General features: G+C 46.7%; 1 protein-coding gene and 5 long non-coding RNA genes across 8 annotated transcripts in view; 2 read left to right on the top strand and 4 right to left on the bottom strand.

Moving 5' to 3' along the window:
• The first annotated feature begins 10,930 nt into the window (after positions 1–10,930).
• Positions 10,931–29,054, top strand: LOC111090949. 3 transcript variants are annotated; one of them, XR_005373396.1, is made up of 4 exons: positions 10,931–14,075; positions 23,002–23,340; positions 24,152–24,302; positions 27,318–29,054. It is a non-coding gene; the product is annotated as an uncharacterized LOC111090949 (long non-coding RNA). The 3 variants fall into 3 exon arrangements; XR_005373394.1 differs by having other exon boundaries at positions 27,306–29,054; XR_005373395.1 differs by lacking the exon at positions 27,318–29,054 and adding an exon at positions 25,031–25,812.
• A 7,443-nt stretch (positions 29,055–36,497) lies between these two features.
• LMO2 (LIM domain only 2) lies at positions 36,498–47,086 on the bottom strand (the record flags this gene model as incomplete). Its single annotated transcript, XM_038564464.1, has 4 exons — positions 36,498–37,477; positions 42,023–42,238; positions 46,359–46,581; positions 46,891–47,086. Coding segments are annotated over 4 exons (855 nt in total), but the record flags the coding sequence as incomplete, so codon positions are not given.
• A 3,235-nt stretch (positions 47,087–50,321) lies between these two features.
• Positions 50,322–58,257, bottom strand: LOC119864213. Its single transcript, XR_005373392.1, has 2 exons — positions 57,538–58,257; positions 50,322–56,001 (listed from the first exon to the last, which is right to left on the bottom strand). It is a non-coding gene; the product is annotated as an uncharacterized LOC119864213 (long non-coding RNA).
• On the top strand, positions 57,382–71,677 carry LOC119864214. Its single transcript, XR_005373393.1, has 2 exons — positions 57,382–57,468; positions 71,218–71,677. It is a non-coding gene; the product is annotated as an uncharacterized LOC119864214 (long non-coding RNA).
• Positions 71,678–95,408: 23,731 nt separating this feature from the next.
• LOC102154602 lies at positions 95,409–103,488 on the bottom strand. The gene is made up of 4 exons (XR_005372945.1): positions 103,036–103,488; positions 102,092–102,530; positions 99,973–100,123; positions 95,409–99,019 (listed from the first exon to the last, which is right to left on the bottom strand). It is a non-coding gene; the product is annotated as an uncharacterized LOC102154602 (long non-coding RNA).
• An 18,683-nt stretch (positions 103,489–122,171) lies between these two features.
• The window catches only part of LOC111090811, a 12,876-nt gene continuing 3,829 nt past the window's right edge, over positions 122,172–131,218 (bottom strand). Inside the window, exons 2-4 of the long non-coding RNA XR_005372944.1 lie at positions 125,600–125,706; positions 124,828–124,927; positions 122,172–122,810 (exon numbers count right to left, since the gene is read on the bottom strand). This is a non-coding gene — a long non-coding RNA (uncharacterized LOC111090811). The remainder of the gene's footprint in view (positions 122,811–124,827; positions 124,928–125,599; positions 125,707–131,218) is intronic.

The following is a 131,218-nucleotide window of genomic DNA, read 5'->3' as shown; positions in this document are numbered from 1 at the left end:
TAACCTTCCACCCCAACCTCATCTATCTTTAGAGCTTTATGATATGAAGTCCCCTCCTTACCACCGTGTTTTCCGTGATGTGTCCAGCTCTTTTCTGTCCAGCCTGGCTCACCTCTCTGGGGGGTTCTGGATGGCTCGGGAATCATGTACACTACACCTCTCTGTTTGTCAGGTTTCTCCCCACCCCCTTCCAAGTAAACCCTAGTCTGTATTTATACCATATGGCACAGGTGGTCTGCACCCTTGTCCTTCTTCCATGACATCTGGTCACCACATAGGTACACACTCCGTCTTTCCCAAGGCTGGGTGTTTTTGGAAGAGACCTCAGGGATAGGTGGGTAACATTTTGCTTCTAAGCATCCATGTTTTTATATGGGGGGCAAGGAGGAACCAAATAATACTGTCTTCTATTTGCAAAGCAGTACAAACTTTTCAAAACATCATCTTTCACCAGTCACTGGAGCCTTCCGAAGTAAAGAGTTTCTTAAGGAAACTGCTACCCCATCTGCCCTGTCCATGCAGTCCAACAGGGGAAGAGTGGTGTTCTCTCTGAAGAACCAGAGGGTAAGCTAGGAAGAAACCACACTGGAACCTGGGCAGTTATACGAGATAGGAACACCTAAATTATTAAGTGTAAGGAGGTTATTTCAATCATTATGCAGGTTGAAGGCTTTACCAACATCCTTTGTGCACTCTAGGATGCTGTAAACAATCAGCTGATGCATTCGTAGATTCCAGATTATTTCCCTTTGGTGTCTACTTTCCTGTTAGAAAGATTTGGCAGCTCTTGAAGAAGCCAACTTCTCAAGGTGGCATCAACACTTTCTCCTTCCTTAAGGAAGATGTGATCCCCTGGTATTCCAAATATACCTGTTTTTCTTTCTTTCTTTTTTTAAAGATTTTATTTATTCATGAGAGACACACAGAGAGAGGCAGAGACAGAGAAGCAGGCTCTGTGTGGGAAGAGCCTGATGCGGGACTCAATCCCAGGACCCCAGAATCATGACCTGAGCCAAAGGCAGACACTCAACCACTGAGCCACCCAGGCATCCCTACACCTGTCTTTCATTTGGCTTGGGGTCCATGCACAACTATCTTCACAGAAATGGTGCAGATGTCCACCAGCTCTAGCAGATAGGAGGTCTGGTCATGACTCTCAGTGGTTGAGGAGTCCTCTTTGTTTTCCATTTCTCTCACAACAGCCAAAAGTCTACTTTTATCTTCCTCTTATTATAAGATTTATTAAATTAGGGTCTGTGGAATCACATAAAGTACACATATAGGCCTCCAAGAGGATCGACCCATTGAAATTTATACAAAATTTTATGTGTGGGTACATGCTTCACTGAGGGAAAATGAATAAGAACTTCTGGCTGAGATTTCGTCGGAACTGCTGAATAATCCTCAGGAAAGGCTGGCTTTTCTCCACAGTAATGGAAACAAAGTGAAGATGTCTGGCGTTGCCAGCTTTATTTAACACTGTGTTAGCGATCTCAGCTAGTGCAAAAGGCATACTGATGGGAAACGGACCAAAATTTTAGTCGCAGATTCTATGATCATATATACAGAAAGTCCTAAAGAATCTTGACAAGAGAGCTACTAGACTATTAAGTGAATTTCACTTAGTCACAAAATATAGGGTTAATATCCAAAAATCTAGTCAACTTCCATACCCGTGATGAACAACTGGAAAAGGAAATGTAAAAAAAATACCATGTATAATAGTATCTGCAATATGACATATACTCAGGAGAAATCTCGAATTATATACAAAACGTGTACACGGAAAACTCTAAAAATGCTAAGTCAGTGGAGATATATACCAGGGTTTATGGATGGGAGGCTCAATATTGTTCGATGGCATTCCTCCCCAAGTTGAGTTACACACTTGATAAGATCCCAATCAAAATCCTAGCAGGGTTATTTTTGGTGTTTTGTTTTTGTTTGTTTTTTAGAAGTTCACAAGCTGTAACTTACAAATTCAAAGGTCATAGAATAGCCAAAAAAAGTTGTGGAAAAGAACAAAGCCGAAGGACACAATCTGCCCAATTTTAGGAGTTAATGTAAATATGTAGTAGTCAGAGAGATTACTGTAAATTTAAGTATAGAAATAGAAATCAATAAAATGGTCTAGAAATATATTGTGTGTATAATTCATATGTGTTCTACATATAACACACACCTGCACACACATGCACTTGATTTTCCAGTAAAGCACCAAAGTAATTCAATGGGAGAGATGGTGCCTTTAGCAGGTACTGCTGGCGAGATGGTATACCTGCTTGGAAAATAAGTGAATCTTAATTCTCAACTCAAATTATGCACAAAAGTTGACTTATAGTGAGTCACAGAACTAAATTTAAGAGTTAAAACTATAAAACTTCTTTTTTTTTAAAGGAAAGACCTTTTTTTTTTTAATTTTTATTTATTCATGATAGGCACACAGTGAGAGAGAGAGGCAGAGACACAGGCAGAGGGAGAAGCAGGCTCCATGCACCGGGAGCCCGACGTGGGATTCGATCCTGGATCTCCAGGATGGCGCCCTGGGCCAAAGGCAGGCGCCAAACCGCTGCGCCACCCAGGGATCCCAAAACTATAAAACTTCTAAAAGTAAACATATGAGAAAAAGCTGCAACTTTTGGGTAAGCAAAGATTTCTTGTGGAGCAATAAAAAGCATGAAGTAGGGGCACCTGGGTGGCTCAGTCAATTAAGCATCTGCTTTTGGCTGGAGTCATGATCTTCAGATCCTGGGATCGAGCCCACATCAGACTCTGCCCTCAGTGGGTAGGCTGCTTCTCCTTCTCCCTCTGCTCCTCCCCTCGCTCTCTCTCAAACAAAGTCTTTAAACAAAAAAGCATTAACTTGGGACGTCTGGGTGGCTCAGCGGTTGAGCATCTGCCTTTGGCTCAGGGCGTGATCCCAGATTCCTGGGATCGAGTCCCACATTGGGCTCCTTGCATGGAGCCTGCTTCTCCTCCCTCTTCCTGTGTCTCTGCCTCTCTTTGTCTCTCATGAATAAGTAAAAAAATCTTAAAAAAAAAAAAAACATTAACTATAAAAGTTGACAACTGGACTTCAGTAACATTACAAATTTCTATTCTACCAAAAGCACTGTTAAGAAAAGGAGAAGGCAAACTCAGGGACTGAGAGAAAATACTTGCAATATACAAATCTGCATAGAGCTTTAGGGCTTGTACTCAAAATTTATCAAATACTCAGATAACTCAATAAGGAGACAAACCAACCAATGAAAAATGGATGTGGTAGGGGTACCTGGGTGGCTCAGTGGTTGAGCGTCTGCCTTCGGCTCAGGCCATGATCCCGGGGTCCTGGGATTGAGTCCTGCACCAAGCTCCCTGCATGGAGCCTGCTTCTCCCTCTGCCTGTGTCTCTGCCTGTGTCTCTCATGAATAAATAAAATCTTGAAAAAAAAATCCGTGTGGTAAGGATTCTATAAAGACCCCAATGACCAACCTATGCCCTTGTATCATCATCTCTTCCTTGAGTATGGGTGGGGCCTGTGAATATTACGGATGTCATTCCCGTGATTAGTTATATCATGTTATACGAAGGCATTTTGACAGATGTAATTAAGGCCAATCGAAAAGGAGATTATCACAGGTGGGCCTGAGATAGTCAGGTGAACCTTTCAACGAGGCTCACGAGGTAGCAGCAAATCTTTCCTGTTGGCCTCGAAGCAAAGCACCAGGAGTTCTACAGCCATGGGGAAATGCATTCTGCTAACAGCCACGTGTGCTCGGAAGGAGACCTGGCCCCACCACCCAGCTGGGACCTCAGTGCCACCCACCACCTTCGCCGCAGCCTGTGAGACCAGAACGAAAGACCCAGCTCAGCTGTGCCTTACCCACGGAAACCGTGAGACCTTAAACATACTTTTTTTTTTTTTTCAGTTTAATCTGACAAATTTGTGGGGGTACATAAGAAAGCTAATACAATAAGCAAATGATGAGCATACACTTCACAAAAGAAGACACGTGAATTAGCCGATAGGTACATGAAAAGATGGTCAACAACAGTAATCACCAGAGAAAAACAAATTGCAAACAAAATGAACACACTTCAGTGCGCACACATACGCACGCATGAATGGCTAAATTTAGTGGGGGGATGAGACCCCAACAGTACTAAGGGCAGCATCTGGAACTTCCGTGGGCTGCTACAGAAATGCCAGATGGTACAACTATTGCGGAAAACAGTTTGCAAGTTTCTAGAACAACTAAACTCACATTGTCACGTGGCCCAGTTATTCCATTTGTTGATATTTGCTTAAGACAAATGACCACGTTTCCACACAAAGACTTTCACATGGATGTTCACTGCACTTTTTATTCATAATAGCTAAAAAGTGGAAACAGCCCAAGTGCTGTTTGTGTGAAATAGGCCAATGTGTGAACAAAAATTGTGCTGTATCCATACATGGGAACGCTGCTCAGCAATGGGATACCTTTTGTGGTAGTGGGGGGGGGGTGTGATAGCAACGTTCTAGAACTTGACCGTGGTGGTGGTGGTTACGTGGGTGTCTAAATTTGCCAAAACTCCTCTAACTTTACACCTAACAGCAGGTGCATTTTATGTACAAATGATACCTCGATAGAGTTGATTTTTCAATATCGACTCTCCTGGCATGATTTTACTTGCTTGAAAATGATCCCCAGAGAGGAAACAACTAATGATGCAGGTGGACAGAGGTCAATTGCAGGAGGGATGTCCTTGACTAAGAAGTGGCGTAGGGTCCAGTGTTTATGTGGAATAGCTGGCTATTGATAAGATCAGGGGTGGTCAAACTGTTTACTTGGTCAAAGAGGAAGCAGTGCAGAGATGTGGGGTGCTAGGAGGCATGGGGAGCCACGAAAGGGTATAAAAGTCATTTCAGAGAAAAAAAAATGCACCTCAGGCCTGCCTTCCCTCCCCATCCCTAACCCCTAACCCCTAACCCCTGTTCACCTTGGGACTCCTTCCGCACATTCTTCTTCCCCATTGTTGTCTTGTTTTGGCTTAGAATCTCCAACTTGTTATCATCATTATGGAAACTCCAGGCCACACAGCCTGAGTGAGACTCTGTAGGAGTGGGCCAGGCATCTGTGTGTGTGTGGGGGGTGCTCCCCACACAGTGCTCGCAGTACCTGCAGAGCTCTGGGGGCTTTGGGGGAAGCAGCTGGCTGTCAGAAGAGCAGCCTGGGGGTGGTGCTGGGGAAGCCTGTGAGAGAGGCTTCCATGCATGGAGTGACAGGGACAGGCATGGGGAAGTGACAGGGGCAGGAATCAAGCTGGCAGGCACAAGATGGGAGGGCAAGCTGCCAGGGCCCAGGAGCTGCCAGAGGAGTCTTGGTGCTAAGACATGGATCTCCCCCTGTTCCTTCTAGGGCTTTCTTCCCAGCACCTTCAACGGTGACTCTGCAGAGCGGGGGTGGGGGGGTGGGGGGGTGGGGGGCTCCTACCTGGGCACTATTTCCTAGCTCAGAAACGCGTTCAGGGCACAGTCCTGCTGCACATCTCGCTTCTCTACCCTCCCCCACCCAGGCCTACCAGCTCCTGCATGCGAGAATCTTCCTGCAGACCCCCCTGTGGCTCAGGGCCCGTGGACTTGGGTTTTTCCTGGGCTGCCAAGTACATAGGTAGCCAGGAAATCTGACAGATCCGCTTCCAGCCAAAATACCCAGCCTGGTCTCCCCATTAGCAGGAGGCCAACTCCAACCTGGTCCATTTGAACCAATTCCTCCACCAAGGGGACTTAATAGACGTCTGTCACTTCTTCAACTTTGATTGCTATGGTGTCTTACCCAGAGGGACCTCTTATGTGGGGCAAGAGACATATCATCTGCATGGAGAGGTGTCTGCCGACACTCAACCTGCCAGAGTCAACTCTGAGATTTGTGGTTTTAAAAACCAATAATCACCACTGCAGGTCACCTCAACCGACAGCCCAAGAAGGAAATGCCCCCCCCCCCCCGCCCCCGTTCCCAGCAGCCACTTGGATAGTTACAGAGCTAGAGTTATTAGAAATCGAGTACTTTGAAAGAATTTTTCTCTAATATATTTTTTAAAGCTCCCTAAATAATTACTGGCTCAAAGAGGCTTGTGAAGCAAAGGACCACGGCCCTGGGCCAGGGTAGGCCTGGAGCCGGGCTGGACCTCTCTGCTCTGTGACCCTTGACAGGCCTGGGCCAGAGCACGGAGGCTCTGTGAGCTTATCTTGCCCACTTGGCATCACGTTGGTTGCTCCTTGGTGCCCGGTGCTCTGGAGGGAGAGGGGGTACGTGAGGCCTGGCGCGTTCCAGAAGGAGTCAGGAGTTGCAGTGAATCTCCCCATGTGTCCCCTCCAGGTCACCTCAGTCCTCCCAAGTGAGACGCAGCCAGCTTGTGCATTCAGAGCCTATGCGAGTGCGTATTTTCTTCCCCCATGCAGACGGAGAGACAGGACAGGACCAGAGCAGCACCAGTGTCCTCACCGAGGCCAGTTGTCACCGTTCCCACCACATTTTCTCTGGCACATTCAGAGAAAAACGGAGAATTAATGGGATGACCTCTGTTCAGAACACCCCTCTCTCCCAAGAGCATATGAAATATGTTAATTGGTGGCAGACTAGCTATTGCCAGCCTGGAGAATCTGCGTATTTGGTTGATCCCTACAGACCGGGCTGGGGGGGTGGTTGGCGCAGGTACAGACCCAGCCTTCATTTACTCAGGGTGGGAGGGTGCCAGGGTCTGCAGCAGAGCTCTGCCTCAGTCTCTCTCCATCAACCAGGGAGCACGCCGAGGCCTTGGCTGCTCCCAGGAGGTGTGAGGTCAGGAAAGAGGGTATGAAACACTCGTTCAAAAGGCCACACAGCACCCCCTCCACCCCCACCGTGCCTACTTGAGGTTAAAGATCATGAAGTCCATCATGGGGTGGGGAGGTTTTCCCCAGCTGCCTCCAGCTACACTCTTGGGGGCAGGCAACAAGCCCAGGGGAGGGAACAACCACAGAACTTAAGCTGGATGTGAAAAGACATGAGGAGGAGTTAAGACTGGATTCCAACACGCGCGCGCGCGCACACACACACACACACACACACACAAGAGCTGTGTGATCTTAGAAAAAAAAATATCACTCGTCCAAGCTGTTCTTTCCTCAATCACAAAATCCATATCAAAGCACCCCTTCCACGAGGATTTGAGTGAGCATTACGGGATGTACCTTGTGGGCAAGGGTTTCCTGCCGGTAAGGAGCCCTGGACGGGGCGGGTATTGCTTAGGGGTGTAGCTGGTGTGTGAGGGGCCCCTAGTGGGCACGGGGTTGACAGAGCTCCCCCAGGCAGCACTGGCTGGGGTGGGAAAGCAGAGCCAAGCACCTGCGGCCCTCCACTTGGCCCCGCTCCTGTGCAAAGCCACCTGGGGTCCCCCATCCCCCGGGCATGGGCAGGTGTCCTACGAAGGTAGCATCCCCAGCTGAGCAGGGCTGCTGCCCTGGGGGGGCCCTCTAGGTAGTTTCCTGCTCTTCTAGCTGAAGGACCAGGGAGCAGAAGCTGGCTTGTGGCCCCTCAGGATGAAGTTTCTCCCAGGAGACTCTTCACAGCCCCCCCAAGGGCTGCCCAGGCCCTCAGTGGGTGCAGACCTCCGCTGGGCCGCACCATCATTTCTGCAGCAAACCTCTACCCCTGCCCTCGGGGCAGGCAGGATGCCGTGGCCCTTCCTTCGTGGGGGTCAGCCAAGCCTCAGTTTCCCCTCAATCTCCCTGTGTCCATGCGGACAAAATCGCACAGACATCATCCTCTTCTTCCCCGGGGGGAGCGTGGGTCTTCAAACCCAGCCCGGCCTTCTGCGCAGACTGGGGCTCCCTCCCAAGTTTCTCGGCTCAGTTCCCTCTCCTGGCATTTGCCAGGAGCAGCTCTGTCAACCTGTGTCCCCTTCCCTCGGACCTTTGGTCCCCGCACCTTGGCCCTCTTCTGTCCAGAGGGGATCCTGGTCCTCCACTTGACTCCAAACTTCTCAGCGACACCTGTCCATTCACGGTCCCCTCCCTGCACTGGCCTTACACCCGCTCCTGCTCAATGGGCTCCCCCCTCTGCCCCCCGGGTGTCTAAGTTAGCTCTCATCTCATCCATCTTAAAAAACACCACCACCAGACCTTGACCTCATTTCTCCCAGGCTGAGCCATCTTATTCCCACACACTGTACCCAGACTTGGGACTTAATTTGCACACTGGCAGCTCTCACAACCTCCTGTCCTTCCAGAGCCCTTCAAAAGCACCCTCCCCCAGGGTCCCACAGGTGCATCAAGGCCCTGCTTCAAAACTGCGCTCCCTCCCCTGCTCACACACAACCCCATCACTGCCCCCCCCCTTGCCCTGAGGTGTGCCCCATGGTCCTCACGGTCGCCAGGACTCCTGGGTCCCTGCCTGGACGATTTCTTCAGTGTTCTGCGCAGGCCGCTGCCAGGTCACCTGTCCCCTGCATGCCCACCGCAGGCCCTGGGGTGCGCGCTCCATCCACACCCCACAGAGGAGGTAGCAGCAGCCTTCGAAATAAACTCCATCGCGGCTCTCCCCACTGAAAAGACATTAGTGGCTCCACTGACCTCTTTATTTTTATTTTTTATTTTTTTAAAGCAAAGGGCTTTCTTTTTTTTTTTATTATTTTTATTTATTTACTTATGATAGTCACAGAGAGAGAGAGAGAGGCACAGAGACACAGGCAGAGGGAGAAGCAGGCTCCATGCATCGGGAGCCTGATATGGGATTCGATCCCGGGTCTCCAGGATCGCGCCCTGGGCCAAAGGCAGGCGCCAAACCGCTGCGCCACCCAGGGATCCCTCCACTGACCTCTTTAAATAAAGTGTAAGGTGGTGCCAGTCCCTGAAGCCTCTCCCCACACCCACAGTCCCTGCTCCAGCACAGGTGAACTGTGGTTTCTAGAATGTGCCGTCTCTCCGATGTTTGCAGAAGCTGCTGTCCCTGCCTGCAGTGGCTCACCTGCCGTGGCCTCCCCAGGCCCTCCCTTGGGCTCCTGAGACCTCACATTAGCACTGTGGCCCTGGGTGTGTGTGGGGGGCATAGCCTCCTGTCCTTCACCCAGGACAGCAGGGTCCCCCTGTCGGCCTCCCCTGACAGGGTGAACCTCCAGGGTGAAGAGGGAATGCCTCATTGTGTTAAATCTTGACCTTCCAGTTGATTTTAACACTTTGTGGGGAGCCTGTGCAGATAGGGATGTGGAGGGACAGAGCGCAGGTGGTCTGACCCCCAGCAGGGGCCCAGCTGGCTTTCTCTCCCCACTGCCCCCTGGGCCCTGGCTCCCAGCTGCGGTTTCTAGCAGGGTGCTGTGTCCTAGCAGTTCACCAGACACACCCCAGCTCACCAGCTCTCTAGGTGGGTTCGGCTTGTCCCTCACCTTCAAAGGGAGCACAGCACCATCCTGGACTCTTCTGGTACAGCAATAAACTCTTCCTTTTTCCAAAATGAAGCTCCTTCAGCTGTGACCCCGATTTCAGCCCCTTGCACACCCTAGAGGGCCTCTCTTCCACCAGTTACACCCCACAGGCTCCTCACCTGGAAACCAGTCCTATGTCCCTGCTTGCAAGTAACCGACATGACCCTCTCATGCCCCGGAGCTGTCGCCTGGTCGCCCTGGGCACTGTGGCCACAGTTCTCAGATGCGTGACCCACATCCGCCACTTCACTCTCCGGTGACCCTGAGGCCAGGCTGCAGCCCCTTCCTCATCCTCAGTGTTCCCGCACTCCTGGCTCCAGAAGGTGGTGGGGGCACCCGGGCCATAGGGCTGGACAGACGTGCTTTCAGGGCCCGGCTGCACAGGGGTCTAGCTCCGGGCCCTGGTGCCACTCACTTCCTGCCTGGGAGCCTCAGCCTCCTCCTCCTCCTCCGTAAACCTGAGCTGGTACCAGTTCCTTGAGTATTGCTGCACGAGAATCGATGCGATGCACGCGCTCGGGTGCTCAGCAGATGCTCCCCGTGGTGGTCCTGCCCCCGTGCTGGACCTCCTCCCCGAGCCCCAGGAGTGGCACTACCGGGGTGCACCCGGAGCTCTTGCTCTGCCTCCAGTGCGCTCAGAGCTGCCTAGCACCCACAGGACCCTTACCTGCTACCGAGGCAAGAACCCTTACCTTGCCCCCATTTCACTTCATCGGCACAGGAGCTTTCACCGTGGACAGCATTCAACACATGGAAGGGATGGAGCAGAGGAGGCCAGAGCCACCCAGGAAGACACAGCCAACCAGGGGCAGAACCAAGTTCAAATCCAAGCTGTTGGGCTCCAGGCCCCTTGCTTGAAACCCCTCCACCAATCGGTCCGCAGCCCTCCAAGTGCTCCAGGCTGGGGCTTGGACTCCTCCTTCCTCCTCGAGCAACGCTCCCTCTTCCCAAGTTGGTTCACATACTCGCCAAGCTTTGTGCATTGATCCCCCCTACTCAGTCCCATCCCAGCCTGCCTCTGGGCTTGCCGGACACCCCCTCCTGGAGGCCCGCCTTCATCTCAGGATCTGAAGGCCCCAGACTTACTTCAGACCCCTTCCCCCTAGATCGAGCGACCTGATTTTGCAGCTTTGTGGGCAAATGTCTTTCATTTCAGCCTCGCAGGCTGGTTTCTTGTGAGCGTGCCTGCCTCCTTCACCAGCCCTGAGCCGCCGGGAGGCAGGACCCTGGCTTCGTGGTGCCGCTCTCCACCTCGAGGACAGCGAAGGCAGATGAAATTCTCTCTCAGATCATATCCTGTCCTGATTTCCGTCTCTCTGCACAGAGAACCGTTCTCTATCCTTTCTTCCTGCCTCTGGAATCTTTCTTTTCCTCATACTCACCTCTGTCTCCCACATCCCTCTGCCCTGGTCAGGGCCACCTCCCAACTGTCTCAGATTCTCCCCGACCTCCTCATTCTAACTGCCCAACTGTCATCCAGCGCCAGCCTTTCACTACCAGACCTTTGAGCGTGTGGCACCCTTGCCCCTCCCTTATTTTTAGATGTTGCCCTTAAAAACCTAAAACATGGTAATGGTTTTTGCTTTTTTAAAAAAAACACATAAGTGTCCTCAGACACCTGCGTGGCTCAGCTGGATAAACATCTGTCTTCAGCTCAGGTCATGATCTCAGGACCCTGGGACGGAGCCCCACGTTGGGCTCGCTGCTCAGTGGGGAGCCTGCTTCTCCCTCTCCCTCTGCCCCTCCTCTCCATCAGCTCATGCACTGTGATGTGCCCTGAATATAGCTCTGGGTTACCAGTTTACTGCCTACGATTAGCTGGAGCTGGGAGGAGAAAGGTCTTGACAAGGAGTGTTGTGTTCAGCCCCCAAGATGGGCCCCTTGATCACTGCCTTGTTTATGCCTCTGTATAGTTTCCTTCCAGCTGTCTCAAGGCTGGTCCGTGTGGCCAGAGAATATGGTACAAGTGATGGTACATTGCTTTTGAAGTGAGCTTATTAAAACCATTGGGGACTCTCTCTCTCTCCCCCATAACTTGCTCTGAGGGAAGTAAGAACACTCAGATATGAGGCCTTCTGCCAAAAGCCACATCCTGTGAGTGATCCGTGTTAGCAGCAGATCTCCTGGGGCAGTCAAGCCTCCAGCTGACGGCAGTGCTGACCGACTGTGTGGCTGCAGCCTCTCAAGGGGCTGTGGGTCAGGATGACTCTTTAAGCCACTTTCAGATTTTGGCCTCAGAAACCGTGGGAGATGATAAATGTTATCGTAAGCCCCTGGATTTGGGGGTAATTTGTTATGCGGCAGTAGATAGCTAGTACAGAAAATGAGACCCATTCATTCACTTTATCGCTTAACACATTACTTTTGAGCCGCTACTATGGGTCAAGAACTACCCTGAGCACTGGAAATGCAGCAGGTGAACAAAGTAGACAAAGTCTTTACTCTCATAGAGCTTTCACTCTGGTCAGGGGAGAGAGATAATGAAGGGGAAAAAATAGATATGCCAGAAGGTGATAAATGCTATGGAGAAAAAGCAGTGTAAGGATGGGATGAAGGGCATATAAAGGCATGATATTGATATTTTATACAGGTTGGTCAAAGGAGGCCTCTAATCAAGTGCTATTTGAGTGGAGACCTGAATGAGATGAGAAAACAGATATACAGGGAAGAGCATACAGGGCAAAGGGAACAGTGGGTAGGGTGGCTCAGCACCCACTCCCTTCATACCATTCCTTTGCTCATCCTCAGGACAGGCTACTTCACATCTGGCCAAAAGTGCTAAATCAGCCTCCCAAATACCTCTAGCTTATGCTTTACCCTACCTACTATGGTCTCTTCTCAACAAAACTCCCAAAGTGATCATACTAAACCCTAAATGAGACCAAGTCAGTGCTCCACGTAAACTCCATAAGGATTCCTTATTTCATTCAGAATAAAAACCAAAATCTTCATCAGGCTTACAAGACCCTACACGATCTGGTCCCTCACTGACATTTCAGCCAAGTCAGTGCTCCACGTAAACTCCATAAGGATTCCTTATTTCATTCAGAATAAAAACCAAAATCTTCATCAGGCTTACAAGACCCTACACGATCTGGTCCCTCACTGACATTTCAGCCCCTCCCCACCTAGTCCCTCCCTCCCTCACTCAATCTCTCAGGTATTCCATCCCAGCCACAGTGGCCTCCTTGCTGTCCCTACAAATTGCCGGCAAATTCCTGCCTTAGGGCCTTTGCTCTGGTGTCCTTTCACCTGGAATATTCTTCTCTTCCTCACTTCCTTTAGCCTTTGCTCAGATCCTATCATGTCAATGAAGTTCACCTTAATCATGTTGTTTAATTCTGCAACCTGTTCTCCTCCCCACCTACAGACCCATAGCCCCTAAATCTGATCTTCTTTCTTTTTTCTCCATAGCACTTAACCCTTTGAATATTAAGGATTTATATTTTTAGTTTACTATGTATTTCTGTCCACTAGAATGTAAGTGCAAAAGGATAGGAATGCCCTTCTTTTGACCCCCTGTGGCTTTCCAGGTACCTGCATTACTAAATTGCTTAATAAATGGGTGAGAGTTCCTCTTTTTCGGATGACTGATTTGTGACTTCTCCTCTCGGGGCCTGTTTCTTCTCGATAAAAGGATGAGATTGGTCCCTTCTAGGCTGTTCTGGGCTGCATGGCATCTCACAAAATCCACCTGGACTGTGGACAAAAGACATGGACAATAAGAGCTTACTCCCAGGCGTCTGCCATTCAAAATGCACTTGAGGGGGCACCTGGATGGCTCAATCCGTTGGGTGTCTGCCTTTGGCCCAGGTCATGATCCCAGGGTCCCGGGATCGAGTCCCGCATCAGGCTCCCTGCTCAGTGGGGAGTCTGCTTCTCTCTCTGCCCTTCCCTCCTGCTTGTGATCTCTCTCTCTCAAATAAATAAATAAAATCTTTAAAAAAATGCACTTGAGGACAAAAAAAATTTTTCCCCTGCAGTAAGTCACCAACCTGGTCCTTTACCATACTCTTCTCTCACGCTCATCTTTGCAAAGCTTCAGGAACAGATATCCAGACAAGTAAAGGAGCCCATGGTTCATTAAGAAGAGACTCTGAAGGGGATGCATACAGTATGATGCTATGATGCTATGATGCCCCTTTGGAAATTAAAACACAGAAAGCCATATGACATATTTCTGTTGGCCTCACATCTGTATAGAAAAGTGCAATACACATGGGAGTCAGGTACCAACTCCGTTAGAGTGGTTTCCTCGCAGGAGCACATACAGCTCTTAGGAACAGACATAGCTGTGGTGCTGTATTTCTGAGAGAGAGAAAGAGAATTCTGAGGCAAATGTCTCAAAATATCAACACTGGTTAAATCTGGCTATTGTTTCTCGTGTGTTCTCTATTTGATATAATTCAGCCTCTAGAGAAAATGATTTTGAAACAGCTGCAATGGGAAAGTTGCCCTAGCACTTCTCCGATGCTGTTGCAGGCCCAGGGCTCCACAGGGTGGAAGCTGGGCACTCGCAGTTCCCGGTGTGAAACCCAGTGATCCAGCTCCTCAGGAAACAAAGGTGAAGGGCTGAGCCCTGGTGGCCAGTGGCCCCTCCTGTGCATCCCTGATCAGCCCCCTGCCGCGGGGAGATGAGCACATTAAGGTGAGTCTCTGAGATCAGCACTACTGGCTTCTCATCCCTGTGAATGTAGGGGTGCTGGTCGGGGGCGAGGGGAGCCAAAAAACTCAGGGTCTGCAGCATTTCTTATTTCATCAACTCACACATATGGACTCCTTTGTGTGCTGAAAGGTAACACGACTGGGGAAGCAGTGATAACCGATCACCCTCTGCGCGTGTGGTGTTGTGGGAACTCCGAACACACCCCGGCTGGCATTTTTGCCCAGTACCTCACTCCACAAATACATCATCAGCACGGGGTGCTAGGTTGGTTTGTCTGCTTTGGTGGAGTCAACAACAGACTCCACAGGCTGTGAGTGCTTACCCTGCCTGCTTCCCTCTAGGAGAGGTGAGGGGACGGGGCTGAATCCTAAAGAGGCTCAGTTTAACTTCCAGCTTCCCCAGCAGCACCCCTGGCTAGTCTTGCCATCCCCGGCGGGCCGGCCTGGTCTTACCTAACTCTTTGGATTCAAACGCATGTGGAGGGGCGCCTGGGTGGCTCAGGGGTTGAGCATCTGCCTTTGGCTCAGGTCATGATCTCTGGGTCCTGGGATCGAGTTCCGCATCGGGCTCCTTCTCCCTCTGCCTATGTCTCTGCCTCTCTCTGTCTCTTATGAATAAATAAATACAATCTTAAAAATATACATACAGGTTCTAACTTTACCAAAGAAGATGCTAGTAGAAAGCTGCATTCTAGTGACGCTTGATTCTCAGGGCTAAGTGCACTCGCCTGATGCTTTCACGCATACTTTTGAGATGGTTTCTAACATCACCAGAGAACAGTACTGTTGACACCTCCCCATGCCAGCTTTCCCTGGCACCCCCAGTGGGCAGATTTCTAGCAAGTTCCAGATGGCAGATTTGCAGCACCCCAGCAATTTCTCTGCCACCCAGTAAGCCACGGTCATGCCAGGAGGGAGATGAGAGGGGACTGTCTATCCCAGCCCCAGGGGGTAGTGGCTGCTTCTTAAACCTGCTCTTCCTTTTTCCTTCAGACTTCCCTTTAGTTCTTACTGGCCAATCATGTGTACTCAAACCCAGGTGAGAGTTAGTGATTCTTTATATTAAACATCCTCTGTTCAGATTACTGCACGGTTTCTCTCTCCTGAATGGTCTGGTCCCAGACTGATATAATTTCATTTGGGAGGGGGGGAGAGGCAATGAAAGAAGGGGATGTAGGTCAGCCCTGTGTTTAGTAAGCAGGAAGGGCAAGGTGACAGGCTGCACCCATGTCCAGTGCCGAGGATGAAGATCTTAACCAGAGTAGCCTTGGCACCAAGACCAGGCCTTTTAAGAAGGAAATAAAAAAATAGCTCCCGGATTCAGATTGGAGCCACACTCACCACATTTGAAAGCATTTGCCTTTGGCTCAGGTCATGATCTCGGGGTCCTGAGATCGAGTCCCGCATCGGGCTCCTTCTCCCTCTGCCTATGTCTCTGTCTCTCTCTCTGTCTCTTAAGAATAAATAAATACAATCTTAAAACTTTGGTAAAGTTAGAACCTGTATATATTTGAAAGACGTTGAAACTGAGTATCAGAGGGGCTAACCGGCCGGGTCCCTCTGCCCCAAAGTTCTTTCCACTCCACCTCGCTGCCTTCCCAAGTGGCACAACGGGAAGCTGAGCTCTAAGCAGGGGGTTTCCACGGTCCTTAGGAAGCACCAGCCAGCCAAATGTATATATTATTACAGGTCATACAATAATTAATAAGTTACATTATATATAAATGTTATATGGGTAATAAAAAAATTCTCAAAGTCCCAGACTAAATCTCACAGCGATATTTTAAGGGTTCCGTGAGAAAATTAGTGTTCGTGTTCGGTAGGGGCTTTGGCTAACCACAAACGCTCGACAACGTGGAGCCGCTGTATACTATTATTAATAACTGTTATTAACTGTCTCTTCCATCATCATTACCAAACCGGGGCTCGGAGACTTCAGCGGCGACCTCAGCGCGGCGGGGGCAGGTGCGATCCCGCCGCCCGAGGAGGGAGCGCGCCCCCCGCTGGACGCCCCGCGCCTGCTCCTGGGCACCCCGCGGCGCCGAGGGCCCCCCCAGAGCCTGTGTCTAGGCCCTCGGGGTCAGGCTGGGGCAGGGCTGGGGTTTGCCCGGTGCCCAAACGCTGCCTCTTGCACAGAGCTAGTCCTTCCGTGCGTTCACCTGGGAGCGCGGGGTCCCCACGGCGCGGCGGGGCTGGATCCCGCGCCCTCCGCTGGGGTGGAGCATCCCCGAGCCGCAGCCAGGGGGACCCCGGGCCCCAGGATCCCGCGCCCTCCGCTGGGGTGGAGCATCCCCGAGCCGCAGCCAGGGGGACCCCGGGCCCCAGGATCCCGCGCCCTCCGCTGGGGTGGAGCATCCCCGAGCCGCAGCCAGGGGGACCCCGGGCCCCAGGATCCCGCGCCCTCCGCTGGGGTGGAGCATCCCCGAGCCGCAGCCAGGGGGACCCCGGGCCCCAGGATCCCGCGCCCTCCGCTGGGGTGGAGCATCCCCGAGCCGCCGCCAGGGGGACCCCGGCGCCCAGGATCCCGCGCCCTCCGCTGGGGTGGAGCATCCCCGAGCCGCAGCCAGGGGGACCCCGGCGCCCAGGATCCCTCCAGGTCCCGGGCAGGCGCCTGGAAAGCAGCCGGAGACCCCGCGCGGGCAGCAAGGGGAGGGGGACAGGACGAGCTGCTCCCCAGCCTCGAGTCCCGCTCCTGGGCACCGTGCGGTGGCCCCACCCCGCTCCCGGGGCCCCCTCGGGTATCGAGCCTGCCCTGCGCCCCCCTCTCCCCTGCACCCTTCGCTGGGACGAAGAGACGGGCGACGTCCGGCAGGGGGCGCTGGCCGCGCTCGGAGACCAGGCCGCCAGGGGTAGGGGTGGGGGGATGAGGGGATGGGGGGCTGGCCTTCCTGCGCTGGGGCGGGCTGGGTGCTGCAGCGGGGCCTCCCAACCCCCGCCCCCGGCGCCGACGCCCCGCCCCGCCGACACCTGCGCCCCAGAAATCAGGTTGCTTGGAGTCTGGTTTCCCGCTGTCACTTCCCTGGGCTTCCCAGCTCTGCCCAAAAGACCCCGGCCCGGTTTCGCGGCGCCCCTGGGCCCGGTGGTTCCTTCCCTTGGAAGGAGCACCAGCGCGACGGTTATCAGGAAGACCCCAGAGGGAGGGGGAGGCCCATTCTCTCCGCACTGAGGCCCCCCCATCCTCAGGGACCCCTCACCCCCAGCCCCAGCTCCACCCACCCCTGGGAGCCCCTCCCCGCCCCCCCCCACCAGGCCTTTAAGCTCTGTCCTCACCCTCTTGCAAATAGCTGTCCCTTGGCCATTGGGAGCCTAGAGGTGTGCTCACCCGGGGGCGTCTGCCTCCTGCAGATGAGGCGGCCCCAAGAAGGCAGAGCCTGCCAGTGGGTTCCTGCAGTTTGGACAGGGGACTCCGGAGTCCAAGCAGCCAGAAGGGAGGACTCAGGCGGGGGCAGCTCATTAGCCCCGTAGCCCCCAGGGTGTCTCAGCCCGTGGGAAGGATGGAGAGTCTAGAGGACAGCCAGGCTCTGGGGAGTGTGGGTCTCTTACCGGGTTTCCCATCTCAGCCATACTTACCTGAATGTCTCCTCTAACCCATCCTCATCCCACCCCGGATTTCATTTTTCTCTCATTCCTCCATCCTTGGTAGCCACCACCTCCAGGGGCTCATTCCTGTCGCCTTGCCTGTCTACCCGGTGGGCTCCATTTCTTCTCTTCCCTTAGTCACAGAGACCATGTCCCTAATAAGGATAATAAAATTCCATGCTTACTTAACACCTGCAGTGAGACAGACAGTCCTAAGTGCTTCACACAGATTAAGTTAGTCTCCATAAAAACTCTATGCAGAGGCACTAGGACATTGTTTTTAAGATGAGGAAACTGAGGCTGCCAGGGACTAGATCTTTGCCAAAGGTCACACAGCCATCAGAGCTGGAACATGAACCCCAGGCCATCTGGCTCTGGGGTCTGTAACTTAACCAGGGCACCCTGCTGTTTCTCTGCTGGGTTTCTTCCTTCTTCCTCTTCTCCTCCTTCTTCCTCTCCTCCCCTCCTCTTTTCTTCTTCTTCTTCTTCTTCTTCTTCTTCTTCTTCTTCTTCTTCTTCTTCTTCTTCTTATTTATTTATTTATTTATTTATTTATTTATTTATGTATTTATTTATTCATGAGAGGCAGAGGGAGAAGCAGGCTCCCTGCGGGGATGACAATGCGGGAACTGGATCCCAGGACCCCAGGATCATGACCTGAGCTGAAGGCAGACACTCGACCACTGAGCCACCCAGGCGTCCCTCTTACTTTTGGATTTGACTGAGGCAGCAGAAACTTCACGCAGATTCCAGAGATCTTGAAGCAAGTTTCACCTCCTCTCTAGAGTCTGTGATCTCTGTAACTTTGTGGCTCTATTTATAGCTCATGTTGCTTCCAGTTGCTATCTTACTCCAGCATTTGCTAAGGTCCTGTTTGAACTTTCCAGTCTTGTCTCAGATGACTTACAAGGAATTAGGAGAGTAGTAAGCCGAGCAGGGCCCCTGTGTAGCCAGAACGTCGTCAGGAAAACCAGGAAGTGGTTGGTTGCCCAAAGAAAAGGCAAATCAGTGGCCACCCAGGGTCTGCTCCTGGTCTGGCCTTCCTCCTACAGGTTTGTCCTTCAGTTCCCACCTTAGAGAGGCTGGCTTTGATTCTGTTGCAGAGATGACTATTTATGTTCACTTTCTATCCAGTGTTCTCTCACTCCCCGTGGGTTAGAGCCCCAGATGGGCCCAGCCTCATCTGAGAGTCTGTCCTAGCCGTGGAGCACCAGTTCCTTTAGGGAAAGAGCTTCTCAGGCAAGATCAGGGGGCCAATAGGGACTATTTGATGAAGTCAAAGACATTCTTAGCCCAATCTTCTCTCTTTGCGAAACATGGACCCCTGGAAGAAAAAGTTGGTGTGGGCCTTAGAAAGGAAGTTTGGTGGAATGCCTGGGTGGCTCCATGGTTGAGCATCTGCTTTTGGCTCAGGTTGTGATCCTGAGATCCTGGGATCGAGTCCCTCATCAGTCTCTCCACAGGGAGCCTGCTTCTCCTTCTGCCTGTGTCTCTGCCTTTCTCTGTGTGTCTCTCATGAATAAATAAATAAAATCTTTAAAAAAAAAGGAAGTTTGGCTGGCCATGTTCTGCTCTGGTTATCGCAATGTGGATGAGGGGTTCTGTCTTTGGACCAGCTGAGTGTGGCCGTCATCTCCCTCCAGCATCACTCATTAGTGAGCGTAATCTTCACAGAGGCCAAGGTCCCACCCACTAAGTGCTAGGATTTCAGCCTCTATCCCTAGAACATCAGACTGACTTGACTTTAAAATATCTTTTGGGATTCCAGAGGCTGGCACAATGCTTCCTGAGATTCTGAGGGTAACCTGAAGTGGGCCTGAGGTAATAGAGCAGGGTAAAGGTCAGGGTAGAAGTCTAGAGAGCTTGGCTGAGGCGAATTTGAAATCAGGTCCTAGGTTTATTATTATTATTATTATTATTATTTATTTTTAAAGATCTTATTTATTTATTTATGAGAGACACAAAAAGAGAGGCAGAGACACAGGCAGGGGGAGAAGCAGGGTGCCTTTGGGGGGCCTGATGCAAGATTTGATCCCAGGACCCTGGGATCATGACCTGAGCCAAAGGCAGACAGACGCTCAACTGCTGAGCCACCCAGGCACCCCAGGTCCTAGGTATATTAGATTCCACCTGGGGTCACTGCTATTTTTGATGCTGTTATATTTGTTATACTGATGACTGAAGTTTAGAAAAGGAGTCAGAGTAACCTTGAACTGTCCATGTATGTGGCTGAGATGGAACCCAGGACTGTCTGGCTCCAGGGCCACACACCCAACCAGATCCTCTGCCTCTGTCTTGCTGCCCCAGAGTGAAGTTTTCTTCTCTACTTTCTTTTTTTTTTTTTTTAAAGATTTTATTTATTTATTCATGAGAGACACAGAGAGAGAGGCAGAGACACAGGCAGAGGGAGAAGCAAGCTCCATGCAGGGAGCCCGACATGGGACTTGATCCCGGGTCTCCAGGATCATGCCCTGGGCCGCTGAGCCACCAGGGCTGCCCTCTTCTCTACTTTCAATATCAACTACATCCATTAACTTGAGCCTACGCCCTTCATGTCCATTAGCACCCTCTTCCTCTTAAATTTTGAATTTCTCCCTCTTAGCTGGTTCCCCTTGGTGCAAAGATAATGCTCCTTTAGCCTAAAATATCCCTTTCCATTGACCCTACCGCTCAAGCTCCCATTTTATTTCTCTCCTTTTATCATCTCCTTTTTACTTCTTAAAAAAAAAAAAAAAAAAAAAAAAAAAAAAAGGAGCTCTAAAAACTCATCTAAAAACTCATCTTTGCTATGAAGCGTTAGGAAAGCAGCTTTTTGCCGACCTGTATGCTATGTACACTTTGCTGCTGTATATAGACATACATATGATTGATGTATATATAACAGCAGGAAGTGTTTTATAAAAATGTTTATACACACACACATATATGTACAAAAAAAACTTAACAGAAGAGGGAGGGTAGCTTAATTAACTTCCTCCTCTAATCCCTCCCTTCCCTCCTCTCCCACGCAATCCTCCCCTTCCTCCTCCTTTGCAATCTGGCCTTCATGCCCACCCTCAGAGGTCACCAGATGCAGTGGTCCCTTTGAGACACTGCTTTCTCACAGGACACTGTCACCGTGCTCTCCTGAGGTTCCCTCCTGTCCTGGATGCCCTCCTGGTGCTCCTGCCTTTCCTCTGCTGCTCTTTTCTCTGCCTGGAATGCCTTTTCTCTTATTTCCACCTGCTAACACTCTGCCTCCTTGTCAAGACCTAACTCAGTTAATGCCTCCTCCTGGAATCCCTTCCTCACATCATGTCCCCCAATTCTGCATGCTCTGTGTTCACTTGGCCCATTTTGGGTAATTTTGGGGTAGAACTTTTCTTATTCATTCAGCAAATAAATGCTCATTATGAGCCAGGTACTGGGGCTTCTTCCTGCCCTATATTAGTTACTGATAATATTAAATTCTTCTGTTTAAAAAAATAAATTGAAAAAAATAAATAAATTCTGTTTGAGTTGCAAGGAACATAGACTCACTCAATATTTTACTTTAAGAGCATAGGATTGTATAACAGAGGTTTCTTATCACACTGTCATTTAGCAATTTGTCTTCTTCAGAGAATAGTAAATATTCATGAATTTATGACCATTGTTTCTATGCAAAGCATGCCAGAGGTGCTCTTACCCTTTTCTAGCAAGATGCTTGTGAGTTTGCATTGAAGAAATAACTAAAACGTGTAAAGCGCCCTCCCCACCTTCACCCCCACAGAAAGTTCTTTTATTTAGGGATCCTGCTGGCTCATCCCTAATTTTAGGAAGAGGTTTTTCCCTTTGATGTTTTGCCTGGGCTCAGCCCCTCCTCCCTTCCCACTCCCTGCAGGGTCAGCAGTTTTAGCCACAGGGAGACCAATTACAGCTCTGCCCTCTGTCCCAGGGCTAGTAATGAAAATCCCAAACTCGTAGTCCGACTTGCTGGAGTGAGGGGCCATTCTGTAGAAGTCATATTGTATCCCCCTCTTGTGTTTTCAACCCACAATATGAAAAAACAACACTAGATTGGGCCCCAAGAATGTTTTTACAATTAAAATTTTTCCCTTTGGCAGGAACCTGAAAGGAAGGAGAATAAAATCTAGTTGGAGTAGGTATTGGGGGAGCCACATAGGACTATGATGGTTGGGCAGCACACGTGCACTCCTCATCCAGGGGGGCGCCATTCACATCCGACGTCTTTATTATTCTGAAAATGTTTGTGTGTTTATTAATATTGCTTATCACCAAGATAAGTGACTTGTATGTTTATTACAACTTCCCGGCAGATGGCAGTAAGTGTCTTGTTTTAAGAGGATTAATATATTTTGTTCTGCTTCCCTGCACAAAACAAAAATGAGTCAGTGATCAAAACCAACAACAGATTTAATGTCATTTGAAAATATTTCTGCTTCTAAACAAGAAACTGCTTTTTAAATTGATATGCTGCTAGGTGAGTATTTAAAAACAAACCCCATTGTTATTAGTACACCAGCTAATTTAGTGTTTCACATTGCATCACATCATCTGCTGTTTATTTGCTGTACTCAAACGGTATTGCTGGGTTCCCAGTGTAAATCTATAAAGCCTTTCATTACTATATGAATCACCATCAAACTATGTATGCTCAAATAATCCACAAAATAAATTATATGCACCTAAGTTAGAAATTACTATTTAACCATCTGGTGATTACATAATAGCAGTTGCTTGGTGTTATGGATATTCTGTTAGTAAGAATATTAACACTTGATAGTATTTAGCAGCTTGCTACTTAGAAATTTTGTGTGTTACATGCATGTAAGTTCCAAAATAAAATGCTCGTTATTGATTTGTTGCGCAGACACTATGAAGGAGTTTTAAAAATTAGTTTCAGAATCAGAAAACAGAAGAAAATGACAAACAATAATTTAGATCATTGAATACATTTTTGAAAAAGATGAATGCGGGTGGGGGCAATGACTTTTCCAGATTTGGATGTGAATTTACCATCAGTATTTATGCTAAGCAATATTTATGCCAATTTCCTCAATTAATTTTGAGGAAAAGTAGAAGGGAAAAAAAAATACTCAATAGGATATTGCCTATCCAGGTACCTGGCTATGTAACATGAATACTTTAACGATTTGAATATTAACAACAATCTGCTTAAAATTTGTCTTATATGAGAAACTTAATTTTTCATTTACATTTATTTTCATTAAATTTCATCAAGTTTTCACCACATTTTGTCTAATTGAACTATCATTAGCACCGGTAGGAGGTTTTCAGAAATTATTTACAAGTTGTAACTAATGATAGAAAACTCCTTATGATTCTAGCTCAATGATTTCTGTGTTGCGAATTCTTCAGAGATGAGGAAAAAGGTCAACTGAGGAATGAAAATGTGTGCAAGAATTGGCAGTGTATATCACATATTACTAATGAATGGAATGTAAAATGCATTTCAACAAAGGTGTTAAGGATTCAAAGTCGAAATATGATTTGAGAGATAGTATGGTGAGAGAGATGCAGACAAAGATAACCATGCAAATGAGAAACCACACTGGAAGCACATACTTTTGGCAGGGCAACATCAAGGGAGAAGATTCTCCAGGAAGCTACAAATCCAATGACAGGAATTGTCTTCTTTTGGCAGAAATGGTACAAAATTCAGTAAGGTAAGGGCACATTGATTAGCAAATAGTGTCACACATTTTTAGGGCATGAAACATGAAACCAAATAATTAAAATTATGGTAAGTGCAGTGAATAAATTACTTTTGGAAAAGGTATGAAATGCAAATATTACTTGATTATTTTAGATACAACCTTTGGCATAAGCCATGTAGAACAGATAATGTGATCATATTTGTGGACTTCCAAAAAGTAAATATACGAATATTTGGACAAAGGAGTTATCGAGTAATGAGATGACAAAAGAAAGCATATGTGTATTTTCAGAAGACTACTTATAAAACATGATTCCAAAGAGAAATTGGATACAGCAATGCCATAAGTATGCATAATGAACACAATGGGTCACTACAGAAGATCCTCAATATTTTCTAGGGCATTCAATATTTCTTGTTTTGCATCTTCTTTACATTTGGTATTAAATGATGCAGCAAAAAATCTATTTTGACAGCACTGAATTTTTTATATCATCCACGAAATTATATAACTACTCTTTTTGCGTCAACCAAATGCTGAAGTATATTGAATATGCATTTACGGAACATAAAATTTAAAATCATTGTTGAATATGAGATGGGAAAATTGAGTAGATGCCATCTTGCTACTAAAACTTAATTAGGGGGAGTATGCAGTGCATATTGATAATGTGAATAAAAACACAGATTCTAAAAATATAAGTCAAAAGTGTACTTTTGAAAATATCCTCTTTAAGATGCATTGCTCAAGACTAATTTGGAGTAAAGATAAGATTAACCTTACAGTAGTCCCTCCTTAACCTTTCCTTTTTGTATTTCAGTAACCCATAGTCAACTGTGATCTGGAAGCAAATGATGCTTCCAACTCATCACCAGGTCAACAGTAGCCCAACTCTGTGTCAACACCTATGTCATTCTCTTCACTTCATCTCATCACGAGGCATTTTATCATCTCACATCATGACAAGAAGGGTGAGTCCAGTATGGAAAGATATTTAGAGGGAGAGGACCATAGTCACATAACTTTTATCATAGTATAATGTTATAATTGTTCTACTTTATTATTAGTTATTGTTATTAATCTCTTAACTGTGTGTAAGTAATAAATTAAACTTTATCATAAGATGTATGTATAGGAAAAAACATAATGTATATAGAGTTCAGTACTATAGTATTCAGTACTGAATACTAATGTATATAGTATTTAATACATTTAATACTAGTATTTAATACTAATGTATATAGTATTCAGTACAAGGTTTCAGGCATCCACTGGGGAGGGTCTTGGAACATATCTCCCTGTGGATAAGAGGAAACTACTTACTACTAAGCAAAGTTAGACAGGAACCCAAAGTCAATAAATATAATTCCCTTGAAAGCATATAATGAGCTAAGGAAATTGGTCAAGAAAAATTAATTTATGATAAATACAGATATTATTGATACCTAATAAATTGCAATTTCTTCACATTGACCCCAACTTCTCCAATGTAAAAATATCACAGAGGGGAGGAAGATTCATTTCAAATGTTATTGCCATTATTTCCTGTGATCCGAAATCTGTTTCTTTTCTTTTTCTATATTGGTGACTATAACATTATCTGAAAAGAAAGGCTTAAAAAAAAAAAAAAAAAGAAAAGAAAAGAAAAGGAAAGGCTTATAATCCTGAAAGAATATCATGTTTTTGTTTTTTTTTCCAGAATCCCAAATCAGTACTTCTCAAACTTTCAGGTGCATACAGAGCCCTTGGGGATTTTATGAACATGCAAATTCGGATTCAGTAGTTCTGGTGTAGGACCTTAGATTCTGTGTTCCTAACAAGCTCATGGTGATGCCCTAATCCCAAGTGCTTGGAGTAGCAAGGGTCTAGATATATCCTATGATTTGGAGAATTACTGTCAGTATGAAGTAGCAAAGCTCAGTGAAAATCTATAAATAAAATTGACTGATGAGCATTTTAAAGAGTTTTGGACATTCTTCATCAATGTATAAAAAACTAACAATCTAAAATTATCTTCTTCAAATCTACTACCTCCAAAATATCGCAATGTTTTTGTGACAATAATTTACTGGATCCTTTCCAAATAACTGAAATTTTCAAGGTACAATTAATTTTGCCAATACCAATATCAGTGAAGAATGTGGCATCTCAAAATTAAATATGTTAAAGCCAACAGGAAGCCCACATTGCTATAAGAAAGACTACTAATCTGATGATCATTTCTATAAAATATGAGCTATAAAAAAAGTAATCATTGGAACTGTCAAAAACAATGATTTCTTCCAAGGCAAGATGTCTATTTTATGACAAATTATTAGATCCAAGTGACTTAAGCTTCTGATATTATAAACATTTGAATTTTCCATTATTTTAAGATGAATCATTTACTTGTGTAATTTATATAAAATAACTTTCTCTTTATTTTAAAAAAATTTTTTATTTAAATTCAATTTGCCAACGAATAGTATAACACCCAGTGCTCATCCCATCAAGTGCCCTCCTAGTGCCCTCCTAGTGCCCATCCCCCCATCCTCCTCCCCTTCCACAACCCTTTGTTTCCCAGAGTTAGGAGTCTCCCATGGTTTGTCTTCCTCTCTAATTTTTCCCCACTCTAACTTTCTCTTTAGTAATTGTTATTGTTGAGAAATAATTAATATAACTTTTTTTTTTTTAAGTGAACTCTACCTCCAGCATGGGGCTTGAACTCACTACCCTGAGATCAAGAGTCGCATGCTCTACTGACTGAGTCAGCCAGGTGCCCCTTAATATAATGTTTTTTAACTTGAAGAAGGGGTAGCTTTTTCAAACTTGTATAAAATGCTACAGGGTCTTATGGCGGCCCTGCTTTGGGGAGTGTCCTTTATAAGAAATCAAATGACCTGCGAAACCCATTTGCCTGGTCTCAAGGTTTTGGTAGCATGAGATTCCTGTCTTATGTAATTACAGGAATCAAATTATAATCTGGCCCCCACATGGATGGTTACAACGATACCCATGGTACTAAGGAAAACAGGATTCTTGGCCATGAGTCTGTCTCCCAGACACCCAGGAAGACCAATCACCAAGACCTTATGGGAAAAATAGGAACTGGGAGCCTACATGACATAGACTCCTGGAATGCAAAGCTCGTCCAGGGCCTCGGGCAGCTCCAGAAATCAGGTGTCTCAATTCCCTTTCCAGCAGACCATACTCCAGACACAGGCCATGCGAGTGACTCATCCTTTGCCTCTCTCTTCCTCTTTCTCCTCTGCTTTCACTTCTTTCTCTGTATGGGTCAGTTCAAAGGAGAGAATTGGGCTGGGATAATATGGTTCTTTTTGGTCCTGCAGGACACAGCTTTTTCTTTCTTTTAAAAAAAGATTTTATTTATTTATTCATGAGAGACACAGAGAGAGAGAGAGAGAGAGAGAGAGAGAGGCAGAGACACAGGCAGAGGGAGAAGCAGGCTCTATGCAAGGAGCCTGATGTGGGACTTGATCCCAGGTCCCCAGGATCACACCCTGGGCTGCAGGCGGCGCTAAACCACTGCGCCACAGGGGCTGCCCAGGACACAGTTTCTTAACTAGAACCCCAGACCAGCCTCCAGAGCCCCCCCTCATGGGAGCTCTTCTACACAGAGGGCTTGGGGGCTGACTGTGTAGTGAACCTTTTTGGCAACAGTCCTTTTGTTTAAAAAACACCCTTGATGAAATGTTCTCGATAAACAGCATTTATTTTCCTGAATGGAAAAACAATGCCTATTTCTTTTAGAAACTATAGGAAAAGATAAAGAAGAAAAAAAACCCCCAAAATAATCACCATTAACTTTGATGTATTTTCTTCGTGTTAACTATGTATGCGCAGGTGGGTGTGTACACCTACCTGTACATATGTATGCATATCTACATATGCATGTAGGTATCTGCAGGCATGTGTGAAACATATATAAGATTTAGAATTACACAAATTATATATTTTTAAATTTCTGTTGTGAGATTTTTTCCTAGGTCACAAATGAAAGTTCTTCAAAAAGCACCCTTGCTAATGGCTCCCTCCTGTTCCAACAAGAGATGAGGCACCACAGGCTGCTTCACTATTCTGGGACAGTTGTTCACTTTAGCCAGATTTCATTTGTATGAAAACGCTGGAAAGGCAGCTGTGGGGACAGGTCAGTGTGTTGTGCTTGGGGGCTTGCACCCCTAGGCCTGGCCTGTCTCTAGGCTTGACTCCGTCTGCACCAACAGAAGCTCAAAGAGGTAGAAGACCTGGCCCGGGGGACTTTTTTTTTTTTTTTTTTTTCACACCTCGATGGGAAGGAGTTGGCGGTAAAGGGTTACAGGATTAGACAGCTAAGCTGAAGGGCCGCACCTGGAGGCAGTCCTGCACGCTGAATTTACAACAGGAGCCTGGGAGTCGTATAAATGAGTAATGCTTCATGATGCTGTTTTCCAAGCGAGCTGCAAAAATTGGCAGGGGCCCTTCAGTGTGCTGTCGATGTGTCTGGAATTCAAATAATTTGATTCTGAGATACAATGACAATGGGGAAGCAAGGCATTACCTTGACAGAATGATGGCCGAGACAGCTGCTGCAACCCATATTCATGGAAGATGGTGCACTAACAACCGCTCTCTATCGGCCGTCCTCCCTGAAATCTCCATCCTGCATCGTCGCGGTTGCCCTTACTCAAGGGCATTAAATTAAAAAGTCGTGTAGCCGATAATTCTTTTTTTTCCCTCCCTCCCCCCTTTTCCCTAGTCCAGGCACTGAAGGATGGGGAAAGTGAAATAAAAGCCTTGACTGAAACGGATGTCTCTTTCAAAAAAAATGATGCTGACATTAGACACAGCTCCGAGGAGCGCATTTGAATATCGGTGCAGGGCAGCGCACAGCAGAACTTGCTGCTGCCTCTTTTGAATTTGTCTTTGTTGGCTGAACACGTTAATATCTTTCCAAGGTATAATAGCTGGGAGGATTCCGTCAGAAATAACAGGAGATCTGGTGAGCTGGGGCCTGTTACCTTCCAAATCACAAGGCATCTTGCTTGTGCCGGTTGTCATTTCTGTTGGGGGAACTGATACGCAGGTTCCGACTTTATCTGCCCCAATATAGTGCTCACACCACCTCTTGTGTGTAGCGTGTTTGGCTTTTCTGAAGCACTTTTTAAAAAAGCCTTTTTACCCAGGGCAGAGCATTCTGGAAAACTCCAGACCCCAGACAGGGGCTGTGAGCTGCTGGTCGAGATTTTAGATTTGCCATTGTGGGTTTCTTTCTCTGGATTTCCTTTTCTCCATTTGGAAAAGGAAAGTGTTTGTCTTTCCCTCCAGGTCCCCGGTTCCCTGATCCTATGATCTCATTGGACCACTTACTACTAATAGGAGGATGGGCAGTTCCCAGGTATCTTCACTCCAGATTTCCTACAAAGATCATACTCCTTTAAGATGAATTTGACAAGTGTATCATTCTATTAATCTAATGATTAGTTCTCAGAATGTGAATATGTAAATAATAATTGCAGCCATTTATGTAGCATTTACTATGTGACAGGTTAACTGTTCTAATGCATTATTTATTTTCACAACAACCTTGTGATGGATGTAGGTGAGAAGTGTTGTTCCAATTTTGAAATTGTAAGAAATAATTTAAAATATATCTTGTTTCTTTTTTAAAAATAATTTTATTTACTGAGAGATAGAGAGCATAGCGGGGGGTAGAGGTGGAAAGGGAAAGGGAGAGAGAATCCCAAACAGGATCCACGCTGAGAACAGAGCCTGATGGGGGGCTCAATCTCACGACCCTAGAGATCATGACCTGACTGGAAATCAAGAGTTGGAGGCTTAACGCACTGAGCCACCCAGGCACCCCTATCTTATTTCTGCAACAGAAGTACATTGGGCAGTCACGAAGGGATAGTGAATGGATAAAAGTTTATCAATACATTGGTGTGTTTGGTTCTCTCACTGAAAGCAAAGCTTTTGAAAGAATAAATAAATACCTTTGAGGTTATTCACGTTGCGTATATCAGTAACTACTTATTGCTGAGTCGCCTTCCATTGTATATCTTCTTTGGCGAGTGTCTTTTCAAATATTTTTCCAATTTTCATGGAATTGTCCTTTATTTTTGAGTTGTAAGACTTCTTTACATATTCAGAATACAAGTCCTTTATTAGATTCATGTTTTGCAAGTATTTTCTCCCAGTCTGTACCTTGCCTTTTCATTTTCTTAGTGGGATCTTTGGAAGAGCAAAAATTTTAAATGTCAGTAAAGTTCAATTTATCAATTTTTAAATTTTATGATGTATGCTGTTGATATTACACTTACATAATTATTGCCTACACCCAAGTTTTAAAGATTTTTCTCTTATGTTGTCTTATATAAGTTGTATATTTTTATGGGTTACATATAGGTTTATGATTCATTTTGAGTTTGTGTTGCATAAAGGATTGAGACATCTCTTTCTGTCTCTCTTTTTTGCATATTGATTTCCAATTATTACAACACCATTTGAATTACTCTATTGAGTGACCTTGGCATTTTGTCAAAAATCAATTTACCATATATGTGTGTCTATTTCTGGACCATCTACTTTGTTCCATTTTCTATCCTTAGACCAATATCACACTGTTTTGAGTAGGTAGTAGGTGAGTCCCCAGTTTTGTTTCTTTCCAGAATTGTTTTTTATTCAGATCCTTTGCATTTTATGCAAATATTAGAATTACTTTGGAATTTCTATCCTCTAAAAAGCTTCCTGGGATCTTGACTGGGATTGTGTTGAATGTATATACTAACTTGGGGAGAGCTGACCTCTTAACAATACTAAATCTTCAGGTCCATGAACATGGTATTGCTCTTCATCTGTTTAGGTCTTCCTTAATTATTCTCAGCAATGTTTGGCAGTTTTCAGAGTATAGGTTTGGACGTTTTGTTAAATCTATCCCTAAGTATTTAATATTATTATACCATTTTAAGTGGGATTTAAAATTATTGTCAATTTCTGATTGCTCTTTGCTAGTATATGTAAATACAGTTGATTTTTATATTTTGTTACCTTGCTAAATTTTTTAGTTCTAATTTTTTTCTTTTCTTCTCCTTCTCCTTCCTCTTCCTCTTCCTTTTTTCTGGAGACTCCTTCAGATTTTCTACATAGAGGGGATCCCTGGTGGTTCAGCGGTTTGGTACCTGCCTTCCGCCCAGGGTGTGATCCTGGAGTCCAGGGATCGAGTCCCACATCGGGCTCCCCACAGGGAGCCTGCTTCTCCCTCTGCCTGTGTCTCTGCCTCTCTCTCTCTCTGTGTCTCTCATGAATAGATAAATAAAATCTTTTAAAAAAAGATTTTCTACTTAGATAATCATGCTGTTTATGAAAAGATAATTTTGCTTCTTTTCTGATTCATATGCTTTCAATTTCTTTTCTCTTTTACATCATTGGTTAGAAGCTCTGGTACAATATTGAATAGAAGTTATGCTAGTAGGCATCTTTGACTTGTTCCCAAACTTGAAGTATTCTTTCATGACTTTCATGAAGGAAAGTATTCTTTCCCCATGAAGCTGTTTGAACAGCTTCATGGCATCACAGCTGGTTTTCTCCACAGCAAGTGATCCAAGAGACTGCATGGTGGAAGCCACAAAGTCTTTTATGACCTAACCTCAGAAGCCACACTCTGTCATTTCTGCAACATCCTACTGGTGAGACAGATTAGCCCTACTTGATGTGGAAAAAGGGGACATAAGCGAGAATCACTGGGGGCATTTCGGAGACTGGCTATTACAAACCCTTAATCCCAATATCCATACTTAACAGTCTGTAAATCACATTTTGAATACCAATTTCCTAGAGATAATCTACAATAAGTACCTCATTGTGCAAATGGGGAAACTGAGGTCTGCTTAAAGACGTACCCTTAATTAGAGGCAAAATCAGATTTTTAATGTCTATTTTAGTGTTCTTTCTATCACATTCCATTGCCTTGATATCTGTTTTGCCTACTATATATCTAAGGTGGTGGGCATTTGCTTTGAGCTGCCATTAAGTAATTAAATGAATGGGGTGGGGTGAAAAGGCTAGGGCACACAGAAGCTGCTGCCGGGGGTTTACTTCGGATCACCACAAAGCCATCTTCAAGGTAGCCACCAAATAGGATAATTCAGTGAGCGCAGTTCAAAAGCTCCACAATGTGACAATGGAAATTGACTTGATTTAGCTTCAAAGATTCTATTAACTCAGAGAAATGATGATTTTATGGGAGAATTAATGCATAGCCACTGGTAGAGAACGGAAGTGACCTTACTGCTTTGAAACTTCTTTTAACTCAATTCTTAGATCTATGTACAAAATATTATAGCTTAGATTCCTGGTCCTTTCATACACACATTTCAGAGCCAGATGATTAAATCTTGATCCTAATTACAAAGGAAATGCAGAATTTGTAGTAAGCTCATTTTAGAAGTTTGAGAAATAACCTGCTTTAAAAATTGGCACTAAGTGAATCCTCCTAAACACATCATTCACATTATATGTGTGTGTGTTTGGCATTGCTTGCTTGAGATACAAGACTTTCTTTCTTTCTTCTTTCTTTCTTTTTCTTTCTTTCTTTCTTTCTTTCTTTCTTTCTTTCTTTCTTTCTTTCTTTCTTTCTTCTTTTTCTTTTTTCTTTCTTTTTTAAGATTTGGTTTATTTATTCACAAAAGACACACACAGAGAGAGGCAGAGACACAGGCAGAGGGAGAAGCAGGCTCCCTGTGGGGAGCCTGACTGGGACTCGATCCCAGGACCCTGGGATCATGACCTAAGCCGAAGGCAGACGCTCAACCACTCAGCCACCCAGGTGCCCAATGACCTTTATTCCTAAGGTCAAAAGTACATTAAAATGGTGACAAATGGATAGTAGTATATCACTAACTTTTAAATCTATTTTACCTCTCTTTATCTCTCCTATTCTCCTAATTGAACCGAAAGCTCCAAACAAAGGTTAAATCCTGAATTTTTTAAAAAAGGTTTTTTTTTTATTTGTATATAGTATCAAACTTATAGAAAAATTGCAAGAATAAATATACTACACTTGGGACACGTGGGTGGCTCAGTCAGTTAAACGTCTGTCTTTGCCTCAGGCTATGATCCCGGGGTCCTGGGATTGAGCCCCGCGTTGGGCTCCCTGTACCACAAGAAGCCTGCTTCTCCCTCTCCCTCTGCCACTGTTCTGCTTGTGCTCACTCACTCTCTTTCTCTCAAACAAATAAATAACATCTCTTAAAAAAATTACACTTGTATATCTTTTATGTAGATTCGCCTGTTAACATTTTACCTCATTTGCTTTACCATTTATTTACTCCCCAACACACACATATATATATTTCTCAATCACTTGAGAATAAGTTACATACATTATTACCCCTTATTCTTAAATGTTTCCATGGTATTTCCTAATGATAAGGATATTCTTTTACATAACCACAGTATAGTTATCACCTGAATAAATTTAATATTTGTGCAATACTTTGAACTAACATATACTTTCATATTCTGATTTTATCAACTGGCCCAATGATGTCCTTCATAGCATTTTCCCCCCTCCAGGACTAGATTCAGTAAAGGGCCATGTATCAGATTTAGTTGTCACGCTTCCTTAGCCTTCTTGAATCTGGGACATTTCCACCCCTACAGAGTGTCACACCTGGAGGTACGCAGTGTCCGTCTGCCCCTTATCGATCACTTGGACAAGGTGTTATCCAATTTCTCCACTGTGTAATTACTGGTTTTCCCCCTTGCAACTAATGAGCAATATGTGGGAAGGCACTTTAGGACCGCTCAAATACCCTGCTCTTTCTCTGTTGAAATCTAGCAACTATTAATGATTCTTGTTTGATTCTATCATCTTACTATGATGGTTGCAAATGATGATTCTTCTGACTCCCATACAGTCTTCACATTGACCAGTTGGCACTCAAGTTTATGCTGTGAGCAAGTCTTCCCTTTTCTCCATTTACTTACTATTGGTATGAGAGCACAGGTTCTTAACCCCCCCGTAGTGGTTGGTAACTCATTACTGTCCTTAATTATTTGGTTGGTCAAATTGTCCCAGATTTGGCTATTGATAGTACCTTCAACCTGGCTGGCTTCTGGTTCTTGTGACATTCCTATTTCGGCCCTCCACCCCTCCCTCCATCCCCCACCTTTTTTAGTACTTCCTTGCTTTCTGGCAAAATGAGATGTTCCAGGCCCATCTTGCTCCCTCCTTCCCCCTCCTCCCCTTCACCCAGTTTCCTTGGTTTGATTTTGATTTGTCACTTGGTCTCAAAATTGCAGAAAACCTCATTTCCTCCTGGGCCCCAGCCCCTCCCCAGGCAAAGCACACCACCACCATGGAAACTCTGGGCTTACTTGCCTACTTGCCCTGCAAAGGCAAGGTCTCTGAGTCTTTGCTCTTGCCTTGCCACCTCCATCCTGGTCCAGGGTCATTTCAAATGTGATTTCCTCTTTCCTCCAGTTAGCCACCCCTGGTCTGATTTAATTATTTCCTTATCTATGTTTCCATAGCACTTTTTACATATCTTTATTAGGGTGCTAATCTTGTACTGTTATGCCTTGGTTACATTTCTAGCTAGACTGAACTCAAATGCTTTCAAATAGCCCAGGGGAGAAAAGTATTAGTTTTTCCTATTGTGCAGATGAGAAACTTGAGTTTCTGCCTAAGAAAGAGGCAGCAGAGCAGAGGGCAAAGGTCCTCAGTTGCAACCTACTCATGTCATTTATTAGCTGTAGGACGGTAGGCAAGTTACTAAACTCATCTATGCTTCAGTTTCCCTGTCAGTAAAATGTGGATGATAATAAATAGAAACTGCCACCTAGGGCTGTTGTGTGGATTAAAAGAGTTAATACTTGTAAAGCACCTAGAATAGTGCCTGGCACATGGTAAGTGGTATGTGTTTGTTAAGTAAATAAAATCATGTCCCTGTAATTCAAATCCAAGTCTTGAGATGATGAAGTTCCTAGCCAGTGCTCTATTTTAACTCTGTAGGATTCCAATATTCCCTGAGTAGCAGTGGCTCTATTAGAGACGGCAATAAAGGGAAGCTGGTTCAGGACATAAGACATTAATGAGGTGAGAGGAAGCAAAATGTTCCTGCAAAATGCTGAATTAAGGCACAGACCAGGGAAGGGAGCAGGTGTTTGTTTTTTCTGACTCTGGGTCTAGGGCACACGGGTTACACACTCAGGCAAGGACCACAGGTAGACTCCAGGAGCTGGTCCCTCATGAAGTCTGTCTACGTGTTTTTCCTCTCAAGTCCATTGTGGGTTAGACATGGGCCTTTGGGGGGACTTGTCACACTCTGCCTGGACATTCACAATTCTGCAAGATGTCCCGTACCATTGACACATGGAAGATATTCATTATTGCTTTATTGAGGATGGCTTTATTGGCTGAATTTTTAAATTTTGTGTTGTATTACAATGGGGGTTAATAATAAAGTTTACATTTCCAAAGCAAGAATAATTTTTATTTTGCCCTGATAACTGCCTACAAGATAGTTACATAGCTAATATATATAATTATAGTTGTTATTGTGATTAATGTTGATATGGTTAAAAATGGTGGATTGCAGTGTAACTGACTTGGTAGATAACAGTTGTTGGCTGAGTGACAAAATTATGCATAACTTTTCAGTTTAGGGGCCATGAACAGACAGTGCTTGTCTACATGTAGAAAAGTTACTGATTTAACCTTTATGTCAAATATTAACAATTAACAACCTAAGAGCACATGATCTAACTGTGGAATGTTTGAGAATAGCTATTCTCAAACTTGAGCATGAGTCAGAATCATCTTTAGGGCACGTTAAAGCACAGATAGCTGAGCCCCATTGCCGGAGTTTCTGGTTCATTCTGTCTGGGGTAGAACCCCCGAATCTTCATTTTTAATTGATAACATTTTTTAAAGATTTTTATCTATTTATTCATGAGAGACACACTGAGAGAGGCAGAGACACAGGCAGAGGGAGAAACAGGTTCCATGCAGGGAGCCTGATGTGGGACTCGATCCCAGGATCCAGAGATCACACCCTGGGCCGGAAGCAGACACTTAACCGCTGAGCCACCCAGGTGTCCCTAATTGATAACTTTTACTAAAGTTTAATGTTTGAATTTAAAAAAAAAATTCAATAAACCACTTCATTTCGAGTGATGCTGATAATGCTGATCCAGGACCACAATTTGAGAACCACATCCCTTTTGTTGGTTTAGAACAAACATCCCCTCCCTGGCAGCAAGTCACCACCACCTGAGTCGCTAATGCAATATAATTAGGTTTCCTTTAAATAGGCCACCTTGAAGTTTCCCAACCACTTTTAGCATCTTATCGACCAAGAATCGTCATTTAATTATTTCTTCTCTAGAAGAATGAATGAATAAATAAATAAATAAATAAATAAATAAATACATACATACATACATACTTTGGTGATGGAAGTTTTAAAGGAATACCACAGCTAATTAACTGTAGTATTAGATGCGTATTTCTGATGTCTTGGTAATTAAACACATTCAGACTTCTTGGTGCTCGCCAATATTTTTATGAAACAATTGAGAAGTGCAGCCAGCTAGGTTGGTCTCTCACTCGGGCCGGTCTCGAAGTAGCCAGCGGAGAGGTGAGGGCCAGCAGGTGGCGCTCTGAGTCAGGTCATGGGGGCCTGAAGAGTCTGGAAGGAGGAGGCACTAACCAAGATGCCCTGCTTTAAATCCTCAAAGTAAGGTCCTCTTAACCACTTGTCATAAAATACCCTGAGACACACGTCTTGGAAAATCGAAGTGTCAAGCTCAGCATCTTTGCCACATTTCAAGCTAGGTAATTACCTTCTCTCCCAAAGGGAATCTGTTTTATGTATTTGTGTCCTTTCTAGGTTACAGGTTTCCCAAAGGCAATGATCTTGCCTTCCGTTCGTTCCATACAATGCTGAAGTGAAATGCACATTTTACAATAACAATTTAATTATTCTACATCCCTCTGAGCTACATGATGACCTGTTATATAATTGCTAGTAATACAGAAACGTGCCTGCCTCGTATAAACCCTAGCAATAAATGGAAGTTTTTATTTGACCTAAAAGTAAATTGCTTATTTATGTCTCCTTTACAGTCTAAAAAGCCATTTTCCTGCCAGCCCAAATTATGAATCATAATCAAGTAAACAACACTTCATTTTAGTCTGTCATTTTTATTGTCTGCGGAGTTTTTTTGACTACACACAACAAATACTTTGATATAATCTAAGATAATAAAATAGTTGAACAACTTTTGTTTTTAGATTTACATTTGTATAGAAACAATCTGTGGAACAGCTCATCTCCAAACCAGGGTGTCTAAAAACAGTGACTCATTAGCATTGCTTTAAATAATCGTTTGGTTAAAAGTTGCAATTTCCATTCTCAACTGAAATGTGTCTCCATGCAGTTTCCCTTGGGTCCAAAGGCCTTGGGAAGGTGGCCAAGGAGAAAGGAGGGACACTCTCCTCTCTGTCCTTCCCTGTGTGGAGGACAGTGATTGGAGCAGGGTTGTCATAAAAGCCAGGAAGAAAAGAAATCAATTGCACATCTCTAGTTTTCAAGGGTCAAGGTCCTAACGGTTCTTTACACAAGTCCCTCTCCGTAGGATGATGACACCCACCCACCTGCCCCCCAACACTCCTCTTCTTCACTAATTGTGTCAGTTACTACGGATAGGCTGTGGCCATTGTCCATAAGTTCTCCCTAAAGACTGGTCATTTTGTCGCATTTAGTCTTGTCCCTTGTATTACGTCACTTGGATGCCATGTCTTGGTGCCCACGGAGGGTCCACCAACCCCTAAGAAATGCCTCATCCCACCCTCAAACCCCCAGAGTGCCCAAGAGTGAAGACCTCATGGAGACAGTGACTTCAGCGAAATGCCTGCCCCCAGAGAGGCTGGGGGACTCTGGCCTAGATCATTCCATTGATCTTAGTCCACTCGTAGATGTCCTGTTCGCACACTATGTCGGAGTTGATGAGGAGATATCTGTCGCCCACACAGAAATGCTTCTGACAGGCGGCGCATTTGAAACATTCCAGGTGATACACTTTGTCTTTCACCCGCATCGTCATCTCGTAGGCACGGATCCGCTTGTCACAGGATGCACAGAGACCATCTTGGCCAAAAAGCCTGGGAGGAGAGAACAGAAAGAAACACTAAGGAGAGGCAAAACTGGAAGAAAGGGCTTGAGGATGGGTTCCATACAAGAGGCTCAACATCCAACCTGTCAGGAAGCAAGGAAGAGGTGGGTCCCAGGAGGCTCATGGAGTCTTTCCTAGAGGGAAGAGGGTACTCTGGGATGAGGCTGCAACCCGTGGCATGTGTTTGGCATAACCTGCCCGTTTCTGAGCTCTCCCCACTTTAAGCTGCCCTCGACCCCTCTTCTGTGGAGAGGTACCTTAGCTGAAGTGATTCGAATTAAGAGGTTAGGCATGTACTGTGTGCCCCCTCCCAGGGGGACTTTCATTCTAGAAGAAGAGTTGGAGTAAATCCCTGGGGGCCCTTTGAGGGGGGCTGAGCCGGAATGCAGCAAAATGGGCATGTTCCTGAGGTTCCCAGGTTCCATAATGTCAACAGACACCGATCCTACCTGTGGGGAGGGCTGGTCTCCACTCCTCTGTAAGCTAAAATGGGCCTACTGTTCGCCGGGGCCCCAGCTTCTAGGAGTCGGAGGGAATCCAACAGAAGACACTGGGTGTAGTTAACCGTGTCTCAGATCTGGGAGACAAAGAGCATCTCCCCATACTTCAAGGTCCTCAGCTGCCCCACTGGCGTGAATCTCCAGAGAGACTTCTCTTTCGACACTGAAATCAAGACTCCCCTAAGCCTCAGTCACTCATTTCAAGCAATATTCAATGTCAAGGTGGGAAAGGCAACACGGTGGAGCCCGGTGTGGTGGTTCTCGAGCTGTGGTCCCGGGACCCACAGCATCTGGTCACCTGGGGGCTTGCTAGCAACTGCAAATTCTCAGGCCTTCCACTTGAGACACTGGGAGGGGGGGCGGGGGGGGGGCCTGTGTGTTAAGGAGCACTTCCAGGCGATTCCGAGGCAGGTTGAAGTTTTGTGGTCAGCCTGCAAGAGTGAAACCATGCACGTCCAGGACTAGCCCTGAGCACTGCGTGACCGTGGTGGGACCTCAGGCCCCTGTGAGCTGCTGCAGTGGCAGTGACCACAGCATCTGCCACACTGGGCTACGAGAAAGATCAAACGGAGCCTTGTCAAAGCGCCCACCGTCAAAGGCTAAGCCAGAACGGGCTGTGCTTTCACACAGGTCAGGTGTACTGGCATCTGGCACCGTCCTGCCACAGGAAGTCATTTTCACAGGTGCCTGATGACAAGGCATGTGAGCCTGCCCCTTCCACGTAAAACCTTTAGGACAGTTTTAGGTAAATGCAGCTTCTTATTGGAAGTTCTTACTCGCTTAGGATGGCAGAGAATCCACTGGTACATCCTGAGAGGCTGGAGGGGAGATGGGGCAGTTGGCAAATTTGGAAATGTTTGGGCAGAATGGATGAAATCAAGAAGACACTCTGATAGTGAGAGCCAGCTTCAGCTAATTTCCCTCCGAATCCTGCTTTGCATTTGAGGATCTCTGAGTGTTTCCAAGGCACCACCTGGGAGCAAGCTCATTACGGGGGTGAAGAGCATTTTCTCCCATCGTAGCAGATGGTGGAGCTGTAGGAGAGTGCTACCTTGGAGCTCGGAGTGGAAAGCCAGTTCTGGTTTCCTGACTGTTCAGTAAGTTGAGTTCGGGACTGAGCAAAGATAAACGACTCACCAAACCGTGTGCCAGGCATGAAGCCAACACCTGGGGTATGTGACCCTTAAGGAAGGAGAGCATTTATTAAAGGGAAGTTGGGGGTAAATTACAATACACATCAGGCAGTTAATGAGGGGGAGGGACAACGGATGAATATTTGGGAGGCAAGTTCAGGTCCCTCTAACCAGCCGGGTGCCCTGGAGCAAATGACATCCTCTCTTCTGACCTCTGTGTCGTGGGCTATAAAGCACGGGAAGCGGAAGAAAAGGCCTCTGCGGTCCCTTCCAGCTCTGGCATGCTGGGATTCTACTAAGAGGAAAAATAAACCAGGACCTGACATCTAATTTGAGCATTTACCTCTGGCCCCAAGAATTGGTACCTTAGGCTGGATATCCCAGAAGCAGACCCGGAGGAGAGGAATTCTCAAGGATGTATTCTCAGGGGAAGCTGGGAAGAGGCAAGGGAAGCTGGGTAGAAGGGGAGGAAGACCAGCAAAGTTGCAATCTGCAGCAAAGGCCCTCCGAGGGGAGCTCAGGGCAGATGGCATGTTAGGTTTCTGCATCTCTCAGAGTCCGCCTGGCTCCAGGCAAGGTTGCAAGGCTTTGGTGCTCCTGCAAGTGCCAGCCATGGCTCAACAGTCGATGTTAAGGTCCCACCGGCAGTGCGGGGACAGTGGGCAGGCTTCTGGCCCTAACAGATGCAGGTGTTGGCTGTTGCAAGTAAAACCACTGGGAGGTGGGGTGCATTGTACGCAAAAGTTGGTAGAAAGGGATACAAGGGAATCTGGGGGCCCTGCACTGACATTAACAGCTACTGTTAGGTTCCCAGAAACACAGCCCAGCAGTAGCAACAGCAGCAGGGTTCAGATTTGCACTGGGATCTCATGAATATTTGAGGCTAAATGTCTGAAAAGGACTGTAACAGGCAGGCTGTAGGCAATCCTCAGGAGGAGGAGGAGAAGTTCTCCTGGGGAGGAAGAAGGCCTGAACCCCATCACGGGACCTCCCATCTATTCACTCTCCCAACTTGCCTTTTTAAAAAGACGCTGTCAGATATGTTAAGAATGGAAGTAAGCTAGTCCAAGGTTAAAGGACGTTCCCTGAAGCAAAAAAAAAAAAGGTTTTTCTCCTCTGTCAGGAGGTGTCAATGTCTTAAGCTTTCTCCTGCCCATTTTCATAACAATAATATAAATATTAAGGGATGGCTGGAAAGGCTTGCCTAACACAGAGTTAATTAACATGTTGCCTAGGAATGTAGCAGGGAGAAGAATTATTTCATGTCACCAAGACACAAGTTAATTAACACTGGGTTCTCCCAGACAATTTTTTTCCTCTTCTTTTTAAAAATGCAAAAGATGAACAAGCCCAGGCGGCACCGGGTTTATTCCTGAACGTTACATAAAACCATAGAGATAGGGAGAAGCCGGGGCTCTTCTGACCTTACTCTATCTGCACTTCATTTAATAAGATTCAAATGATTTGACAGGGATGTAGTCAGGGGGGCCCAATGGGAATCATTTATCGGTCTGCTTTCTGCACTGACTTGGCAAACTGGTCGCCAGCAAAATCAGGTCTCTATTTATCCCAGTTCCATTTGCTTGTAACTTAATAAAAAAAAAATGGACCAAAATTATAATCGTGATCATTGAAGACTCTACTTATTTTCTCTGAACCACTAAATTTGCAAGGACTTTATCAGAGAATTTAGAAAGAAAAAAAAAAGCTTATTCTATCAGTCTCTGGGTAAACAGATAAGCTTCCTTCACCGTGGAATTGCCTGAATTTTTTTTTTTTTTTAATGTAAAAAGCTCTGAGGGCAGGTTTAGGAGGAAGAGGTAGCCTGGCAGCCAAGGGCACTGGAGTCTAAACGAGCTTCCCTGGGTTGGGTGGTCCTAATGCATTAGGGCTGCATGCTCCACAGACCCTCTGCCACAGGAAGATGGCAGAAAAAAAAAAAAAAAAACAACTGACAGCTATACAGTTGAGCAGATCTGACAGTAGAGGGCACAGAGTTACCTCCACAGCAGCTAATATGAAACTGGAAATGCTAGAACATTCCGGGCAAAGGCACTCGTTGAGTGCCGGAATATTCACATGGCCAACAGTATGACGGGGAGCATCAGGGTTGTCCTCAGCTCCTGCCTCCCGCTGGGGGTGTCGCAGAGTTCCTATTTTTCCCTTCCTTTCTTCCATCTCTGTTCATTAGGTAGGAGAAGACTTAATGAGAATGTCATGAGGGCTAATTACAAGAGCAGCTAGCCTCTAGATAGGCACGCACCCAGCCACGTAGTTTACCGTGGTGCCCCATCACACCCTCACCTCCTCCTTGGAGGGAGCTGCTGTTACTACCCCCATTTTTATGGGGGGGGGGAAATTAAGGCTGGAGAACATGCCCAAGGTCACAGAGCGAGGAAGCCGTGGTGCCAGGACTCCCACGGGCAGCAGCCCTGTCACCGTGGAAAGCTTGGGGCTTTCACATCACATATTAGAGTCCTACAAAAGAGTATTTTATGACCCATACGTATGTTCCGAAGCATTAAATGTGCCCCTAAGAACCCACCCTCAAAGTGGTCAACTCCAAGGGCCCCTGGTCCCTGGTGCAGCCCTGTGGATCCCTCCCTGGGGCCCTCTCCCCTCTCGGGGACTCCACACCACCCAGGGAACTACTAGGTGGAATTTGGGGTTTATCTCTCTCTCACCCCTACAGAATTCGCATTTTACCACTGAGGAATGTGTCCTGGAACATGCTTCTCAAACAGGAAGAGCCCCAATGCCTCTGCTGGGGGCAGCTGAGAGTCAACCTTGGGGACATCTGGGGGGGGCAGGAGTGGAGGCGCTAGCCCTCCCGTGGCCCCCGCTCAGGGCCCCCGACCCCACCGACCGTCGGGGCTGAGGGTGCAGGCCCAGGGAGGGTACCTGAGGTAGTCCCTCCTGCAGAGCTTCCGGCCCAGCTTGTAGTAGAGGCGCCGCCCCACCTCGCCCAGGCGGCACCCGCAGAGGTCACAGCTCAGGCAGTCCTCGTGCCAGTACTGGTCGATGGCCTTCAGGAAGTAGCGGTCCCCGATGTTCTGCTGGCAGCCGCCGCATGTCAGCAGGGACGGCGGGATCTGCAGCACCTCGTCCACTGGCTCCCTGGGGACAAGAGCAGGCATGAGGGAGACCCTGGCCGCAGCGGCCCTGGGCGGAGACCCGGAGTTAGGAGGCAGGACGGGAGTCCGCAGAGGGGCCCCGCTGGCTCGGCCGGGGAGGGGCGGGCTCGGCCTTGCAGGCTCCAGGGTCTGAAGTTAGTGCAGGGCCCCTAGAGGCTCCCAGCCGGCTCTAGGGGTCCTGCACCCCTGCCCACCCAGCACTGCTCGGGCCCCTCTGCCCTCTTTTTTAACGTATTTTTTTCCTTTTTCTTCCACTCTCCCTCTGCATCTTGCCGTATCTCCTGCTTTTTCCTCCTCCCATGCCTCCAGACTCAAGGGCACTGCTGAACCCCAGAGGAGGCCTTCCAGGCTAGAAGAGTTGCTCCCTTCAGGGACAGCCCACTACCCAGAGGGCTAAACATCTGCGAATTCCCTGCTGAATCTCTCCGCGCCATCCTAACTAACCTACGCCTTTCTCAACTGCTCAAAAAACAGAAGTGAGGAGGAAAGGAGAGAGTGATCAAAACTTATCTTAGGCTGTTTTCTTGTTTCCCACTTAAAAATGCCATCAGGATATAATCGGAATTCTCATTATTATTTTTTTAGTTATTACTATTATTATTACTATTATTATTTTACAGAAATTCTGCATCCCATCCTTACTACTGAATGAATCCTTGAAGAAAAATCGCAGGTTTTAAGGCCATTGCTAGACTTATAAAGGACCCTAAGTAGACCTTTCTGCCTGTGAAAATATTTACAACAGCAAAACCGGTTTGGATAAAGTAGATTTAGAAAAGAAAATGAGGAAGGGGTGAGGTGATGATTATTTGCAAGAGAGTGGAAGGCAATGAAACAGACTCCGAAAGCTCCCTCCAGGCAACTGCTAACGGCAAGCCTATGAGATGTGTTCCTTTGTTAGAAAGCCAGACAGCATTTCTAGTTCACTTTGCTTCACTGGAATCTGAATATCACTGTTTTACTTTTTAAAATAAATAATTTTATTTGCCAAAAGGAAATAAAAGAGAGTGGAAAGAAACTATTCCAGCACCAAACGGGACTTAGGAAAAACCTAATACCTGTTGATATGCAACAATTAATGAGTTAAGTGCTCTTTTGAACCTTACTCAAGCACAAATCTTTTTTTTTTTTAATCTATTATATTTTTTTAAATGGACCTGCTTCCAACCATGGGATTCCCAAAGGGAGTTTCCTCCTCTGTACCTTGAGGGTATACATCTGTCTCTTATTTCTAGCTGACACTAACTTACCAGGTGGCCTCGTGTCCTGACTGGCCTGTGCCCACAGAGCTCAGCTCCCGTTGTACTTAGGGACGATGAGATGCAGGTAATCAGTGTCCATCTCACACACTGATAACTTCAGGTGCCTCTTTCTATAAAGCGCACACCTCCCTGGGAGTATTTAGAAATATCAAAACCAAGTCCACGCTTCGTAGATCTCAGGGCCCTTCATAAGATGATGCTTTTTTAGAATTAGAAAATGTGAAACCCAAGTCAGTTTTCTTTTAAAAAGTCAAGACTTTAGGGATGCTTGGGTGGCTCAGTGGTTGAGCATCTGCCTTCAGCTCAGGGCCTGAACCGGGTCTAGGGATAGTCCCTGTGAGGAGCCTGCTTCGCCCTCTGCCTGTGTCTCTGCCTCTCTCTGTGTGTCTCTCATGAATAAATAAATAAAATCTTAAAAAAAAAAAACCTCAAGACTTTAAATAGTTTTAAGAATTCACTGAAGCCTGCTTTTGTTTTTCTTTGTTTCCACAGGTTATACATAAGGACTTCCATTCTCCCTTCTGAAAAATAATATCCCCAGCATTTTCACAAACATCAGCTCAGAAATGCATGGCTTCCCTTTCCACAGCCCATGGTCTTACTTCGGGCTTTCAGAAACACTCATGGAACCTCAACCACACTCCATGCCCTGATGCTGATGCTGCCAACCAACTGTGAAAAAGGAGAATTTTGCACTTTGCTGGTGCAAAATTGCCTGGAATTAAAATGAACCGCTCATGTTATTCACAGGGAGGTGGTAGGGGCCACCCAATGCCCACGGTAGAGGAAATCTCTATGTTCGGGATTTCTGTCTAAATGTTTCATTTGCAAGCACCTAGGCAGGCTTGTATCCATACATCGTGATGCTGATAGTCATGACCCAAGTTGGCTTTCAGTAAGTACACAATGAAGCATCTGGTAGGACAGCATTAGGCAGTAGAAATGTTAAGCAAAAGAGCCATTGTGATGGTCTGAGATGAGATAGGAAAGGACAGGATAAGATATTGGCTCTATCTGGCTTTGTAATTAATGATAATATCACATTATCTTTTGTGGATTTCCAAGGTAATGAATGGGTGGGATTCACCCTCAAATTAATATCTTATATTCTCCTTGAGTCTATCCTGAATTTTACACCCGAGTATCACTACGGCCTGGATTTCTGGGATCGTTTCTCAACAATTTCCAATAAAGGACAGGGGGTTTGTGCTGCCGTAATTCCCTAACTACCTTGTCCATTTCCAGTTACAGCCTGTCTTTACTGGGCAAACAGTGAGGTGAAGGATGGGCATTCTTCAGTAGGTGCCTGGTGTACTATGAGGTTAGGATGTTTCAATCTTCTAATCTCAGTGAAAAAGCACAAACTTTGCAAAGAGCAGACCTCCTTCAGGGAGCTGAAACCTCAGATTTATCTTCTAATAAAAGGATTAGTGACTAAGTTCTGCTGATCGAAAAGGCATTAGGCACCAATTCATCCCATCCCCTCTTACTGCATATCTATGGTCTTGCCCAGGCTCTGAAAACTCAGGGCTAAGTTGTAATTCCAGGTCTATATATATAGTGTGTGTGTGCAAACCATCCTTTAAACTCAATGCCTGCATAGATACATTCTTTTAAAAATGAACATTATTTTTCTCCTGAGAATTTGTTGAAGGAAGCTGTGTTTTCCTTAGAATAAACCTAGCCCCTTATAAGCCTTCTGGTGTCTGAGCCTTCAAGACTGAATAGTGATGTTTATGTTCTCACTGGATCTTGGTACTTCCTGTATTTTATAAGAGCATGCTGAGTGTTTATGCTGGTAACTGAGGGTAAAACCCAGGTATATAAACACCATAGAGGGCTGCAACTGGGGGAGGGGGAAGACTTCAATCAGGAAAGCACAATTCCTTTAAAGCAGGAAAAGAAAAGAAAAGAAGAGAAAACAAATGCTTCTTAAAAGCACAAATGGACAAGTCATTAACCAGCTCCTTTGGTCTGTGTAACAAATCCCTTCAAAGGATTAGATGGGGACTTCAAAGGAATAAAAATTCTCAATACCAGACAGCTAATGAATCTTAAAAGGGCATTTGCGCTGACGGGAAAATGATATCTTAAACAACCCTTTCTCCCCTTGTTAACGCCGAAGAATGGGTTGGAGGTATAGGTTGGGAAGAGGGGGGACATTCCAAACCGGTACAAGGCTCAGAAAACAAATGCGGCAAATGCTCATTAGAGCTCTGGTTCCCTGACCCCAAACCCCTTTGAGACTGTGATAGATGCGATGAGCCAGCGCTCCCCCAGAATTGGCCTACACACAGGACGGTGCGCTAACTTTGGAGGTTCACAGCCACACACACACACACACACACCCCTCAGGGCACCCCAAGGGAGAGGGTGCAAGTACCCAGATCACTGCGGACTTGGGGGCTCCCAAGTCCCTGGAGGCCAGAGGGAGCTCCGGGTGGGCGCTCGGGCCGCCTGTCCCGCGGGTCCCGGGCGCTCCACCTGCGCGCCGCGAGGGGGGCCGTCGGGGGCTCGGGGGGCCTCCACTTGCAAGGTCCCCCTTTCCAGGATCAGACGGACAAAGGGAATGGGGACCGAGAGGGGACGCGGGAGAGGGGACGGGGAAGCGGAGCCTAGCGCGATGCTCCGGGACGGCACCTGCGCGCCTCCGAGCCCCCCCGCCCCCAGCCCCGTGCCCGCCGCCCTGCAAACTTTCCAGCCCGCCGTGCTCAGAGGTGCGTCCCAGGCCTGGGGGCCCGCACAGGTGCCAGCGGGCGCCCGCGAGGAAGGGGCAGCCAAGGGCACGCGGCGGGCGCGCACCTGCAGCCCCGGGGCGCGAGGCGGGGGAGCCGCACTTACTCCGACGGGTCCAGGCTCTTCCTCTCGATGGCCGAGGACATTGGGGAGGGAGGCGGCGTGCCCGGCGGCGGGGGCGCTCCCTTGCTGGCGCGGGGCTGGCCGGCGGCCGGGGCGCGGCCCCCCTCGGGTGCTCGGGCGCCGCCGCCGCTCCTGCGCCTCCTCTTGCTCCGGCGCTCCGGCGGCGAGCTCGCCCCTCCGCGCTCAAGGACGGTCGCGGCGCTGCCTTCAAACGCCAGAGAGAGAGAGCGAGTGAGCGGGGGCCGGGGGGCGGCGGGGCGGGCGGGGCCGGGGGCCGGGGGCCGGGGGCCGGGCGGGGGCCGGGCGGGGGCCGGGCGGGGGCGCGCAGCCCGGCCGGGCGCCTGCAGCTGCGCCGCTGCTCGGGACTTAACCTTCCATCGCGCTCCCGCCGCCGCCGCCGCCGCCGCCGCCGCCGCCGCAGGTCCCGCTCGGCCGCGCCGTCCCCGTCCCCGGCTCCGCGCCGCCCGCCCGCGGGGCCCTGCGCGCCCGCCCCGCCGCCCCGACCCCCGCGCACCTCCGGCCGGCGGGGGGGCGGGGGCCGAGCCTCTCTCCCCGGGCTCCCTCCTCTCTCGGGAACCGCTATTTTCGCTCAGCTTCCCTCTGTCTCTGGTTTCATTTCCTTTTTCCTGATCACGATTCAAATACAATAGAAGGAAATCACATTTAAAGAGACAGCTGCCCGCCCCCCTCCTCTCTCTCTCTCTTTTTTTTTTTTTTTAAACTGGGCTCCAGGGGATTAGCAATACAAACAGCAGCAGCGGCGGCCGCGGCAGCAGCGACTTGGCTTCTTAAAGGGGCCGGCGTCGGGGACCCGGGGCGGACGCTCAGCGCGCGCCCTCCTGGCAGAGGCGGCCGGGTCGCCTCCGAGTCGCTCTGCACCGGCTTCCCCCCCACGCCGTTTCCCCTTCGGATAAGTCAGGCCGAGAGCCGCTCGGGGAAGAAGGGAAAAGACCAGGACGTGAAGGAAGCACCTGCAGAGACGCCAGCGTCCGGGGTGGCTTCCGCGCCGGTCCCGGGTGGAGGTCCCGGGGCCGCGGCCGCCCAGCGCGGGGGGGTGGGGCTGGGGGCGGGGGGCGCTGTGCGCGCGGGGGCGCGCGGGCTGGGGGCTCCCGAGCAGCGCCCCGGGCGGCTGATCCCGAGGGAGGGTGGCTGGGAGGCGCCGCAGGTCCGCGCCTGCTCTCCGTCTGCCCGCGGCCGCTTTCCGTCCATCCCTCACGCAGCATCCTCCGAAAATCAGACTCCTGCGGTGGAAGTGCCCCCATGGAAAGTGCCAGTAATACTCTGCACAGAAAGTGCCTTTCCAAGGATCCACAGCAGTACTTGGAGACGATTTTGCCCTGGGTCCGAGAAATGAGCAAGCAGCCAGACTTGATTTTGGAGTTTGGGTTTCCCCTCCAGCCACAAGGGCAAAAAGTCTAGGAAGAGGAGGAGGCTAAGGGTCTGTCCTGTATGGGAACACTTTGGGCCTCCTCAGAGTTCCTTGAAAATTATTGTATTCAGAAATTATTTTTCCCCCCAGAAATTGTCGCCAAAGGTCTATTTGTGCATGACGCCAGTTACAAGTCTTGTAAAGGGGAAATTACCAAGTGCTTTCAGAATCTATAGTCTTGTATAAAAAGTCCGGATCATGGTCGTAGACATTTTATTCCCATTTAAAGGATGATGTTGCAGGGCCTAGATGAGTGTACCTTGAAAGGTTGGTGGTTGAAGTCAGAAGTGAATTTCCGATCGCTTCATTTTCCCTGTTCAGAGCCAATCCTCATTGACTTTTCACAACTGTAAACCAGAATTTACTATTGTCTGCGTGTTTTTGTCATTTTCTTGTTTCCATGGGTCCAAGGTTGGATCCCTAATGGGTGTCATTAAAATGTGTGTGTGTCTGTGTGTGTATGTGTGTGTGAGAGAGAGAGAGAGAGTGTGTGTGTGTGTGTGTGTGCACATGTGTGACCAAGGAAGCCCGAAGAGCAGCTTTGGGTCCAAGACAAGGCCTTCAGTGTATAAAAAGATATTTTCCCCAACGAGACCCTTGCTTTTAACCAAACAACAGCAACAACAACAACAACAACAAAACCTCTAGACATTTTAGGCAAGCCTAAATTATGTGATAAATATGTAACTTACCACTCTGTAATCAGAAATGAAAATTAACCTATAGGTTGTGATGAATAGTTTACTTATAGCCAGTCAGTGCAGTGGTTAAATGCCACAGACTACCTGGGTTTCACTTGGGCCCTTATCAGCTGGCATGGCCTAGGAAAGTTCCTTAGTATGAGGAGGCAGTACTGGGTAGTAGCTCTGGAGTCAGTCTGCCAACATTCTAACCCACCCCGTCCTGCCTGTGTGAACCTGAGCTAACAGCAAGAATTTAAACTCTCAATACCCTCATCTGTAAAATGAAGATCCTAGAAACCATTGCTTCAGTTGTTGTGAGGATTAAATGAATAAATGCATGCAAAGTGTGGCACCTAGACTTATAATGAGTTGGGAGTGATAACAGATAGGAGATTAATGCATGGAAAACACTCAACATATATTAAGTGCATATAAAAGGCAGCTGCTATGTTATAGCAGAAGGCATTATTGGGAGAGTTTAAAAAACTTGAATTCAGCAATTCTTTTGGGTATTTATCCAAAGAAAATGAAAACACTAACTCCCAAAGATATATGCCCTCTGGGTTTGTCGCAGTCTTCTTTACAACAGCCAAGATATGGAAGCAACCTAAATGCCTATCAGTGGATGAATGGATAGAGAAAATGAGCGGGGGGGGGGGGGGGGGGGGGGAAGATGAGCGTGTGTGTATGTGTAGGTGTGTGTACACTCATATACACACAATGGAATATTATTCAGCCATGAAAAAAAGAATGAAATCTTGCCATCTGCTACAACATGGATGAGCCTTGAGGGCATTATGCTAGGTGCAGTAAGTCAGAATGACAAATTCCATCTGATCTTACGTATATGTGGAATCTAAAACATAAAAAACAAGCTCTTACATATAGAACAGATCGGTGGCTGCCAGTGGTCAGAGAAAGGGGTAGGTGAGATGGGTAGAGGTGGTCAAAGGTACGAGCTTCTGATTATAAAATAAACAAGTCCTGGGGTTGCAATGTATAGATAGCATGGTGACTATAATTAATAATACCATATTGCATATTTGACAGTTGCTGAGAGAACAAATCTCAGACGTTCCCATCACAAGAAAAAAATGTGTCAATGTGGTGATGGATATTAACTAGACGTATTGTGGTGATCTTATGCAATATGTGCAAATATTGAATCATTATGTTGTACACCTGAAACTCCTATAATGTCGTATGTCAGTTATACCTAAATAAAAAATAAATTAAAAATGCAAAAATAAATAAAAAGCTTGAAATTCAATCTGAAGGTGAAATAGGGGTTTGCAATAAGAATTTCCCATCCAAATTTAAAAACGATGCCCTGTTTTTTAAAAAAAGCAAACAGAGAAGGGTCCCCTCACCTCACTTCCTACAGCTCCTAAACGTATGAGCATTTTCCATTTCAGTGTTCACTATCTTGGTGAGTAGATGATATGTTTGCCCGTGCTTGCTTCTATTAAATCTGACAAGTTGCCACCTTCCCCGTTACAGTTTTGTATGGGGCTCAAGTCAGCTGTTCAATATATCCTTGAGGTAACCTCTGAACCACCAAATTTTGGGCGTAAAGTCTCCTTTTAATAATATGCTTCTGTTTTGACCCTAGTATGTAAAGAAAAAGAGATTACTGCCTATGACTTTGGGTCAGTTTCTTATCTTTCACAACTCTTTGGGGAGAACTTCCTTAGAGAAAGTGAATATTTGAAATGGTATCTTAAGATTTCAATTTCACACACAGTGGTTGTAAGAAATAACTGCCTACCGGTGGGATTTCATTTCTATTCAACGGGCAATTAAATTGCTCAAATTTAAGCTTAACATTTAGAATCAAGTCTCAAAATGTGTTTTTATTATGAATTATTTTAAAGCAATCGTGACCTTATTGTCTCTTTCCGAGCAAACCTTATGCCTTATGCAGAAGAGCAATGCAAGCAAGTAAAATAGTTCTCAAGAGTTGGGGAAATCTGTACTTGATCCCCAGCCGGTGGGATTTGCAATTTAAATCTCTTCCCCACCCCCCAACCCCTCCTTGCAAATCCTGAATGCCTTAGAATTTAGAATTTTTAATTTCTAAATTAAAATTGAATGTGAATGTCGGAGGAAGACTGAAGCAGTCTGCATGATGAATCTGACCCCAGGTGGATTACATTTTTCCTGTTGGCATTTTCTATTCTTTTTGCTTATTACATTTACAATTGTTTTCTAGGGAAGAGCTGTTTCAAGTGACTAAGGCTACATTTCTTTGCTAAAATGGACTTCTAATAGAAATGAAAATGCAAATGTCATTGGGAAAATGCCAAGAATGACAATTTACTTCTTTTATTTCTTTTCCTCAATCCTTAGAAGCTAAGTTGTATCATATGCCTGTTAGCGGTGACATTCACACCGAGCAACAAAAATAAAGATTTGTCTTAACATGGCTTCAGGTCCCATGCAAAATCCTTTAAACTACTCAATTGTCACAAGCATCTGGCTCCCAGACTCATTTCAGGACATTTCAACTGGTGAATATGTTTTCACAGAATGTTAGGCCTATTAGTAATCTTAGTGATAAACAAGTCAGGTTTCCTATACGGTAGAAAAGACCCGCAAAAAAAGTCTAAAAATAAAAAAAAAAAAATCCATTTCAACAGAGGCTCAGGAGAATGAGCATAGGTGTCAGACAGACACAGCTCGGCTGCCTGTTAGCTGCGTGACGTCAAGTAAGTTACCTCACCTCTCTGAGCCTCAGCTTCCCTATCTGTCAAATTGCTAATACCTGTCAGTAGTAATGCTCATTGGGGCCGGCACTAGGGTGAGGCCACTGCCATACCTGTTCACCTCGCAGGAGTTTCAAGAGGATTCAGTAGCATAAAGTGTGTGAAAAAGCTTTGCACGGTGATGGTGGACAGTAAATACTCAGAAATGATAGCTGTTGTTATTACCCCATCTTTTAGAAGTTACAGCCACTGTATCAGGAAATAACTAGCTGCGAAGAAGGCTGAAGCCAGAAGCTAAGGGAAGAGCTGAAGTGTGTGTAAGACATCAAACAGGCCTCGGGCTTGGCGGGCCCCCATCCGTCAGCCAGCAACGCCGGACTGGGCCCATTTAGGTCTGGGGCAAGCTGCTGACAGCTTCATTGCTTCTCTACTATATTGCCTGCCCCCGCCACATCCCTGATTTTATCTATCTGACTTTCCCCCTTCCAACAACTTCTAGATCCACTTTTACAACTAAGACAAGAGGAAATAGCAAGTGCTGAATCATTGCCCCCAGATGTCACAATTCCATAGCAAGGTCTTAGCAGAGTTAAGCTCCTGGAGTGTTCTAGAGGAAGGGACCTCAAAAATGTGATTTCTTGGCTTGCTCTTTGGGGCCTCCCTAGGGAGCTTCGCCTGCCCCTGCTCTAACCCCAGAGGTGCCATACTTGTCAACCTTTGACATGCTGCTTGACCTCTCTGGACTTTGGTTTCCCGTCTGTGAAGTGGGCAGGTTCAGAGAGCCTGTCTCATGGAGCCTTTATAATACTCCTGAGAAATGAAACACGTACGGTGCTTAGAAAGGAGACTGGCAACATGGTAAGTTTCCAGGGAGGATTTTCCTCATACAGAGAGATCCCAGCTTTAAAATATTTGAATACCCGTTGATAATTCAGGCCCTTTGATGGGCAAAGCAAATGAGACATAGAGTCAACAGCTCTTTCTTTCACCTCTGGCCACCGACAAACCCTCCCCCACCTTGGGTGCTGGACCCTGACTCATTTGCTGCTCTGAGTTCAAGCGGGGAGTCAGAGCTGGGTGAGCTGACTTACTGAGCTGTCCTTGTGCGTTTGGTTCACACAAGCTCCTCTCTGTGGCTCGCAGAGGCAGCCCCACCTGAGTGACATACCACGATGCCTGGGACTCAGCACATTTGAAACCCAAACTCCTTCCTGTGGCCTAGAAAGCCTTACGCTATCTTGGTGCTTACTTCCCCTGTGACCTCACAACTCTCTCCCACTCTCTCGACTCCAGCCACACTGACTTTTTTCCCTGTTCCTTAAGACAAACCAAGACAATTCCTAGTGGAGGGCTTTTGGGCTTGCTTTTTTCCATCGCCTGTGATGTTCTTCCTCTGGATCATCCCACGGCTCCCATGTACTTCATTCAGGCCTCTGTTCAAATGTTTTATCCTCATAAGAGCCTTTGAAAATTCTGCTTCTCATCATTCTTCATCCTCTATGCTGCTTTATTTTTCTTCCTGGTATCGTCATTACTTCCACTTTACTACATATCTACTTATAGATTTTTGGTGTGTTTTGTTTGGGCCTTTCTTCCCAGCTAGAATGTTAACTCCAGGGAGACAGAGATTCTTTATGACTTGTTCCCACTTGTGTCTTCAGCACCTAGAATGTGCCTAGCACATGGTAAAGCCTTGATAAATATTGATTGAATGAGTGAATGTACAAGTGGCAGCCCCGCTTTCCCTGGCCAGAGCACACCTGCATGATGCTCTCTGGGTAAATGTTGAAGGGAATTGAAAATCTTGTCTTCCTGGAGCATCACTTGTAGGATAAGATAAGGTCTCAGATGCCATTCAGATTTGGGCCCAAAGGTTGGTTTGGGAAAAAACATCAGACTCCTGGCTTCTAGGAACACGAGTAGCATCGGGAAGCAAGGCCACTCTCTGAAGCTGGATTGTCTACTGCAGGGAACCCCTGCCCTCAAGGAGATGTGGCTACAGTAAACCAATGTTAGAAAGCAACCAATTATATGAGCAAAGACCCAGACTTTGGAGATAGACAGGCCTACATTTTAGTCTTGGCTCTTTTAGCGACGTGGTTTTAGGCAAATTATTTAACAGCTCTGAGCCTCAGTTCCATCACGTATAAAATGGGAATAATTACATCTTCATCACGGGGTTGTAGGGATAAAATGAGACCATGCATGTCAAATGCTTAGCATACTGCTCAATGGATGGCAGCTATTACTAGAATTAATTAAGCAAAGAGAACCTCCGAGGAGGATAGTCAACCAGGGCAGGGCTTTCTTGGCTGAACATAGGTGGATACCGCAGGTGGAATCCTGTCCCAATAAAGACTCCGCTCAAACAGGGTGGGGTCAGCCTCCTTGCCTGGGAAATTCTTGCCTTATCTAACCTGCTCTGGTGACCCCAGTGGGACGGTTGGGTTGGGCGTACAGACACCGGGCTCAGCTTGATGCTCAGGAAAACAACATAAAGAGATGGCATCAGGAGGCCTATCCTGGCCACTAGCTCTTCAGAGCTGGGGGTGTCCGGTCTCAGGCCTTGCATTTAGACAGGCTTCCCCAGGCAAGGGGGAAGCTGTGTTTTCTGGGCAGCTGTGTTTTCCGGTGCTCCAGGCTAGCTGAGGGCCCTGAGCCTGGCAGGGGAAGGCAATTCTGACCTTCCTAATGATATTTGCTTTCCTAAACTTCAGACTTCAGTTGAAAGGAGTCTTGTCTATGATGCTCCCTAGAGATACCCTTTGCCGAAGGAGGTATCAAGAAAAGAGCTGCTTGCTCCTTCCTGCCAGTTTGCTGTCCTTCATGCTTTGGACTGCCCAGCTAGCCCATCTAGAATCCCGTTTTCTTCATTGCTGCCACCCTGCTTAAGAATTTGCAACTGCTCTCTAATGTGACTGACCACTGGCAAATGGCCTAACCTTCTGACACCCTAGTGCTCTCGTTTGTATAGAGGGAAGAGGTGGCCTGGAAGGTTGAGCTGCAATTCTGTCCCCTGGTAGGTCAAGACCAAGCTCTCCATGCTTCCTCTGAGGCACCCTGTGATCCTGCCCATTCCATCGCTTCAACTTTAGATCCCACAACCCTACCCCCTGAACTTCCCTGCCCAGCCAGGCTGCTCCTCCTTGATCTCAAACTCCCTGCTTGTGCCATTTTAATGCACTGTCTTATCCTGTTCTCTCTCTCTGGGGTGTCTACTTGGTCTGCGTGTCAAAACTTCAGTGTTTGAATAGTAGAATGGTTAAGAAGAAAGGCTTTGGAGAGAAATAAACCTCATTCCCAGCCTCTGCTTCATAACTTACTATCTGGGCAATTAATCTGAGACAGATCTCTGAGCTTCAGTGCTTACAATGATAAAATAGAGACAATGAGAAATATAGGGTTCGAAGGAGCAAGGGAGGTGATGCATATGGCAGGCAGAGCACTGTGCCTGGCACACAGTAAGTGTTCAGTGAATCGCAATCATTCCTGCATCCCTGGTCCTCTCTGCCTCTTCCAGTTGGGTCCAGCACCCCTGACCTAGCTCAAGCCACATCTTTACCCTGCAGTTTTCTCTGTCCCTTGAAGCCCATGGTGGCTGCTCCCTTCCTGAGTTCTCATGGCTCTTGGCTCTGGGGCCTGGTGAAGTGCTCATCAGACTCTGCCTTGCAGTGTCACGAGTTCACATGTGTGTAGCATCTGGTCACCTCAGGAGTGCCTTATGTTCTTGGAGAAGAGAGGCCATGATTTTCATTGTTACCAGCTTCCAGGGCACTGATATAAATTTGGAGACACTCAATAATTCCTTTTGAATTAAAGGCTTCAAACATCACGTCCATGTTGTCAATTTCCCAATTCCTGGATTCACGTTGACATTCAGAAAGGCTTGAGGGTCTTTACATTGGAAATGAAAGTCTCCCCAGAATCGAGATTGAGGATGACCTATGCACTGTCAGTCACAGACCTCTTAAAACCCCCTTGACTAAAACTATAAAACTCTTAGAAGAAAACCTAGGGGAAAATCTACATGATATTGGATTTGGCAATGAGTTTTTAAATATGACACCAAAAGCACAGGTGTCATATTTTATTTATATTTAATTTAATCATTAAATTAAAAATAGATAAGTTGGGCTATGTCAAAGCTAAAAACTTTTGTACTTCAAAGGACACTATCAACAGAGTGAAAAGGCAGCCTATGGAATGGGAGAAAATAGTTGCAAAACATATATCTGATAAGAGATATAAAAAAAGAGAAATAAAAAGATATCCTATAATTCAACAACAATAAAAAAACCAAATAGCCAATGAAAAAATAGCCTAAGGTCTTGGATAGATATTTCTCCAAAGAAGATACGCAAAGTGTCAATAAGCACATGGAAAGATGTTCAACCTCACTAATCATTAGGGAAATACAGATCAAAATCACAATGAGATACCACTTCACGCCCATTAGGATGACTCTTATCCCAAACCAGAAAATAACAAGGATCAGTAAAGATGCAGAGAAATTGGAATCCCTGTGCCCTGCTGGTGGGAAGGCAAAATGGTGCAGGTCCTAGAGAACACAATCCATAGGTTCCTCAGAAATTAAAGACAGAATGATCAAAAGATTCAGCAACTCACGCCACTTTTGGGTATATGCCCCCCAAAACTGAAATCAGGAACTCGAACAGATGTTCATATGTCTCGTGTTCACAGCGGCATTATTCACAAATGGCTGAGAGACGGAAGCAGCCCCAGTGTTCCATCCACAGATGAATGGATTTTAAAAAGGGGCATCTGCATACAATGAAATAGTAGTCCACCTCAAAAAAGAAAATCCAGACACATGCTACATTAGTGTAGCTCGAAGACATTATGTTAAGTAAAATAAAGCAGTCACAAAAGGACAGAGGCTGTAGGATTCCACTCAGATGGGACCCCTAGATTCACAGGGACAGAAATTGAATGGTGATGCCAGGGGCTATACCCTTTTTCAATGGGTACAGTGCTTCATGTTGGGAAGATTGAAAAAAAAAAAGCTTGGGAGGTGAGTGCTGGTGTTGCTTGCACAGCGACGTGAACGTGCTTACTGCCGTTCTGTGCACCTGAGAATAGTTAACATGGTACATTTTATGTTGTGTCTATTTACCACCCAAAACACTGGTCAAGTTCAAGGCCACCTGGGCGCCCATCTGTGCTAACACGTGGGATTTTACCTATCATTTCAGGAAGCTCACAACCTCCTTGGGTTCATCTCTGGACCCCTTTAACCCCAACATCATGGTAAAGCCAGTCCTGCGTGTCCTGAGACATTATTCAGGTGCCCGGGGGGGCCAGTCCCTGCCCACTTAGGTCTCTGTCAGCGGTGCAGGTCCCTGCATTCCAGATGACCTTCTTCGAGGGAGCCCAGCTGGCTCCAAGGAAAGGGGAAAAGGATGCAGCTTGTTATTTTGTAAAGCCACATCCTTCAAGGAACTCAATGCTCATATAGATATCTATCTGCCTTCTCCTCTGAGGATCCGTCAGTTAGAGTACAACAGGCCCAGGCTCTACTTTGTGGGGGCGGTGGCAGGAGAGGGGGGTCCTCTTGCATAGGTGGAGCGTCTTTCATGTTCCTTCAGACCACAGCCCCTTTCCAAAGGCCCCAGGGGCTGCTTGGGGGCCAGCTCAGCTCCTCTCAAGCTTTCAGGCTACAATGCTTCCCATTATATTGCAGAAGGCCGCCTTGGGTCATATCTTGCAAAGGAAGAGCTATTAAAAAATATTCCATTTGTATTTCCTGCGTGGCCCTCCATCTGGAAATATCTTTTATCTGGCAACTTTTGCAAAGTGAACTGAATCTTGAAGGAGGTCCTGGCAGGTTTATGCTGGCTTCTCTATTATTCCAATAAGTCATTTCCATCCTAACCTTCACAAGGGCCGAATAATCGTGACTTGGTATCAGAAACAGGTCTGGCATGGGATGGCAGCGAGGGTTTCGGGCCCTGAGGCATCCTTTTAACCCTGAAAACAGCCACTTGGCGGGCAAGGGCAAAATCTAGAAGATTATTATACACACTCTCAGCTCAAATATTACTTCTTTAAGGAACACGCTCACCCCCGTCCCCACCCCCCCATTGGATTAGGAGGCCCCCCCCCCCCTCCGCTGTCTGATTTCACTCCCAGTCTGGATCAGAATTTGTAATTCCGCATTTTGTGATTGTTAAAGTGCTGCCTGGCTCCCCCCAAAGACTGCAAGTGCCTTCTGCTCAGAGCTAAATCCAAGAGCCTCGCTTAGTATCCAGCACATAGTAAGTACCCAAGAAATACGTGTTGAAAGAATGAATGCGTGAACAATGAATGAATGAAACTCATCTTACCTGCCTCTCCACCTGTTACTTCAAGTCCTGATTGGAAAACCTCTCCTTCTCAGAACTGTTGTTACTGGAAGAAAATGGCAGGAACCTTCTGGTAGGTAGCTAGAAAGAGAACGGGGGGGGGGGCGGGGGGGGGGGGGGGGGAGGGTAGACTAGGGAGGGAGGGAGAAGGAGAGGGGAGAGGGCTTTATCTTCAGTTAGAGAAATGTTTCCACGGGTCCCTGATAAAGTAGGGACAAATGCCCCCAGGGCTCTCTGATAGCTGTGTGTCCTTGATAGCGTGGCTGGGTGGGGCGGGCGGAGCTTTGGCATCAGGGCAAAGGGATGGATTCTAACGGTTTCTTCACTGGTTGAAAAGGCTGCTTCCTGCCCAACTTTGTTTTTCTCCGTTATGTACCAGCTCAGCTTATAAATGGGAAGGAGTGGCCAGCTTCTCCCAACTTGCTGGGTGGGGCTGGCACATCAGGAGCTGTCCTCGCCAGGCCTCTTGTGGCCTTTCGAGTTGGGTGCTCCAGCAGGGCTGACACGGCGAGGGTTCTGCTGTGTCTCACACTTTGCAAAGCTCCCATCACTTCGGATCTCAGAAATCCTCCCTGCCCCTCCACGCCTGAATTAGAAAGGGCAAGTAGCCAGGCTCCCATCTGATAGCGGAGGAAATGAGGCCAAAGCCCTTCCAAATCTTCATCCTGCTGAAACCAGAGAGCCCTGGAACACTGACTCACTGAACCCTGGCATTCTTGCTCAGAAGAAGGTCTTTTGAGAATTCATTTTTCAAGAGGAAGTGTTTCATTAGGCAAAAATCTACTCAGAGGCCATGCTAATTACATCGTAAGTGGCATTTGTGGGATTTGTCTTTTAAGTAATTCAGATGAAAGATTACAGTTAGGGATAGAGGGGCCTACTGTTGTCAGCAATAGCTGCCTTTTATTGAGCACGTATTATGTGCCAGGCATTTTGTATGTTCTATCTTATTGAATCCTAAGAACAATGTTCTGAGATCAGTAGTAGTATTACCCCATTTTTATAGATGAGGAACCTGAAGGTCAGAGAAGTTCAATAACTTGCTTAGGGTCACACAACTAAATGTAGGAAATGGGGTTTGAACCTAGGTCTTCTGACTCCCTATCCTCGCTCTTACTCACCATGTCAATGTTTCCTAAACTTCCTGCATTTGCTTGTCAACTACACACGTCCTTAGGCCCACAGCAGACCTACCAGCTCAAACTCTCCAGGGGCCTCAGAGGGTCTCTCTCTGGACACCACTCTAAAGTAGACTTCTCCCCAGGCACTAACACACTATTTTATTTTCATTGTTGTACTTGTCACTATCTGCTATTTTCTTATTTGTGCATTTGCTAATTGTCTTTCTTCCCTGCTGAGTGACAAGTTCCTTAAGCATGAGGACAAGGTGCTCAAAGTTTTACCTCCAGACTACTAAAGAGAGGGTAGTACCTTGTAAGTACTCAATAGATACTTATTAAATAAATTAGCTGACACAGTAAATACATCTGCTAACATAATAATAAATAGTAAAGTTACATTAAGAAGGATACTGAGTCTGGAGCCAGGCTCTGGGGAAGAGAATCATTATTACACACCAGTGTCCCAAGGCTATGGGGATGTGGAAGTGTTGGCACACATGCCATGTATTTACCATCCCAGAGAAAGAAACTCAATCCCAAGATAATTAAGTGCAAGATGACACAGCAAGTCAGTAGGAGAGCCAAGTATAACGTAGTCCCTTCCGTCACGGATCTTTATCTTTTCTTTGGGAAGTCAAAATGAGTGCATATGTGATGGAGAATCAGTAAGGGGCTGACCAGAAATGCAATCAGATTGGATCAAAGGGAAGTTAGAGTGGAAACAGGAATGGAAAGCTTTCCGGGGGGAAGAAGAAGTTTAGTTGCCTCTTGAGTAATATCTGGACATTTCCTTTGTGTCAGACTGATACCATGAGCTTCACCTACTTCGGGCAATTGTTTTTCCCTCCCAACATCCTAATGAAGTAAGAAATGGGATCACAACTTCATGGACGAGGAAAGCGAGTCACAGGAAGGTTAAGGAATGTGCCCCAGGTCACAGATCTGCTGAGGACCCAGTAGGGATTAACAGTCCGTGATTTCAAAGTCGGTTCCCCTCCCCAAGCCCATAAGCAGAGCTGGTGCGCCCGGCAGAAGGAGCCTGAGTAAGGGTCTCGGCGGCGGGGGGGGGGGGGGGGGGGGGGGGTCAGGAGTTGGCGCTGCAGTTCTAGGGTTGCGATGGAATGGTGACAGGTTTGGGTTTTCCTTCCATATTGCTCCTGTCCAGCCTGGAGCCACATGTACCACACCTGAGCCATAAACACAAGCGACTCAAAGCTTTGTTACTGACCTTGGCATTGGCAAACTGGGGGAGTCCCTGGGCAAGGGGCCCAGGGATGAGAGGACTCCTTGCCCCCTGTGGGGAAAGAGAGCCTGATCCTGGGGACACAGATGTAGGGCGGTAACCCACCTGTTAAAAAATTCCAGGAGGCGGTGGAGGGGGCAAATTCATTTTAGGCAGGCCTTCGTTAATCTCCTCGTCTGTAGGCTGTGCCTACCCTGTTCAGTAAGTCAAGTCCCCTTGCCTGCAGAAGGGCCTCCGTGAACAAGGTCACTCCAGTCTGCAGGGGACATCCACTCCCTGGAGAGTTCAGGTACCTCGTGCAAAATTTAAAATTTGGTTTTGGTTTGGTGTTGTGTCCTTTTTTTTTTTTTTTTTTTTTTTTTAGCTATTTGGATGACTTTGCCTGCGTTATTTATCCACGTACAACAGGAAGTTCCCCTGAGGGCACGTGCTCCTGGCAGCTAGCAAATCACCTGGAGCTAGTGTGATACCTGCCATGCTGGCAGTTAAGGATTTCTGCCCTTCAGTGAAAGCCTCAGGGCCGCCTCTGTTTATGTCACATGGGCCGATAGAACCTTGGACATTACCTCTGCTGCACCTGCTACTTTCCTGGCGTAATCGTGTTGTGAACCTTTCATCCCCATCCTCCAGACCCAAGTGTCACTATTAAATGCAGGGCGGTGGGTAGGAACATGGCTCATCACCTCCGACTGGGGACTGCGATAAGCAGGGTGGGTAGACGTCGAGGAGGTTGTCAGAGTGAGTAGACTGTGCAGGTGAGTTTGGCCACCGGGAGGCCGTTATCTAGGGGAGAGGCACAGGTGAACCAGGTTCCCTTTGGGGCTTCTGATCGCTCACGGTTCTTTAGTATCTGGGCCAGCGAAGGGCTGTGGTCTTGACATGCGATGCAGGCCTAGGAAGACACAAGCACACTCTTCTACATTTGGATGATTGCACGATCTGGACTCATGGGCCGGGGACTTGATACCGTCGAACAATTTCCTGTCCATCTGGTTCTGAATGGCAACACGGTAAGACCTAGGAGCCTAGACCAGTAGCATTACTACTACTGGCTTTGTGGGCCTTCTTCATGAGCTTAAGGCCATTCAGCATGGTGTGAAATAAGAGGATGGCTCCTGCGGCCCGAGCATGCCTGACCTTGTGTGAGGTCCAGCTAATGGGATGTGGCCTTGATTAACCCGGGGCTACAGGTTATACATACAGATTAACCTGGGGCTCCCCTTAGGCGGTAGGCTTGTTTTGTGAGGTCTGGGAGGGGGTGTCTTAGCTATAGCAGAAGTGGGGTTCATCGTGCCTGGTGGGGAGGTTGGGGGAGGCGAGCATTATAACTGTGGGGGGTCTGAATGGTGTTTGCCTCTTTCCAGTGTTTGGTACCTGCTGAGTGGGGGATCCCCCAAGGGGAGGATGCCTATGCTCTGGCAGGAGCTGGGTAATGGGGTAGTTATCCTCTGAGATGTAGGGGCTGGCTGGCCATGGTCATCACCTGCAATGTGGCCTTTGACTCCCTGGGCCAGAACAACTCTGGAGCCACGTCCAGGTCCCGGAGGCATGTGTTGATAGTGGGAAAGCTGTCCCAAAGATGTGCAAAGCCAGAGCGCTTGAGGGGACATTTACCTGCGTGCCAGGCAGCCAGCTGGGCAGGACGGCTAGGGTAAAGAGAGCCTGGGCTCGAGAGCACTCGGTGCAGGGCCACCCTCCTTTTTGCTTCTCCCGGGGGCTGCTCAGGGTAATGTAATATGCCTGGGCTGTGGTGTTGTGGAGGAAGAGTTACACACCCCAGACCAACGGAGATTATACTGTGGGCACCACACTGCCCAGGTGTCCTGGCACTGAGATGAAAAACCGTCTCTCGGACGGAGGCCAGCAGCCGTATCAGGCACAGCCAGCTAGTGATGACCTAAAGGTTCCACGGTGACATTTTCCAGTGTTCAGGGCTGCCCTTTATAATGCTGGGGGGCATCTGCATCCCCCAGCTGTGGGTGGCTGGCCTTGCCTCGGCATCCTGTCATGAGAGCAGATAACCCAGGTGTGCTATTCTAGAATATTGGTGTTGGCGTTGTGCCTCTCTCCCAGAGCCACACGGAGACGGTGTCAGTGCAGGTGCTGCTGATATGTCCCTATAAGAAGGGCCTGAAATTAGCCAGGCCTTAAAGCCATCCTAAGTCCCATCACGGAGGATGTTTTCGGGGGTGATGGTGTCTGTTCTCTGGGCTGGTAGAAATGTAACGTCAGGGATTTTTGCCTCTTCTGTCTCTGGCCGGCAGGTTTCAGGTTCTCCTCTGCCCGCAGTCCAGGCGCCAATCCTCTGGGGACTGAGCTCAGATAGAAAAAGGATGGAGGCATGGAGGACCCAGGGGCCATGGCAGGCAGCTGAGCATGGGAGTCCATGACCTGGAGCCTGGGTCTCCCCTCAGCACCAGTAGAGGTAAAACGAGGGCACTCTGTTCTAGATGAGGGGTCCCCAGGGGCAGGTATCAAGGGAAAGAAGAGCAGTAAAAGGAAACCCATGTGGGAAACCACGTGCCATTCTGTAGCTTTAAGAGAAGACCCATCGTGGTGGAGCCCATGGGACCATGGTAGGAGGGGTGAGCCAATAAAAGGTACCCACATCTGCCACCTGCCATGGCTGGGGCATTCTGGATCACCCAGGGAGCCCAGGGCAAGGGCCTATGATGGTCACTCTGCCACTGGGAGCACATTGGGCTCCTTGGTCGTTCTGCTGGGAGCGACAAACTGCACCCAACTCTTTCTCCGCAACTATTCAATATTTCTGGGAGAGGAGAGTACGGGTGGGAAAGGTAAGCATAGCACCTATTGGGGGAGGCCTTGAATGTCAGCTCCAAGAATGTGGATTGTTTTTTTATTTATTTATTCATGAGAGACAGAGAGAGAGAGAGAGAGAGAGGCAGAGACACAGGCAGAGGGAGAAGCAGGCTCCCCATCACGACCTGAACCAAAGGCAGACACTCAACAGCTGAGCCACCCAGGCATCCCTAAGAATGTGGATTTAATGAGCTACTGATCCTTTTGAGTAGGGGAAGGATGTGACTGGAGTTGCATCTGCATTCCATTGGGATGGGAGAGGCAGGAGGTGAGGAAGTGAAGAAAGGAGGCATGGGACCAAGCGATGAGCAGGTGGGCAAGGGCAGGAGGGACACTGCATGGACTGGGCAAGACTTGTCTGCAGGAGACAAGGCAGGAGCAGGCCAGCAGCTCCAGAATCATCTATAGCAGCCCCCATGGACTGAGCACTTACTCCCAGCCAGACCTGTCCAGGTGCTAATATATTATTTCTTTCCTAGGAAGCCTGTGGGATACACACCACTGGCCTCCTGCTCCTGCCCCAATCTCCATGCAGTTGCTAGAGGGATCCCTTTATAACCCCAGTCATGGCACCTCGCCCTTGTGCCTGAAGCCCTTCAAAGCTTTCCTGCTTCCCCTCAGCAAGAGCCAAAGTCCTCCCCGGCCCCATCTGCATGTCCTCTCTCCTCTGCCCCTCACCCCTCCGCTGCAGCCACACAGGCCACCTTTGCCATTCTTCGACCTCTAGTTTTAGGGCCTTTGCTCCTTCCCTCTCCCTGGAACATTCCTCCCCAGGGGTTGAGTCTCCTTGTGAGAGAGGCCTTCCTTTACCGCCTGAATTAGACACTGCCAGCCCAGACCACACACTGTCTCCCTCCTCACGCCGCACATCACCATCTGATGTATATGTTTACCGGCTTATGTGTCTGGCATCTCTCTCTCTCTCTCTCCCTCTCTGGGCTGGAGTTCATCATTCAGGCATGAGCAATATTTGTTTGGTTCACATCTGTGTATTTCCAGGGCCTAGGACGGTTCCCGCCACGTATTAGGTGCCTTAGAAATACTTAAGCGAATGGATGGGTAGTGCATGTTATTACCCTGATTTGATGAAAAGGGAAACTGAGGATCAGAACAAGTAAGCAATTTCTCCAGACAGGACAGCAAGTAGTTGTTAAAGCCAGGATTCAAGCCCAGGAAAGTCTGACCACAAAGGCTGCTCTTTTCCATCAGGATACAGCACTCCCGAGGAGTTCTAGACCTTTGTAACCAAGAAACCACATTTTTTTTTTTTTTGGTAAGATTTTACTTTTAAGTGATCTCTGAGCCCAACGTGGGGCATGAGCTTACAACCCCGAGATCAAGAGTTGTATGCTCTACCGACTGAGCCAGCCCGGCGCCCCAAGAAACCAGGTCTGTATCAACAGAAATGGGGCACTTCTGGGGAAGAACAGGTCTAGGTGGTAAAAGGGGAAAAATTACAAATTCATTCTGAACTCTGCTTCCCTTTGAGTCCAGTCGGACCGAAGAGTGTGTGAGTAGGCATTGGAGCATTTCTTGTGTGCCAGGTGCTGTGCTAGATACTAAGGATTTAAAAATAAACGAGACGCAGTCCCCATCGTGGGCTCACCACCCGGGGGTGAGGTGTCGAGGGCATACTCACTGAATTCATGGGGCGGGAGCTAACCACCAGTGACCAGAGCACGGAGACGGGCACACAGCCAGACGCTCTGGGCCAGGCCCCGGCTGAGCAGCAGCATCTCAGCATCCTGCTCATTCGTGGGGTGCAGTCACTGAGCACTTGCGTTGTGCCAGACGAAGTGGCGACATTCGAAATACAGAAATGGGCCAGAGATGGGCCTGTCCTCAGGAGCTCACAGAAGCGAGGAGGAAGCCAATACCTCCTTCTTATTCATTCATTGGCCAGCTAGGAGACAAGCGCCTACTGTGCGCCAGACATTGCTAGACTCTGGGGGCATGACAACGAGCAAAGTAGGCGCCAGCCCTACGCTCAAGGGGCTTACAACTCGCAGCGAGTAATGAGCTGGTATTATCAATACTGTTATTAACAATAACGACGGTGACTAACAAAGGCTGAGTGCCAGCCACTGTCAAAGCGCTTACACAATTTATTTCATTTTTTTCCTCATCATGACCCTCCGGTTGCCCCTGTTACAGAGGAGGAACCCGAGCCTGCCATCTCCCTGAAGCCTATGGTTTTCTGGGAGCACATCTAATTTTGCTGAAAAGGTCAGGAAAGGCCTTCCAGGAGACTGAATTTTCCAGGTGGGACCTAAAGGAAATAGGGGTTTTCTCTAAAGCAGAAATGCCGGGGCAAGAGTCTGAAACAATGAAAGCCGGGGACCTGCTTCAAAGGGTAGTTGGGACCTGTCAGCAAGAGAAGATTCGTGAAGCCCTAGCCCCGTGGCTGGCACAAAGCAGATGCTCCCCTATGTTTGCCCCCCTCGCGGGTCCCCGTGCTGGTAGGAATGTGTGGCCACTTTCCCCAAGCACCCTGGTTTTTTAAAGATACCCTTCGAGTTAGGACCTTCTGGGAGGCCAAGGCCTCTCTGAGGCACTCTGTTTGAGAATTGAAGTGTGTTTGAAAATACTGGCAAGGGCAGCGCCCCATCCCAGGCTCATGGCCCAAACATGCTTGCACGTGCACGCTCACGCACACGCACACACAGTTGCTGGGGACATCATGATAAACAGCAGCCTCAGCCTCTCTGCTGGATCACAGACACTTGTGGTCTCCCTTTGTGGCTGGTGCTCAGGAACACATCAGAAAGTAAATTAGTAGTTCCTGAAGACATTAGCACCCCCCACCTCCACCCCAGTGAGCGTCTGGTCTCTCCACATCCCCGCCTCATGAATAGACGGCCTTCCTCCCTCAGACAGAAGCTGGACGGTGCAGAGCACCCTGGGGGAAGCTTGAAGGCTCGGGCCCCTTTCAGCATAGTTTTCTTTTAAAAGACAAACTTAATGAGCACTTCTGGCTCTCTGAAGAAGAAGTCCCCCTGCTTCCCCGAGCTGCATTCACCAGAGCTGGTCAAGCCTACTCACCAGCAGATGATGCAATCCCGGTGGCTTCCTGGAGCAGTTCTAGGCAGCCTGGCCCACCCACGCCCACTTGGCTAATGGCCCTGCTTCACACCTGTTCCTTCTCAGGAGGCCCTGGCTCCCTAGTGCCCAATGCCTGTGCCATCCCACCGTCCTGCCAGGACACCCGCACACCCTTGTGCACAGCAGAGCCTGTGAAGAGCTCCACGACCTCAGCTGAGGGGGCGTTTCCTTCTTGCTTCTGTTCAAGGCCCATTGCTCTTTGAGCCTGTTGCGAACCCAGTGTGGAGCCCTGGACCTGTTAACAGGTGGCCTGGTCATCTCTCTGATCAGGTGGAGCCTTCGCTCGTTCAGTGAGTTCTCTCGATCGATGTGCACTGTGCAGATTCCCAGGGCTTCAGGGGTGGTCTTCTGTGCTGTGCCAAACAGCAAGCTCCGGATGGCCCAAATCCTAACATAGGCCCTCAGCCTCGGGTTCAGAAAGTAGAGAATACTCAGGATCCATGGTTTGAACTGGCGCCAACAGACCCTCGAATCAATTGCAAGAAGTCATCGTTGACTTTGTTTATGAATCTCTCTCTCTCTCTCTTTCCTGCACCATCAGCCAGTACTTATTTTCCCCTCTCGTTGAGGGCAGCGCTGTATTTATTATTTCGGTCAAGGGATGCTGCAGGCTGGACCCAAAAGTTTCGAGGCTCACCCAGACCTGGATTTGAATCCTGGCTCAGCCACTTACCAGCCAGCCACGCTGAGATAAGAGATGCAGTCTTTCTGAACCTCTGCACCCTCATTTCTAAATCGGGGACACCTGTACCCACGTTGCAGGGTTGTTGGCTGGGTTACATGAGACAATAAGGGAAGAGCTTGCAGCATCGCCAATATTGCACAACACCCGCGCCGGATTGGTTCATCCGGCAATAATTTCAGTGCCTGGATCTGATCGCCTCCTAATTAGACATTAAATTCTAAGCTGGTTCTTCTTTCGAACCCCTCAGGGCTCTGAACAATTATAGGCTCACAGAAGTCACTCGTAAGTAGTTGAGCGTGCTGAATAAAGCAGACTCCTGTGGCTCTTTTCCCTTTGTCTTTAGCACCAGGCTCTCATCAGCTGCTCTCCTGCCCTGCCTCTTTGATCCCGGGCTTCTGGGCCATTCCAGGCTCTCCTTTCCTGGTGCTCCACCCCCTGGCATGCTCGCTGGCTCCTGAAGTCCTGGTGTGCACGTGAATGTTGCCATTCCCCGAAATGCCTGTTTCCATGGGCCTTGTCTGTCGGCTGCCTCCGACCACCAGCATCGTCGGTTTGCGGGGCCAGGCCCCATCCCAGGGTGACAGCTCACCAGGCCTCACCCCGAGTCTCTTGCAGCATTAGCAGCCCACCCCGGCCCAAAGATACCTTTTATAGCTGATCTCTGGCGGCACCTCGTACCTTCCAATTAGGAGCTTGTCAACACCTTGGCCATCACTCCTCCTGCAGCGGCTGACAACACAGGCGCCCGCCGGGGCTGCTCTGGGACAACGAAGCAAAATTATTTCCACGGTGGAGGTAGTGCTGAGCACAAGAGTTGGAATCGGGGTGAATCTGAATATAGTCCAGGCTCCTGCGATGATGTCCCATCCTCTTCGAATCCGTAGCGCCAAGCAAACTGTGCTTGGCATACAGTTGGCACTCAATGCATGAGCGCGCACGAACTGAAAAGGCCAAGGAGATGTTTTTAAGCTAGTGGATTCCCTTCATCAATACGTGTTGCCATCCAGCTCATTCCTTCCTTGTACATGCAATTCAGAAAGTTAGCTCACGACCAACACTTCATGATGTTTGCTTTGCTTTATTTCTGTGATTGAAAATAAATTCAGATACCAGAATAGAGAGAGGCCTGATCCCTTTGTCCACCTTCCTCCGCCTTCTCTGAATCTTAGGGTCATGGCGGAGCTCTGGGACATTCAGGGCCATTTTCAGAAACTGGGGCTGGAGGTATGACACAATCTAACATTTTTCTTATCTGGCAGTGTGGTCTGGTGGTTTGCGTGGCGGCTCTGCAAGTCGGAAGTCTGGCTTTCTATTTCTGGGGCTTAAGGGAAACCATGCAACAACAGTCTTTGCAGCCCCATTCCCTCTTGCTTTCTCTTTCTCTTGTTCCCTGTCATGAGCAGGACCTGGGATGGCTTAGCCACAGCAGTCAGCAGTTCACCTGCTGGCCCCTGCTTTGAGGAGTGGTGAACAGAGGAAAGCTATAATCCAGAGCCGTGGAATATGAGGGGGGTGCACAGGAGAGGGGCTGGGGACAGAGAGGACCAGGACGCAGTGATGGCAGATGGGACCACATCGAACTAGACCTTTTCTGCTGCCCCAGCTCGGGAGCCTGAAGCCGTGAGGGCCCACAGTGGGTGGAGATACCCCACTCCCCGCCCCCGCCACATCTCCCTCCACCCTGTGTGCCTGGAAAAAGAGGTTCGCTTTGCCCTCCAGGGAGCAAATCCAGAAGTGGGGAAATGGGGAAGTCTTTTGATCTAAAGTAGAAAAATGTGAGGAGAGACTGAGAAAGAAGCAAAGCGGCAGCAAATTTGATGAAAACAGAAATGGACAATAAGAAGCGGAGGGCACTAGGATTTTTGGAAGGGCAGAGGGCTGTAACGGCACGCAGGCTTTACCGCTGGCCCAGGGCAGTTCACACAGGGGCTGGGGAAAGGCCTCCCGAGGGGGTATCCGTGTCCAATCAGCCTAGCAGGGACAGAAGCACAAATGTCCCAGGAATTCCACTGCACCCCAGACTTCAAAGTGCATAGAGATTTGAACGGCCTTGAAATTGATAGAAAACTTCCAGCATTTGATCAAATTATCCCACTGTAACTATTCAAGTTCTGGGCTATATCTAGAAAGAACAGGGCAAGCTGGGGAGGAAAGAGTCATTTAACATGCCATTTCCTTCCTCATTTCTACGCCACTGATCTGTAGGTCTCAATTCCTGCTACTGTAGTTGCTGTTTTAACAACCAGGAAGTTAGGAGACCTTCTGGGTTATCTTTAGAGTGACACCCTGCAGAAGGTTTTAGGCCGAGCCTTGGGTTGAGCCATCAGATGGCATTTGCCACGGGGCTGACAATTGCTTTGGGGTTCTGAGGGTTCTCTCTCTCCCAGGGTGGCTCAGACAGTAGGTTTTCTGGGTTAGTGGTATGTGCATTATGCAGAGCCTCGGACTGTGGTGGGAATCCGGTGCTCTGTGAGATCCCAGGGGTAACACACAGAGAAGACCAACTATATAGTGTGATTTGGGGTGTTTTAGAGAAAAAATGGGGGCACCTGGGTGGCTCACTTGGTTAAGCGTCTGCTTTCGGCTTGGGTCAGGATCCCAGGGTCCTGGGATTGAGCCCTGCATTGGGCTCCCTGGTCAGTGGGGAGCCTGCTTCTCCCTCTCTCTTTGCTCCTCCCCCACCTTGCTTGTGCTTGCTCTCTCTCTCTCTCTCTCTGTCTCAAATAAATTAATAAAATAATATTTTTTTAGAAAAGAAAAAGCGATCTCTCTGGAGGGACAACACTAAGGAAAAGACACAAAGCTTTGCAGTCAGAAAAACCCAGATTTGAATTCTGGCTCGGCCCCTCACTTGGGCAAGCCACTTCCTCTCTCTACCTTTACTTTTCATCTCTAAATGGGGAGATTAAGACCCTCTTCAGGCTATTGTGGGGATTTAATAAGATATACAATTGGTATAACTTCTGGCACATAGTAAGTTGTAATTTATTGCCCCTCTGTCCTAAAGTGCACCCTGAGACTTATTTTTTAAGTATTAAAAGATAGGTTTTCACCCTGGAGATTTCTCTCCAGCCAATTGATGTTTATGGAGAAAAAAAAAAAAAAAACCAACTTGCAATTGGCAAAGGCTATCAAAGTGGCGGAGCCCGTTTCAGGACAACGATCAAGACCAGGGATGTCCTCCTGTTAAGTTGGAGCCCAGCTAAGCAAGGAGCTCACCCTCTCTACCAGGCAGCAGCAAAGAGCAAAGCTTTTGTTTCATTTTCTTTCTGATATGTTACCATGATGTGATAGACAAGGAAGCTTAAACTGGGTGCAGATATGTCCAAAACAGTGTGGAGGACCCCTGGGGTACCCTCTCCACCCCAGGACTGAATTACATGTAGGACGAAGCTCCCTGTCCCAAAGAGAGTCAGAGTTGAGGGACATTTATCTCATTCGTGGACAAGGGTCAACAGTGGACAGAGGGAGGGCAGAGGTGTTTCTGATGACAATTACGGCTCCCCCAGTGGAGCCCTAGAACCAAAGAGTTGTAGTAAAAGGGAATGGAAATTGAATCAAAGGCTTTTCACTGAAACATCTGTGGGCCAGCAAGACACAAGGTCTTAGGGCCAGCTGCTTGGCTGTGAGCAAAAAAAATGACACTGATGGCTTCAGAAATGTCCAATTACAGTTGCCTTGGTTTTGGACAGCACCACCCAAGTGCTTTTCTCCTGGTTTCCTGTGCAGTACAGTTAAAATGTGTTTCGTTTTTATTGGGGGGGCAATGAAAGTATTAGTATTTTACAAGACTACAAAACACATCCAGAAAAATAGAACCCTGGTGCTCTGATTCACTACTTCTTTGAATCAGAGCGATCTTGCATCTGTTTTTAAGAGAACAGATCATAGCTGACATAGATATTAGTATTTTGTCAAGATTCATTAGCAAAAATTTGAGTAGATCATGTACCAAAAATAATAATATGTAGAAGGAAGCCGGATCCAATTTTAAAGTCACTCACTGACTCTCTCACGCATCCGTTCATTCGAAGCATGCCCTGAATGCCCACTATGTGCTGACGTGTATATCAACATATTGGGTGCCCTCAGCATACGTGAGTCCACAAGAACCATTCCTGGGGATTTCCTCCCCAAACTATCCGGGGTGGTGGTGGGGGGATTTGATAGGCCCGGAGACCTCGCAAGGCAGGAACCCGTCAAATCCTGCTTGGTTCCTACTGCCACCACCCGGCTTTTATCTGCAGGCTTGTATGGTTTAGGGACCACGATGTTCATCTGTAAAATGAATGGGCTCAACCAAATGACCTCAAAGATCTTTATTTTGTTTCAACCTCTACACACTGAAACTCTGAGTCCTTATAAAAAGCAATAACGAATTACGAACCAGATGTTTTAAAAGCAGCTTGTCTGGGATCCAGTTTGGCAGCTTTAGCTGAACGGCTTCTGAAATGTTGCACCTCTGTCACCCCTCCCCTTTGCTGCTCTTTGTGGGCCGGATCAGGAGCTACTTCGCTTCAGGTGCTTGCTACTCGGTGGATTTACAGGCCCAGAAAACATAGCCGATCTGGATTCCAAAGAGAATCCTTCTGGTTTTTAAATATAGGCAAATAATTCAAAAATAAGTTTTTTAAACCCTGCATGGGCCAACACCATGTACCTTAAAAAAAAAAGGTACTTTTTTTCAGCATGCCCCGCCTGAGCCATGCCCCAGGTGTGCTCACCTGGCCCAGCAGCTCCAGGAAGCAGGAGCAGAGAGGAAGCCTGACTCTACCTGCAGACGGATCCTGGAGGATAGAAACTTTGCAGGAAGCAGCCCTGCCAGCCTCGGTGATGCCTTCGTAAGGATGGGAAAAGCCTGCCCCTTCCTCTGGCAGACACAGCCCCATCCGTGTGCAGGAAACAAGCTGTATTTCAGCCCCACGCATCCACTTGGCTGCACAACCACAACAATGGCCTGCGTGGGAGCTCCCGTCTTATGGGCTGAGGACAGCGCTGCCCGGGGGAGGGTGTCAAGGGCCCCCTCCATACACTCAAAGTTACTGTCAGAAGGTCAATGGCTGAGCTCCCCAGGAGAGTAGCCATCAGTTGTATGTGGCTATTTAAATTTACAGTAAAACTAAATAAAATGAAAAATTTCATACTTTAGTCGTACTGGCTTCATGTTAAGTTTTCAATAGCTACGGGTGGCCAGTGGTTACCATCCTGGGCAGTGCAAATATAGAACATTTCCATCACAAAAAGTCCTCGTGGCATTGTTCTGTGGGATCCCTTTCAGTTCTTTTAGCCATTTCTAAGACTTGACCAGCTTACCTTTCTCACCTCTCTCTTGCCACTCCCCATCACGGGCCATATTCTGTAGCCCCTCAGACCATTTATCATGGTCCCAATATTCTGGGTCATGTCCAGTCACCCTCCTTTTTGTTCATGTGCTCCCCTCTTCCTCAAATGTCCATCCTCACTAATAACTGCCTATCCAATAAAATCCTGCTCTCTCTTCAAAGCCCAGGTCATACGCTGACTCCCTATTTCCCCTAGGTAGACACTGTTTTGTCTTGAAAGCTTCCAAAGCTGCACATTCATCTCATAGCCCAATAAGCACTGATTCTAATCAGATGTTTGCCTGTCTTGTCTCTCCTGCCCCTGTGTGCCCTAGAGGGCAGACACCTACCTTATTCACCTCTGCTTCTCCAGGGTCTATGTGAGAAAGACCCTCAGAGCTGCATCCCTGGGAGGAAAAATTTCTTGAACACTATCATTAAGGCTCTGTGCATGACAATTGTATACAAATATTATTATACAATTGTCATGATTTGTACATAATAAATTGCTTTGAGCTTTGCAGGTGGTGCATTGCCTCTGAGCCTCTCTGAGCCTCAGAGCACAGGTAGACGGGCACTATTTTCCCCCACTCTCAGGTGAGGGAACAGAGGCTCGGAGATGGGCAGTCAGCCAAGATGACTCAGAAATGACAAAGCAACAAATGGCCAGAGGTCTTCCTGCCTCTGGTTTGAGGGAGTGGTCTGTGGACACGGCCTAGCAGAGCTGCATCTGCCTCACGGCGCTAGGACGGAAGCCAGGACAAATCTCCGCAGTGAAGCAGAAGATTCAGGATAGCTGCACAGGGACACGTACCCCTTCCCATCCACACCTCCTCCCCCAGAGGGAGGACTTGTCGTTGGGACGCTTTCACAGGCTCCATTCCTCTGGACAGGGCTGAACCAGGCCGGGAACCCCCATTTGGCCTCTCCTCTTCCTCCCCACCTGTCATGTGCTGCTTTCCGCTCCCTGGGCACAGCAGAAAGGCCAGTTTGACTCTGGCTGGGAGAGGGAAGATATCCCCGGCCTTCCCTTTCACCTCCACTCCAGGTCAGATGCTCTAATCTCCCCCTTCTGTCCTCAGAGCCACCATTTCTGCAGCAGACCCTAGGTGAGCTGGGCAGCTTTATGATGACATAAAAAAAATATTTCCTCCCTGCAAGAAGCTTGAGTGTTGTGACTGACCCTGGGCATCACATTACCGAAGCTCTTCCTGCCTAGGGAGAGACATTTTGTCCTCAAAACCCATTAGAAACAGTGGACAAAAAAGGGAAGGAAGCCTAGGTTGTCAGGCAGAGCCCGGGCCCCCACGGCCCCCTCCTCCCCACACAGACTGCTGGGGGACAGCACCCAGGGCAGCAGCAGTCATTGTCAAATCATGAGTCTGACCTCTGGCCACAGGCACCCCCATTTCTGGTTTTCTGCCCTTGCCCTCCTTCCTCTTTTCATTCTCATTTTCTTGCTTCCTATTTCTCTCTTCTGCACACACCTTCAGTCTCCCAGTGAGTCCCTCAGGCATTGCGTGGCCCCACAGGGGTGTGCTCAGGGCAGAAAATACTTTGCTGTGTCCTCTCGAGCCCCAGCTCACCACTTCTGCCTCCCTCTTCAACCTGTAAATTCTCTGCTTGATGCTTTGAGTCCGGAGCCTATGAGCACAAAGGGGTGACCTGCGGGCCAGGATACACGTAGTGGGGAGGGAAACACCTGCACGAAAGGAGCCAGGTCAATTGCCTCCTTGCAGATCACCTTTGTCTTGGGCCCTGAACACCCAGCTCCAGGCCTCCTGTGCTATTCTGACCGTGGCAGTCTGATTCTGAGTGCTGGAGTCTCTGGTTTCTCTTCATATGTGACATAGGCTGAGCCTAATCTCCAGTTTAGGGCCAGCCTGACCACCTGTTGCCTATTTATGGTGATGCTTCTGCTTTGGTTTCACATTTTCCACCTGGGACTGCCCCCAGATCCGTTGAAGCCCTTTATATGACCCAAGCCTCTTCTAAAACTAAGTGCTATAATGTAGAGGCTTAAGAGCATAGCCCCTAGTGTCAGACTAGCTGCATTAGAACCCTAGTTCTTGAATAAAGGGGAAAGGAGAAAAAATGAGTGGGAAATATCAGAAAGGGAGACAGAACATGAGAGACTCCTAACTCTGGGAAACGAACTAGGGGTGGTGGAAGGGGAGGTGGGTGGGAGGTTGGGGTGACTGGGTGACGGGCACTGAGGTGGGCACTTGATGGGATGAGCACTGGGTGTTATTCTATATGTTGGCAAATTGAACACCAATAAAAAATAAATTTATAAAAACAATAAAAAAAAAGAACCCTAGTTCTTGTCACTTACTAGTTGTGTAACCATGGACACGTTATTTTGCCTTTCCACACTTCCATTCTCTTATCTCTAAAGGGTAGGAATTATGATACCCATCTCACACAGGTGTTGTAAAGATTCAGTGAAATGAGATATAGAAAGGGCTTCTTACAGCATCTGGAACATAGGAATGGCTCAATGAATATCAGCCATTATCATTATTGTTATTTTCACCAGTTTCCAAATAGGGAAAAATGTTCCCTTTTTCCTAAGACCCAAAAATTTCTTCAAGAAGGTTTTCATGGAAGACCAACCATTGAAAGACCTGAATTTCCCCAAGATTGATGATAGGAGCTGCGTGGGATGGCTTCTACCTTGGACCTCTGGGAAAGCCACAGTACCTCTGCTTTTTTTTCAACCAGCTCAGGATTCAGAATGTTTTCTGTCCATAAGCTGCCTTCAGGCCTGTACGCTGATTAGCTACAGACACATACACATTGAAAGTGATTTCATTCTCAGATCTACAAACAGCATCGGTCTTCCCATTTTCCAAGGCCAGAGAAGGGTCATAAGGTCAGAGCTCTAGCACAATTCAGGAGAATTGTGCCCTTGTGCCCTTGGAAGTCCAGAGGACACTTGACTGTTTTTCTCTTGGCTGCTAATCCCCAACTCTCACATCCAATGAGCCTACAGGGTCTGCAGATGACTCAACTGCAGAGCAGGGCTGCTTGTGTGAGCAGGTGGGCCTGAGGTTGGGAGAAGAGAGAAAGCAGGAACCAGAAACACCATAAGACCAAACAGATGGAAACTTCTCTCTTGAGGACTTGACAATTAAGTCCAAAGGAGCATAAGCAAAACTCTCAAGTGGAATTTAGGCAGATGCTAAAAGCCAAGGTGGCCAACCAGACAGAGCAATCAGACTGTGTATGGGAGGTGGATGGCAAGACAGATTAGACAGCGGAGAAATGAGAGAAGCCAATAGCAAGAGGCATGGGCAGAAATTTGCTGAAGAGTCCTAAGCTGCGGTCCTCGCCCCCACATCTCCTGTGTGATGTGGAGCCAACTTCAGGTTAGGAAAGCCTAGAAACCAGCCCTAAGTGAGGACATAGACAAGTGGCACAGAATCTGTAGCCTCTTGCTGGAGTTCACAGCTAGGGCTCTAGTCTCCCTTCCCAGGTTCTGGAAAAGTCAGGGAGGTGGGTTTGCATCACAGGGTGCATAGAAGTATAAAGGTACAGCAGAGAGCTTTGGCCTGAACTTAGTGCCCTTTACCTCTTGGTACCCAGGGTGGTTTGCCCTCCTGGCACCCATTTCCTCATTTTTGGGAATAGCCCTTGATATTCCTTTGGGAAGCCGTTTCTTAGCTACTCTCAGTTACTGAGCTCCAGGTAGAGTCCCTACATCCAGCTTCAGGCTAGAACATGTGACCATACCTGGCCAACCACAGCACTTTGCCTCCTTGGCCAATGAGATTGGTTCAGAGAATTTCCCCAAGATTGATGATAGGAGGCTGATGTGGCTGTAGCCTCTTGTCACCATGTGGAGTGGAGGCTGAAGGATGAGAAAGAGCAAAGCAAAGAGGAGAAACAGAGTGAGACCAGGTCTAATGGCATTGTTGGGGTCCCAGAACCCAGCTGTGCCCAGAGCTAGCCCTTGCCCCTGGCTTTTGCAGTTGCGTTTATCAATAAATTCCCTATTAGTTTAAATCAGTTAGGTTTGGCTTTTCTATCACTTTCAATCAAGACGCCCTAAGTGAAGGCTAAAACAGCTGAAGAGAACCTGCTTCCAGACTCCACTTGCCCAATGATATAGATAACCAGTTACTGGTGTATTATGAGGCCATGCTCTCATTGGCCCAGGGCCTGGGTAAGGCTCAAGCTACAAGCCAGGGTTTCCCTGGATCCTCCTGACACTACTGTGGACACTCTATCAGGCTTGGGATGGCAGAACAATGAGCAGACGTACAGAAAACCAGGTTCTTCCTGACGCCTTATATTTTACTTTTATCTCTCCATCTGCCCCTGAAAGAGTTCAGTAGGTCGCTACCATTTTGGACCATAATGGTTACACCTCACCTTAAAAAAATCTGTATCTATACATTTATATTTATATCTGTATTTACCTATTTATGTATATATATAAACTCTTTCTTACATGGAAGAACCAAGGCAGAGAAAAGTAGAAAGATAATCCTACTATAGGCACATCCCTGAGATAATCAGAATGAGAACCCACAACCCTTTGAAACTTTTTATGACAAATAGCAAAAGCATCCATTACTGTTAAATCTCTCCCTACTGTTTGTTCTTACGGGCCCCAAATTTGAAGACTTAATTGCCAGATGTATTAGTTAAACGAGGATAACCGCTGAAACAGCACACTTCCAAATGTATAATGACTCAACATAACTGAAATTTATTTCATGTTCTCATAATAGCACTGGGTTGGGCAACAGGGTGGGCTTCTCCTGTGCAGTCACTCAGGGATCCAGGCTGACGAAGGCTCTGCTCTTTTTAACATGTGAGCTCCTCTCAGTTTCAGCCAGCTGGATGAGCAGAGGAGCATTGTGTGGGAGGCTTTTACGGGCCAGGCTTGAAAGTGATGCATGTGACTTCTCATTCCGTTGACTAGAATTCATGTATGTGGCCATAGATAAATGCAAGGGAGGCTAAAGTGTCGTCTGTGTGCGTGCCTAGGAAGGAGAGGACAACTTATAGTCATGAGTCCCCACTACTGCATCTGATGTTCCTTTTCTGAATTCTGAATGGCACTTTGATCTTGCAATTTCTTTTTTCGTTTCTTCTTGTGGATCTTTGCAACGCACAATAGATTTGGGACTAGAAGGCCAGCCCTGGAGAAGCTAATTATTTCTTCCTTGTACATTCAGCTGGATGGTCAATGTATATTTGTTGAATGAATAAATGAGTTCAGTAAGATAAAAAGAAATGGAGCCTGTGAAAGAGAATATACTGTTTATCAGACCCAGCAGTTTCAGTTAACAACTGGGGAAAGTGAGATAGAACTTATTATTTAGCCCTAGAAAGCTAATTTTCTTACAATTTTTGCATAAATTTTTGTATTTTACCATCTGAGTTTTAATAATACATCAGTATCATAATAAAGGAAAATTAAAAGAAGTAGAAACAAATAGAGATGCTCTTTCCATTAAATTCAACTACTACCAAGTACCTCTTTGTATGCTTAAAAAAACTGCATTCTCTTTTTCTCTCTGTGCCTCCGAAATGCTAAAACCCCTAGATTCTTGGCTTGTTCTTGCCTTCTCTCCTTCATAGCTGCTAGAGCTTGGATGTGGAAATTCCTCACTAGAGTTTTTCAACAGTATGGCTTCCTTCTATAATAGGGAGACTTAGCATTCATTTTATTTTATTTTTTATTAAAGTTTTTACTTATTTATTCATGAGAGACACAGAGAGCAAGAGAGAGGGGCAGAGACACAGGCAGAGGGAGAAGCAGGCTCCATGCAGGGAGATGAACGTGGGACTGGATCCCGGGTCTGCAGGATCAAGCCCTGGGCCAAAGGCGGCCCTAAACCGCTGAGCCACCTGGGCTGCCCTTGGCGTTCATTTTAAAAACATTTGAGGGATGTCTCGCTGGCTTATTTGGTAGTCAGTAGTCAGGTTATGAGTTCAAGCCCCAGGTTGCATGTAGAGATCTCTTAAAATAAGTAAATAAATAAAAAATTTAAAATAATAAAAGTTTCTTGTTTAGATAAATGAATGAATGAATAAATAAATAATTTGACCGTATGCTTTTCCAAGTGTTTCTATAGCCAGGGTTTTCCTGGATCTTCCTGACAACTCTGTGAAGGCAGCATGAGGTCATCATAATCCCTAGCCCCAGAAAGGTGACTGGCCCATGCCCTAAGGTGGGCTCAAAGCTAGACTAGCCTCCAGTTCCTCTGCCTTTCCACTAACCCGTCTCCTGAAGGAGGGATTTATTTATCTCTGATAAATCCCCCCTCCTCACCCTTTCCTCCTCTTTTCTATTCCAGATGAGAAACGGGGGTGGGGGGAGAGATCAAAAGTCAAGATCAAGATGAACTTGTATCTCTTTTCCTCCAATCAAGAGAGTTTGTATCCAACCCTATTGTGGTCCCCCAGAAATCGATGAGGAAACTATTCATTCAACATCCTGCCCATCATTAATAAATTTGCACGGATTTTCCTCGTTGAAAACTAAGAGGCTTTCCATCTTTATAGGCTATCTCTACAAGAAGTAAGACTTTCTCATCTTAATGTTTAGAAATGTATTTTGAATATAATGGAGCAGGGTTTTGATTTGTTTTGTTTTTTAACATATGCCATGGTTTCCTCACTTCTATAATTACAGTTGAAGTCACTTGTTGGCAATGTATCACTAGGGGCTTAAGGGAAGAAACCAGGTTGATGTCCACATAATGATCCAAATAAAAAAGGCTGAGAAATGAGCCCTGAGCCACTAAGCCCACTGCAGTGTACATAACAGGTTTATGTTTAGAAGCGGCCACGGTAAGTTTCCCTGATTTGTGAGCATAAAAATAAAGCATTTTCCTGTGGGTTATTTCTAACCTGCAAATTTTTTCCATAGCCAGATTTGCCTTGACCTTGGGGTGAAACTTGAAACTTTAGAAAGAAATGCTTCTCACTAGCAGTTCCCATGATGCTATCAATCCCATTATAGGACCAAGAATTAATTGTAATAGTAAGAAAGACATTATTCATCCAGGTCTCCCTTCCTGCTCTCAAATTCGTAAAACTCCCTGCCACCTGGACAGTTGATATGTGTGTGTGTGTGAGTGCGTGTACACGCGTGTGCTTAAAATAGCCTGATTAAAATTATGTGTAAAATACACAGTGGAAAACTCTGGAAGGAAAAGAATCAAGTAATTAAAGTAGCTATATAAGAGTGGTGATATTAATGGGAGATGAGTCTTTCACTTTACTCTTTTTCTAAAATAACTATATTGCAGTTTTATTACTTAAATAAAATTCATATCATTAATTCAACATAAAAAGTTTTAAGCACTTTACTCTCCACTGTTTATTCAGTGCCTACCATGTGCCAGGTTTTGCTCTGGGTGCTAAGGATACAAGGAGAATAAGACGGACATGGTTTTTCATGGGAGTGCTAGTCGAATAGGGGAGACAAGTCATACACAGGTAATTCTATAAATTCATTAATTCATGTATTCAACAAGTCTTTACCGAACACCTACTATGTGCCAAACATGTTCAGAGCACCGTGAATCAGCAGGGAACAAAGCAGGCAAATGTCCTGGACTTAGTGGAGCTTATATTCTAATTGACTTAGATATTGATTCATTTCTAATTAGCATGAACATCATGAAGGGAAAGTACAGGGGACCTGACTCATCTGAAAGGTCAGAGATGACGTTCCCGGGGAAGTGACATCAAATCAAATAGGGTTTGGTTGTGCCCTCCCGGACTGCGAGAGCTCCCCAGACAGGGTAGGACTTCCCCTAGGACACTGGCTTCTGGCAGATGCTCCACGTCGAGTTCTGCCTCCAGGTTCCAGCTGCCATGGAGGTACCTGGGACAGGGGCCCCTCCAGCCCCCAGGCCGGCGGTGGAGACGGATTTGGAACCAGATTTCCATTAGTAGTCACTGTCCGTTTGGGCGCCAGCACACTGTGTCTGAGAAGTCCTGATACAGAAAAAAGCAAGGCCATCCTTCCCTCACAGTGCAGACAGTAACTAATGGACCCTCCTTTCCCAGATGGGAGAAGTGGAGCTGAGAAGACAAATCTGGCAGGAGCCAGAGGGGCTTCTGCTTCCCTGGTCAGATGAGAGCAACTGCTCCATGTCTGGGCGGCCCCTCAGCCTGCAGAGCTCCGGGTCACCAGCTTAACCCGCTTAATGCACATCACGCCCGGGCCTACTTGGAGATGGCTGGAGGCACTTAAATGGAACGTCCAACCTTTGTCCTCAGCCCCCAAACCATAGGTAAGTATTTAGGTCTGTGTAGTATCGATCATGCCTCCCACCGGCACCAGGAAAAACGATGTGAAGCAAGTCAACTTTCCAGTGACAAGGAAGTCATTCCCCTAATCCGCTCTCACTGGACAATCAGGTTGACAAAAACCATTAAGTTTTCTGAGATTAGAAATGCACTGTCAGAGGGAGCCATGTATAGAGTTTTCCACTCCATTACACCCAGGACAATAACCAGAGGCCAAGTGACAGGAAAAGGCTGGGGTCTGTCTTTTTAAAGTTTCCTGTGTCCTTGGGTGGAGGGAAATAAATTAACAAGTGCCTTCCTTCTGTAGGACATAGGATATATATTATCTCATTAATCAGCGCAACAGCCTGGGAGGTGAGTTCTGCTTATTGCATTTGTCAGAAGAGGCTGGGGCTCTGCAGGTTTGGGTCTTTAGCTGAGATCACCCAGCTAGTTAAAGTGATGTGGGGCCGAGAATCAGAATCACCGGGCCAGAGGGGTCCAGAGGCTCCTAACCTATTTCTTTTCTAAGCAGAATCACTCTTTAACCATCATGGCCCAGTTCCCTCTGAAAGATGCCATGGCTCCGGGGGCGCCTGGGTGGTTCAGTTGATTAAGAGTCTGACTCTTGGTTTCGGCTCAGGCCATGACCTCAGAGTCATGAGATTGAGCCTCACATCAGGCTCCACACTCAGTGAGGAGTCTGCTTCAGGATTCCCTCTCCCTCTGTCCTTCCCCCCACTCACATGTGCTCTATCTCTCTCTCCGAAATAAAGAAATAAAATCTTTTTTTTTTTTTTTTTTTTTAAGATGCCACACTCTATAGCAACTGGAAGAGGACTGGTGCCACAGTGAAGACCACAGGCTGTGGCAGATTCATGTCCATGTGTCAGGTCCCCCCTTCACTGTATGACCTGGGGGAAGTTCACCTCTCTGTCTCCTTCTCTGTTTATGATGAGATAATGACCTAAAACACCCATCCCATAAGGGCCCTGGGGACTAAGTAAGTTTATACACGGAAAGCATTTAGCACATTGCCCGAAACAGGCAGGTCCTAAAAGGAATTGGTGAGGAATAGGAAGTGGCTGTTTCAGTTATGTTTTTACTCTGAGTTTATATAACCACATTACTGAAGCCTTGGGAAATAGAAAGAAGGAAAAAAAATCACCCATATTCATAACTATTATCATTATGGTATATTCCTTGCAGTATTTTTCCGATGCCTTTATTTTGTTCTTCATGGACAGGAGTGGTTTTCTTTGCAGTGTCCTATTCTTTTTTGCTTAGTGTTATACTCAAATTGTTTATTCCATTTACAGCCTTTATTTTGATAACTGTACGATATTCCATTAGACAGATGTGCCACAATTCACTTCTCTGTTCCTCCACTGGCTGACATTTAAGTTGTTTTCAGTTTCCCTCTATTATAAATAATGCTGGGATTAACATTTTTGTGCACATAGTGTTTGTACATACCTCTCTTTGAACATTGACCACAGTGGACCTCAATGACCTATTTATATGGCTATCTCCCTGAAGAAGACGTGAAGCTTCTATCCTATTTTCCAGCTATAACAGCTGTGGGCAAAAAAAGAAAAAAAAAAAAAAAAGACTTGAGGTTTCTGGAAGGAAGGAGTAGATTTCCTCTTAATTGTATCTCCAACATGTAGCTCTGTCACTGAGTCTGTTGACTCAAAAACTTTGTCCCCTGTTTTGAATTTTGGTTTTGCATATTTCCCTAGGCTGGATCTCCAAAACAGAATTAGTGGGTTAAAACATATGTTTTTGGGAGGGAGGTGTAGGTAGAAAAAGGGTTTGATAATCAGAGTATTACCAAATTGCTTTCCAAAGAGGTTGTACTAATTAACCCTGCTACCAGGTGACTTCTCACTGTCCATCAACTTTATGTTTTTTATGAACAAATTAAAGGGAAAAACACTTCTGGAGGCACAAATAGCTGAAACATTATTGAAGAAGAGAAGAACGAGGTGGAAAGGCTTGCTTTACCAGATTTTTAACACATATAAAGCCACAGTAATTAAGTGTATGTGGTATCAATATAAGGCCAGACAAATAGGCCAGTGAAATAAGACAAAGAGCCCATAAGCAGACCCATATATACACATAAATATTTGCTTTATGACAAAGGTTTCCCCACACAACAGTAGGGAAAGTATCTTTCGCCAAATGGTGTTGGGAAAATTAAGTATCCACAAAATAGAATTAGATCCCGACTCCACACTCTGCACAAAAAGTCAATTCTGAGTAAATTAAGACCCAAGTGTGAATAGTAAAATAATAAAACTTTTTAAAAATCAAGGACAATATCTTCATGATTTCAAGCCAGGGAAAGATTTCTTAACATGCAGAAACGTTTGATAAGTTTGACTACATTGAAATGAGAACTTCTGTTCATTTAAAAACACAATCATAAGGTGGAGAGGTAAGCTCCAGAGCAAGAGAAGGTATTTGCAATACATAACAACAACAAAAGAATCGCATCCAGAGTGTGCAGAGAAAAGGACAGATAACCCCAAAGGGACAAAAATTTGAACAGGCATTTCCTAGACTAGAAATCCAAACAGTTAATAAACACTGGAAAATTTGCTTACCATTAATAATCAGGAAAATTCCAATTAAAATCACAGTGGGATATCACTGCACAACCAACAGATGGGTTAAAACTTAAAATCCGACATAACAAAGTGTTGGTAAAAATGTGGAATGTAGAAATTTTCCTCTACCACTGATGGAAATGCAACCACCTTAGAGACTGGATTGTCTAGGAAAGGTGTTACAAGTACATACCCTATAACAGTAATTCCACTCAGAAGCATGCATTCTAGATCATGGATCAACACATTTTTTTCTGGAAAAGACCAACAAGTAAAATAGTCTCTGCCACATATATTCAACTCTACTAAGCATTGAAGCAGCTGCATATAGTACACAAAGAAATTGGCATGGTTGTGTGCCAATAAAACTTTACTTATGGACATGGAAATTAGAATCTCATATGAGGGGATCCCTGGGTGGCTCAGCGGTTTGGCGCCTGTCTTTGGCCCAGGGCGCGATCCTGGAGTCCCGGGATCAAGTCCTGCATCAGGCTCCGGGCATGGAGCCTGCTTCTCCCTCTGCCTGTGTCTCTGCCTCTCTCTCTCTCTGTGTCTATCATAAATAAATAAATAAATCTTAAAAAAAAATAGAATCTCATATGACTTTCACGTGTCATGAAATATAATTCTTCTTTGACTTTTTTTCAACCATTTAAAAATGTCAAAGCATTCTCAGCTCACAGACCATACAAAAGCCAGTGGTGGGCCAAGTTTGGCTCATGGGCTACAGTTTGCCAACTCCAGCTCTCCAGTGCTACTTGAGGGGCCGTCCAGGGATGAGAAGCCTCATTAACACCTAAAAATTTGTTGAAAATGAAAATGCATGGACATCACTCTAGACATGCTGAATCCAAATCTTTAGGGGACAGGACCAGGAACCTGCATTTCAACAAGCTCTTGGCTATTTTCATGCACCCTCAAGTTTGAGAATCACAGCTGTGGAGACTCATACATCTGTGCACAAGGATTTACACACAAGAATATTCAGAGCAGCATTATCTGTAGTCACCTCAACCTGAAAAGAACCCAAGTGTCTGTAAAATGTCCAAAAGCCGTAAAACAGAGAAGTGGAATAATATCCAGGAATGAAAATGGACAAACTAGAGTCTTGTGCAAGATGGATGAACACTAAAATGATAACGTGGAACCCGAAAACACAAATCCAGACACAAAAGGATATGGACTCTATGACTCTGTACAACAATATACAGTTCAAAAATAGGCAAACTAAGTTATACTGTTTGGGGACGAATACCTAAGTGACAAAACAGTAAAGTGAGGCAGCAAAGTTATACTCATTAAAGTCAGGGTCATGATCTCTGGGGGGAGGAAGGCAGTGCATTTAGGAACAGACACACACACGAGAGGTTTCTGGGGGGGCTGGCAATGTACTCCTATTTCCTGACCTGGGTGATTGCTACATATGTACTCACTGTATGATAATCTGTTAAGGTGTGCATTTACGCTCTGTGCACTTTTCTGTATGTGTGATGCATTTCATGATAAAAAAAAATTAAAAAGAAAAGTAGCTGTCGGGAATGGTGACTTTCTGAGCTAGCCCTGTGTGTGGAACCTGCCAGATCCACTTCACACCTTGACTTCCCGCTTGGCCGATTCCCTGTAGCCCACCCAACTGCAAGTTGCAAATTTATAGGCCAACTGAGCCCAGATGGTTTCCTGTGATAGCTGCTAGGGGCATAATAATGAATACACGTCTCCCCACACGTTCCTGAATGCGTTTTGGCAGGATTTTTACTGCAGGCAGTAAAACCTTGTTACAAAGTCCCTCACTGTCTCAGGGGCTTGGCCATGTTGCGGTTGAGCCATACCGCCTCTTGTTACAGGCCGCCCGTCATCCTTGTCCCACATAGCATCCTTGAGAGCTGGCTTTCTCTCTGTTGTCCTGCGAGGCTGTTTGATTGATTGTTACTAATAATCATCGCATTTCAGAAACCCGGATTCCCGTCCTCACAGCTGGAACTTCCTCTGTGCACTAATTGGAAAAACATCCTCCGGGAAATGGGGCATCTTTATTGAGTCGATCTTTGGCGATGACTATGTCAACTGGCAAGATGAAGTTTATAGCAGGGAAGTGAAGGCTCTGAAACCCTCCAGCGCACTGGTCCCAGGCCTCAGTCCAAGAAGCAAGATGGACTTGACCAGATGCCCTGATGGAAAAAACTTGGGGTCACATTAGGGAAGGGCTAGCTTAAGAGGCTGGGGTCAATCCTTAAATTCAAGAGCCAGCCTAGCTAGCGGTCCCCAATTTTCTTGCCTGTCTTCCTCATTAACAATATCAACAAATATTAGCTGCATAATTAAGACTACATTTCCCAGACTGCCTTGCAGTGAGATATGGTCACATGAGGAAATTATGACTAATTAGAAAAAGCAAGCGGACAGCGTATATGGAATTTCCACAAAGGGTCTGTAAAAAGGGTATGTGTCCTTTTTTCCCTTCCTCTCCTTGGCTTTTGGCTAGAATGTGACTGGAGATTTAGAAGCCATTTTGAACAAGGAGGTGAGTTTGGAAATGGAGTCCTTGCCAATGGAGAGCAAAGCACTGGATCTGCCCTGGACTAACTTCCAGGACTCTTTGCAAAAGAGAAACTTTTAAATCTTGTTTAGGCCATTGCTTTGGGAGATTTTCTGTCACTTGTAGTTGAAACTAATCTTAACTGATATATCAGCATGTTTTATAATGATAAAGAAGTAGAAGCAACCTTGGTGGCTCCTAAGAAGGGATTGGTTAAATTTGTTCACTCATTCGCTTACTCATTCACCACATCTTAAATGGGTGCCTACCACATTTCTGGCTGTGTTCTAAGCATTGAGAATATAGTGGTTAAAAAAAAATTGTTGTCTCTGCCCTCAAGAACTTTGTTAGAAAACGAAGCAAGAGGCATAAATAAATGGACAACTAAAATATAGTTTAATTAGCAGAACCATAGAGGCTGAGTAGTTTAAAAAATATTTTAATGAGATAAGGAAAGTGTTCAGGGCATATTGCTAAAAACAGTAGGTTATTAAAGATTATACATAGTAAGTCTAATTTGCAAAACAGAATATATTTGCTTAAAAAAAGAACAAAACTGTTGAATAACCAGTCTGAATACCTTGAACAGCATTTAGCAAGCGAAGAAGAAATGGTTAACGAATGAAAGAATTTATTTCAAGGTGGAGGGACTCTTTTTGCCTTGTATTTTTATTTATGTTTCTTGAAGATTTATTTATTTGAGAGAGAGTGTGAGTGGAGGGAGGGGCAGAGAGAGAGGGAGACAGAGTCTCAAGCAGACTCCCTGCTGAGCACAGAGCCTGCCACGGGGCTCGATCCCACGACCCTGAGGTCATGACCTGAACCGAAATCAAGAGTCAGCCATTTAACCGACTGAGGCACCCAGGCACCCCTTCCTCATATGCTTTCCAAGTGTTACCCCCATAGTACGTATTACTTTTGTAATACAGAAAAAATACCAACGTGAGCAAACAATGTGCATTATGAAGTTCAGGATCAAGATGAAATGTATAGGGTTGTGATTTTAGTAAGATTGCAAACTAAGTTGTGCTGAACAGTCTTAAAAAGAAACTCAAGTTTGAGGTCTGAGGTTGGCCTCTCCCTAGGGGGAGGACACTAGAAGGGTCTGGTTCTCCATCCCATGCATTGTCTGGAAGCATGCAGGGAAGTTTGCCCAGGGCTTTGTTCTACATTTTTAGTGGGGCAGGACCCACTGCAGCCAAGTTATTAAGCACCAGCCCTATCACTTCTCTTCCCATGGCTCCTCTCTGCTGGGCCTCTTGCCCAACCATTAAAGCAGCTGTTGTTGTTTTGTAGAGGCTAATTAACTCCACACTGCATGAAGCCAGACGCTAATTGGCCCACTCACTTAATCAACTTTAATGTCTCTCTTCTGGTGGACCCGGCTGCTGCTTTTTGTTTCTCTGATCACCAACAAATGCAGATCCAGGGGAGTGGCAATAATAACCTCCAGTGGGCACATGCAGCCTTAACCCCGTCCCCTACCACAGGGTAGGGGCAGAGGATCATTCTGACCCTCAGTTAGCCCAGTGGACGTACTCTTAAGTTCCTGATCACTGGAGCATCTTGGGACCTGCGCTTATTGCTTCTCTTCCAAACCTTGCACGATAATATGAGTCATCAGATGGTTGGTTCCTCAAGAGAATTGACCTCATCTCTGTCTGTTGCTGACACATATTTAAGGCTCTAAAACCTAACTAACTTACACAATTATTGCAACTACATTTTCCTGAGTGTCTTTTGTGTCGCAGATGCTGTGGCAAGTCCTTTCCATGCAACGTGAACACAACATGGCTCAGGGTAAGTAAGCAATGCACACTCTTAACTGAATGAAGAAGAAACACCACTCATCCCCATTTGTCAGATGAAGAAACTGAGGCAATAATAATATTTATGAATGTGATTATAATAAACATGTATGTCATTTCAATCACAGCTCTGTAAGATTAGGACCAAGAATTATTATAATCTCCATTTTGGGAAGAAGTAGAAACTTCCAGAAAGAAAAGTGACTTTCCTAAAATCACAAAGTATGGTAGACAGAATAATCCCTCCCCCTACCTCCCAAGCTATGCATGTCTTCATTCCCAGAACCTGTGAATATGTTCCTTTACGGGGCAAGATGACTTTGCTGATGGATGAAGTTAGGACACGGAGATGAGGAAGTTATCCTGGATTATTTAGTTGGGCCTAAAATAAACACAAAGTTCCTTAGAAGAGGGAGACAGGAGGCTAAGAATCTGAGGCAGATGTGAGAACAGCAGAGGTCAGACAGGAGAGACGATGCTACGCTGCTGACTTTGAAGACAGAGGAGGCCATAAACCAAGGATTGTAAGCACCATCCCGGAGTTGGCTAATGGAAAGAAATAGATTCTCCTCTGAAGCCTCCAGAAGCAACACAGCCTTGCCAGCACCTTGACTGTAGACATCTGACCTCTAGAACTACAAGAGAATAAATTTAAGTCCCTTAAGTTTGTGGTAATTTATTACGGCAGAAATAGGAAACCAATACTGATGTTACAGCGACAATAGGAAACTCATACACCCTATAAGCAGAAGAATTAAAAGGGCTTGAATTTAGGCATCACGACATGAAATCCCTTTTCTGATGGAATTGGCAAGAATCCCCCTTACCTGATCAATACGTGGTGATTTTTTTTTTTTTTAAGATTTTATCTATCTCTTCATGAGAGACACACAGAGAGAGACAGAGACATAGGCAGTGGGAGAAGCAGGTTCCCTGTGCAGGGCTAGATGCTGGACTCCACCCCAGGACCCCGGGATCAAGTCCTGAGCTGAAGGCAGACACTCAATCACTGAGCCCCCTGGGTGTCCCAATATGTGGTGATGTGAATGCTCAGCCTCCCTTAAGATGAGGACAAACTGTGCACGTGAGTCTGTGGGCCTGGGTTCTCCGTGCCACCCAGCAGGCCCTCTGCCCCTTCCCAGTCCATTCCACCCTTCTTTTCCTTCCTCAAGCATCTGAAACCCAGCTGCACAATACACCTCATCTGGGGGGAAGCCATGGTTCCATCTGCAGATCCACCTTGACCGGGCCAGAATGCGTCACAGGGCCTGTGGGAGTTTGGTGTTCCGGACACAGGAGAGAGCAGCATGGTTAGGCTCTGGCATTGAATTCTACATATGTCCCTGACCGTCAGCGTGCCTCCATGTCATCTGCCACTAAAAGGGTTGCTGTGAGGATGAAACAACACAACCCACATGTCACGCTTCACACAATATCCGGCAACGATAACTACTCAACAGACGTTGGCAGTAATCACACCAACGCCAACTGAGCTCCTGGCTGGTAGGACCCTGAGGCTCGCTTCTCAAGCAGTGGCTCTCAGACCATGGCGGGCATCAGTGTCATCTGACAGGGATGGGGCCCCACTTCCAGAGTTTCTGATTCGGTAGGCCTGAGCTGGGACCCAAGATCCTGCATGGCTAACACACGTCCAGGCAAATGGGGACGTTGCTGTGCCAGGGAACATACTTTGAGAACCACCAATGTAAAAACATAGAGACAAGGGTCATGCTTTCTATGCTATTTTCCCCCAGCGCCCAGCACGATGCCTGGCACATAACTGGCACACAAAAAATATCTGAATGTGTGAATACATTTTTCCCACTGTCTTCCTGAGGCTTTAAATGTCCAGGAGGCTGCCCTTCTCCATAAAAGAATTCCATTCTCTTATCTTTTTTATCGCCATCATATTTACTACAACTTGGCGCTGACAATCTCCTCTTCATAGACTCCCTGTTTTCCCCTTGAATACCCTCCATTTCCCCAGTGAGTGTCTCTCCCCTGGATCTCAACCTTTTCCATTAACTCCATGCACTGCACAGCCTGTTCCAGGACATCAAACTTTAATTTAAACAGAAAATAATCAATAAGCTTAGCAAATTGCCCATGGCAACCTCTGCTGAGTGAATCAAAGGGTTTTATAGGTAATTTAAAGGGTGTCCTCACTCATCCCTCAAGGTAAAGCTTAGCATGTTGACAAGAGCCCTATTCCACTCCGGCCCAGGATACTCTGGAAGAAAATGGAAGAGGAAAGACTTAGGGTTGGGGTTGGGGGTGGTTGGACCAGGAAGGAAGGATCTGTCATTTAGGATTAAAAAGCTTCTAAGAAAAAAAGCACTGACATCAGATATTGAACCCAATCCGAGAAAGAGGGCTTTTTGGTTTTGTTTTTGTTTTGTTGTCATTGTTTTTGTTACAGGCTACAGAAGCAGACTCTGGATGACTTCAGGAAATAAAAGTACTGTCAGGTTAGGAGGTGTAAGTGACAAAAAAGGCTAAAATGCTGGGTCTCAGAAATGTTAGAAACCAGAGTTTGCTCTCTCTCTCTCTTTTTTTTTTTAATTTTTTAAAAAATTTTTTGGAGTTTGCTCTCTTGAAGGTGTTGTTTGGGGATGCACCTGTGCTACTTCCTGTCTTTGTGTATTTTGATCCAGGATTCATATTCCGAGAGCATCTGAGCAGCCTGACTGGGTCCCGTGGCCCTCCCTTGGCCTGGGAGGATGAGGCACCACAATGGGTGGTCCCACCAGGAAAGGAAGTGGAGAGGAGAGCTCGTTCTCTGAAGGAATACCAAGGCATAAAAACCTTGGGAATGGTGAAGCTGGGCTGGCAGAAACATGTTTCCACTGTAGAACTTTGTGTTGGACTCATCTTTGTGGTTTTGACTTATCGTTGTCTCCAAACAAGAGTGGCCAATCTAGCTGTGTTGTTGATGAGATTCTGGGGCCTGTGCAGGACTTTGAAGGGCCATCAAGTGGATGGCCTGGTTATCTACCCAGGCCAGAGAGCTGTCGATCATTTTCTGAGAATCTTCCAGACTCCTCTGAGAAGACTGTCCAACTTTAAAATCCTTACAAACAAGACAGTTCTCTCTCCTGGGGCAATATTAAATATTTGACAACTGGTACACAGTGGAGTGGGCTAACCAAAGCTGTCGCAGTGGGAAACAACCCATAGGACCAAACTGATCCATGCCAACTGACCATCAGTCCAGGTCTCCTTAACAATGGACGCCCAGAACAGCTCATGGATGGGAGAAATACTGGGGTCTTCTTGGGAGAAATACTGGAGTCTTCTTTCGTGAGTTTCAGAGACCCATGGTTTTGTCAGGGACTCCAGAATTTAACGTGACAAATGTATGATAGATGCTGCCTGCTTAACAGAGCTGTGCTTAAATGCCACACAGTCTGCTCCTTCTGTTTAAGAAACTCTGGCGGCATTCCACCTGAGTTCAAAACCCAGCTCTACTACCTACCCGCTCTGTGACCTCAAGCAAGTGATTTACCCTCTCTGAGCCTAACTTTTCATTTGTAACAAGGAGATAATGATAGACCCTGCCTTATAAAGGTTGTAAGAGTTACATGAATTAAAGCTTATAAGGTGCTTGGTATTATACCTCGTTCATAGTTGGCACTTGACAAATGTCAGCTGTTGTTATTATATTATTAACATTTGTCTTGTGAAAACATCAAGGGCACAGTATCCTTGGAAACAATGTGTTCAGTCTCTTCCTCGGACAGAAGGGACAGCGAGGCCCTGGGAGGGTAGTCATTTGCACGAGGCTGCACAGCCAGTTGGTGGAGCACTGTGAGCGTGACCCAGCCTGTGCCAGTTGAATGGGTGACATCTGTGCATAGTGGCCTATTGACCTCATGCATAGACCAGCAAGGTAGGTACTTACAGGGGTGGCAGTGGAGGCTGGGAGATCCAATAATGGAACTTGCCTCATCATTGGCTGTGAATTGCACCTAGCTGTCCCACATCCTCCTTGCCGCCCCTGGTGAGAGTGAAGGTGGGGGTTAGCAAGGAAGGTAAAGTAGGGAGTGAAAGACTCCAGAGAAGCAGAGTCAGAGATTCTGGCTTTTTTCAAACTTGGCTGTATGCTAGCTCCATCCTGCTGGGAGTAACTGGCATCTGACTGCCTTTATTCATCTCAAAGTATTTTTACATATCCTATCATATCATTTAATCTCCACCCCACCCTGTGAACTAATTATTATTATTAGTCCATTTAAAAAATGAGACAGAGGTTAAATGACCTGTACTTAATCCTTTTTAAGAAAAATGTATTATGGAAAGTTTCAAATGTGCATTAAAAAAATGAAAATAGGGTCACATACCTCCATTTTCTAGTCACAGCGCTAACAATTATCCACATATGACCATTCTTGTTTTATCTATGTACCCCCACCCCAGCATTGTTCCTCCTCCACTGTAAAGCAAATTTCAGACATCATAGCATTTCACTCGTAAATACATCACCAAATGATAAGGACTCTTTTCAAAAGATAACTGGAGCACCATAATTCTTTTATAATATCAAGTAGCTGTTCCTCTTTTATGTTTTTGGTTTTTGGGTTTTTTTAAGAGAGAGAGTGTGAGGTGGGGGGAGAGGAAAAAGGAGAGAGAATTTTAAGCAAGCTCCACAACCAACGTGGAGCCCGATGTAGTGCTCCATCTCATGACCCTGAGATCATGACCTGAATCAAAATCAAGAGTTGGACACAACTGACTGAGCCACCCAGATACCCTCCTCTTTCATGGTTTTTATACACTCTGTTAATTATTTTCTTAGAAAAGCAATCATTTCTTTTTTACTCAATATAGTATCATAAACATTTTACCATGTCATTAAATATTCTTCTAACATGTACTACTTAAGCATGCATGATATTAATGAATCAGTTCATTTATTGAGCAATCATGTTTTTCAGATTATTTATATTATTTCCAAATTTTTACTATTAAAAATACTTCCGGGCAGCTTGGGTGGCTCAGCGATTTGATGCTGCCTTCAGCCCAGGGCATGATCCAGGAGACCTGGAATCAAGTCCCATGTCGGGCTCCCTGCATGGAGACTGCTTCTCCCTCTGCCTGTGTCTCTGCCTCTCTCTCTCTCTGTGTCTCTCATGAATAAATAAATAAAATCTTTTTTAAAAAAGTACTTCCAATACACATCTGTGGTAGACTCTAGGTATCTCCAAGTATCCGTACTCCTCTTATTCTTGAGGATAGAACCCAAATTTTATTAGGTATGACGAAAGATAAACTAAAAATATTTCTTTTCCCAGCTTCTCTTGTGATTAACTGAGGCCAAGTGAGATGTAAGTAGGCAATTGGTGGGGCCTCTGGGAAGGCTGCTGAGAAGAAATTAACTGGGCTGGGAAGTGCTCCATTTTGGCCCTCCCCCCCTTCCTCCTTCCTACTGCCTGGAACACAGGTAGAGTTGCTAGTGGTCCACACTATCTTGAACCATTGAAATAAATGCTATGCTCTAAGGTGATAGAGCAGGAAAAAAGTAGCCTGGATCTCTGATGACCTCCCAAGTCAGAGGTCTGTTTACTTCCAGACCTCCCTTGGGTGACAGAGTAATAACTCTTTTATTTAAGCCACTATAAGAGTTTATCAGTTAGTGGGACAGGAGATCAGAGTGATGAGAAGCCTTGAGGCTGCGATATGGTGGTCTTCGCACAGAATAACAAGAACATGGTGTGGCTGGAGCAGAATTCTGGAGTGGAAAGGGGGCAGATATGAGGCTGGAGAGGAGTCTGGCAGGCCTTGGTGAAGACATCCATCCTAAGTGTCCTATGTGCCTCATGATGGCATGAAACTTCTAGAGTTATTCTGAGAGGGTTACGTGACAGTGTCACCACAGTGCCTACCACATGGTAAGCATTTACTATGTGGTAGTCACTGTGATTGTTGTTATTGATGACAGGGCGATAGCGCTGAGAGAGAAGAGGACCAGGAATCAGAAAAGTAGGGCTCTGTTACTGTTTTGGAGGTTGCCAATCTCAAGGCACTAGCCAAGTAGCTTTGCTTCTTGCGATTTCAGTTGTGTCATATGTAAAATGGAGATGGGAAAATGTAAGATAAGGTAAATGACTGCCAAATTTATGTTAGCCTCAAAACCCCCTGCTCAAATGGAGTATTGAATAAGTCAAACATGCCCATTAGACACAACTCGAGTGATTGTGGTAGAGGTGGGCGTGGAGGCACTGATGGGTCTCCTCTTCCTTACCACGGTGATCCCTCAGGGGGCTTCTCAAGGCGCTACAGAAAAACCACTAGACCAATGCTGAACATCATGTGTCACTAGGGAGACACAGATAAAAACCACAATGAAACAGATCACAGAGGATTTTTAGGGCAGTGAAACTACTCTATATGATACTACAATGGTGGGATGTGTGTCATTGTATAGTCATCAAAACCCAGAAGATCTACAACTTGAAGGGTGAGCTCTAATGGAAACTATGGACTCTAAGTGATTATGGTGTGTCAGTGTAGGACTATCAATTGTTAGCATGTGCCACTGTGGTGGAGGACATCATAGCAAGGAAGGTTGTGCATGTATAGGGACAGGAGGTAGATGGCAACACTCTGGAATCTCTGCTCAATTTTGCTGTGAACCTGGACCGGCTTTAAAAAATTAAAAATTTAATTTAAAAATGTAAGCTTATTAATTTAAAACCCCCTTTTAAAAAGCACAATGAGATACCACTTCATACCCACTAGGTAGCTATAATTTAAAAAAAAAAGACAAAACAAATGGTGGAAAATAAGGGTTAGCAAGGATGTGCTAAACGTGGTATATACATGCAGTGGAATATTATTCATCAATAAAAAGAAATGAAGTAGTGATACATGCAACAGCATGGACAAATCTCAAAAGCATGATGCTAAGTGAAAGAAGCCTGATGAAAAAGGTCATGTATTCCATGATCTATTTACATGGAATATCCAGAACAGGCAAATCCATAAAACAGAAAGCAGAAAGCAGTGGTTACCAGGAGCTAGAAGAAGGGGGGACTGGGGAGTGAAGGCTCAATGGGGATGGGGCTTCCTCTGGAGTGATGAAAATGTCTTAGTACTAGATGGAGGTGATGGTTGCAAATGTTCCAAATATCTCAGAATTATACACTGAACACAGTTAATTTTATTTTCTGCAAACTGTATTTCAGTTTAAAACAACAGACTAGGAGCTCTCTACATTCTTTCTAGCTCCAATGCTCTTGCTGTCCTGTGCCATGGCCATGTATCATCTGTAATTCTGAAGCGGGTTGGCGCATGCAAGTACCCAAGAAGAGTCCCAATAGCCCTTATCACCATTATTCACTGAGCCCTGACGAAGTCTCTGAAGGGAAAAAAGCCACCCAGGAAAGGTAATTTTTAAAAGGATAAAGTACAGAAAGGGCCAGAGCATGAAACACAAAGTATGAATAAAACATAAAACAGGGCTGGGGAGTGATAGGTACCGTAATGGAAGGTCCCTGAATTCACCAGACTATCTCCTAGAGTAATGGAGACAATTATACAGTTGGAGAGTTAAATAGGGAGCCATTCCTACCCAAAGCCAAAGGGTTGGGCTCTTCATTGCTTATAAAGATTGAAAGAAAAGACCCTCTAGGACTTCAAGGGGTCTGCAGAAAGATCAGAAGAGAAGTCTAGACCTATGCTGTCCGATATGGTAGTCACTAGCCATATGTAGCTATTGACCACTTGAAACATGGGTAGTCTGAATCAATATGTGCTTTAGTATAAGATACAGACTTTTTTTTTTAAAGAGTGTAAATATCTCATTAATCGTTTTCAGATTAATGTATGACAAAATGATCATATTTTAGATATATTGGATAAAATAAATATATTATTAAAGTTAATCTCACCTGCTTTTTTTTTTAACTTTTTTAAGTGACTACTAGAAATTTAAAAAGTATGTATATGGCATTATATTTGGCTTGGACAGCACTGCTCAGTGGACCATTGTACTACTCCTCCAGGGCAGAAGTGGCGCTGTCCAGGGTCTCTTGGCAAAGACCACCCAGCCTAAAGCACCATCTGGGCACTCAAGCTCCCCAAATAACTGCTGGGGAAATGTGAGCACATCTTATCCCAAGACAGCACAACAAACAGAATCCATTAAGCAAAGCAAATTTTGCTTGTGGCCTGGATACAAACACAGGTGCAGCGAGAGCTTCAAGCCTTTTCAAGCAATTCCATTTTCTCAGAAGGATGGTATGTCCACAGCATAGTGTCAGGGCAGGAGGGAGGTCCCGTATGCCCTTCCCCAACATCTCAATATGTCTCTCAGAATCCCAGAGGGTAGATGGAATAGCGTTTTTGAAATCGGCCAGGAAAATTGTGAAATGTTTATTTGATGGCAGGGTAAAAATTGTACATTTTCTGGTAAGGTAGAAAATAAGAACAAAGATCCAAATAGCCAGTCCCTCACACCGCCATTTTAGTCACAGTCCGCCTGTGCTTTTGGCTGTGTTACAATATGAAATAAATCCCTTTATAATCCCTCACAGTGGCTCCAAAAAAAAAAAAAAAGTATTTTCACAAGCACCAGAGCAGACCCTTTGGGCATTTCTTCCCGCAAATGCTCATCTCTGCTCAAACCTCTTCCCCACCCCACACCCCACCCCCGATTGCATCCTTTTACAATACAGTGAACTGAAAGGATCTAGCACTGGTTCTGTCAAGTGGGGATGGGAGGTGGGGAAATATAGGGAGTGGTCCAAAAAGGAATCGCTCACGCAAGCTCAATATCCTCCCCAAACTCTCCATGATCCTTCCCAGGTCACTCACCTCTGTTCATTTCTTCTTCCAACCGACACGTGGAATTTCCTGTTTTCTGCCTCTTGTCATGCTCTCACATTGACGTTACCTAACACATCACGTAGTTCTTAGGGTCTTTGAGCGGCATGACACTCCCCCTGAACCCTCATCCCCGTTCATAGCTCCGTATAACTTCATGTAACACTCAATAAATATTTGTTGAATGACTGAATGAAGTTGAATCTGGTATTTGCCAACTCTGATAAAATAGAGGGAATCGATGCCAGCCTCCCTACTAGACAGAGAAACCGGACAGCTATATAAAATGATCTGAAGGGAAAATTGCATCCAACACTTTACTTCCAGGTCTCTGAAGGAGGCTGTTATAACAATGGACTATAAATACAGGGTGAATGGTGTATCTGTAAGGAAGCAATTCCAACAGTGGTCTGGAAGAGCCAAGAAAATCCAGCTTCTTCTCCCCGAGTATATACACAGGTGCGCTGTGTGGAATGAAATCCACTTAACTTGATTTTATGGACAGTGATTCATGCAAACTCAGCTCCAAACTGCTCAGCACGGCTCAGTTAAATAAATTACAGCAGGAGTAAGCCAGCCAGCAGTAAAGGCAAAAGACAGAAAATAAACTTGAGGTTGAGGACTGAAATTTTTGGAGTGCCTGCCCTGCCAGCATCATCTTTCTTCTGGGGGATTCTGAAGGGACCTCGGTGGTCTTCAAGGTCAAGGCCGTGATTTGACTGATAGGGTAACTGAGGACCATGGAAGATGGAGTACATGTCCAAAGTTACTTAAAGAGTGATTGACAGAATCAGGGCTCCCGGGTCACAGGTCGGAGCATTTCTTCATTTCGTCAGGCTCCTGAGTGTGTTGTTCACTGCCATAGGGCCAGGCACACCGAAGAGACCCGATAGACATTCGTTGAATTAACGAATGACTGAATCTGCTAGGCTGGGGGTAGTGAGTCAGCCTGAGGGTTAGAAGGGGGGAGGAAAGATGAAAGATGACCCTCTAGAATAAACACCCGAGTGTTTAGGGATGGAAGGGCTCCCCCTTAGATGCTCAGTGTTCCAACTCCCACCTGGGAAGACACAACCAGCCCCCTACTCTGGCCTCCTCTCTGTTGTGTGTGACAGGCCTGCCACAATGCTCCATCCCTCCCTTTAGTGACTCCCCCTGAGGCCTCTAGTTCCTTCCTTTAGGACTAGGGCATCACTGCCCAGGAATGGGGATACGTCAGTGGGGATGACTTTGCCTCATTAACGCCTTAGCACCTACTGGCCCTGAGCATGCAGTCGTACTATAGTGACATCCTTGGGGTGTTCTGTGAGATACCATCACATTCTTAAAATAAATTACCCATATCTATTTTTTTCCTAAGCTAGCTGGAATTCTTTTTCTTCCTTGTAACGAAAAGATTCTTACACAAAATAAAGGCTCTCAGTAATTGACGCAGTGGATAGATAAATCTAAGGTATGGCAGTTTTAACACATGGCTACAAATTTTTTGACAACTGTCCCATCAAGAATTGAAATCTACCTACTTTCCCCTTGGATCTAAGCAGACTCGTGATGGTCTCAACCAATAGAGTATGAGAGATGTGAAGGCATATATGAGTCTTGAGGATAAGCCATAAAAGGCCATGCAGCTTTCAACTCATTCTTGGAGCACTGAGCTACCCCATAAAAAGCCCGACTGCCATGAAGCTATCATACTCTGGACAGGCTACGTGTTGGTGTCAATAGTCCCCAGCCCAAGCACTAGGCTTATGTGAAGGAAGAAGCTTTTAGGTGGCTCTAGCACTTGCCATTCAAGTCCTCCCAGCTGAAGGTCCAGCTCTCCAGGAGCGGTGACAATCCATCCCACCACGCCATCTCTAAATTCCTGACCTGTGGAACATACAAATAGAAGAAAAAAATGCTGATTGTTTTATGTCATTCCGTTTGGGACAGTTTGGTATGCAACAATGAATAACTGAAACAGAAGTGTATAAAGGAATAAGAAAAAGGCCAAGAGTATGAACATTGTTCAGCCGGCGTATAGAAAGGAGGCACCACGGAATTCCAGTTATCAGTCTGAAGACACAGGAGGCTGGTAGCCTTGGGGCAGGGATAGGAGTTGGCATAGGTGATTTGTTATGGAGAAATATTGTCTTCTTTGGTCTACACCTGGGCCAGCTCTGGGAGGAGACCTCTCTGTAAGAAAGCTGACACAGGGAACAAGCAGCCTGCTCTTTGATGTGCTTTAGAGGTTCCAGCTTGCTTCCTCAGCCACACTCCTCAAGACCATGAGCATCAGATGGGAGGGGAGGCATTGTAGTTTTTCAAATGCTCCCATGCCTGGAACCCGAACTCTTTCGGTTGCAAGGGACAGAAATCCAAGTTAACTAGCACAACCAATATATGAACACTATGACATGTAGCTTGTGATCAAAATGCAACTTTCAATTTTACTCAGTGGAGAGTGATGGCAACACACTATCCCTGAGTGGTCCAGCAGTGAAAGGCTGCTGTTGGAATGAAGTTGGGTATTGTCTTGTCCATCCTCTTGGAGCATAGTTCTCATGCGCTTCAGTAAATGGACATCTTTCTTAGGTGACAGCTTGACATTTTGCTGTGCTGAGGCCAAGTTATACCAGAGTCTCTCCACCGTCATAGCCTACTAGCTAATACTCTGTCCATTAGATATAACTACCATAGTAGGTATTATCTGTTATCACAACCATGCTATAAAACAAATAACCACAGAACTTCAGTGCCATATAGCAATTGACATTCTGCTCACGAGTCTCTGGGTCAGTTGGGTGGTTTCACTGGGCTTAGAGGGATCATTCACACATCTACACTCAATAGTAAGTTGGCTTAGGAGGCTCGGCTGATCTTGGCTGGGCCGGGCTCTCTCACATATCTGAGGCTTTGACCTGGCTTTGCTTTCCATGTCTTATTCACCATCAGGCTAGCACAGGCTTATTCCCATCATGATCGAGGACCAAGAGGTAGAGCAAAAGTCAGCAATGTCTCTTGAGGCCTAGACTTGAGACAAGCACACCATCACTTCCACCACATTCTATGAGCCAAGGCAAATCACAAGATAAGCTCATGCTCAAGGGTTGGAGAGATATCTTCACTCTTGAGTGTGGGGTAGGAACCTGCAAAGGCAAATTGCAAAAGGCATGTATTAGGAAGAATTAGAGCCATCTCTGAAATCAGTTTCCCATATAATATTTGCCACTTGGCAGCAAAATAATTTTATATGTAAAGTTTAGCAACATGCCTAAGACAGGTTTGCAGTACACTGGAATGCCAAGGTGCACAGAGAATTAGGGGTATAATAGTTGAGAACTGGGAGTATGGAGTCGGGACAGCTGGATTCCAATTCCTACTCTACCACTTACTAAATGAGCTCGGGCAACACTCTTAGCCTTTCCACGTCTCAGTATCCTCACCTAAAAAATGGGCACAATAACAGCCATCCAGGTCATAAGGTTATAAAGATTAAGTGGTAACATCTACTATGAAATGCTTAGCACAGTGCTCACCATGAAATAAGTGTTCAGTAAATAATAAATGATAATTACTAATTTCATCATAAGGAGTCAAAGCAGGAGGTGTACTGCCTAGATCTACCCTGACACCATTGCTTCTATCACTCCTTTCAGCTCACCCTCAGGAAAGCCACTGAGTTCTGTGAAAGGTGGTAGGCAGATTCATGGAAGGAGAAAAAAAATATATGAAGGATCAGTGCTCGTATTCATTCATTCATTCATTCATTATATGTCCCTATGTGCTTTCCAATTTGCCTCCAAAAAACAATAGTTTTGAAGGGTGCTGGCATTAGCAAATAATTTCAGATGTGCCCAGAGAGTTAGTCCCAAGGAATTTCAGTGCATTATTGCTGATAATAGTAAAAACCAGAAATCACAGGAGACTGACCAAATGAATTATACCTTTTTATAGCGAAATACAATGTGGCCATCAAAAATTGCCATGTAAGATATCTAATGATGTAGGAAGATGAGGTGGAGAGGTATTGCTGAGAGCAAAAAGCAAGACACTAACAGTGCATATAGGGTGATCTGCTGTTTGGGTTCTCTCGCATTACCTAGTGCAATTGTCGGCTGCAGGGATTCCATCATTCCTTCTTGATCCTTGCTGATTCAGGAGGTGGACATTTTGGCAGCCTCTTCTCCCATGAAAATATGGTTTTCCAGATTTCAATCATTTCGTGCTTCAATCTCCGCCTTATTCTAAATCTAATCATGAATAAACACAAAAAAGTGCTCAGCTTCCCCAATAGTCAAGCACAGGAATATCAAAACTATACTAAGATACCACCACACAGTTAGCTATGGCTAAAATAAAAAAATACTGATAATTCCAAGTGTTACCGAAGAAGGGGTTTGGTGGCAACTTACACACACCCCTTTGAAATCGGTTTGGCTGGCGCTATAAAATTCAAATATGCATGCCAGCTCTGTGCATGACCCGGCAGTTCACTCCTAGTTGACTCTCAACAGAAATGTGTGTGCAGGGCAGCCCGGGTGGCTCAGCAGTTTAGCGCCGCCCTTGGCCCGGGGCGTGGTTCTGGAGACCCGGGATCCAGTCCCACGTTGGGCTCCCTGCATGGAGCCTGCTTCTCCCTCTGCCTGTGTCTCTGCCTCTCTCTCTCTCTCTCTCTATGTCTATCATAAATTTAAAAAATCTAAAAAAAAAAAAAAAGAAATGTGTGTGCATATGCACTGAAAGACACACATGGGAATGTTCATGGCAGCATTTTTCATAGTAGCGAGACTGGAAACAACCCAAATGTCCATTTATAGTAAAACTGACAACTTGTGATATAGTCATTACTATAGAGTAATGGAAATGAATAAGGTACAAGCAACAAAGCGAAGTAGAACAAAAGAAGCCAGACATAAAAATATATGCACATGGCCCTATTCATGCACACACACACATAAGTAGTTCTGTTTATGTAAAGATTAAACATTTAGGACTATAGTCTTGGAAGCCAGCATAGTGGCTAACTTTGGGAAGGTTGGACAAGCCGTGGTTGGGGAAGAGCATGAATGGGGTAATAATATATTCTTGACCTGGGTGCTAGTCACATGTTATATACTTTATGATAACTCGTTGGGCAGTATACTAATAATTTCTGCGTACTTCCTGTGCATGTGACCTACTTTCTAATGAACCTTTTTAAATAAAACAAATTTAGGGGCATCTGGGCAGCTCAGTTGACTTGGTTTTGGCTCAAGTCATGATCTCAGGGTCCTGGGATGGAGTCCCCATTGGCCTCCGCACTCAGCAGGGAGTCTGCTTGTGGATTCTCTCTCTCCCTCTCCCTCTGGGTGCAGCTTGCTCTCTCTTTCTCTCTAAAATAAATAAATAAATAAATTTTTAAAAAAATAAAATAAACAACATGGCTCGTGCAATAAGACATGGCATTAGAGCACTTTCTAGGAGTTACTGTCTAACAAACTGAGATTGTCTGTCTTTGTGATTCCTCAGGGGGACAAGAGAGAGTCCCTCTGAGAGTGGCCTGAGTCCCCAGGGGAATTGGGAGTGATGCATAAACAACAGGCACAGTCCGGCTCTTGAATCTGGAAGCAAATTCAGCCTAACGGAAACCCCAGTCAGGGAATTTCTTTGAGGAGCTCGGAGAAGGTGGGAGACCCACCCCAAAGCACAGGCCCGGGTGGCTCCCGGGAGCCCCTCCCGAGGCCTGTGTAGCCTTTAGGCTGAACAAAGCCCTTCCCATCCCCACCAAGGAGCTGTTGTTTCCAGAGGCCTGGTGGAACAGCTAACTGTAAGCCAGGGGGAGGAAGTTACACAATGGATGTTGAAATGTAGGCTTGTTGAAAAGTTGTCACTCGAGTAATGAATGCCCTATTTCCTGTTTTTTTGCCGAAAGTTAAATGCTGGGCATAATTAGCTAGTAAAAAAGCAAGCTTGGCCGCAGAACAAAAATAGCACATTTTGGGAGCCCGGGCCAATTAAAATTGTTTATGCAGCCATTTAGCAATATTTTTCTCCAAACTATTATGACCGGGAAATATGCAGCATGAGACTGGAAGGCAAGCTCCTCGGAAGAAAAATGGCCCACACACTGATCCTTTAAACAGCCTGCTGTTCTCAGGGGATTTTATAATAAGAATGAACACTTCCATCCTCCTGAACTCCCTGGGCCTCCTCGCGATCCTGAGACCGGCATCACTCACCCTCTGTAGCAGGCAGCTGTTGATGAGGTTCTGCAACCGGCTAATGTTAAGATTAGCCAAGCTCCCCCATGTGTTAGAGACGCCAGCCACTACCGACTGGGCCGCCTGGCGCAGTCATGTAAATCATCTGGCTGATGCCGTGGTCACACTGAGCGGATGAAACATTGTTGTTAATGCCCGGACAGCCTGGCTGGTGTCAGGAGTAGTTGCTGGAACTCGGGGAGCTTGCCCTTGGCACAGTTTGTCACGACGCCAGTTCCTCCTCTCTGCGCTCTGTCTCCAGCACTTTCCATGTCTCCAGTGATCTTCCACCCCGAGTAGGCAGGTTCCATCTCCCTTTCCCTCTCCAGCCTCCGGGTCAACACCCACTTTGAGATCCTTCATTTACACTCAGGTGTAATGGACTGATCACAGCTCTGGAAGCCATCAGGACTCCTAGCTGAGAGATGCACTTTGGTTATGGAATTGCAGGCACTGAGTTAGGGGATGGGGTGAGCACTTGGGAGGCAAGGGCCTTCTCAACATCCCTAAAGTTTCACCCAAGGGAAATAGGCTATTTGACTTATCTCACCAGGTTACCCCCCCCCCCCCCTTGGCTGAATGCCTCCTTTGGCTGACAGAAGAGAGATCTTTGGAGACCTTCACCTGGCTGTAGACATTGTCTCAGACACCACACGCATAGTCTTAGCCTGGCCACCCCTGCGCACCCCCAGCCAGAGTTCTCCATCTCCCCAGCCCTGAGGCATCGAGGTGAGCACCACCCATCTGGGAGACTGACTGTGGAAAGTCTTTTGCCGTCCCTAGGTCGGACAGGAGGACTCCAACAGCAGAAGAGCCATCTCTTGTCTTTCTGCTCACGTCCGGTTCATTTCATGTTCCTTCATTCATACATAGTATTTATAAAATAAGTTTCTATATGGATCCAAAATAATAATTCAGCTTACTAGTAAGAGCTCTCCTTGGCTTGATCCCAGCTTCCCCGTCTCACCCTTCCTCAGACTAGTCACCCTCTTGAGTTTGCCAGGAATGTCTTTCTTCTGAAGCACACGCTGTACTCTTCTACTTCTATGCTTTGTTCAGACCCTGTTCCCTGCCTTTGCTCCTTTCTCTCCATGTATCTGAATCTGTCCCGTCATGTGAGGCTAACTTGGACCCTCCCCCCTTCTTGCCCACAAAGCCCTCTCTGACCACTTCTGGCTACAATGGTCTACTACATGTCTGAACTCCCGTAGCATTTCTTCTCTCAGCCTACACATGGCCTTTGGTCAAAAACTGCCTTTGATGTGCCCTGCATTCTCTTGAACACTTTCTCTTTGGATAGAAAGTAGAGCATAGTGTTGGCCTCCCTCCCTCCAGCCTATGAGCACTGGAGTCAGGAGGGGACCTCTGGTCAGCAGTTTCCGGGTCAGAACTAAATGAAGACCTGCCCCCTGGGTCCCCACAGGAATTTCCTGTTGACACCCCCACCCCCTGCCTTCCATTTCCTCTCCTCCAGGCCTCACCTCTGAATCATGACTTTCCCTGCTAGCTCTTCCATTCTCTTTCTCCCCTCCATTCAATACCCATTGCAAGGCTTCAGATAAGAACAGTTGATGAGATCAGCTCCTGGAGACCTTCTTCTGGTTCTACAAGTACATGTGGTACAGTGGCTGTAACTCTTTGCAGTTAGCCAACCAGTGACCTCAAAAGGTCATCAGCCCCTTGTCACTACATTCATTCATTCAATCAATATTTTCCATGCCCTGTGCTGGGCCTCAAGGACACAGCAACAAACAGATCCCAGGCGCTGGCTCCTTCTTCAAGGAGCTGGCTATCTAGAAGGTGATCCAGGCAAGTGAACAAGCAGTGACAGGACACAGTCTGTCCGATGGGAGAGGTTTAATATTTCCCCTATGGATGAAATTCTGTTCTGTTTAACAATATCTGTTGAGAACCACAAAACTGTTCTGTCGACCTTTCCAGAGGCTGTAGTTCCTTTGCGGTACACCCAAGTCTTAAAAACTCTCTGGTTTTTCCATTACCTATTAAACTTAGTAACAATCCTTTAAAAAGAGGCAGCCACATCACTTAGCAGGATTCTTCATGTACTTCAATATAATAATTAGGTCATGCTTCTAGCATTGCCTAGTGTTTAAAATGATGCTAGAAAGTAATAATTCAGGTAATAATAATACTAGTTATCACCTACTAAACATGTAGGTGTCCAGTGCCAGGAGCTTTCACAGGCCTCATGGAGAGATCTGAAGGCCAGAGGGGCTTTTTTCCATACCCCAAGACATTAGCATGTCCTTTAAGGCTATGGCTCCCTGCCCCCTGCCCCATCTGTTCACCTGGTGAGCTTCCATTATTTTTGCCTGACCCACACCCATTGCATCCTCTTCTGGGGTCATGAGTCTCCGTTGGTAGGGAGAGAACATCCAGCTGCCTCACCCTCCTTTGGCCAAAACCTAGTGCTTCAAACTAGACTCCACTGACACTCTTTCCCTTAACCTTGCTTCCTGGGGCTCACACAGCCTCACTGTTGAGTTCTGAAGTAACTTCCCACCCGCTAGGCCCTACTCTGCTTACATTCACACAGTTGATTACTGTGGCTTGTAACCAAAGAACCATAACCCAAACTGTCGTTCATTGCAACCTGGTACAGTCTTCTCATTCCTTTGTTCCGGAGACAACAAGCTGATGCTGTCTGGAATTTGCAAATTCTGCTCAGCACTCTGTGGAAGGAGGAGAGACTCAGACGCCAGGGCCATGGACCGTGGGACGTTAGAGAAAGGAAGTGCCTGACAAACAGCAAACGTGCCAAATGAATGCTTTCAGAGAAACGAGGGTTGCCTGAACACTATTGATTGTAGGCTCACTAATGGTTCGGGCTGTGAGGCTGGGTGTGACAGCTCAGCCTCACTCCGTGCTGTAATATACCGCCAAGTCAGGCCTATTTTCCGGTGTCAGCAGGGAAATGGGAGACTATTAAGGACGCACCTTATCAGGAACTGAGCTCAGTGTCACTGGGGAGACGGTGGCAATTAGCATGATGGAAGCCATGAAGCAGCCCCAGCTCTGGGCCAGGTGCGGAAGAAATTAGTAGGAAGCCTCTTAACTGACTGGTCAGCTTAGGCTCCAACAGGGAGGGGGGGCCCCCCCAGCAAATGCTGATGCTCCCTTTTCTCTGGCTGGAAAGACCTCCACCCCTTCTAGGTACCTTGTGATCTGCTCTCTGCACACACATCCATTGGTGATCGTCTATCTAGTCTCCCTGCCCCACTTACACAAGCAATGACGAGCCCTCTCATTTGAAGGGTGCTCTCACGTGGATTATGCCGGTCAGACAGTAGAGTCATTGGCCCAAGTTTTGGAGACTGGAGTGTCTGGGACAAATGGGTGAGTAAGTCGGCTACTATCTTTCCCTCTGGGGCTCTCAAGCTGGAGGGAGCCACAGGTGAGCGTGTGAGGGGCCTTCTTTTGAAGAACTTCCCATGCAAGTGTCATCACTTCTCTGCCCTCCCATTCCAAACACACACAAGGCCAAGGAAACGGATACGGCCTGTAAGCTAAGAGGCCCATTTCCTCTTCTACATGAGTTTGCTGTATGGCCTCAGAAAAATCCCTTTGCCTCTCTGAGTTTTGGTTTTCTCAACTATAAAATGAGGCAATTACTAGACGAGCTCTGAGTTAATCCAGGTCCTCCAAGAAGCAGGAGCCAAGAGGGGCTGAACACACTAGGATGTTATGAGGGAGAATGCCTGTGGGAGAAAATGTGGAGGAAACTGAGAAGGGCTGGGGGTGCCCTCAGACCAGGATGCCAGCCTGACTCTGAATCAAGAAGAAGGAGGAGGACGTGTAACTGGAAGCATCCCAGATGCCCTAAATCTAAGGAAAGGCCAGTGAGGCTGTCGGGGAGTCCTTGGGGCAAGTAGGGCTGTCAGAAGCATCCAGTGTCTCCCAGGGACAGGCCTGCCTTAGCATCTGTGCTGTTCTGTCCTCGGGGAGCAGCCAGTGGGGAGCGTGGCCTCAGAGTAGACGCAGGGGTGGATTTCAGAGCAAGCAGCTGCGGCCTCCTGTGGTGGGAGGCCTACGAGGTGCAATCTTCACCCCGTGTGCTTTGCTGTCTAGTGTTGTAAGAACCCTAGAGATAGGCCGGCAGCCCCAGACCCATGTCACCCTGAGCGGGTCTGGCTGGGCACCGTGCATAGCAGCTGCTCGGGGCACTCTCCGATGGCAAAGTTGGCAGGATGTTTGCATTCATGTGACACATTGGGATAAAATGCTTCCTGTCTTCCTATTTTTGGCCTTGCTTTGGTCTTCAGAGGAGGGAAGTAGGGGCTCCAGTTTCCCGGCTGTCATCTTTGTTTGAAGTGAAGCCAAACACTAGAGGCCCTACCCTGCTTACGCCTGTCCTGCCTTTCCTGGATGCCCCCACGCCTGGACCCTCCGTGCACATGTCCACACGTCCGTGCATGGGAAGCGGTATGCCTTTGAGCTCGGGGCTCAGAAAAACCTTGATCTGAGTTTCCATTCCCCACCTTCCTGGCTGCATTACCCTGTGCAAATGACCACTTCGGTAAGCCCTGCCACTCTTATCTACAACAAGGAGGGAAATCACACCTATCTCTTAGGGTTATTGTGAGAATTAAACAAGACAGGGCACATAAAGTTTTAGCACAGCGTGGCACATAGTACATGCTCGATAAATGACACTTAGTAGCGGTGTCACCTGCTGTCAGTATTGTCATTCCTGTCCTCAGTATCATCCTCCAGTGAGAAGACACTAAGTTCTCAGAAATCTCTCCCGTGCCCAAGGAGCATTCAGACAAGGGCAAGAACATGTAAGAGCCACACTAAGATTAGTGGCTAGGTTATGGGGTCCACTTGGGACATTTGTCACAGTCAGGGACTGTCTCGTTCATTTCATGCCTTCGACGGGGCTTCCCTCTGGTGCCCGAGCATCTGGCTTCCCGAGCTCACGGGCAACGCACCGTAATGTGTAGAGACGGTGCTCCTGGCCTGCACAGAGGACATGCCAGTCACTGAAAGGACCAGAAAGGAGAGTGCCGGTCCAGGGTGATGACAGACGGAGCAGGAGGGAGAGGTGGGCCGGCCAGGCCGGGTGATGAAGAGCCCTGTAAACCATATTAAAGCACTGGACCTGGTCCTGAGGGCAACGGCTGGTGCCCTTGATGGGTTTCAAGCCGGAGCGCTATGTAATCAGATTTGTCTGACGGCTTCAACACGCTCGACCCACATGAGCCCCCTTCCCTGGGGAAGACCTGTGCCCTGGAGAGGCAAATAGGAAGAGAAAGGCCTGGAATCGCACCCACCCCTTAGAAGCACTGCCCACTCAGACTTTCCCTGACCTGTCCTCCATCTGAACAAAGGCCCCGCGGCCAGCTGGAGAGGAGCCGGGTTGATTACTCACAGTTCCCTTCCCGGGAGGACAGGCGCTGATGTGTTTTCTCTTGATAACACTGGCTCCTTTCGAGCAATAGGACTTCCTGTCTGATCGGAGCCCAATTACTGTACCTCCAAAGAGAAAATGCTTTAAACAAATCCAGTTTTAGCCCTCCGTGAAAACGGAGACGTTTGCTCACTGATCTACCATTAGCCCTGAATTTAAGGAAGAATGGGTACTTGGGACTCCCAGCGACCAGAACGAGGTCCCCAGATCTGTTTGGTAAAGGATTCCAGTGGCCAAAGGGAAAGGGGATCTTCCCCCAGGGAATCTGCTCCCCTGCCCCCTATACCAAACTGGGCCTGGAGCTGCTGGCTTTCCTGGCTCCCCCACCCTTCATGAGGGGCCAGGGGCCTATGAGGAGCGAGTTGATTGGATCAACTCAGGGCGAGTCCAAGCTGCTCTGGTCAAACCCGGTGGCCCTGGGTCTGTTTACATCAGATCATGAGGAAACCTGCATGAAGACAATTGTTACCCAACGGCCATCGGTAAAAACTGCCTTTTTTCATACCTTGGGAAAATATGAAGACTGGAACTTCCACCCCTTAATAAGCACTCCTACCAGAGACCATTAGTTGTTTTCACTATCTTTCCAGTATCATCTGGACTATATCCCTCACTCCTTGTTTGTGCTTTTAAGACCAAGAGAAAGATCTTTCTCCCAAAGATCCTATGACACAGGTACTGTTTGTTCTTTTAAGTAGGCTCCTGTACCCATTGGGCGTAGGCAATGCAGGGCTCGATCTCATGACCCTCATGATCATGAGATCATGAGAGATCTCATGATCTCTCACCCCGAGATCGTGACCTGAGCTGAGATTAAGAGTCAGACCCTTAAATGACTGAGCCATCCAGGAGCCTCAACACAGGTACTGAGACTATTCCCATTTTTAAGTGAGATAACTAGGGCATATCCCCGTACCCATAGATCTACGATGGTATAGTGAGGGCGGGGATTAAGTTTACAGTTTGAATTAAGATTGCTAATCAGCTGACTTTGAGATGGGGAGAGGATCCTGGATTATTCAGCTGGGCCCAGTGTGATCCTTTCTAAGTGAGAGTCAGGGTCAAATTTGAAGATGCAACCCCGCTGGCTTTGAAGGCAGAGGAAGAGGACCACGTGCCAAGGGCTTCCGGGGGCCTCTAGGTTCTCTCCCAGAGCCTGCAGGAGGAGTGCAGCCCTCTAACATTGATTTTAGACCCTTGAGACCCATTGTAGGCTTCTGAGTTCCAGAATGGGAAGATAATAAATTGGTGGTGTTTTAAGCCATTAAGTTTGTGGTCATTTGTTACAGCAGCCACAGGAAATGAACACACTGGTATTGAGTGTATAGTAGTAAACACAATAAACATGGGCTCGGCTCTTAAGAGCTTTGCTGGATATTGCCAATGTCTGCGGACTCTGAGTTCCGTCAGCAGTTCCTAAAGCACATTAGGCGGCGGGAGCCCTGCCCTTTCTGGAGCCCAGGGCCTGCTGGTGGTACTCAGTGCTCTCCTTGCCCTATTTAACTTTAAACTCCTTCGGCTTCATGGAAAATATTAAGTATTGGGGCACCTGGGTGGCTCAGTCGGTTAAGCATCTGCCTTCGGCTCAGGTCATGATCTCGGGGCCCTGGGCTCGAGTCCCCCGTTGTTGGGCTCCCTGCTCAGTGGGGAGCTTGCTTCTCCCTCTCCTCTCCCTTGGTGCTCTGTCTCGCTATCTCTGTCTCTCTCCCTCAAATAAATAAATAAAATCTTTTGAAAGAAAGAAAGAAAATATTAAGTATTTTCTAGGGTTTGGGCCCATACTGAGTGTTTTGCATACATGCCTAATTTCACCCTGACCACAGAGTCTGTGGGGCTGAGAGATATTCTTATCCCTATTTACCAGATGAAGAAAGTGAGGCCCTGGGAGGAAAAGTGACTTTCCTAAGAGCACACAAGTAAGTGGTGGGTGTGAACCCAAGGCACCTGCCTCTCAACCCACCCAGGCTGTCAGCCTAGCAGCTGTTGTTCTATCCTCCTCGAGAGGGGCACCCTAGCTCCACCTCCCCACCCCCCTCACATCTGAAGGCAGTCGCAGGACCTGCTGTGGGTTCCAGTAATAGGGTGGAGTCCCCTGTTCTCGGGCAAACGCTGTTCCTACCCATGAGCACGGAGGGGTGTTTTTCAGACAGAAGCCTGGCAGGGGCTGAGATAAGCATGATTCAGGACAGCTCACATGGGGCCATTCTGGATTTAAAAAAAAAACAAAAAAAACCCTTGGCAGAGTGAGTGGCCTAGGACGGCAGTGCGGGGTATTGCCAAGCACAGGGTGAGCGAGGGTGCTCCTCCTGGAGCTCTGGGTCCAGAACCAGCTTCTCAGGAAGCTGGGACTCCGATCCACCCTACCCCAGGCCTTCACCTCTCCCGGCCTCCTGCCTCCCCAACCTTCACCCCATGAGACGCTGTTTCCACCCAGTGAGGGCAACTTGACCTGGCCCTTGGCTGGGGAAGGCTTGGGAGGGGGAGGGTGTGTGCCTGCACCGACAGCCACCACCACCGCAGTAATAATAACTATACCGGCTCCTACTTATTACGTGCTTATAAGCTTTAAAACGATCTCACTCAACCCTCCCTCACGGCCATCATTTGGGGTCGATTGTCTTATCACGGCTCTACAAGTGGGGAAACTGAGGCTCACGAAGGGGACTTCCCAAGGCCACACAGTCAGGAAACGCAGAGCCCGGTGTCCCTGGTTGTGAATCTCGTGCTGGTGCAGAAGGCAGGGAGGCATTTTCCATGGGGATCATTAAGGAGGGCGCCTGCCTGGTTACCTCAAGAGGAAATGGGGGGAGGGGAGGGGTGATCTGGGGCTGCTCTGATGCTGTCTCAGGTGATCCTGGCTCTGGGGAGGCTCCCAGGCCCTCCTGCCCACCCGGGGAGCCTGGCCCCGGACCCGGGGACCGCCCTGGCCAGCAAAGGGTGTGTGTCTGTGGGCCGAGCTGCGCTATCACAGTGAAGCCGAGTGGGGAGGAAGTGACTCAATCATCAAAGGCCTGGTCTTCCTCGGGGAACTGTCCCTAATCACAATTATCCCGCTACAATAATACCATTTCAGAGAGACTGTGAGCCGGGGCACCGTGTAGCCATGTAAACTGTTTCCTGTATCTGCCAAACCCAACAGCATTGGGCAATTAATAGAATCCAGCTAGGCCTCCCGCTCCGATAAGGCCGGAGCAGCGCTGCCGAGGGCCTCGTGCCTTGTTTGTTCCAGTGACGGATGGCCCTCACGCTGCAGAGTCACGCTGGGGGGTGGGGGGGCACGGAGGCCTGGGGGGGTGGGGGGGCCCAGGAGGCCAGCCAGAGCCACACACATTCTGCCCGGCTTGACATTTCGCGGAGATAAAAATGACTTTCATTCTCCTGCTAAACAAAAGTCATGGCTATTCAGGCCACCCCATGCCCCTGGTGGGGAACGGATGATTTGGGATTGAGCAGGACCCCCTGCAGCCTGGAACAAGGACCCACAGACGACAAAGCACTCTGTGAGGCGGCTCAAGAGAAGAAGGAATTAGAAAAAGTTAATACAGCGTGACCTCTAGATCATCCCAGGGCGCTAGGATTTTAGGAACCTCAGATCCTTATAATAAACCGCGTTGCAGGGCACAGAGAAGGCCTTTGGAGAATGACCTCGCCCCACACGGATTCCCGGTGGCTCTCGGCTACAGTCGGGAGGCAACATTTCCCAGGGTGAGGACGTCCCTGAATCTCAGGGTAAAAGTGGTCTGACGGGGGAAGGTGGCCCAGGGACCTGGACTGACTATGGTGCCCGGAGCTCCAAGTCCAATGGGGTGTTAAAACATCAGGATGTAAATTGGTGCAGCCACTATGGAAAACAGTATGGGGGTTTTTCAAAATGCTAAAGATAGCAATTCCACTCGTATTTACCCAAAAGAAATAGAAACAATAACTTGAAAATAAATATACCCCTATGTTCGTTGCAGCATTGTTCACAATAGCCAAGATATGGAAGTAGCCCAAGTGTCCATCGAGGGATGGATGGATGGATGGATAGAGATGTTTTCTTATTTTTTTTAAATTATTATTATTTTTTTTTTAGAGAGAGAGCAAGCAAGCACCGGAGGGTCAGAGGAAGAGAGAAGATCTCAAGTAGACTCCCTGCTGAGTCCAGAGCCCCAAGTGGGGCTCAATCTCATGACCCTGAGATCATAACCTGAGTCAAAATCAAGGTAAGGTGCTTAACCAACTGTGCCACCCAGGCGCCCTGAGTTGTTATTTATATATATTAATATTATTATATATATATATAATGGGATATTATTTGGCTATAAAAAAGGAGGAAATCTTGCCATTTGTGACAACACGGATGGATCTTGAAGGCATCATTCTAAGTACAGTAAGTCAGAAAGAGAAAGACAAATACTGTCCGATCTCACTTACATGTGGAATCTAAGAACAAACAAACCCAAGTTCATAGATACAAGAACAGATCGGTGGTCGCCAGAGGCAGGGATAGAGGGTGGGCAAAACGGGCGAAAGTGGTCAAAGGCACAAACTCTTGTTATAAAATAAATAAGTCCTGGGGATGTAATGTACAGCATGGTGACTAGAGTTAATGCTACTGTGTTGTGCATTTGAAAATTGATAAGTAGATCTTAAAAGTTATCATCACACAAAAAAAATCTGTGAGACGCCTGGTTGGTTCAGTCAGCAGACCATGCGACTCTTGATCTCGGGGTCCGTTCAAGCGCCACGTTGGGCGTACAGCTTACTTAACTAAAAATTAATAAATAGATCAATAAATAAAATAAAAGCAAGAAAAAAATCTGTAATTATACATGATGACAGATGTTAACTAGGCTTACCGTGGTCGTTTCACAATACGTACAAATATCAAATCATGCTGTTGTATACCTGCAACTACTATAATGTCGTTACTATCTTGTATTATTATAGAATATGTCGACTACTATACTGTTAACCAATATGATGTTAACTAGTATAATATCAATTACATCCAATTAAAAGGAAGAAACATGGGACACCTGGGTGGCTCAGTGGTTGAGTGTTTGTCTTTGGCTCAGGCGTGATCCTGGGATCGAGTCCCACATCAGGTTCCCCACAGGGAGCCTGCTTCTCCTTCGGCCTGTGTCTCTGCCTCTCCGTATCTCTCATGAATAAATAAATAAATAAAGTCTTTATAAATAAATAACCACCACTCTTCCCCCTTTCTATTTTCTTTTTGGTGACCAGCACCCACATTTTCTTGTCAACGGGTATGGTGCACTCATTTTCTTACAAAGCATCAAGTGTCTACATGCTCTGGGGTAAAAGTTGACTAATTAAGTTTGACTCGTTTGGGACCCTTCAGCCAAATTCCCAAGAAGTCACGGCCGATTGAGTTGAAGGTGTGATTCTGACTGTCTTCTCAGGGGGAGTGACTGCAGGGCTCGCTCACTTTCCTCCTCCCAAGAACAATGCAAATGAAGGCAAAGGGATTTTTGCCGAGCTAGGCCAGATGAACCTTTGGGGAGGAGGGAGTGAGGCCAGAGGATGTGGGTGTTTTAAAATTGGCTCTCACTTTGCGGGAAGACTCTCTCCCAAGATGATTTGCAAATTGTACTCAAATGTAGTAATTTCCCCCAATTTGGGCGTTTTCTGTTGTTAGTTGCTGTTCTGTGTTGGGGCCCATTCTGACGAACTTTCTTGGGAGAAATTTCTTTTAATGGTCTAATAGCGTTTATGCTCTAATAGGAAGGAATGGGAGGTAGAGGGGAGGCAGAGGGGAGCAGGGTGCTGTAGCAGAATGGGTAATAGCTTGGTGGTTAGGATTTGAGTCCCAGCTCTGTACTTCCTCGCTGTGTGACTTGGGGCAAATTATTTCACTCCTCTCAGTGTCAGTCTCCCGATCTCTAACAGGGTGATAATTGTAGGACTTAATGCCCAAGATTGTCATGAGGATTAAGTGGTCATGCCCACAAAGTAGTTAGTTCGGTCCTTGGTGCATGTAAGTGCTGGAAACCCACATATTGAGCTACTAATGAATGGCTTTTAATTGTTTGTCATATTAGATTCTCTCTCTCCCCTACTCCCAGCATCCAGCTCTTTCTCACAAACAGCAGGCCTAGGGAACATCCCTCATTACATATCTGAATGGAATAAACGACCATACCCAGGCCAGGCTTGAACACTTCCAGAAAGGTGGCTCATTTCCTTTTCAGAAAGTTCTGGTTGATGGACCTTTCTTGCTGTCATTGAGTCCAAGGTTGTGTCTCTGGAGCCATCGTTTGGTTCTTGCTGTGCTCTCCAGAACCGTAGGAAATTTAAGTCCGATCTCTGTGGCGGTCTATGTGGAAATGCTTCAAATATTTGAACAGAACTGGCACATCCCTTCTGAGACGTCTCCACCCAGAAAGCTTGAGTCCTTCACCAGACTGGCTACTCTCATTGGAACCTGTCCCCCTCACGCATGCATCTCTTTCTCTCTAGTGGAAGGGTGAGTTCAAAGAAACTGGAAGACTCAATTCCATTGCTAAGTTTCACGTCTTTTGTTACTGAGGTGAATTTCCACGTCAATGGCACCGAAACAGCTGGAAGTGGCTGCTCCATGGGAGCTGGCCCAGATATCAAGCGCACCCCCAATGTCCTGTGACTGGTGGAACATCTCCTTCACCAGAAGTACTGGAGGTAGCCTGAATGGAAAGATGACTGGGCCTCTCCGAAGTGGAGCTGTGGCTCAGCCTCCCCAAGGCCAGGCAGCAGGTGGGACAGATAACCGCTAGATAATGGCCTTGAGGAGCCACACGAAGACCAGCACTAATCTCCGGGGCCCTGTTGTGTGAGCATCTGGAATCTGGGCAAGGAATGCTCCAGTCTTTGAACCTTCCCCTCGCTCCTCTACACACAACAGTTAGCTGCTTCTGCAGATAATCTTCAGTCTCAACTTTGTCACATCTAGTTCAAAGGCCATGGCTAATCTCAACTTTCCCTTGCTACCGGATGAAGATTTTAATCCAAATCCCAAGGCCCAGCGACATACTGAACAATAGTGACTATCACACAAACTTGAGCCTCGGGTTACTTCGGTGTTTTGTGCTGTCCTTCACTCTCCAGCTAATATCACGTGTACGACACTGGTGACACCAGACGTGTGGGCTTATTCCCACACCAACCAGTTCTTTACACCGGACAGGCATCCTGCAATTCAATTTGGTTCTGATACTCCCTACAGGTCCCACAGACTGTCCTTATTCAGACATCAATGGTAAGTCCCAGCGTGCCCCTGGTACTTATGACTGACTTATAAACCCCCTCTCTGGGTTTGATAATTTGCAAGACCAGCTCACAGAATGCAGGGAAATACCAATTTATGTTTCCTGGTTTATTATATAATAAAGAATATGCTAAAGGATACAGAAGAATAGCTCAATGAAGGACAAGGTCAGGAAGGGTCCCGAGCACGGGAGCTTCTGTCCCTGTGGAGTTGGGTTGTATCACCCTGCCTGCACATGGATGTGTTCACCATCCTGAAAGCTCTTTGAACCCTGTATTTTCGGGAGTTTCAGGGAGGCCTCAGCACATTGGCAGGCTCAATCAGTAGCTCAACCCCCTTCCTGGAGGATGGGAGACGGGGCTGAAAGGTCTAAGCTTCTAATCATAGCTTGGTCTTTCCACTGACCAGTGCCTATCCAGGAGCCCATCAAGAGTCACCTTATTAGGGATGCCTGGGTGGCTCAGCGGTTGAGCATCTGCCTTTGGCTCAGGGCGTGATCCCGGGATTCCGGGATCGAGTCCCGCATTGGGCTCCCTGCATGGAGCCTGCTTCTCCCTCTGCCTGTGTCTCTGCCTCTCCCTCTCCCTGTGTCTTTCATGAGTGAATAAATAAAATCTTTTTAAAAAATCACCTTATTAGAACAAAAGACTTTGCTATCACCCCAGAAATTCCTGGGAACGTAGGAGCTCTGTGTCAGGAAGTGGGAACAAAAGATGCTCAAGAGTATTCTTCTCATTTAGGAAATTATAAGGGTTTTGGAAGCTTTGTGTCAGGAATCAGAATCAGAGACCAATGCATATATTTTCTATGATTTCACATGCATCCCGGGCACTTAGAAAGCAATTATTCATTTATCCACTGTCCATTCATTCAACAACTTGTTTTTGAGTCCCGGTCATGTGCCAGGCACTGTGGTACACATGGGACTATAATGGTGAGCAAGACCAGGGGCGCCTGGGTGGGTCAGTCAGTTAAGCATCGACTTTAGCTAAGGTCATGATCTCGGAGTCCTGGGATCGAGTCCAGCGGCAGGCTTCCTGCTCAGCAGGGAGTTTCCTTGTCCCTCTCCCCTCTGCCCCTCCCCCTGCTCATGTGCTCCCTCTCTCTCTCTCTCTCTCTCTTTCTCAAATAAATAAAATCTTTTTTAAAAATGGTGAGCAAGATGCGCCAGATTCCTCCTAGACAAACCTTAAGATTCCAAGTGGCAAAGAGAAATATTAATTAAAGAATCATTAACATGCCACAGAACAAGAAACCACTTGAAACATTATAAGGGAAAGAAGTAAAGTCCTTTTTTAAAAAGTATTTTATTCATTCATTCAGAGAGCATAGAGCAGAGGGGGAGGGGCAGAGGGAGAGGGAGAATCACAGGCAGGCTCCACACTCAGCTTGGAGCCCAACTCGGGGTTCAATCTCACGACCTTGACTGAGATCATGACCTGAGCCAAAGTCAAGAGCTGGGCGCCCAACCGACTGAGCCACCCAGCCACCCCAAGAACCTAAGTTCTGAAGAAGCTATTCACAAAGGGTCTAATCTGGGTCTGTGGGAATCGGAGAAACCTGCGAGAGTCCCCAAGGAGATAGTATATATCTGGGTTAATCTCCACCCTCCACACTTCCCAGGAGTCTCACATGGTCCTCAACACATAGTAGGTGCTTAATAAGCCTCCTGGGTAGTTCAGTGGTTGAGCATCTGCCTTTGGCCCTGGAATCGAATCCTGCATCGGGCTCCCTGCAGAGGAGCCTGCTTCTCCCTCTGCCTGTGTCTCTCATGAATAAATAAATAAAAATCTTTTTTTTTTTTTTAAGTGATAGATCGAATGGAGTTTTGTATCTGGGTAGTTCTCTCGAAATGATGTGATGCTTTCCATGCATAACTTTGTGACCCTCAAACACCCCTGAGTAGTGGGAAAGGCTGGTATTATTTTCCATGTTTCATGGGCAAGAGAACTGACAAACTTCTGTTATGTCGCAGGGAGGAAGTGTGGTGGGTAAAAGCATGGTCTTGAGTCCTGCAGTCCTGGCATAAACTCCACCTCTTAGCAGCTGTGAGAGGCCCGTGAGCAAACATGGACCACACCATCTTTGCCGTATTTTGCCCTAGGCCTGGTGCTCTCCTGAATTAAAGTTCACCCTGGAGGGCTCCAACAAACAGTGATGACTGTTTGGGGCTTTCTTAGGGGCTTCTGAGAATGGGGGCTTGCTTATGGCTCCCATGACTACGTTCTGAATCAGTGTCAGCTTCCCAGGAAGAAGGATATAGGTCTTCAGGTGGAGCAAAAATCTCTCTAAACTCAACAATTAAACAAATATTTATTCTGTGTTTGCTAATCAAAGGCACTGCACTGCGGTAAAAATGCTTTCCTATCTTAGGAAGAGGAACCACCTTCCAGAAATTTCTGTTTTAATAAAATTAATAACCACAGCTACCAGTTATTGAATCCTCAGTATATGCCAGTCAATGTGCTAAGCACCTGAGTTATATTTAATCCCCACGACTCTGTGTGACCGGTAGTAGTACGACTTTACCCCCTCTGTGATAGTTAATTTATGTGTCAGCTTGACTGGGCCATGGGACGCCCAGACATCTGGTCCAACATTATTCTGGGTGTTTCTGTGAGGGTGTTTTGGATAAGATTAACATTTGAATCGATAGACTGAGTAAAGCATCTTGCTTTCCTGAATGTGGGTGGGCCTCACCTAATCAGTCGATGGACTGCATAGACCAAAAAGGTTGCCCTTCCCATTAGCAACAAGGAACCCCTCTTGCCTGACTGCCTTCAGGCTGGGACATTGATATTTTTCCACCTTTGGACTGGAACTACACCATGAACCTTCTGGGGCCTCCAGGGTACTGAATGCACATCTTGGGATTTGTCAGCCTCCATAACCATGTGAGTCAATTCCTGATAATAAATCTCCTTTATATATGCGTATCTCTATCCACATCTATGTATCTCTCTATGTATTTACAGGAAGCTACATATACATATATGCATACATATGTGTGTATATATGTACACACATACACGTATACACACACTCACATCTCCTGATTGACTGGTTGATTGATTGGCTAATACATCCCCTTTATAGATAAGGAAAACGACACCTGAGGCCTTCCTCTATTTCCCAGACGCAGCCCATCGTCTTCCCTCCTAATCCCACATCCCTGGGAACTGAAATGAAATAGCGTTGTGTCCTCTCTAGATATCTTTTATCTCCTGGGTCTGAAGAGTCCCTGTCTTTGAACTCCCTATGGATTCCCCTCCCTTCCTCATCCCTGCTGCTGATACCTGCCGCCAGATGTCAAAATCTTCCATCTGGGGAGGAGGCAGGGTGATAGGGCCCGAGGAGATTCTGGAGCTGCAGACCCTCCTGACAGCATGTGGCCAAGATCTTCTCACTGCCCAGGCCCCTTTAGTCATCAGTGGCTTTAGGCATGAGACCCAGGGCCTATAAGCTTTTTTGGGGGGCGGGGGGGTGGGTTCCAGGATAATGTTTCAAGCCTAAAATATGTTTTCATGGATAGCAAAACATGAAAAAAAAAGAATTGTAATGAACAGGTGCTCACGACGTTAATTTGTTGAATTTTGGTGCCTGCAAAAATTTCATCTCTATTGAAAACAACTTTTAAGTTGCTTTTTTATAACTTTGCATGAATTTCTGAATACGCTCAGTGATTGTTCAGTTATCACAGCCAATTGGTAAATAAAAGTGTTAAAAGATAAACCGAGGCATATTAAAAATGTTTAGCTTATTTGTGCAAAAATTGACGCAAATCGAGCAGCTCCCAAAGTGGTTGGGAGGGGACCTCTGACAGGAGCTCAAGGCAAGACTTTTACAGGGAAGATGAAGAAGCCAAGTCATGATTTGACCCATCATAGCTTAAATGACTGCCTGGTTGGGAAAGCCTTGCTGGCTGTTTGTGATTGGTTGTCCTTAGATTTCGACTTTGTGACACTGAGGCATTTACGGGCTTAGGTTTCAGTTTGCTTACACAGGCTGCGAAAGCATGAGAGCGAGTCAGAACATTAATTCATTTAAGAAATGTACTTGTAACCAAATAATTTCCGAAGTGACAATTATCAAAACCGTGTCTGCTTCCTCCACAGCAAAACTCTACCTGTTTAGTGTGGGATGGATATGCCTGGATCCTATAAAGCTCTTAAAATATTCCTCTTTGGGGCACCTGGGTGGCTCGGTGGTGGAGCGTCTGCCTTTGGCTCAGGGCGTGATCCGGGGTCCTGGGATCGAGTCCCGAATCAGGCTTCCTGCATGGAGCCTGCTTCTCCCTCTGCCTGTGTCTCTGCCTCTCTCTCTGTGTGTCTCTCATGAATAAATAAATAAAATCTTAAAAAATATATATTCTTCTTCATCTCAAGATTTCTCAGCTTCAATTCCTACAGTTATTACCCCTCCCTACCCTGGACCCCTTGCTCTTTGGTGTTCATCTCTGATATTCAAAGTGCTTCATAACCTAGTCCATCCTGAACCTGAGCTAGCTAGCTTACTTGCTATCCTTCTTTCCTTCCTTCTTCCCTTCCTTCCTTCTATTTCTTTCGTCCATTCACCCATTCAATAAATTCAATTGAATCATGTTTATCCAATTGAATCAATTATTATCATTGAGATTTTAGGTTAAGCGTGGTTCTGAGGAGGATGTAGCATTAAGCAAGACAGACAAGGCCCCCCGCTCTCCAGAAACACCAGACTAGCAGAGGTCAGGGGTAGCTGGTAGACAGGAGATAGGCAGTAAGCAAATCAACAAATAGATAACAATAAACCATCAGCTCTTTATAAAGAAAACTAAGTGAAGGTAAAGAACTTGAGGGCAGGTGCTCTTTTTAGATAGGGCGGCAAGAGAAGTCCTCCCAGGGGGCCACATTAAAGCAGAGACATGAATCAAGTCAGGGGGCCAGCCAGGCAGAGGTCTGCTAGGAGAACGGTCCGGGCAGAGGAACAGCCAGTGCAAAGGCCCTGAGGTAAGCCCGGGCTCAGGGGGTCTGAGAAAAGGCAAGGAGGTCAGTTCCGCTGCAGCAAAGTGAACAAAGGGAGAATGTTGGCAGTTAAGGTCAAAGAGATGGGGTGGAGCGGGCAGGATATGAGGCCTTGGTCAAGACAGCTCCCCTGCTTTCCAGTATGTGTGTGTATGTTCCTTCAGATGCTTCAATTTGCAAATACTGCCATTGTGCGGGAGGCACCCAGCGGCTGACCGGTTCACTGAGCAGCAGGTACAGTCTGTAGCACACCACGGGCGTCACGGATCTGCCAACATGTCCCTTGGACAGACACCTCCGTGGGCAGGGACATTCAGGCACCAATTGCCACCACCTCCCACCAGCCACCGCCTGCCAATTCCAGCAAAGACCTGCTTGGCCCCCCTTGGCTTCGCTGCCCTAAGAGTCCCCCTTGTGGCCCAGCCGTTTCCCCCAAATGGCCCGACCCCGGGCCCCATCCTCGGCAGCCCGCCCAGCGGTCAGCCGACGCACTTCACCTTGTATGCAGGGGACAGCTCACACTTGACGTCTGCCTCCCTCTCGGTCAGTCCTCAGCGTTGGTGACTCTGAAGTCACGGGTTCTCAGGTGGTAACTGCACGCGCTACGTTTCAGAACCCGCCTAGTTTAGACGTCTGCGGTGAATTAGAAACATCTTTCCCACGGATGCAACTTGTTTGGCTTTTGTCGGGAGGCGTTAGGGGCTTGGAGGACTGCGGATGAGCTTTGCCAGGAAATTTCTATCGAGCACCTCTCGGAGGCCCTGGGAGAACTGTGAGCAGACACAGCACATCCCTTCGAAGGAGCTTCTAGGGGGAGGAGGGGAGGGACAGAGCGGAGAACAGCCAACGATCAAGTATATGCTAAGTGATCGAGGTACATTTGGATAGTGAGAAACAACACAGGGGGAACGAAAGGTGAGAGAGGCAGGGGGCCGGAGATTGGGGGGTGGGGTAGGGTGGCCGGGAGCTTGGACTGGGCGGCCCAGGGCAGCCTCTGAGAAATGGCTTCTGAGAGGAGACCTGAACGAAACCAGGGAGCTGCCCATGCATTGCTGGCAGACGTAACAGAAAGTGCAAAGGCACTGAGGTAGGAATGGCCTAGCCTTTGGAGGAACAAAGGAGAGTGGATGTCTGGGGCCGGGGTGTATGAAGTCCAGGGGGCCTTGGTGAGAGGCCTGGATTTTAAGTGCAATAGGGAAGCACTAGAGCAGTTTTAGGCAAGGGAATGATTTGCTCAGTGTTTTAAACCGTGCCTCTGGGTGAAAGGGCATCAACACGCCCCTCCTGTCTGGACAGTGCTTTTCCATTTACAAAGGCCGACCGTGTTGGCGATCTCATTACCATCACGATACCGAATGAGATGAGCAGAACGCATCCTGTTTCATGGATGAAAAACTGAGGCTCCGAATGGTTTCAGCGACTAAGGCCAGGTGAAATAGGTGGCAGGGCGACAAGACTCGGTTGAAAAGGGGCGCCTGGGGGGCTCAGTGGTTGAGCGTCTGCCTTTGGCTCAGGGCATGATCCCGGGGTCCTGGGATCGAGTCCCACGTCAGGCTCCCTGCATGGGGCCTGCTTCTCCCTCTGCCTGTGTCTCTGCCTCTCTCTCTGTCTCTCTTGTGAATAAATAAATAAAATCTTTAAAAAATAATAATAAAAAGACTCGGTTCAAAGTACCTCCTGCCTCTTAGGAGACGTTCCTGGGTCTGGGTTGAAAGGAAACTGAGCAGCCACTCCCGCCCTGACTACCTTCTTCCCTTGTTGCCAGCAACCAGCACCATCATCTGCTTGGCCCCCTTGGAGTGCGGCCTCCCTCACTTGCGATTCATCCCCGACTCCTTTTTCCTTCCACCTGCCACTCAGCCCTTCTCGACAGTTCCAGCCAGAGGAGCATGCCCCCTTCCGGACTCGCACCAGAACGTGTAGGAAGGCACTAATTTACAAGGATAGGAGTATGTCCTTGTATTTATCTCATAACCACTCTCTGCAGATGCCCCCCACGTCTGTTAGCACCCACAAACACACACCCAGGTCCTGGGATAGAGCTAAGCATAAAGGAGGGCCTTGATGTAAAACAGAAATCTCTCAACCGAATTCGAGTTATCACACCCCGAGTGTTTTCTCTTTGCCAGGCACTGAGTTATTGGCCTTTTCCAAAAAGTTATCTAATTCTAATAGCAACCATCTTGAAGAGAGGTATGATTATTATTATTTTATATATGAAGAAACTGAGGCTCAGACGTGTCCGTGAGGAGCAAAGGACTCCAACCCCTGTGCTCTAAATCTCTACCGTACTTCCTTCTTACTGGAGACAGAGGATCTCTGCTTTTTTCAGCCTTGATATTGGACCCCTAGGTGTTAAAAAGAGTCTAAAAACAAATAAAAATGTCTTCTGCAGCAAACACACAGAAGAGCCTCGCAAAACTCCCTGAGATGAATCATCAATCCATCAGTCCATCCGGATGTCGTAGTGACCATCATCCCCTCTGGCTTATGTCAAGTGTTTAGGGAAAGGATAGATCCATCCTACAGATCGGTAGGTGGTAAGAGGAAAAATGTGTGCATGAGACCTGGCCTGCTTGACCCTGCCCTGCTCTTCCCTGAATTAACTCCTTTTCAACTCTGAATGAGACAGAAGAGTTCCAGGCAGCCTATAAAAACGGACTCTTGACTTTCTTCTCTCCTCGTCATCACTGCACCTCTTCGCCCATCGCAGATCCTGAAAAATCCCCGGGTGAACCGGGTCGGGCTGGGCTTCTGCCCCACCGGTCACCTTCAGGAGGCAAAGTGTATTTCAGAAACGTGCAATCCGTGGCTCATCTGGATCGGGCATGCCCAGGAAAGCAGAAATGACCACAACTGCGGGGCAGTGGTGTGGACGTCGAGGGAGCACAGGGGTGTCTTCTTTCTGCAATACACCTGGACAAGTTCCTGAACCTCTGGGCCTCAGAGTCTTCCTTGTCTAATAGGACAGGATTTTCCTTTTCCTTCACCTCCTTCATCTTCTCCAACGGAAAAGGTCTATAGCGAGACAAAAAGACTGAGACTTTAAGCTAATAACAAAATGAGGCAATGATCGTCGAGATGGGCAATCTTAGCAAGACACAGGTTTGTTAATCCGGTGGATACTCCGAGTACCCTAGGTTTACACAGGTCAAACAGAGGCCACCAACTAAAATGCCCAGAAGGACCAGTCTGGTCATGCAAATGAGCAAAATCAGAGAGAGCAATATCTACACAACAAGGCCTAGGGGTCCTTAATGAGCCAAAAGCACACGGATCTGCCTAAAGGGGCAGGCATGACTCAGCTCAGAGCTGTTGTTGCCATGTGGGAACGCAGGCTCAGGGCTGAGAAATCATTCCGCTTTCGGTTTTTTATGCCAAATCTTATTTTTAAATTTACCTACCAGGTTAACTGTTTTTAAAAAAATATTTTATTTATTTATTCATGAGACACAGAGAGAGAGAAGTAGAGACACAGGCAGAGGGAGAAGCAGGCTCCCTGCAGAGGACTCAATCCCAAGCTTCCCTGATGCGGGACTCGATCCCAGGACCCCAGGATCACGACCTGAGTCAAAGGCAGATGCTCAGCCACTGAGCCACTCAGGTGTCCCATGTCAACTTTTTTTTCCCCTATGTCAACTTTTTAAAAACAGTGTGGGTCAATAAACCACACTTTGTTGAGGGGAGCCTCCCTCTTTAAGGATTCCTCATAAGAAGAGACACCTATGGGAGTGACACATGGTCTCTCCCACTCTTCATTCATTCCTCCCCGGATGGGGAGAAGTAACTTACCTGGTCAATGGGTTTGGAGGAAGCAACTGGGTGTTCACAACCCAATACCTTCCTCTCCCTTTCCCTTGGGAGCTACCCACCCACAGTGTTCTGTCCTGATGAAGGGCAGCCTCCCCCAGTACCCCAGAGCTAGGTCTCCAACTCTGGGACTCCCACCACTATAAGCCGTATTCTCCAACAGCCACTTTCTCAAGAAGGTGATACATGACCTCCGTCAGCTTCTCCGTGGGTCTTCCTCCTCAGTCAGTTCAGCAGCTTCAGCAGAGAGAAGCAGCCCTATTTATTGTGTCAAACACCAGACTCCAAGAGTCAGCTCCAGTTCCAGGTTCTATGTTGCTCCCTCTAACCACAAACCAAAATTTTTAGATACCAGATGAGGGTCCACTATATCCCACCAGGGCAAGGGTAAGATCTAGGCTTAGAACCTCGAGGGTCAGGGGAACCCTGGGTGGCACAGCGGTTTAGCGCCTGCCTTTGGCCCAGGGCGCGATCCTGGAGACCAGGGATCGAGTCCCACGTCGGGCTCCCGGTGCATGGAGCCTGCTTCTCCCTCTGCCTGTGTCTCGCCTCTCTCTCTCTCTGTGTGACTATCATAAATAAATAAAAATTAAAAAAAAAAAAAAGAACCTCGAGGGTCTTCTGGTGATCACCCAGGATGGCACTTGGGGAGATGGGAGTGGGGAGGAGATGGAGCAGATTGTGGGAAGTAAGAGAAGAGCGAGCGGAGATCCAGAAAGAAGGCCACCCAGATACCCATCAAGGGAGGACAGTATGTGAACCGCGGGGTTACTCGGTGCGAAAATACAGGAACATTTTGCACCATCTTCTGGACGTCGTTTGCATTCAGGATCACTTCATAGTAAGGTTATTTGCTTTTAGGGAACGGTCTCTGCTTAGGCACCCTTCCTAGGGGATAACATGAAAATAACAACACCCCCCATCCCTCTTTCACAAGGATCAAATGAGTTATCTTTGAAGAATCTGACCGTAAGACCTTGTTATCTGTATCATGAACAATATAATTCAAGATTCCAAGAAGAGGGATCCCTGGGTGGCGCAGCAGTTTAGAGCCTGCCTTTGGCCCAGGGCGCGGTCCTGGAGACCCAGGATCGAATCCCACGTCGGGCTTCCGGTGCATAGAGCCTGCTTCTCCCTCTGCCTGTGTCTCTGCCTCTCTCTCTCTCTCTCTGTGTGACTATCATAAAAAAAAAAAAAAAAGGGTGCCAAGAAGAGTCAAACTTACCTATTCTGAAATTTACTTTCCAAAACCCCAGAGAACTAACATCAGGTGTTCTTTTCTTGAGTATGATTTAACAGCCATCGGGAACAAGAGGAACTAATAGCTAGGGAAAAAATGTTAAATAGCAAAATGAATCGTTTTGGGGCTCGTTCACTGAGCACTTACTGAGCATTTACTATACGCCTGTCCCTGGTCCCAGAACTGGGTGGGCAAAGGTGAATATGTACTCTGAACAAAGAGAGTTTATAGTGGTGGCAATTTCCGGCAATTCAATGTGCTGGGCTTTTGCTTTGTTTTATTTTAACTGCAAGTACACTTTAAAAGAATGTTTGGGAATCATAGCTCTACAATAAAATATGTTTTGTTTCACTTCCTTTAGCCGTTACTTTATGACAGCGCTGACCTTCTGACCAGAAGCAAAATTCTGGCCTTTCTAAATATCCCATATTGGCTGGGCTTAATGGGTTTTCAAAATAAATGGATTGGATTTCTCAACCTGTCAAAATACAGAGCACAAGGGCTCTTTTGAACTTGAGAGGCCTGCTCTGAGCAGAGATTCAGAGTCCACCATCTGAGCAGGGAGGTGAAAGCCAGTTTATCAGCAACCTGTTATTTTTGATGGAAGCAGAGGTGACCGGGACAAAGAAATGAGCTCAGGGAGGTCACACTAACTTGAATATGATGTCACCTGGGGCAATCCAGGCATCGGCTGTCTTACACTTTCTCAGGAGGGAATTTTCGAGGATTTTAACCCAGGCAGAAACCAAAGCCTCACCTGACAGCTCCTGTGAGACCATCCCTGGGAGGGGGCCGGAGTAGAGGTTGGTACCACCAGGAAGATGATCACAGGTGCCCATGGTGGATGAATAAGTGCAGGGTTAGCTATAAAATGATGGGCCATGTTATCATTAATAACAGAAGCATGGAAAGATGCTTTGAGGGACGCCTGGGTGGCTCAGTGGTTGGGTGTCTGCCTTTGGCTCAGGGCGTGATCCCAGGGTCCTGGGATCGAGGCCCGCATCGGGCTCCCTGCAGGGGAGGGATGAGCTGTTGGTAGTGGTCTCCCTCAGCCTATGTTTCTGCCTCTCTCTTTGTATCTCTCATGAATAAATAAATAAAATCTTTAAAAATAAAAAAAAAGGAAAGATGCTTTGATGGTAGACCAGCTTGAATTTGTACCCCAACTCCACGAGTTTCTAGCTGTGATCCTGAGCAAGGTGTCTGTATGCCCGTCTGTGAAGTGAGGCTGGTAACAGTACCAACCTCACAGGACTGTCAAGATGGTCAAACACAGCTCGTTGAATAATTCCTCCAGTAGATGGAAACCCAAACCGGTTGCTCCCGACCGTCAATCTGATGGCTTCATGGTCATACCCAGGGTCTCTCTGAGGTCAAGAGAAACTCCTTATAGATTAAAAAATGCTAATACTGGGCCTAAAGGAAACTGTGATGTTTTAAGGGTTGACAAAAAAGCCAGTGCATGTTTTGCAGCTTTATTTTTTTTAAAGATTTTATTTATTTATCCACGAGAGACACAGAGAGAGAGAGAGAGAGAGGCAGAGACACAGGCAGAGGGAGAAGCAGGCTCCATGCAGGGAGCCCAACATGGGACTCGATCCTGGGTCTCCAGGGTCACACCCCGGGCCAAAGGCAGCGCCAAACCGCTGAACCACCCAGGCTACCCTGTTTTGCAGCTTTATGCCCAAATCTTATTTAGAGATATGTATAAAGTGGAATTTGAGAACTTTTATGACTGTAAGGCCACTTACAAAATGACCCGCTCCCACTTTCCCACACCTAAAGCCCTGCTCTCTGTGTATCAAAGGGTTGTAGGAGTGTTCAAGACTTGGCTCTTCATATCCTCCTGTCTTACATGCTGTGTGACTTTTAAGCACCTGATCCCAAAGGGAAAAGGAGAAGAGAGGATCCTAGAGGCCATTTACTACGTGAAGGGACAGCCAAGCCCTCCCCAGAAAAGGGCCTCCTCTACAGGAAGTATTTTTATTTTACAATTAACAAAGGCAAAGAGGAAACTTTCCAGAATATGTTGTTCCCTCAAGGCCACAGGATTTAAACCTCCCTGCCACCTAGGCATTGCTCTGAATGAATTATAGGAGCCAATTATTCTGTGAGCATGTGCTGCCCTTGCTGGAATAGACTCCGTGGAGCTCTTCGGTGCCTTTCTCCAAGGGTGGTGGGGGGTAGGGTGGGAAGCTCTTGTCAAGGTTGGGCAGGAGCGTCCTACATGACTCAGCACAGACCCAGTCTTCATAAAGGTGGGTTGGGGTGGTGGGCAAGAACAGGAAAGGAAGGGAGGGAGAGAGGAGGTGGGATCATTAACCCCACCTGGCCACTACCAACAGCTCATCCAGACTGGGTCTGGGGATCACGAGCCATGTATCAGAAGAGAGCCCGGAAGAGTCCAGCTTGCACTATGTGGTGCAGGAGTACAGGAACCCACAGGGATAATCCCACATTTCCATTTTGCTGGCTTCAGCTTCCTAGCCAATTATTAAAGACATCAAGATCTGTCCCTGGTGTTGGGAATTACAAGAGAGAAGGGTTTCCTGGCCAGAATGTGAATAAATTGTGGAAAGAATGTCTGTGGACAAAGGGAAGCACCTATCAGCACTAGGCCAGGAAACTACCTGGGAGCTTCAGTGGCATGAACCAGACAGGGTTGATGCTGCCAGTTTATATGCTTCTGTCTAACTGTTCCTATGAATTGTGAGCCAGGGAACAGTGTTGGTAGATAATCAAAGCAGAAAGGGATAGTCCTCAGTGTTTCTAAGTTTTTCTTCTTTATTATCAGCATCACCTTGACCCTCACCACCAGCACTGTTACCATTATAGTTGATCACTTTTACCATCATTCTTGCCCATGTGCAGTCTCTCACAATTTCCTGGGAACGTCTGCATCCCCTGTGACAATTTGATCATCACAGGAACTCTTTGAAGTGGACAAGGCAATATTAGCATCTCTATTTTCCCAATGTGTAAACCAAGGCTTGGAGAAAGTAACGCTGGCCCTGAGTCATACTCAAGTTCAGGTCTCTTGTAAGTATACCATTCATTTACAGCGCTACAACTTTACTCTGAGAATGGCATCGAAGTATTTAACAACTGATAAAGCTTGGGTACTGACTAGTCGGGACAGAGTCTAGTCATACACAGTGGATGGATCTTGGAGATACTCGAGCCACTGCTCTAAACACCACACCTTTGTATTTTTTGGTCCAGCCTTCTCTGCCATCTCACATTAAGTTCTGTTCTCAAGACTAAAAGGTGAGGCATTTAAAGGTGCTATGGTGGGATTATTAAGATATAGCAAAAGCTTCCAATCTTGTCTTCCTTGACCGTCTTGAGATAAGGGAGTAGGGGAGTAGTTGTGGGTGAGGCATGGCTATTACATGGGTTTGTGGGCAGCAGGAAGACACCACTCTTCAGAGCTAGAAGTTTGGGTTCAGGCCAAGTCTTTGGGAATGACATGGCTTTAGATAGAAGAGAGGGCAGGAGAAGAAAAAAGCAGGAATCAGGAGTCAGATGGAAAACAGGACTGGAGTGGGAGCCAGTTGGGAATCAAATGAGAAGCCTATTTTCCACTGGCAAATAGAAGGGTCTGATACTTGCTCCTCCTGGCTCAGGGCAGGCAGACATAGCGGCCTGCTTCATATCGGGATGGGGGTAGATGACAGGCTGCCCGTGTCTCCATAAAAGCTAAAGAAATGTGCACGATCTGAACTCAAAAATTAATAGAAGATAAATCAGGTTTTCACTTTCTCAGAAGCTATGCTAATTTCCGTTCAAGAAGGCTACTCATTCTATTTTTTTTTCATTCTATTTTTATACTTAGTTTATCAACTCTTCTTATGTACTATTCTTTTATTTCAGAAATAATATATGTTCACAGTTAGAAAAAAATTAACATGGCTAAAGGCAAAAAAAGAAAATGAAAATTAAAATCACCTCTGATTTCTGTATCCAGAAGTAACATGGCTTAAGGTAGAGTGGTTCACATCCTTCCAGAAATTGTCCCACAGATGAAGCTATCATTGTCAAGATGATGATTTACAAATATTTAGTTACTTTATGCCTGATGTTTTCTCTACCTATCAGTCTTGAAGTTTAGGGACGTTATCTTTGTTTGACAATATAGACAATACAAGGAATCTGAAAATATTTTATTGCAGGGGTATCTTGTTGATATCATAAAATCAGAGGCAGAATAATATTTATTAGAAATATCCAAGCACAGGGCTCAAAAACAAATCGCTTGTGCCTGAGCAGCATTCTGTGTTTTCAAAGTGGCCATGTAAAACACAAAGCCCATTGGAACCATATATCACTACCACATAAACAATAATAACAATTCTTGATTTATATCTTCATATTTTCTGCCTTGTTCTTGCAGAAAAGTTGGTAAAGGCTGATTAGACTGTTACACCTACTTTTTTTAGAAGATGAAAGATAGGAGAAAATATTACCACAATGAGAGAGTAGGGGGAAGCCCAAAGGAAAATCTGTTTTTTTAAAAATCTGGGACTTGTCAGCATGATACACAGCTCTGAAGATTAGAGCAAAGCAAAACAAATGTGTGAGTTATTTCTTGGATCAAAAGTTTCAATCATCTTTTGGGCTCACTTCTTAGGCGTTTGGATATCTGTAAATGATAAACAAGATGGCAAACAAATTTTTAAAAAAATATCCAGAATGTGAGGCTTTCAGGTGAAATGGTCTTTAACCATGTTTCTGGCTACAGTTTTCATCAAAAGAATTTCTATCAGCAGGGGGAGCAGAGCTTAACATTAAGATGAAGGTGTGTTCCTTTTTTATGAATATAATCCTGCCGAACTGATATGAAGCAGAAATGTGTGCAGAGATATGTCACCAAACAAAGGATCCCGGTTCCTCTCTTTTAACAGGGAGTCATCTCTAAGAAATTATTCTGCAGGATTTTTGACAACATATGTTACTACTTCTTACAGAATGTCTACACAAAAGGTGCTTGGTTAATTAAATCGTGTATGCGGTAGGGTTGCAACAGTTGCGGAATCCTCTAATTTGGAATTTTTTTGATACTTTAATCACAGTGTCCCCCAGTGTTATTGGGTCTTTTTTTTTTTTTTTTGCCCCAGCTCCCACCCGCAGGAGGAGGGAGCCAGTGTCATTGGGTCTTAAAGAATGTTGCTTAGTATGCATTGAGATCTACTTGCCCAGAATTCAACAAACTACTCTCTGAGTTAGAAAAGAAATCCTATTCTTACAGAGCCTACCTCTTCATTGGGGGTGGGGGGTGGGGGGGGCGTGGATCTTTGTCATTTCAAAACATAGGAAAAGACCAGGAGAGCTCAGTGTTGAGTTGCTATTGAGAAAGTTTCAGAAAAGGGGAAAAAAATTGTTGTGAGCTAAAAGGCTAAATCTCAGCACTGCTCCTTCTGTACTAAAAACAGTAAGAAGAGAAAGGGCAGTAAGAAAACAAAATGAAACAAAACAAAAGGCGAAAATGGATGCTCTACTCCATAAGATCATATTCCATGAAAATAGGAAATAGGAGAAAATCCAGGCAAAAGGTGATGAAAGAGGAAGGTCATGGAATTGGCAAAAGTGGAAGGGAAGCTGGGAACAGAGGGAACATTTTTAATGCCCCCTCTTTCTCTTTGTTCCTTAAAGCAAACATTTATGGAGCACCTGTCTTGTGCCGGGCACGGTACTAGGTGCTAGGGATAATGGTAAAGACGACACGTGGGCCTGGCCCTCCTGGGACTTCAGTGAGGGGAAGGGCAATAGCCAAGTAAGCAGGTAAACAAAGCAGATATAGCCTTTATTAATTGCTGCGAAGGAAACAAATACAGGAACAAGGGGCGAGTGGAAAAACCTACAGTAGGTAGAGTGGCCAGCAGAGGTCTTAGCCAGGAAGGCACTTTCACACTGATGTGGAAAGAATGGCAGAAATTCTGTTTCCAGTGTTGGGAAGCCCTGCAAAAACACCCAGCCAGAAGGAGTTTGCATGACCAAGAACAGTGAGAAGGCAGCCTTGGCTCCAGCCAACTGGGGCCCTTTGGGGGGGGGGATGGGAGGGTGGCAGTGAGATGAAAATGAGAAACTTGTGGTGAGGAGCTTGGATTGTGTTCTAAGAGCAGCGGGAAGCCAGTGAAGACTTTGAAGCAGGGGAGTCACAGCATCTGGTTTGGTTTTGAAAGATCACCGTGGCTCTGCCTCACACCATATACAATAATTAATTCAAAATGGATCGTGGACCTAAATGTAAGAGCTAAAACTATAAAACGTTTAGAAGAAAACCTAAGAGTAAATCTTTCTGGCCTTGGATTAGACAAGGTTTCTTAGCTATAACAGCCAAACACAAGCAAGCAAAGTAAATGGACAAATTGGAGTT

The sequence above is a fragment of the Canis lupus genome, chromosome 18 (assembly GCF_011100685.1).
Source record: "Canis lupus familiaris isolate Mischka breed German Shepherd chromosome 18, alternate assembly UU_Cfam_GSD_1.0, whole genome shotgun sequence".
Taxonomy (NCBI): domain Eukaryota; kingdom Metazoa; phylum Chordata; class Mammalia; order Carnivora; family Canidae; genus Canis; species Canis lupus.
The sequence above is the reverse complement of the archived record's forward strand: the minus strand, read 5'-3'. Positions and strand labels throughout refer to the sequence as shown.